Source organism: Carcharodon carcharias, chromosome 15, assembly GCF_017639515.1.
Source record: "Carcharodon carcharias isolate sCarCar2 chromosome 15, sCarCar2.pri, whole genome shotgun sequence".
In the NCBI taxonomy this organism is placed as follows: domain Eukaryota; kingdom Metazoa; phylum Chordata; class Chondrichthyes; order Lamniformes; family Lamnidae; genus Carcharodon; species Carcharodon carcharias.
This window is the reverse complement of record NC_054481.1, coordinates 15,881,875-16,026,053: the sequence shown is the minus strand read 5'-3', so window position 1 is coordinate 16,026,053 and position 144,179 is coordinate 15,881,875. Positions and strand designations below refer to the sequence as shown.

Genomic DNA, 144,179 nt, shown 5'->3' with positions numbered 1-144,179 from the left:
GGCAGATAGGAGAGAAAGTAGAGAGAGATGCGAGTTGAGTGCTAATGCAGTGGGAAGTAACACACTATGGTGTAAGGGATTGAACTCCTGAGCACTTCTTGCTTCTTTCGCTTGAGGTGGCTTCGATGAGGTAAATACACAAGACTAATGTGGGCTGACTCTGTCATTCAATTTTTATTTCCCTTCCTTCTGATGCATGACCTTTGACCTGTGGCTCAAGACCCACACCGCACCCCCCCCCCCTCCCACCCAGTTCCCAGTTGCATTCAGGTACTGCACGCATACTCCAAAGCCTGAATTTCATGCTGAAACACCGGCGACTTTTTAGGCAGGGGGTTTGCGGGAGAAGGTGAAGTTGAAGGAATGGGTTCCTCCATGTCCCGACTCGCCATGATTTTGCACTTGGCTGAGCAAGGCTGCAGCCTGGTCTTGCCCCATTTGAGGCCCTTAAGGGCCATTTCCCATCCAGCCTCAATTTTTAGCCTGGGAGGAGTATTACCTGGGATGGGGGAAGGCTGAAAATGAACGGGCGTAGATATTGGGTGGGAAAGCAGGGTGGTGGGGGGGGGGCCTCCATAAGAAGCCCCCTTCTGACTTCGGGGGGCCCCCTCCACTTACAGTCTGGTGGCCAGTGGACCACCCTTCCCTCTCCCTGGCACCCTGATAGCCCACTATGCATTCTCCCAGGCCTTCCCTACCCTCCCCGCCTTGGGACCCTTTAAACGTACCTCGCCGGGGCTTAGGCTCAGGCATCTTCAAGCACTTCCTCTTCTATCCACTGTCGCTCTTGTCACTGCAGGGACTAGAGAGATGTTGGCCAATCACACAGGCCTATCCGATTGGTCAACAGCTCTCTAAGGCGGGGCTTCCTCCTGAGCGAGGGGCTGAAATCCCACCTGAAGCCAACTGATGATCATTTGAGTGTGAAATGGCTGGGGGGCAGTTGGAATCGGTGGGGATGTGTTCCCTGTTGACTCTTCAGACAGTGGAAAGAGAGACCCCGCCATCTGAAAAATTCAGGCCCAAATTTCGACCATTCTTTGGTCCAGAATCTTGGTGCTGTTTCCACGGTTACCAGATTATTTCCCATATGATATCGGGAGAGAGTAAGCAAATAAGGGGTTGTGCTAGAAAGCTGACTGAGGTAACTGCTCAAACACTATTTAAGCTGTCATTATGGCTCATTTGCAATTCAGCCAAGATATTCATGGACTTGTCAACTGTTACTGAAACTATCTTTTAATCAGTGAGGTAAAACCAGTTGTGCCCTAATATTTGCATCACATTCAGAGCTAATATAGAAAAGTGATTAGCGAAATAAGTCACATCCGAGCTGCTTCATACATGAATTAACTTGTCATCATCATGACTGATGTTTGTAATAAAAAATAGATGCATGTTATAAAATATTAATCCAGAAAATGTCATTTAAAGATTTCTTACTCACCTATAACGCAGCTAGGCAATCTCATGAAAGGACAGCAAGACGTCTCAGATGTAATTATTTATATACGCTTTCATGTCTTTAAGCATGAAACAGGATCACATTAACACAAAATATAACCCACATGGTTTATATTTTAAAAGATAACGTGGGCTAAATTTCCACCTTCACTCAGGGCCATCCCTCTAAGTGAAGTGGATCTCCTGCGGTTAATGGAAGGTGCCTGATTTTCCTCCGGCCAAATTAATGGAATGAAAATGGAGCAGGTTCTCAACAAGTGGATGATTGTATATCCAGACTATGATAGTTGCAGTGAAGGTGAAAATTTTGGAAAAAGATAAGCAACAGGGATGATGTGGTCATATAGTATTGGCTGAATAACACACATTGATATGGAATGAGAAAATGCAGATTTAACTACCAACTCCAATCCATTCTAATTCTAAGCCATGTGAAGTGGGGGGGGGGCGGGGTTTGAGGTGGGGGATGGGAGGTGGGTGGGTGAGCGGTAGATTGCCAACAGGAATCCATGTCCCAGCAGGGAATAGAAGAATTAAAATGTTCACCTCTGCCAATTTCCAGATAGCTGGACACAATTGGCTTTGGCAGGGTCTTGGTAACAGAAACAACCCGTTTTAATAATAATCTGGAATCAGCATACAGGGAATATTCTTCCTCTCTGAAGCTGGTTCCCCTTCTAACCAAATCTGTGGACCCAGTCGTTTCCCCTCTTGACGCTGAGTGAACATGCATTAGGAAGTCCAAACTGGAGGCACGCAGGGCTGCAATTTTAAACTTATCAGTTGATTCCTGAGGGGCAGGATTTTCCCTAGGGTGGGAAACATGGTGGTTCGAGGCCTGACAATCACGTAAAGTGACATCGGGGACACCATTTGAATGCCTGGTGGAAATGCAATTTTTCCTGACATTGGTGCTTTTGTCAAGGTGATTGGATTCCTGAAGGCTGTGGGAACCACACCAGGTAAGTCGGTTTGTGACAGGTAAGTTTAAAAGCTCTTGTCAACTTCAAATGCCATCATCTAGTGGTCTATGATGATTTAAATGCATTTCAATGCAGTGAATGATTATAAGGCTCTGGCCTTAAGGTACATGAGCATTAAATTTTCCAGAATTGTAACAGTGTTTGCATGCATTAGAGTACTTTATTCAGTGGATAAAGGGCTCTTTTGCATTCAACAGTAGTAACAATCTGATTTAAACGGGTCATCCAGACAAAGTGGTCTGAGTTTTATATTGATTTACAATCCAGAGATCTTTTCAGACCTTGAAAACAACTGAACAGATGCCATACTTCTAGATTAAAACTCCTCTGATCCTTTAAAAAAAAGGCACAGATGGCAGGGTATCTAGTCAGGCAAATTAAAAGACTGTATTGTGTTGAGCTGTTTATTCATATTAAGAACGTTTGGCTTGGTTTAAGCCCCAATAATAGAGTTTGCTCAGCAGGAGTTGTTGACACAGCTGTGGAGATGACTGCGAGCTTTTGATGACTGAAAAACTTATGAGCAGATAATAAAATTATATTTTTAGGATAAGTTTTTAAATTGCTATTTGTTTATTTTGACAAATTAATGAACAGTTGAGATGAAAGAGTGATATTTCAAGGGGAGATTGAATGGTTGTATGTTTGATTGGCAGTTTTATGAGCTTCTAAGAGGGGAATTTTTTTTTCACCTGCAGTTTGAATGGCTGATTTTTTTTAGTACCTGAGTATTTCAAAGACTTCTCATGGTTAATATATGGCTCATAAGTCTGCCCATAGTGGAAACTGGGTGAGTCGATATAGAGGATGCATTGGGGGCATGGAAGATGCATGGAGGGAGCATGGGGACATGGACGGGGCATGTAGGTGGCATTGAGGTATGGAGGGTCATGAAGATAGGTAGGGGGATGAGGGGGTGAGGGGTCAGGGGTAGGGGGAGTCTAACAACCATGTAGAGAACAGGGCCAATGTCCCAGTGAATGGAGGTGGGCATTCTTACCTGCCAGCCTTGGTATCCGCCGCCTCTGTTCCCACCACAGGCCTGATTCGGGAGAGGGCAGCCAAAACTCCAGCCCATCGCCAACTCTGGAAATGAAGATTCTGGGTGAAATGGGTTTACGTTCAGAAGTCAGGAACACAGCTTCAGGAAATGGCCTGATGGATGCTTCCTGACTGGGAGGGGGAAACCCAGCCCAATGTGTTCTTGTGCCTTTTTGGTAACTGGCCACCCGAGGTCAGGAGGTCAATGGTTTGTTCACAGATCCTCCCCCAGCTCTTCGTGTCTGGGGATTGGCCAAAAGTTTGTCAATCAACCCAGCTACCATCTCCCCCAACTCCTTACCCACACACCAACACCCCTGCCCCAACACAAGGTGACGGTTTTCTGAACCTGTACTTGCCCCTGCTGGTATTATTTATTAGTTTACGGGTAGTATTCTTGCCTGTGAATCACAAGGTTGTGTGTTTAAGTGCTACTCTAGGAAATTGAGCACAGAATCTAGGTGGACATTGAAGGAGTGCTGCACTGACAGATGTGCCATCTTTCAGATGAGATGTTATGCATGAGGTGTATAAAATGACGAAGGGCCTAGACAGAGTGGATGGGAAGCACTCATTTCCCTTAACAGAGAGGTCAATAACCAATGGGCCTGGATTTAAAATAATTGGCAGAAGAATTAGAGGGGAGTGGAGGGGAAATGTTTTCACCCAGATGATGGTGGGGTCTGGAACTCACTGCTTGAAGGGGTGGTAAAGATAGAAATCCTTATAGCATTTAAAAACATACTCAGATATGCACTTGAAGTACCATAACCTACAGGGATGGACCAAAAGTTCCAAAGGGGGGAATTAGGCAGAACAGCTTATTTTTAGTTGGCATGGACACAACGGGCTGCAAATTTTCTATGTTTCTATGTTAAATCGATCTGTCCTCCCAGAGGGTAGAAGTTAAAGATCCCAAGGCACTATTTCAAAGCAGAACAGTGGAGTTACCCTCAGAGTTCTGGCCAACATTTATCCCTCAACGATCTAGTCATTATCTCATTGCTATGTACAAATTGGCTGCTGCATTTCCTGTGTTACAACAGTGAGTATATGTCAAAGTTACTTCATTGGCTGTAAAGCTCTTTGGGACATAGTGAAGCTGTGAAAGACGTTCTATACATGGAGGTTCTTTCTTTCAAGAAAGAAGTTGTTGACATCTTTTGATGATCTGCTTCTATCACTGCTTGTTTGTCGCTACAACCACACCAACCCCCTCCACCTCTCTGTCTCTCTATCTCTCCGCCCCCCACACACACACCTTAAACCAGCTTATATTTCAGCTCTTTCCTGGACTCGAACTCAAGTTCTGTCGAAGGGTCATGAGGACTCGAAACGTCAACTCTTTTCTTCTCCGCCGATGCTGCCAGACCTGCTGAGTTTTTCCAGGTAATTCTGTTTTTGTTTTGGATTTCCAGCATCCGCAGTTTTTTTGTTTTTTTCTCCCAGTTTAAGTGTTTGCTTGCTCTTAATAGTGTCGCTGCCCCATTCCCCCACCTCTGTAATATCCTCCGGTCCTACAACCCTCCGAGATCCCCGTGCTCACTCAATTCTCTCGTAGCGCATTCTCCCTTTCCATTCCTCCACCATTGACGCAGTTCCTTCAGTTGCCTAGGCCCTAATCACTGGAATTCAGCACTTAACCGGCTCCGACTCTCTCTCTCTGCTCCTTTATGATTTAAAAAATACTTACTTCCTTGACCAAGCTTTTGATCACCTGTCCTAATTCCTCCAGATGTGGGTCAGAGTCAGATTTTGTCTGATAACATTGCTGTGAAGCGTCCTGCTCCATTTTACTACATTGAAAGTGCTATATGAATGCAATTTGTTGTTGTAGCTGTATTGCATATGTATATGTAGAATTTCAATTGTAAACAGAAGCAACTGGAAAGGGTAATATTTAATAAATGAAAAATGACAGCCCTCATAATGCATGACATGCAATAAGTTAGTCAACTGAATTGTGTAAATGCATAGGAGCCCTCACTGATCACTTGTTCTAACCCTTACTGCGTAATACTAATGAAATTCATACAGTTTCTCCTGGCCTGACTGAGTCATGCAGTCTGCAAAAAAAAATAAAATGATTGAGAGTCTTTCAGAGACCTGCAGGCTGTTGGCCTGCTGCGTCTTCAAAGGCTTTCAGTGGCTGGTTGAAAATGAATAATTAATTAGCACCAGGAGCTCAATCTAACTGCCAGAATAAATTAAATATCGTCATTAAGATATCCATTTTAATGGTGCGGCTGTTTTTTTTTAATATATCATCTTTTTAAATTTGCTGGGGGAGAGAGAGGGAAAGAGAGGGACACATGTATCTTTAACTCTTTGATGTTAGCTAAAGACTTCAAAGTCCTGGCCTCCAGCTGCTTGAGGCAGATTCTAGTCTCCTGCTCATTGTCAGTGAAATGCTGTGTTCAAATATTTTGTCATCTATGGTTGTATAAAAACCTGGGTCTCTCTAATCAATAATAATTCAAATACCACCGGGGGGGGGGGGGGGGGGGGGGGGGGGGGGGGGGGGGGGGGGGAGGTGGGGGGGTGGGGGGGGGGCATTTTTCCACAACCCCAGCTTCTCCAGTCTCTCCACATTAACTGAAGCCCCTGCCTGGGGAAAGCCCTTGAAAATCGGCAATGTGCTGAGGAGATTTACCAGAATGGTACCGGGGATGAGGGATTTCAGTTAATGTGGGGAGATTGAAGAAGCTGGGATTGTCTTCCTTGGAGCGCAGAACGTTAAGGGGGAGATTTAATGGAGTCGTTCAAAACCATGAAGGGTTCATATAGAGTTAAATAAGGAGAAACTGCTTCCAGTAGCAGGAGGGTTGTTAACTAGAGGGATACAGATTGAAGATAATCGGTAAAAAACCGGAGGGTGAGGGCTGAATGGCCTCTTCCTGTGCCGTAACTGTTCTATGGTTCTATGAGGAGAATGTTATTTTACAGTGAGTTGTGGTGATCTGGACGATAAACGCTGGCCCACATCCTGTGAATGAATAAAAAAAGATCTGGAATTCGTTGACTGAAAGGGCGGTGGCGGCAGGTTCAATAGAAACTTTCAAAGAGGGAATTGGATAAATACTTGAAAAGGAGAAGTTCACAGGGCTATGGGGAAAGAGCAAGGCGGAGCGGGATTAATGGGGCAGATCTTTCAAAGAGCTGGCACCAGGCATGATGGGCCCAATAGCCTCCTCCTGTGCCATATGAGTCCGTGAGTGGACCTACTCGCTGATGTCCTGCGCTGTTACAACTCCCCCACTTTAACCTGTTCTTCTGAGCAGGCAGCGGCTGTGTTGCTTTTCCTGTTGAATGAAGGCAGAGGAGAGAGGCCCTGGTTAAGCCAACAGGAGCAAGAGGGCTGATAAATAGCCACCGAGCTGGAGCATCATCTCTCATTATTTCTCTCCGCTGAGTGTTTGCAGCACAGAATCAGGCCATTCAGCCCAATGAATCCATGCCAGCATTTATCAGGCCTCCTCCTGTCTTCCCTCATCTAACTCCAATCCTTTATTCCTTTCTCCCTCATTTGCTTATCCAGCTTCCCCATAAATGCATAAAATATCCTTCGCTTCAATCACTTCCTGTGGTAGCAAGTTCACATTCTCATCATGTGTTTGCTAAAAACCATAAGAGGGAGGAACAGAAGTAGGCCATTTGGCCCATCGAGTCTGCTCCGCCATTCAATGAGATCATGGCTGATCTGATAATCCTCAACAAAACCAAAAATACCTGGAAAAACTCAGCAGATCTGGCAGCATCCGCGGAGAGGAACACAGTTAACGTTTCGAGTCCGAATGACCCTTCAACAGAACTAAGTAAAAATAGACGAGAGGTGAAATATAATTTGGTTTGAGGTGGGGGGGTGGGGGGCTGGGGGTGGTGGGACAAGAAGAGCTGGATAGAGGGCCAGTGATAGGTGGAGATAACAAAAGATGTCACAGACAAAAGGACAAAGAGGTGTCGAAGGTGGTGATATTATCTAAAGGAATGTGCTAATTAAGGGTAGAAAGCAGGAAATGCAAGGTACAGATAGCTCTAGTGGGGGTGGGGTGGGGGGAAGGGATTGAAATAGGCTAAAAGGTAGAGATAAAACAATGGATGGAAACACACTTAAAAATAATGGAAGTAGGTGGGAAAAGAAAAATCTATATAAATTATTGGAAAAAACAAAAAGGAGGGGGAAAATCAGAAAGGGGGTGGGAATGGAGGAGAGAGCTCATGATCTCAAATTGTTGAACTCAATATTCAGTCCGGAAGTCTGTAAAGTGCCTAGTTGGAAGATGAGGTGCTGTTCCTCCAGTTTGCGTTGAGCTTCACTGGAACAATGCAGCAAGCCAAGGACAGACATGTGAGCATGAGAGCAGGGTGGAGTGTTAAAATGGCAAGCGACAGTGAGGTCTGGGTCATTCTTGCAGACAGACCGAAGGTGTTCTGCAAAGCGGTCACCCAGTCTACGTTTGGTCTCTCCAATGTAGAGGAAACCACATTGGGAGCAATGAATGCAGTCGACTAAATTGAGGGAAGTGCAAGTGAAATGCTGCTTCACTTGAAAGGAGTGTTTGGGCCCTTGGACGGTGAGGAGAGGGGAAGTGAAGGGACAGGTGTTGCACCTTCTGCGGTTGCATGGGAAGGAGCCATGGGAGGGGATTGAGGTGTACTGGGTGATGGAGGAGTAGACCAGCGTGTCCTGGAGGGAACGATCCCTGCGGAATGCTGTCGGTGGGGGCTGAAGGGAAGATGTGTTTGGTGGTGGCATCATGCTGGAGTTGGCGGAAATGGTGGAGGATGATCCTTTGAATGCGGAGGCTGGTGGGGTGATAATTGAGGACAAGGGGGACCCTATCATGTTTCTGGGAGGGAGGAGAAGGCGTGAGGGCGGATGCGCGGGAGATGGGCCGGACACAGTTGAGGGCCCTGTCAACGACCATGGGTGGAAAACCTTGGTCAAGGAAGAAGGAAGTGTTTTTGAAAGTGGCATCATCAGAACAGATGCAACAGAGGCGAAGGAACTGAGAGAATGGGATGGAGTCCTTACAGGAAGCGGGGCGTGAGGAGCTGTAGTCGAGATAGCTGTGGGAGTCGGTAGACTTGTAATGGATATTGGTGGACAGTCTATCACCAGAAATTGAGACTGAGAGGTCAAGGAAGGGAAGGGAAGTGTCAGAGATGGACCATGTGAAAATGATCGAGAGCTGGAAATTGGAAGCAATTGGAAGTTGATAATCCTCAACTCCACTTTCCTGCCTTTTCCCCATAGCCCTTAAATTCCTTTACTCTGTAAAAAGCTGTCTATCTCAGCCTTTAATATACTTAACAACCCAGCCTCTACAGCCCTCTGTGGTAAAGGATTCCACAGATTCACTACCCTCTGAGAGAAGAAATTCCTCCTCATCTCTGTTTTAAATGGGTGATCCCTTATTCTGAGATTATGCCCTCTGGTCCTAGACTCTCCCACAAGGGCTAACAACCTGTCAGCATCTACCCTGTGAAGCCCTCTATGAATCGTGTATGTTTCAATAAGGGTCGTCTCTCATTTTTCAAAACTCCAATGAGTACAGGCCTAATCCTCTCAACCTCTCCTCGTAAGAAAATCCCTCCATAACTGGGATCAACCTAGTTAATTAGGTTCTCTGGACTGCCTCCAATGCCAATATATCTTTCCTTAGATATGGGGACCAAAACTGTTCACAGTATTCTAGGTTTGGTCTAACTAGTGCCTTGTATAGTTTTAGCAAGACTTTCTTATTTTTATATTTCATTCCCTTTGAAATAAAAGCCAACCTTCCCTATTACCTGCTGAACTTGTATGCTAGCTTTTTGGGATTCATGCAAGAGGAACCCTAAATCCCTCTGTGCTGCAGCTTTCTGCAGTCTTTCTCCATTTAAATAATATTCAGCTCCTCTATACTTACTGCCAAAATCTCACATTGTCCCACATTACTACCAAATTTCTGTCCACTCACTTAACCTGTAGACTCTTTGTGTCATTCTCACCACTTGTTTTCTCACCTATTTTTGTGTCATCTGCAAAATTGGTGATTGTACATTCACGTCATTAATGTATATTGTAAATAATTGTGGCCCCAATACTAATCCCTGTGGCACTCCACTAGTTAGAGGTTGCCATCCTGAAAATGCCCCCCTTATCCCAACTCCCTGTCTCCTATTAGCCAATCCTAACATACTACCCCCAACGCCATGGGCTCTTATCTTTTTAAGTAGCCTTACTTGCGGTACCTTATTGAACACCTTTTGGAAATCCAAATATATTACATCTACTGGTTCCCCTTTGTCTATCCTGTTTGTTTCCTCCTGAAAGAATTCTAATAAATTTGTCAGGCATGATTTCCCCTTCATGAAGCCATGCTGATACAGCTTGATTATATTATGCATTTCTAAATGCTCTGCTATTACATCCTTTAGAATAGACTCTACCATTTTTCCAATGCCAGATGCTAAGCTAATTGGCCTATAGTTATCTGTTTTTTGTCTCTCTCCCTTTTTGAATAAGGGTGTTACATGGCAGTTTTCAAATCTTCTGGGACTTTTCCAGGATCTAAGGATTCTTGGAAGATTACCACCAGTGCATCCACTATCTCTGTAGCTACTTCCGTTAATATCCTAGGATGCAACCCATCAGGTCCAGGGGACTTATCAGCCTTTAGCCCCATTAATTTCCCCAGTACTTTTTCTCTAGTGATAGTTATTGTATTTATATCCTCCCCGCCTTTTGCCCCTTGATTATTTAGTATTTTTGGAATGCTATTAGTGTCTTTTACCGTGAAGACTGATGCAAAGTATTTATTCAACTCCTCTGCCATTTCCTAATTCCCCATTATTATTTCCCCAGCCTCATTCTCTGAGGGGTCTATGTTCACTTTGGCCTCTCTCTTCCTTTATATATATTTAAAGAAGCTCTTACAGTATGTTTTTATATTACTTGCTAGTTTACCCTCAAAGTTTATTTTCTCCCTCTTTATTGTTTTTTGGTCATCTTGTATTGGTTTTTAAAACTTTCCAAATCATCTGGCCTACCACTAACCTTTGTCACATTGTATGTTTTTTCTTTCAATTTGATACTCCTTAACTTCCTTGGTTAACCATGATTGGTTTACCCCCTTCTTAGTATCCTTCTTCCTCACTGGGATATATCTTTGTTGTGAGTCATGAACTATTTTCTTAAATGTCTGCCATTTTTCATGCTTTCATCACCTTTTCTGCTAAACTCCTTTCCCAGTCCACTCCAGCCAACTCTGCCTAATTCACTATTGGATTTATTGGTGACAATCTTACATTTATGGCCCCTAGTTTTGCCCTCCCCAACATGTGGTAAGCCTTCTAGTATTCTCTACCTATATTTTCCACTGCTTTTGTAGGAACACAACAGTAATTTAAAATTGTAGCAAATATATGAAACATTATGAGCCAGATTGTCACTACCAAGGCAGGTAGCTCGAGTCAGAAAATTCCCCCACTTGGCAGATATAGAGGGCCCAGTCGCAGGCAGTTTTTGTTCTGGGGAAGTCGGGGCAAGATCAGGTTGCGCCCAGCACCCCAGAAGCAGATCGGAGGCTGTCACAGGGGTGGGCGAGTGCTGAAAAGGGCTGGTTAGAAGGCTCACCTCAGTTCTCTAGGACTTTGCCCCTGTTGTTTTAAAAGCTGTTAGGCCCTCTAGGCCTCACCCCTCGCTCCCCAAACACTCACTATGTCCACTCTATTTCCCCATGCCACCTCCATGCCTCTCAAGGCCTTCCCATGCTCTTCATGGTCCTTCCATACCTACTCATTCAGTGTGCACCATGTACAGGCCAATGAGCCATATAACAATGGTAAGACCTAAAATGTTGAGGGAAATAAACACCCATTCAGAAATCTGCTTTGAAAAAAAATGCTGTTCTTATAACCCTATAAAACTGTCAATCAGACAGAGCCATTCACAATATCCATAACAGAGGTTTTAACTCAATTCACACTTCGTAATCTTGCCCAAATAAACACACAGATATTGACAAAACTCACCAAGAAAAGAGTAAATATGTCAGTCAATCAAAGCAAATGCTACTCTTCCACCTGTCAAAACAGAATCCATGCTCAGCTAATCCATTAGTGAGTCTTGGACATTAGCTAAGGATTCATAATGAGTCCATCTGGGAATTGTATCAATAGAGGCAGATGACAGACACCTTTTTCTTCAAAAAGTCTCATTATGAGACCAAAGACTTCACCACATCACAGGTTTTGACCTCAAAGGCTCAACAGCTAATCAGGCCTTGTCAGATTCTGATATTCTGCTCTAACACCCAGCATTAAAACCTTGGTGTTATTCCAGCTATGTGAGAATCAGCATGTGGAAGCACTTGGAGACAACCTGCTGATCTGAAAGGTGCTAACAACAACAACCTACATTTTTATAGCATCTTTAACATAGTAAAACACACCCAAGGCACTTCACAGGACCATTGTCAAAAGAATGGCCCCAATCACAGAAGGAAATATTAGGGCAGATGATCAAAAGCTTTGACAAAGTGATAGGTTTTAAGTAGCATCTTAAAAGAGGAGAGGGAGATCAAAGCAGAGAGATTTAGGAAGGGAATTCCAGAACTTAGAGTTTAGGCAGCTAAAGGGACAACTAGCAATATGGAATGATTAAAATCGGGGATGTGCAAGAAGCCAGAATTGGAAGAGCAGAGATATCTCCTTGATGGTTTGCAGCTGGATGACCTTACAGAAATAGGGAAAGACAACGTCACAGAGGGATTTGAAAACAAGCTTGGGAATTTTAAAATTGAGATGTTACTTAATCAGGAGTTAGCAAGTACAGGGGTAATGGATGAATGAGATTTGGTGCAGGTTAGGATAAGGGCAATAGAGTTTTGGATGAACTTAATTTTATGGCTGATGGAAGATGGGATCCAGATGTGCATTAGAATATATAAATGTTAGCTGGCTCATCTATTACAAGCTTCTATTTAATAGCAGCGTCTATTTAAAATAATTTCATTTATTGGACAAATGGTTGTCCATAGAAGTGAAATATTATGAGCTCCAATCACCAACAGCAACCAGAATAATACATCTATTTTAAAACAGAAACACCAAGATTACAACGCTAAATTACTACCACTAGCCAAAACTGCCAACAGATTAACTACTTAATAATACAATTTATCTTGAAATTCCCCACAGTTATTTTGTCTGAGTAATGCAGGTCTTCACACAATTAATCTGTTCTTGTGTCTTTGTTTCACTCTGTTGAAAGGATTCAGATTCAAGGGGACTTGCCTCATGATGAGCAGACCAAGGAAACAGTTATTAGTTTCAATTCTTGGCGCCAGATTAATGAAGAGCAGTCAGGAGGCCCTATCGGATCTATAGCACGTTGTCACAAAATGTCTCGTTTAAGATTCAGACTAATTTAAGTGCAGGCAAAATAGGTTAGGTTTTGTGGCGTCCATCGATGTGGGCATGATGGCTGGTGGCAGCCACAGGAATTGAAGCCTAACCCATTGAGCACATTGGCAGTGCCACACAACACGATGGAGGGTATCCTCAATGTGAAGGCGAGGCTTTGTCTCCAAAATGACTGTGCGGTGGTCACTCCTACCAATACTGTCATGGACATATGTATCTCCAGCAGGCAGGTTGGTGAGGATGAGGTCAAGTATGTTTTTCCCTCACCACCTGCTGCAGACCCAGTCCAGCAGCTATGTCTTTAAGGACTCAGCCTGCTCGGTGAGTACTAGGGCCCCTTGATGCCACACTCGGCAATGGACATTGAAGACTCCAGAGTACATTCTGTGCCCTTGCCACCCTCAGTGCCCCCTCCAAGTGATGTTCAATATGGAGGAGCACTGATTCATTGGCTGAGGGAGGGCAGTATGTGGTAATCAACAGGAAGTTTCCTTGCCCATGTTTGACCTGAAGCCATGAGACTTCATGGGGTCCAGAGTTGATGTTGAGGATTCCCAGGGCAACTCCCTCCCGACTGTATACCACTGCGCCGCCACCTCTGCTGGGCCCGTCCTACCAATGGGACAGGACATGCCCAGGGATGGGGATGGTGATGGTGGTGTCTGGGACATTTTCTGTAAGGATGACTATGTCAGGCTGTTGCTTGACTAGGCTGTGGACAGCTCTCCCAATTATGGCACTAGCCCCCAAATGTTAGCAAGGAGGACTTTGCAGGGTCAACAGGTCTGAGGATGAGGCTGAGTCTGAGTTTGCTGTTGTTTCCAATGCCGAGGTTGATGCCAGGTGGTCTGTCCAGTTTCATTCCTTTTTTGGAGGCTTTGTAGCAGTTTGATACAACTAAGTGGTGGCTAGGCCATTTCAGAGGGCAGTTAAGAGTCAACTTTACTGTGGGTCTGGAGTCACATGTAGGCCAGACCAGACAAGGACAGCAGATTTCCTTCGTTAGTGAACCAGGTGGGTTTTTAACAACAATCATTTCATGTCATCATTAGTATGTCAATTCCAGATTGTTATTGAATTCAAGTCCCACCACCTGCAGGATTCAAACCTGGAGTCCCCAGGGCATTACCCTGCATCTCTGGGATTACTAGTCCAGTGACAATACCACTATGCCATCGCTTCCCCCCAAAGCCTGCCTAAAGGTCTCAGTTATTATGAAGATTCCGAATGACATGGTGAAATGCTAGACTATTGATCTCTCTAACTTTGATTACATTCCAAAAGCTGCAGGGAAGGGCAGGAGAGGCTATGGCAAGTCACTACAAAATATGTGACTTTGGACAGAACAAAGGTGGCAGTCAAGGCATCTGCTGGAGATATAAAAATGGTCTCTTGAGCCTTTCGATACTGTTAATTGTTTCCATGTCATAAATATTAATTATATCTCCCAAGTGGCCCTATTTAAGCCTAGTGGGAAATAGTAAACAAAGGCCCAAGTCAATTTATTTTTAACTGTTGATTTGTGTCAACAATGGATGTAGTTAATAAATCTTGGCATCTCACTAATTCTGGAATTTCCTGACATCTGGTGTACGCATCAAACCAGAAGACCTTTTTAAGTAATTCCAAAAGCAAAGTCTAATGATTGGCTTCCAGTGCACAAACACAAAGGCACATTTATATTGCAAACTTTCTCCCCCATCCTTCTCTTGACATCTGGTGAACTGTCAATCATAAATAAGGTGGAGTTGATCTTGAGGAGGAAAACTGCCATGTCCTAGATCACCCTCATTAGCAGCACTTTTGCTACCAATGGTTCAAAAAATATTAAGTATGAGAGCCAGATACTCCAGTCCCAAACATGAATCTTAAACTTAAACAAAGTCCATTACATAAGTATGAGGGGAGAGTATGGGTAAAGGTTAATTGGGTACATATGAACATATGAGCAAGGAGCAAGAGTAGGCCATTCAGGCCCTCGAGCTACTCCGCCATTTAATAAGGTCATGGCTGATCTGATAGTAACCCAAAATATGCATCTCGCCTACCCCCGATAACCTATCACCTCCTTGCTTACCAAGAATCATCCACCTCTGCCTTAAAGGTTCTGCTTCCACCACCTTTTCAGGGAGAGAATTCCAAAGACTCACGACCCTCTGAGAGAAAGAATTTCGCCTGATATCTGTTATAAAGCGGTGACCTCTTATTTTTAAACAGTGACCCCCCTAGTTCTAGATTCTCCCACAAAAGGAAACATCCTCTCCACATCCACCCTCTCAAGACTTCTCAGGATCTTATATGTTTCAATCAATGGCCTAAACAGCCTGATGGTCACACTTCTGTCTCTCATTGGGAAGAATTCCTGCCCTTGAGAGCTGCCGGCCATAAATAGCCCAAAAGGTTTGGTGGTAAATAAACAGTGGGAAACATTTAAAGGAACAATTCTAAATGCTAATCAAAAGTGCACTTCGTTAAGAAACATAACCCCGGCAAGAAAGATCCATCTGTGGTTTACTAGGGAAGTTAAGGATGGTATTAGATTAAAGGAAGAGGTTTATAATGTTGCAGAAAATAGTAGCAAGCCGAAGGATTGTGAGAGACTTAGAAAACAGTAAAGGGTCACCAAAAAGTTGCTAAAAAAATAGAATCCGAGCGTTAACTAGTCAGGAATGTAAAAATTAGATTGCACAGGGTTTTATAAGTATTTAAAAAGGAGGGAGTACCTAAAATAAGGTTTTGTCTTTTATGATGAATCCTGCTTTGGACACCATGACTTAGGCTTCGTAGTCTAGATTACATTAACAACAAATCTTTATTAACAACTCATAGCTGTGCACTTATTTACAGTAGAGGATACAGGTATGGAGCTGACTCCAGTCTCGGCCTTTACCCATCTCCAGGCTGACCCTGGCTCTGGGACCATGTGACTACTTGCATCACCGCGTGGATAGCACTGCACTCAGTCCCACATTAACCATTTATGTATCAGACCCTACTACTACACATTAGAGGTAGACACAGGAGAAATTACCTTGTCAAATGAGGTGATGGTGGAGCCACGGAACAAATACTTTTTGTCTGTCTTCACATCGGTAATTAATATCGGCAAAGAAAAATTATTGGAGAAACTTAAGGGATTAAAAGCCAACAAATCCTTCAGACATGATGACCCAGTGTTTCAAAAGAGGCTGCTGCAGAGCTAGTGGATGCACCAGTTATGGGTTTTCTAATTGCCTACATTCTAGAATGGTCACAGAAGATTGGAAATTAGCAAATGTAACACCTCTGTTCAAGAAAGGAGAGCGAGACAAAACAGGGACAGGCCAGTTGGCCTGACATCAGTCGTTGGGAAAACGTTGGAATCTATTATTAAGGAAGTCTTAGCAATGCACTTAGAAATCATAGTTTGATTAGACCAAGTCAACATGGTTTTACCATCATGATTGACCAATGTATTAGTTTTTGAGGATGCAACTAGTAGGGTAGATAATGGGGAACCAATCGATGTATACTTAGATTTCCAAAAGGCATTTGATAAAATGCCACAGAAAAGATCAATATGCAAGATGAGGGGTCAATGAGTTGGGGTAATACATTAGCATGGATGGTGAACTAATTAATGGTCAGGAAGCAGAGAATAGGGATAAACAGGGCATTTCAATTTGGCAGGTTGTAACAAGTGGAGTTCCACTAAGGATCAGTGCTGGGACCTCAGCTATTTACAACCTATATTAATGACTTAGACAAAGAGAGAGAAAGCAATGTTTCTAAATTTGCTGATGATACAAAAATAGGTGGGAATGTAAGCTGCGAGGAGGACACAAAGAGGCTGCAAAGACATATAGGCAGGCTAAATGAATGGGCAACTGGTGGCAGATGGAGTTTATTGTGAGGAATTGTGAGGTTATTCACTTTGGTAGCAAGAATAGAGAAGCAGGATATTTTTTAAAAGGCATATTTGGTCTAGCATCATAAGCGTGACTTTAAGTAGATGTAGGGTTGGATTTGACAGCCCCCTGCCAGGCATGTTTTCTGCAGCGGCAGGGGTGAGGGGGGCACATAAAATATGCCAGATGGTTAGTCTACTGCCTTCCTGCCCTATCTCTGATTGGTCCCCATTATATAGAGGGTGGGTAAGGCACCCACTAGCCCAGCCAATTATTACCCATTTAAGGCCATTAATCCACATCCATTGCCATAAAACACCAGGTAGTGGTAGGTAGGCAAGAGTGGGAAGGCTGCTTTTTAAACACCTTTGTTGAGAAGGAGGGTAGGAAAGGGGATGCACATTATTCGGGGAATGCCCTGTGCACATCTGGTGCACTTACCCTTCAAGATGTTACGCCTCCCTTACCTTTGTTCCTCCCCACCTGGCAACCAAATCCCACCCCCAATCCCTTGCCCACAACGACCCAACCCTCCCCGTCCAAAACTCCAGACTTACCTCTCTTCAGCGGCCATGTCCTCTTCACTCCAGGGCCTGCTTTCGGTCCACGCACCACCCATTACTGAGGTTTGACACTGCTGGGACTGCTAGAGCTGCTGGCCAATCAGATTGACCAGTAACTCTCCAGGGCAGGACTACTTCCCAATGAGAGGTGGAAGTCTGACCATCAGGCTGTTTAGGCCACCCCCAGTTATCACTACAGATTACCTTTGTAATTCTAGGTAATAATAGTTATCACTGTATATTTATTTCCTAAGAAGACCAATAAATGTTATTGAACCCTATTAATAGCTTGTAGAATAACATAATCTGAATCAAAATCCTGTAGCTCCCTTCCTAACACATGGACTGCAGCAGTTCAAGAAGGCGGCTCACCACCATCTTCTCAAAGGCAGTAGGAATGGGCAACAAAATACTGGCCTTGCCAATGTCACTCACATCCCGTGAATAGAAACGAAATTGGGTCGCCTATTCTTTTTGGTAAAGAATTCACCGAAGACTTGCCACGACCACTGCCCTTTTAGGGAGGGTGCCCAGGAATTGCAAGCAAGGCAAATCTCCTCTCACCTGCTGTCTGCAGCAGTTGGTCCACTTCAGCAGCTACTAAAACAGGCCTTTGGATCACTAGGCCCACAAGGCTCGATTTCACGCCTCCCCCAACCTTGGAGGATATTGTTTATTTGCGTTAAAAAGGTTTCCAACCAAAGCTATAACAGCAAAGCCCCATTGTTTCAAGGAAGAGCCCTGGAAACAGCAACAGGGTGGGTCAGGCAGAAGGCCCTGTCCCATTATTTTGATATCCAGAGTAGAGATAAGTTCAACTATAGTTTTAACTCCATCTTTCGGGTGAGACATTAAACCAAAATCCTGTCTGTCCTCTCAGGTGGATGCAGGAGATCCCATCACATGTTCCGAAGAAGATCAGGGGAGTTCAGTCTGGAATATCAGTCAATATTTAACCCTCAACCAACATCACAAAACAGATTATATGGTTATTATCACATTGTGGTTTGTGGGAGCTTGCTGTGTGCAAATTGGCTGCTGTGTGCCCTAAATTATAATTGTGTTTATACTTCAGGAATGCTTCATTGGCTAAGAGTTTCGTTCTTCCCCCATCTCTCCTAAGCTGCAGCAATCAGCACATTTTAAACTAGAAGATACTGAAGAAATGAATTAACTGTAAAACCAAGAAATGCAAATATTGATCCAACAAAATTGGAAAACTCTCTGCAGGGTTGTCAACTGTGATTAAATGTATTCCTGGAGGTTTCACCACATGACTTTCCCCTACCTCCCAGCCATTAGTCGGCCAACACATCCATCCTGATGACACACTGCCTTCCTACAATAATTGGAAAGCAAAGAGACTCATTAGCCAATTGGATGATGCTTGACAGTCAGCCAAACAGCCTGCTCCTGCTCCATTTTCAACATTTTTATACCTGGTAAAGAGAAATGTTCAAAGAAAATGACAAAAAAAAAAACCCTAATCATTTTTAATGTGCTGATGATTTTTTTTTCTCCAGGATTACACACAACAGTGTGCCTGGAGATTGATCCTCAATTCCTGGAGACTCCAGGCCAATCCTGGAGGGTTGACACCCCAAACCCTCTGAGCCACTTAGATTTCTTCAGCCTCATACGTGGGCGCCATACAGACATAAATTACTCTTTTCCCACAAAAAAAACTGGTAAAGATGTGGAATTGTCTCCCTCCTGGAACCCGTCAGGGTCATGGCAATGTTAGAGTGTTGCTTAGGCTATGATTTCCATGACAGCAAGCCACTGTGGTTTATTCTTGGAGGCTAACTTGCATGGTCTGTAGATGGGAATTTAACCTATATGTTTAGTGGCCAAATTAAAATCTGAAGGAATTCTGTTGTTTTGACGGCAAAGTATCTGGTGACTGTAGGGCGAGCTCTTTGTGACTCCCTCCCCCATAGCAAATGGATTTTAGGAATCAATTTTGGGAGGGCTGAGTTTGATCATGCTCGATGGTGTGATTAAAGCGGAGTCAGAGGCAGTTCCCCCCTTGCCTTTCAGAATCAGAGCTGCATTGGTCTTTCTCATTCTGCCTGAAGGAATTTTGTTATTGTTGGGGGCTGGAGAGATGGTCTCCAAATTAAGTTGCTAACCCTGTTGCCTCCCAGAATTAAAGATGAATCTCCTAGTGAACAGCTCAGGCGAAAACAATTGTGTGGGTTTTTAAAAAAAAAATTAAACACTTTTGTTTATTAGACATAAAATTATTGGAGATGGAAAAGAAAGTGTTACATATATGCAATTTGTTAGATTGTTATGTTGTAGGACTGTCTCTTTAATTTAGGATAAAATGGTGGAATGAAGGGGACTATGTGACCTGCACTGACTCCTACCTGACAACAAGCTTGGGCTGCTTGGTTGTTAAGGGTTAAAGTGGTACCCAAGCTATCTTAATGGGAAGAATGGGCAAGATATTCACATCTGTAAACAATGATGAGGGCCACTGGGCTGATGTGGACAGACTGTTAGTCTCCAAGTCCCAGGGCTGTGTTAGGAATGTCAACTTTTATAAACAGTTATACTTTAAACTGTCTATAGAATGAAGTTGAGAGGTTTGGGGGATAGTTAATTAGCCTTTCTACCTGGATACAAGGCCCATGTAATTCACATTGTCATGGAGATGAGCTTTGAGAAGGTAAGAGTCCATAGGAAGCCACTGTAGGTTTTCTGGAAATATGACTGCACCTCACAAACATAGGCAGTTTTCAGGAATCTGAGAGAAAGCGAGAAGGGAGCCGGGGGTAATACGTCTCTATTGTTCACTACACATACTGTGGGTGGGAGCTAGTACTCAGACCAAAGAAACCATTTTGTGAGTGCTTAAATGAAGCTGGAAGATTCACCTAGCTTTGGCTAGAAAAAGAGATCTTCAATCCGTCCTTCATCATGAAAGTCAGTTTGCGGAGTAGAAGATATCAAGCTGCAAAAGCAAAAAGGAGTTGGGAATAGCTTTGGACTGGTCCCTGGAGAATGAAATGTTCACTTAAAGGACAGAGTAAAGTATGAGAGTGGGGATGATATTTGGCTGTTTTAAATTTTAAATAGGGGATCTTTTCTGTAGTTTAGAGTATAATTTGTCCGCTGAAATAATGTTTAGTCGATGTTGCTTCTCGTTTGTTTGGACAGTAAAAGGCTTAAAACTTGAAATCATATCGTGTAATAATCGCTGAAAGCTCGAATCTCTTTTTAAAATCTATTGATTTCTACAGTGATTGTAACAAAAGGTTGGGGAGTTGGTGGTCATGTGATGGCAGCTTCAGGAATACGTACAACCAAAGTTGGCAACCGTCTGGCAGACCATTATTGTTCACTGTGTTAATATCATATGATGGATAGTTTCTTCACCAAGGCTATTTTCCAGATAGTAATGTACGATGTTATTGTACATGAACGGAAGCAATTTATTATATTTAATTTGCTTTGTTCAGCAGCTTAAAACAGTTATTTCATACTATTGAGATTCCTACCAGTGTAGTACGTGATCTGGCTGTACTCATTCACAATACATTCCTTTTTTCTACTGTAGAGCATTGAGTTTGAACTCAGTAACAAAAAAATGGGTCAGGACTCGATCTGGGAGGATTGGGCTGGAGGCACATTTCAATGATTTTACTTCAGGATTGCAAATTTTTAAATCAGCTTGCGCCATGTACAAAGAATTCATGCAAAGTCATTAGCCCCATTTATTTTAAATAAGCAGATTAACTACCTCATTAAAATAGTGGCCAGTGAAATTTCATCAAAAATATCAATACATACTTTGTACAGTGTGCTTTCATCTCAAACAAAATATTAATACTGAGCTTTGTTGTTTGTTGCACATTGTTATTACAGAACTATCACTAGTCTCCCATCGTAACAGGCAGGACAAGATTAAATGGCAGAAGCGAAATCAGGACTTCAAATCTGCGATGTAGAATCATTTTTCAGACTTCCTGATGCTTTGCTGCGTGTGCACGATGATCATTCTATATTCCAACATAACCAGAATGGCTGTAATGGGAATCTGGAAGTATACTATTCCTGACCCCGGCATCTCCCACAGCTTCACCCCCACCCCAACCCCCATCGACCTGCCCACCCCCACCATTGCCCCATATCCCCTCCACCAGCACAGCCGCCCACCCCACCCCAAAATGACTGTGAATGCCAGGAGTCAATTTGAATTTTCAAGATCGAGGATCAAACAGTGTTTCAGGAATTATGGACCCACTGTGGCCAAATGGAATTCCTATCTGAGCACTGCCGCTCGCACCGCTATCTCCGGAGTTTCTGTTGGTCCAGTGCAGGAGTTACAGTGAGAGACCAGAGGCTGCCCCAAGGGATTTCACAGCCAAAGCCTCTCAGCGTAGCAGGCATCTTACCGTCAATCGTGAAAAATCACACCATGATTTTCAGAGTTATCTATTCACTGATCAGATAGAATGTATAGAGAGTTTGTGGCAAACCGATGCCTATGAAATTGGTTTTGTCCCTTAACATACTCTTGATATTTAACAACTAATTCCAACTTATAAGGCTTTCATCCGCTGATGCCATTGGGTAGATCTTGCACTCTACTGACTTGTTTAATTGAGTCCAGTCTACACAGATTCTAATTGAACCATTAGACATTGGTACTGTGACCATCCCAGAACACCACTTCATCGGTATGGTTACTGGAGAGATGACCCCTTGTTGTAACCTGTGTTCAATCTTGCTCTTAACTTTGTCTAAGGATGGATGAGGGACCTTCCCCACTGTGAAGGGACACATAGGCTTAGTATCTGCCCTTAGGGTTATGTGATATTCTCTTTTCAGCTTTCCTAAGCCTGAAAATATGGATGGAAATTCATTCCTGAGTACCTCACTACACTGCTCATCAGCAACTTCATCAACATTGTAAATGAGTCTCAGTTGAAAAATGCCTTTCAGCTCAGGAATGATGACTCCTGGCTCTTTATCACATAGAGGTTTCCACAATTTCTTTATCCTTATATCTTAACCTTGCCAAGTGTTGGCCTATTAGTTGTATTGTAGTCCCTCCTGGACCTTGCAACTGGTTGGAGGATGGCTGTAACATGATATTTTTCAGTCATTTTACTTCATCAGATAATACTGAAACACCTGCCCCAGTATCTAGCTTGAATTCTGTGGGGTGGCAATTAATTTCTAACTTAATGCTTTCTGTTTTGTTAACTTTTAAGATTATTTGTTTTTTTCTGTGGCTCTTTCACTTCCTGGATTTTACTTGGGTTTCATTGTAATTTCTTTTTTCCTATGAGCTATCAAAACTTTGGATCTGCAGGCTATTTTAAAATATCCTAATGTCCCACAGTTGTGGCACTCAGATCCCCCTGCTGGGCATTATTCTCACTTGCGTAGGGTTTTCCTGCCAAACCAATAGCATCTCAGGATGGCAGTTGGTGTGCTTTGTCCCGATTTTGCAGGCTTTTTAAAAAAATAATTCACTGGTTGTGGGTTTCACTGGCTCAGTCAGCATTTATTGCCCATCCCTAATTGCTCTTGAGAAGATGGTGGTGAGCTGCCTTCTTGAAACGCTGCAGTCCATGTGGTGTAGGTACACCCACGGTGCTGTTAGGAAGGGAGTTCCTGGATTTTGACCCAGTGACAGCAAAGGAATGGTAATATATTTCCAAGTCAGGATGGTGAGTGACTTGGAAAGGAACTTCCAGGTGGTGGTGTTCCCATCTATCTGCTGCCCTTGTCCTTCTAGATGGTAATGGTTGTAGGTTTGGAAGGTGCTGTCTAAGGAGCCTTGGTGAATTCCTGCAGCGCATCTTATAGATGGTACACACTGCTGCTACTGTGTGTTGGTGTTGGAGGGAGTGAATGTTTGTGGAAGGGGTGCCGATCAAATGGGCTGCTTTGTCCTGGATGGTGTCAAGCTTCTTGAGTGTTGTGGGAGCTGCACTCACCCAGGCAAGTGGAGAGTATTCCATCACATTCCTGACTTGTGGACAGGCTTTGGGGAGTCAGGAGGTGAGTTACTCATCACAGAATTCCTAGCCTCTGACCTGCCCTTGTAGCCACAGTATTTATATGGCTAGTCCAGTTCAGTTTCTGGTTAATGGTAACCCCCAGAATGTTAACAGTGGGGGTTCAGTGATGGTAATTTCATTGAATGTCAAGGGGTGATGGTTAGATTCTCTGTTGTTGGAGATGGTCATTGCCTGACACTTGCGTGGGACGAGTGTTACTTGCCACTTGTCAGTCTAAGCCTGGATATTGTCCAGGTTTTGCTGCATTTGGAGATGGGCTGCTTCAGTATCTGAGGAGTTGTGAATATCCCAACTCTGACCTTGTGATGGAAGGAAGGAATTGATGAAGCAGCTGAAGATATTTGGACAGAAGACACTACCCTGAGGAACTCCTGCAGTGATGTCCTGGAGCTGAGATGATTGACCTCCAACAACCACAACCATGTTCCTTTGTGCTAGGTATGACCCCAACCAGTGGAGAGTTTTTCCCAATTCCCATTGACTCCAGTTTTGCTACTATTCACAACAGGATGTGGCAGGATTGCGGAGCTTAGATCTGATCCGTTGGTTGTGGGATCGCTTAGCTCTATCACTTGCTGCTTATGCTGTTTGGCATGCAAATAGTCCTGTGTTGTAGTTTCACTAGGTTGACATCTCACTTTTAGGTATGCCTGGTGCTGTTCCTGCTATACCCTCCTGCACTCCTCATTGAACCAATGTAAATCCCCTGGCTTGATGGTAATAGTGGATTGGGGAATATGAGATTACAGATTGTGTTTGAGTACAATTCTGCTGCTGCTGATGGCCCACAGCGCCTCATGGATGCCCAGTCTCGAGTTGCTAGGTCTGTTCGAAATCTCTCCCATTTAGCATTGCAATAGTGTCACACAACACGATGGAGGGTATCCTCAACGTGAAGAACGCACGTCGTCTCCATAATGACTGTGTGGTGGTCACTTCTACCTATATTGTCATGGACAGATGCAAGTGCGGCAGGCAAGTTGGTGAGGATGAGGTCGAGTATGTTTTTCCCCCCGCTATAGACCCAGTCTAGCAGCTATGTCATTTAGTGCTACCGAGCCAGTCTTGGTGATGGACATTGAAGTCCCCCACCCAGAGTACATTCTGTGCCCTTGCCACCCTCAGTGCTTCCTCCAAGTGGTGTTCAACATGGAGGAGCACTGATTCATCAGCTGAGGGAGCGTGGTATGTGTTAATCAGTAGCAGGTTTCCTTGCCCATGTTTGACCTGATGTCATGAGACACCATGGGATCCAGAATCAATGTTGAGGTCTCCCAGAGTGACTCGCTCCCGACTGCGTATCACTGTGCTGTGAATGGTACTAGTGGTGTCTGGGACATTTTCTGAACGATATGATTCCATGAGGATGACTATGTCAGGCTGTTGCTTGACTAGTCAATGAGACAGCTCTCCCAATTTTGGCACTACGCCCCCCCTCCCCGCCCCGATGTTAGTAAGGAGGGCTTTGCAGAGTCAACAGTGCTAAGTTTGCCATTGTCATTTCTGGTGCCTAGGTCGATGCTGGGTGGTCCATCCGGTTTCATTCCTTAGTAGCGGTTTGATACAATGGAGTTTGATACAACTAAGCTTGCCAGGCCATTTCAGAGGGAATTTAAAAGTTAACCACATTGCTGTGGGACAGTAGGTTTGCTACCCTAAGGGCCAAGAGCAAATGATGATCCAAGAGTTGACAATGGCTCCATGGTCAACACCAGGCAGAAGTTCCAGATTTTTTATTGAATTCAAATTCCACCAACTGCTGTGTTAGGATTTGAACCCGGGTTCCCAGAGCATTATCCTGGGTCTCTGGATTACTTGTCCAGTAATATTACCACTATGCCATCGTCTCCCCATTTGTACAATGCCACTTAACATCTTGAAATAAAGTTTTTCAGCTCAGTAACATCAGCAGAATTTGATGTGCAATATTGAAGTTTACTGCTGGAATGCTGATCATATGAGCATCAGGTGTGAGGGGGTTGTTTTCTAAAAATGCAATTTACTATTACTCTCCTAAGTGAAATAGTATGCCAAGCTGATGTCACTCCAGTGTCTGACCTTCCAAAAGTGAGCACAAAATTTCTACATGGAAAAATATTTACATAGCCATTGAAGTCATCCACAACACATCCAGCAGATACAATTATGATATTTTCCCCTTGAAATATGTACCTAACCTGTCAGAATAAAAGACCCTGGTTTGCTTAATTCCTTTTTGAACTGCACAGCTTTTTCAAACCTTTGAGGCAGCTCTGTACAAAGTCCAACCCGAGAGGAGATGAATTTGGTATCTTGTCTAAGAACCAAGTTTGAATTCTACTCCAGATAAAACATACTGGGAGGAGGATAAAGAATTCATGGAATGAGTCGATCATTTGTGTCCCCACACCCCTCCAAGAAATAGAATCATTTTGTAGACCTCCTGGTGCTTTGCTATATTTACTTTATGATCATTCTAAATATTATAAAACATCAAACTCAAAAGGGTGGGCATTGCCACCTCTGCATTACCTGCCAACACGGTTCTTCCAATCTATTGCCAAGAAATTATCTAAGTTGTTAGACCGGTCCTCTAGCGAGATTCCCTCAATTTGTTATGATTCCAGATGAGGTACCCCAACTTGTGATGCTCCCGGGTGAGGAGGGATGAACTGGCTCCCCTTCTTTGTTCAACCTCCTTGGGTTGTTTTACAAAGGGTCCCTTGCCTCGTGGATATCTTTTCCCAGTCCAAATGTATTTATGTTTTAAAAGGAGCCAATTTAACCAGGCTTTCTTGGAGTTAAAGAAAGAATAATTTTATTAGTTACTAAAACGTGAGAAAAAATTAAAAATGCAACACAGGTTAGACATGAGAGGGGTGTCAAGAAATAAAAGTTTAAAAGATATACAAATCAGTCTTTGGCTGGTCCATGATGAAGAAATGTTGCAGCCGTTAAGTTGGACGATTCCGGTGGAGCTGACTTTGGGCAGTTGAGGGGTTGGAGATTCTTTGTTCTGCAGGTTAGGTGAAAGGAGTTGTTCTGCTTTCTTTTTGACTGTGGTTTTGCTGTCTTGTGATTTGCTTCCAGCAGAGAGGACTTCTTTTAACCTGCAAATGCAGGGATGGCTAGTTGATGTTCTTCAGCTGTAACCTTCACAGCAGACCCTTGCACACCGGGCCTGGAACACCAAAACTAACAGTGCAGTTGGCTTTTTAAACCCTTGTGTATTCCTGGAAGGGAAAAAACAAAAGTCTTTTGCCGGAATCTGTTGTCCACAGTCTGGGATATAACTCACAGGAGATGGTTTCTGCTAAGATGGTAATCAGCCTTCATTATCCCCACAACCACAGGAGGCTACAGTTCTTATTTTATATTGCATTTTTTCCTTTGAAATGTCGGTCTCAAGTAGGCCTTTTTAGGTGTGACATTGTGTTCTCTGGACCCATTGGTTGAGTGTAATCCACATAGGAATTTTTTCAGCAAGTGGCTACTTCACAGCCTCCACCAGCTTTTGCTTTTTTCCCCCCAAAACACATTTCTTACTTAAAAGTTCAATGTGTCTGTAAGCAATTCGGGCTATGGTCCTCAGTCATGAAAAGATAGACATGAATACAAGGAAACTAAAGGTTCCCTTTTTAAAACAATCTTAGGCCAGAACAAGGAGGATGAGCTATTGCTATGAATGAGAGGACAATCCTAAGAAGTCTAATGCTTTGATTTATAACCATCTGCTTATATAGAGAAGTCTCCATCTTTTGGCTTTGCAGCTGCTATGACTGGCTTACAGATGACTCCCTCATTAACAAAATGTGCTTATTGCATACTGTTACAATCACGTGAGGATTAAAAATGGACTCCCCTAATTTACCACTCTAGGTCCGGCTGTTAACAGGATTAGTTGTGAATTTGGCGAGTATACGCAGTTCTAATACCACAGGAGTTACACTATTTATGCTTTCAGATTATAAAGAATTAATCAGACAGGTTTTCTGAATTTAAACCAAGGAACAAGATAGGTTTATTGACCCTTCTTCTCAAATTAAAAAAAGGTAAATCGCAACCCTCACTGATACATGTCACACATTCCCTGGGCGTCCACCCCCTTCCCCCTCAACTTCCAACATGATGGTCAGGATGCTCGTGTACATTACAAGTTGTAGTGCACCACCTGCCATATTGGTATAGGTAGTGCACCACCTGCCATATTGGTATAGGTAGTGCACCACCTGCCATATTGGTATAGGTAGTGCACCACCTGCCATATTGGTATAGGCAGAGTCAAGACATCCAGGCCTGGTGGCCAAAACATACGCTAAGACCGATTGTTTGTTTGAGGTCCATTCTGTACTATTGTATCACTCCAGTCAGCACCCATACATCACATATTCCAGAGCTGAGGTGGAATAAGCCACAACTGCAGCTGCTCCCAGCACTGCTAAAACAAATCTTTGGAACAATGGATAAGAACCTCATTCTTTTGATGACTTTTTTCCCCATCTGTACACTTCGAAACCCTTCAATCACACTAAAGGAAAGCTTTCCCCAATTGATCGTGACTTTAAAAACTCTTTCAAATCAGGGAGTCGAAAATATTTTCTTTAAATTATCAGTTCAGAGAAAGGATCTTGCGCTTAAAAACATGAATTTCTTTGCGCTTTACAGAAGTATTCTGACATTTTGTTTTTACATTACATCCTATTGTACTAGAATCTTCCCTTAAAGATGATTAGTCTATCAAATAATAATCCCCTTTATTAATTTTCTTATTGAAATGAACATAAAGGATAGCATCTCTATGGAGATAGTTTTGCAAGAGACTGTCACAAATGAAAAATATAAATTGATGATTTCAATACCCTTTCTAGATGCAGGAGGATAATATAAAATGGTACAATCTGGCATTTTGCTGCATACATTTTGCCTAGTACCTTTAATGCATACTGATAACTTGGGAACAGTATATATGTACATGATAAGTAAAATATATGATGTAGGGTTTATGACATGACCTTTCGAGAGGTTGAAAATGCATTGGGCAAGTCATCTGTGGTGTTTCTCATTACATGATTTGAAGGTTGTGGTGGTGCATATTTCTGCTCAGCCTATTTCTAAAGAAGTGACAAATTTGTTCAGTAAAAGTCATGGTTCCTGCAAAATACATGAAATGGCCCAAAAAATCTGTGGGCTTTCTCCAATTTTCCTACTGCAGGATCAGCAGAAATACCTTGGAATGGGCATAAGTGGCTGAAAATGATTAATGATGCCCATTTACCATGGCTTTGTTGGTCATTCACTAAATTTATAGTGGGAAACCCCTGCAAAATCTTATCTTTCTTAACTGTTAACATTTGGAAAAAGAAATGTGTTCCCTTCATGTAGCACAGGTCCAGTATTTCAAAAGCAACTTTCTTGACATTTTTTCATTCTTGGTGATCTTCCACTGATACAGGAGCAGAGGAAGAGACAGAACTTGCAAACACCAAATACTGGTGCCACCTGCAACTGTGCCTGGTAAGTACTAAGTATTTTAGGGTTATGGACATAGATACATGGTGGGAATGGGTGCCTGATTCTTTATTGAAGCTTTTCACCTGAGTGTGATGGTGCTGGAGTTTCCAAGACCTCAACCATTGGTCTTCTGGAAGAGGACCTGTTTTAATGGGAACCATAAGAGTGCCACTGAGTTTCCTAAAACAAGTATCAATGTAACAAGTGCCCATTTTAGAGCACCATTTTAATAATACATGAATGAGTAGTCCAGTTAAATAAACACATTTAAAACATAACACCAAAAAGCAAGCTTACCAATTAAATTAGAATGCCATTACTGCTAATTATAAAGGAGAACTGTGGGACTCCCAGTAGTAAACATTGTGAGCGCACGTTAAACATTGTGAACGCTATGGTACTGATAAATTTAATGATTCTCTTGATATGTTTCATTGTCTGTTATGTCACACAACCTTACCTCCAGTAGCATGCCCTCAGTTTACAAGAGAAACAAAATTATTGCAGAAGTACTTTGAGGTTTGGAAGCTGCTCTTCATTTTCAAATTGATAGATATTGCTTATGTTTTAACATATTGCTTTAAAATATCCTTAGTATCAAGGTGTCAGCTGTGGCTCAGTGGGTCGCACTTTTGCCTCTGAACCACAAAGTTCTGGGTTCCGATCGCACTCCACGGCTTAAGCACAAAAATCAGTCTGATACTCCAGTGCAGCGCTGCAGGAGTGTGGCACTCAGGGCTGGCACCATATCTCAGATAAAACGTTAAAAAAACCCCAGCTGCTTGGGTGATCCCTTGGCACTATGTCAGACGCGAAAGATAGCTCTCTCACGCGTCCTGGCCAATATTTATCCTTCAAAAATCAGAGATTATCTAGTCATTGTTATTTGTGGGATCTTGCTGTATGCAAATTGGCTGCTCTATTTCCTACATTGCAACAGTGACTTACAAGTGCTGAGGGACGTCCTGAGCTCATGAAGAATGCTATAGAAATACACGTCTTTCTTTTAGCAATTCTTCATTGACAGTATCTCATTGTCTTTTCTTGGTTTGATTTGTATCATCTCTGTCCCATCAATTTAATTTATTGCTATTTTAAGTTTGACATACAAATGTGTATAGAATGAAGTTTGGCACAGATCAAACGGGCACTAGATGCAACAATTCTTTTGAAGCTTAGACTTTCCATAACTTTGTTTACAATTAGGAGAAATTGATGGCACAAAAATTTCATCTCCTGCCATAACTATCTATTAATTCCATTTCTCTTGGAGTTCCACCAGGAATACGATCAGACCATTTTCAAGTCCAGTAATTCTTTTGGTGTAACAGGTTGAGAGATTTTGCACTACCGCTTTCACAGGCAAGATCAATCATTGCCATTGTAGCTTTATCCTTTGATTGGACTGAGCATACAACAGATAAGTACAAAATCCAGAATAACACTCCAGTGCATTACTGAGGGCATGCTGCACTATCAAAAGTGCCACCTTTCAGAATAAGTCAAGACCCGTTTGTCCTCCTGGTGGATGTAACTGACCCCATGACACTACTTACAAGAAGAGCTGAGGGTTCGTCCCTGGAACTTGCTACGTTGGAGGCTGGTGGGAGCAGAGACGATTAACAATTTCTAAAGGATGTTGAATGGCACTTGAGAAATAAACATGCAGGGCCAAGGGAGTCACATCACTAAACTACGGATCAGGTCATGATCTGGTGTTAGTGGGATCTTGCTGTGTGAATTGACTATACTTCAAAATAACTTCATGGGCTGTTTTGTGCCTTTTGGGAGGCAGAGGTGGATCCTGAGGTAATGGTGCTATGCAAATGTCAGTTCTTGTTTTAACACAAAATTCTAACCCATCACAGAAGGAAAGTTCCCCTGCATTGTTTAGTAGCTCTGTTCATTTGCCTACATAAATCACTACACTTGAAAAGCTAACTCGTTGGGTGAAGCACTTTCAGGTACAAAATATGAATGACACTTCATAAATACATGTATTACGCCTCAACCTTGCGCTTCACTGATCACAAGTTACTTATATATGCCTTCTCTGCAAGATCGTACTTTAGTTGTGATTTCCTTCTAAGTAGCTCTAAAGGGTCTCAAAAATACATAACTCAACAGAACTGATCTTTTCTGAATGTGACCATTATCTAAAGAAAGAACTGGGTTTTATATAGCATTTACCGTTATAATGGAGCAATTTGCACAGTCCCACATACAGTAATGTGGTGTGACCACAATCATTTTAGCAATATTGACTGAGGAATAAATCTTAGCCAGCACACCTGGGAGAACTCCCTGCTCTTTAAAACAATGCCACAGTTTCATTTACATCCACCTGAGAGCTTGGATGGCAACACATTTTTCTAGCACTTGCTGCTGGGAGTTTCATAGTTCTTTGAAAAAGCTAAGATTTTAAATTCTCAGGCTCCCTCTGTCCCTTAACAAATGAGTTAACATTGGATCTTTTTGTTGGTGTTGTTAGAGGTGTAAGATATAGAGTCTACTCAGGCTTTTCCAGAACTAAAGAAGTACATTGAGTGTTGGGAAAACATTACACATCCCTGCATGATGATAACCTAAATTAGGGCAGCAATTCTCGTAGCTTGATGAAGATGAACTTATGTAGCACCTTTCACAATCTCAGGATGTTCAAAAGTGCTTTATAGCCAATGCAGTACTTTGAAGTGTAGTTACTATTATAAATGTTTTATGTCAAATTACATCAGCTTGGAAATTGTCTCAGCATAAATATATTTCTTGGTAAATACTCTGGAATTTGGTTGCATTGCCTTAGTGGTGAGAGCATTGGTGATGAATAACATCACAATCACAATTACAAAGCCCACCGCTATCACCAAAGTCAGCTCAAATATTTAGATCCCTGGGTTTTTAAATCTTGGTCCAACATAGTAGAAATAAAACTTTGTACAATATCAACAGGGGATGTACAGAGAAACCTGTATAGCTGAACAAGCCTTGGAATAAGGTGATACCCTTATCATAGTTCCTTAAAAAGCTTGCACAAACTTTATAGATGATTAATGGTTTGTTGAGAATTCACCTGCAGAAATACCTTGCCTGCTCAAGATTTTACGAGGCGTCAAAAGTGCTGAAACTAAAACAGGAAATGCTCAGCATTTTGGAAGAGCCCCTACATGAAACACTAAGTCAGAACATGCAAGGCCCTTCTCTCCTGGGTCGCCAGATGATTTGGCGTCACGCTTTCACCCAAAGAATATAATTTAGTAAAACATTAATCTGGTATTTATGATGAATGAGGAAATATTTTAAAGGCAATAATTATATTTTCTTTAAAAAGAGCTATTACAGAAATCGTCCTGTCACACAACCTTAAGATGCACTATGTTGTGTAAACACTTTTGATGAGTTACAATTCCACCTGATGACAAAGTAGACAGTTACTGGAATAGGAAAAACGGTTTCAGTGCATGCAATTGTGGATGAGTAGTATAAAAAAATAAGCTAAATATACAAATATCCTACATGTTTAAACCACAGTGTATACCTGGACAGTTGAATGAAACGATTTCAATTTGTTTATGCAGTTCAAAATAGCATGTTGAAAACAATGGCTTTCACAGCATACATGCTCTGCAGTACATTCTGCTTACGCATTTAGACATCGTGTCTAATAAAAAAAACAGAAATAATGAAAAAGCAAGTACGCTACCAAGTGGCCAAAAGCTGCATAACATGAGGATAACTCAAAAAACTGAAAAATATGAGGGATGTGAAAAGCTGAAAGACAGGAGAGATAAAAGACTAACAACCAATATTAAGAGAAATAAGTAAGGGTTTTTAAGTAAAAAGGGTAGGCAAAGGGATAGTTACACTTGGAGCATTTTTATATTCATGGGAAATGGGCGCCATTGGCAAGGTCAGCATATGTTGCCCATCCCTAATTGCTCTTGAAATGAGTGGCTCACTTGGTGATTTCAGAGGGCAGTTAAGAGTCAGCCACATTGCTGGGGTCTGGAGTTACATAGAGTCATGGCGCAAGGACAGATTTCCTTCCCTAAAAAGACACTAATGAAGATGAGCTTTTAAACAAAAATTGATGGAAGTTTCATGGCACCATTATCAAGATTAGCTTTAAATTCCAGATCTTTAATTAATGACATTCATTAAATAAATTCAAATTCCATCAACTGCTATGTTGGGATTTAAACCCATGTTCCCAGGCCTTTGGTTTACTAGTCCAGTGACATTACCACTACACCACCATCACCAAGGGTCTTGTGCTAGAGCAAGAAATGCAGGAAATGCATTTTCGGACGTAAGAACTGTCAGCCAAAAAGTTGGGTGATAATGGGAGTTGTTGAATAATCAATCTCCATTAATCTACCAGTCTCACAACTGAGAAGAAATCTGTGGAGATGACCTTGAAGAACCATAAATTCAGTCAGTCGTTGTTCCAAAGAATGCACATACCACCTATCTTGCTTCAAAATACGTATGTACTACATACCAAAAGGCTATTTTCTGAAAGAAATCAATTTGCATTTGAACGAATTAACACCAACTGTGCATTGAATACTGGCAGGGGTATTACTGAAATTACTCCACACAGACAGGATTTACTCAGATTCTAACGTGTTGGATTGCCATCAGCCAATGCTCAGGAGTGGGGAGTAGGTGGGCAAGGCCATGGGGATTTAAAAATGAGTACAGGAACTTTAAAAGTTGAGGTAGTGCTTCACTGGGAACAAGCACAGGGGTGATAGGGGAAGGGGACTTACTGAGAGTTAAGATGCAGGCAGAGTCTTTGATGACATAAACTTTAGCTGGAACAAGGGCTACATAAGACTTGCATTTATATAGCAATCTTCATGGCTACAGGATGTGTCAAAGCACTTTACAGCCAATGAATTATTTATTCAAGTGTAGACACTGTTGCAATGTAGGAAACAGCAGCTAATTTGCACACAGCAAGCTTCCCAAACAGCAATGTGATAATGGCCATGTTTTTGTGATGTTGATTGAGAGATGCATATTAGCCAGGAGACTGGGAATAACTCCCCTGATCAATGAAATAGTGCCATGGAGACTTGGATGTCCACCTGAGGGGGCAGATGGAGCCTATTCAACATCTCATCTGAGATGACGACACCTGGAGCGTCAGCCTTGATTTTTATGCTAAAGTCCTGAATTAACCCATGAGCCGGGCGACTCAGAGTGGAGTTACAGAAGGGAGCATATTCTGGAAATGGGTAATGTGCTAAAGAACTTGAAGAATTTAACGTCGATTTTCAGGAAGGGGATAAGCCATTATAAAGGGTAGATTGGCTTACTTCAAATGTGGATAATCTGGCAATCTCAATATGCTTTAAAATTAATTGATACTGAAAGCATGGACAAAACCAGGAAATAAGCATTCGTTAAGCAAAGCTTATGCATGACTATTTTCAATTGGCTTCTTTTCCAGGAAACTCGAGATATGAAGGGAATGCAGTAAACACCATATATGGATTTTCAGAAGATTTCGACAAGGTGACATACTAATTGTTACAGGAAGAGTAAAGGCTAGAACAGAACATAGAGTCAGGGTAGATGTTTCAGATGTGGGTACTTGTGTGCCCGAGATCTATGCTGGAACGCCTTCTGCTTTTCATTCATAGAAATGATTAGGCTATGATAGGCCGCCCGATTCACCACCTTAAACACTCACTCCCTCCATCATAACCACATCATGACTGTACTGTGTACTATCTACAAGACGCACTTCAGCAATTTGCCAAGGTTCCTTTCAAATCTGCAAGAACATGAGCAGCAGGCACATGGGAACACCAACACCAGCGAGTTCCTCTCCAACTTACACATCTTCCTGACTTGGAGCTATATCACATTTCCTGTTCTGTAACAGCAACATAGGTGTACCTACACTACATGGATGGCAGCAGCCCAAGGTGGCATCTCACCACCTTCTCAAGGGCATTTAGCGATGGGCAATAAATATTAACCTTGCCAGCAACACATCCCATGAATGAATGAAGTTTAAAAAGACAGAAGGACAATGCCAATATTTGAACCCACCAAATTGGTTGGGGGGGGGGGGGTGGGTAGGTGTGGGTAAACAGAAATGGATATCCTAGAGTTCAGTCTGAAATCAAAGCAGATAAAATTGAATGAGATGAGATGGCAGCTAATTCAAATTAACTGGGCAGAAAACTTTGTAAACAGGTCATCAATTGCAGAAGGGGATCTTCAAACATGATCCAGATAAAGTGCAAAGTAATTAGAACCCTTACCACTTAAAACGTCCATGTTTAAATAGGCAGTCACATATATTGGCCAAAAAGTGCCAACCGTTACTCGTTTACATCGTCAATTTCAAAGTTGCCATTATGACATTATATCCCGTTTATTTTGGGCACAAGTTGTGCTTACCCACAAATTCATTATAGGCTCAGTGCAAGGTCAGCAATCGAGGGACATTGGCTGGATTTATCATGAAAACCCAAGAATGTTTCAATTCCAAACAGGATATTTGAAAAAAATATTTATTTTTAAAATAACATTTAAGAAAGTTCCAATTAAGTTCAGCCTTACTAATTTATAGCTCCCATGTTCTGCGTAAGTAGCACAATCTCTGTAGGCACATTTGCTAATTCAAAATACATTCTCCATATTAACTCTCCTCATCAATACAACCCCCTCATCTCCATCACTGGAAAGGCCACTTCATTTCCCTTTCTGCCCACATAGCTCATGTTCCACCTGGGGCACTAAAGGAAACTACTCAATCAGCTCTTTTCTCTCTGGCACTCCACTTTCCATGACACCTGTTACCATGTACCTGTTAATTGACTCTGCTGACTCCCTTCGATTTCCACATTCACAGAGAATCTGCTGCCATCTCCTAATGCTGAAGTTTCTCCAGATAGTCAGCATCTTTCTGTCCTTAAGCTCAAAAGGTCAGCCATGCAATCACACATGGTGGCAAATATTCTCACCAGGTATGGTTCAAACGTATAAAGCTTCTTCTCTATCTCCACATCTCTTCCATGCCCTACATGCTATTAATCCATGACCGATCATTTACAGGCATGAGGCCAGCCACCTTTAAGTACGTTTGCCTTATCCTTTAACCACCGGCGCATCATTCCACTCCAAGCTTGCTATCGTAACTATGCTACAATATTCTTCAACTGAATACTAGGAAAACCAAAGCCGTAATTTTTGGCCATCATACATATTGTTTCCATGCTACCAACTTCATCTGCACCCTGCCCCCCAAACCAATCAATCACTTTTCAACTACTGTGGGAAAAGTTGTTTGACCCAGGCTGGATTTCAAACACACATTTTATCCATTACCAGGAATACTTATTTTTACCTCCACCCTGGAAACAACAAAAAAGAACCCAAAATTTGTCCTAGGCTTGCCCGTCCTCAAACTCATGCAAAGGTGTGTTGCTGCATTCTATCCCACATGCCCATCCTTACTAACTGGCTTGAAATCTTAAAATCCTCCAATAGCTTTGCTCCATTATTTTTGCAACTTTCTCCACCCTTCTGTCATCTCCCACACAGATAGTGACTGATTTTGTACCAGCCCCACTGTTGGCAGCAGAGCCTTTAAGCATCTTAATTTTTCACTATAGAACTTCTTCAAAAACTTGTTCCCAAATATGAACTGATGCAATTTTGATCATCTACAATGCATAACTACTTTCACCATCCGATTAAAACACACTACCCTATAATAAATAAAAATTCCAGTGCCAGAATTTTCTTTTAACTTGATTTTGAATTATACATGCAAGACAAACTCCTTAATGTAAAGCTGTCCACTGAGTTCCATGGCCAATTGTCTACTTTGCTGAAAAGACATTTGAAATCCACAGGAATGGAAATCAGCCCAAACATCTCAACATTGATGTGTTCTCTCTGGCTGCATTGATAAAATACCACCTTTGATATGGCATTTAAATATGCCTGCTTGCCTTAAGTGACTATTTAAGGTTTCAGAAGTTCAAAAGATGATAATGGGTCAGAGGCCCCCTGCTCGTTTGGGGACAAGCTATCAAGAATGAACGCCTACAACTTTCTTTACTGTATATCACTTCCAAATTTTCTCAAGGAAATGCTTTTGCAGTTGATCCCTTTTCTATTACAGTCCCAAGCAAATAATATATCAGGGGAAAGTGACTAAAATAGACCCATAACCTTTTTGCAGGAGTCTGAAATATGATTCATATCTTCTGATGAAGGCAACAAAATTGTAAACATCTTACTGTAAAAGGACCCATAATATTCAATAAAAATTTTGAAGCCACTGAAATCTGGGAGTTGTTGAAGGTTTGCTGGTCCAACAAAAAAACACCACTCAATGGCAGGCAAATTAATTAACAGATTTTGTCCTTGAGAAACCTTCCAGAAAATCATCAAAACTAGACAGCCAAATGGTGTAAAGTTTCTTTTTGTGGAAGATGATCCCATATGCCCAAGTGACAGAAAAAGCATACTGTAGGATCAACATCATGATGCAACCGCATCAAAATGATTCCTTTTAGGATCTGTAGTGCTTCCTATAAAATGACAATTCCTCACTGCACGTACTGTACATGCGAGAGAGTAAAGTTATCCTTCTCTTATTCACGGAATATGAAAGGCCACCTAATCTACTGCAGTAATCATAGTCAAAATTTGAGCCATCTTTCCATAACTTGCATTTCATCAGGCATGACCTTAATGATTTTTCACCTGGCATTTTAGAACAGCTTAAATCAAAACAAATGGCTTCAATGGGGCAACGCTGTACTAGATGGTGACAATTAAAATACCGAACAAATGAAAACATCCCAAATCAGAAAAGTCATTACGCCAGCTATCTCCTATGGTTGATCTCAACAACAATTTGCCTACTGTATCGCATTATCTACTAAGTATTCTTTGCAACCCTAACATTTGGACACACCGAGACACTGAAATATTTATAGCTCGAGTTAATAAGAAAAGCTCAACATGAAAGATGCAAAAATGTCGATTATCCATGGTCCACGATTAGTAACAATTCAGGATTGAGTAGCAATCCAAACATGTAATAGTACTGCCAAAGGATTGTGAACAGATACGACAACCTCAACAAAATTTAAATCGGGTGTTTGGAAAAAAAGCGATTGATACAAGAACTGTGTAAGCAAGTACAGGTGTTAAAGATAAGCAGTTTAAGTCAGTAAGTAGGATTACCATGAATGCCGAGTTTGGCAAATAGCCACAAGCAGCTAAGGAAGAAGTAGAAAAACATTTTAAGCAATGCTAAATATTACTATGACACTATGCCATTACCAAAATAATCTAAGAAATAAAATGCTGCTTGAGCCCATATTTTGGTCTAAATCTACTTTATAATATTTAGCATTACAGGAAAATCTGCAAACCTATCCGAACATATTTTTCCAGGTTGAAACACTTAACCAAAACCAAACTAGCCAAACAAAATAATCTCTCTTTGTGGGTACACATAGCAAATAAATACAACAAAATTTTTATAGAAAATTTTATTCAACATACAACATTTTCCAGCAAAAAGGGAATATACAGGAAAAGATTTCATACACTGCTACGTGAATTAAAAAGGTAAGAGGGAAGAGAAATTAAAAGTTGTGAATTGCAGATTCTATTTTACTGCACTCAACTAGACACGCTGCTGCAATTAGCTTAAAAAAACCAGTCTGAAATAAAACTACACGCAATGAATATCAACATCAGTGACTTTACCTGCAGACTCCGCCATGGGAATTTATTCCTTCGAGTGTTAAAATTGTACATGTTCATCATTAAATATACAATTTTTTTTTGTATTTTTTAAAATTTTTACAAAGTCAACAGCTTACTACTTACGTTATTGAGCATGCCCTCTGTGCTAAAGGCTGTGTTTGTCATGTTATAATTTTTCACATCTCACCATGACAAAATAGAACACATTCAGATTTTTCAACTTTGCCCTTTCCAGCCACCATTGTGTTTTAAAACTGTTTCCCACAGGCAGCACAGTAAACCCCACCGACTCCAGCCAGTTACCATTAGGAAGTACTAATGGCCATAGCATCAAAATAAAACAAGCATAGCCAGACCTACAAACTCGCACCAGGCAGGATACAATGAGTACTGATTTATTATTGCCAAGGTGTTCTACAAAGAGTATGGGATGAACAAAAACCCAGATCATGTTTAAAAAAACAAATCAAAGACCACATTCAGCTGGGAGAAAAAAAAATGCATCTCCTTAATATTAAGTGCCAACAACGTGCAAGATGTAGTACAGACACCATTTATTAATGCTGTGAAAGTTGGTGGTGTTTACAAATTCACAAAAATTCTGAATTCATCCAAACTACCTAAATAAAGAAAAACTATCCAAATGACTGTAAACATGAACATGCTAGCTGCTTAAGTGTTCGAGAAGTTTCACAACACCTATAATTAGCAGCCAGCCAGAGATGTGAATCCTATGCCATCTGCTGTGGGTTATTCTAAAGGCATGGAACCATTTAGCAAATGACTAGCTGTTTCCTTACTACTCAGCTCCTTCGCTATGCTGCCATATTCCGGCCACATCTTTTCATCTTTAAAACAAGCAAGAATTCACATCCAACTGCATTGCTCTTTGAGTAGGTAAAACCATATCGTCTTTCCATCTGGAAAATAGGCAGTCAATAGATAGAGAAGCCAAACTGAACAGCCTCAACAAAATAAAATTAGCATCAGCAGCAAATCCTGTCGCTGAAGACTTCTGACAAGGTGCACGTGTACCAAAGTTCATTTTTACTGTTGTTGAATGGGTGCACACACTGTCTTTTTAATTTTTTAAACTTTTTTTTAAGACACTCAATCCTGACTAGTCAGATATTGGTGTCAGTTGTGAATTTTGATCGCTTTTTCCAGGTATGCATAGCGACTTCTCTTTGGAGCTTTATTGAAGTGATCAAGCCCCAACCATGGCCTTGGCTGGGACATGTTACCTAGGAATAGAAACAGAAAACGTTACAAAGATCCCTTCATTAATACTGATAATACAGTGCCTCTTTCAATTAGAGTTGTATTTATGTTCAATTGTACATCAAGAGTGAAATAAGTGACAATATTCAAAACATTTGTAGACTCCAATAACTGCATCACCTACTAATTAGAGTCTCAAAAACTTTTTGAATTACTATAACCATTGGTATAGAGCCCCATGCAAATTAAACAAGGCTCCTGGAGAGCTTCATACAAAGCTGGCATAGCAACTTCTCAATTTGCAGAGATTCTGCTTCTAGTATTTGAAGAAACATTTGTAAAACTTCATGATACAGATTCCATGGTTTTGGACAATGGTGCATTTTTTTTTTTGGGGGGGGTGAAATACGTGTTTCATTCCACCTATTTCTCAAAGAACACATTTGTATATTTCTCTTTCAAATTCCAGCCGTTGAAATTCACCAAGGAACAATGGTTGTCAAAAACGTATCTTTCTGAATTCAAGCAAAGCTGCCAATCATACATACAACTATGCCAGCATTTCCTGGGACCACCTCCCAGAGCAAGGTGCATCCAGTGGACATAAGGTTAAATCCATTTATTTTAACCAAGTACTTGCAGAACAATGCACACAGCTATCTGCAAGTGTTTCTGGCAACTTCAAACCATGTGCAATGAGCTATCAAAAACAATTAGTCTTGTCTAAGTCAGTAATTTGTGACTCTCAGGCTGTTAAGTTAAGCAAACCCCAATGATGCTGTGGTGCAAAGACAATAGAAATACAATCTGGACAAATTATACTGTCATAGCTGAGGGATATCCATGAGTACTTGGATCGTTACATTTTGTACAAATCAGTTTTAATTCATACTGCCACAACTTAGTGTCAATCAAAATGCAGTTTCTGTAGCTTTGTTGCCACAAATGGTTGTTGATTCCCTTCCCATTCTTTAAGCTAATCATACCCCAACCAGTAGCTAGCTAAAATTTCACTAATACCCCTGTCAAAGATGGGGTTCCCCAAACTGTAACTGCGCCAACCTTCATCTCAACTGTTTGGACTCTGCCAAGTGTGATTGGCCTGTACGGAGTGTGCATTCTGTATTGGGTAAACAAAGTTATAACTGCAAGTTTCTCAGTTATCTTGGTTTGGGGACTCAAATATGGCATAAATTTCTGGGTCAAGTCACCTAGCTGATCAAAACAAAAAAATCATCTTCAAGAGGTTCCCTCTAAGCCATCTTTCATAGCTGAATAAATGTATTTTTTCTAACATTTTCTCATAATGCAACCATCTGACACTGGGGATCAGTCTCATGGCTCTTCTCTGTAATGCCTCCAAAGCTTATTGACTTGTTAACTGAACACAACAGTCAAATTGCGATCTGATCAGAATTCTTTATAGTTGAAATGTTGCCACTTTACTTTGGGCATAGAGTTCAGCATTTAATTTGTTTGATTAGTTGTTGCTTCAGTGACAACTTGTTAAACACCATCTATTAATGTCACATAGATCTTTACTCTGCTGCATTCATTCACGGAGTGCAGGTGCTGCTCACTTTTCTTTATTTGCAGTAGGTCACAGTTTCAAATCTCACTTCTAACATACCTCTGCCAACATTTTCCAGTATAATTTCCTACTCACATTTATAATGGAAAATGCCCTTATAAACTTGTGCAATAATTATATTATCCCACCACGGGTGGCGCTGTGGCACCTTATTTTTTTTTCAACTCCTAGCATTTCAGCCAGTACTGCAGAGAAAATCCAATGCTCCACCCAACACTAATTTTCAAATAGTCTCAAACTTTTCTACTTAAAATGGCCACTGTTAACCCGGTTGACTCTGCCAGATCAGTTCTTCACACCCCTCTACACATCATCCTTCAGAATGCCTGTTTCTTTGCAAACAAGGCTCCTGCCGTGCCAAGACCACTAGATCACGCTCGGCCTGGCCTCTGATACTTTCTCCTCCTCTGAGTAACTCACCTATTTCACCCCTCTTTCAAAATCGTGGTTCTTTATTTTTGAGTACAATAGGATATTTCAGTGAGAAATTTTCTTGCTGCTTTCCTCCCTCAGCCTCTGCAACGAATAACTTCTCATCCTTGATGATTTCAACCTCCATCCCAACTCATCGCATTCTCTGGGTTCACTCCCCTTTTAGCCTTTCTAAATCTCTATTTTCATGTAAACTCTCCAATCTATATTCATGGCCATGCCCTTGACTGTGCCATCTCATGTGGTCTTGTTTTGCCCATCCTACCAATTAAGAGATGTGGCTCTGATCACTGCCTTGCATTACTCACTATCTGCAACTCCCTTCCATGCCCCAACCCTACCAGCTTCTGTACCAGCCCTTGGGGGAAAAAAACTGCCCCGAATTCAATTACAGCTGCACTTTCAAAATCCCCATTATCTACACCTCTATCTCCATTTCCTCCTTGAAGACACTCATTAAAACCTACCTCTGATCAAGCTTTTGGTCATCAGATGTAATATCTCAGACGTACTAGTGTCATAGTTTGTTTTATAATACTCCTGCAAACAGCCTTGGGATGTTATGTTAAAGGCCTTAAAAAGTTGGGTTTTTTTTTTAAACATACTAAGGTGCTTCACAGAAGGGTTATCAGACAAAATTTGACATCAAGCTCCATATAAGAGATAGGACAGGCGACAAAAGTTTAGCAAAAGAAGATTTTTAAAGGAACAACTCAAAAGGAGCAGAGGCAGAGACACTTAGGGTGGGAATTCAGGAGTAATTGAAGCTCCGGGCTGCTGGCTCAATCATGATTTTCACACTGAAACCAGGGAAGAAAAGATGGAGGATTCGGAGCAAGTATATTTATTGTAAATAGGGTCACTTGATTGCTTAAACACAGCCAGACCAACCGATCTTGAGTTGGCCAGTCTCAGCATTGACAAGCCAAGCACCAACCAATTGTTATACGGTGATGCTTCCTGGAAAGTGTAGATTTATGCTGTACCATGGTTCATCTTTCTGATCCCTCAACAATTCAAAACGTTAGCATTACTTATTATCTTGTAGTCAAATCAAGAAAGGGAGGGAGGGAGGGAAAGGAATGCTTTTTTGGCCTGAGTTCTCATTTCTTTTTATAACCACTTGTACAGACGTTTTGGGTAAGCTGTAGTCCATTACCCAGAAGCTACCCTCCCCCCTATTTTTAAAAAAAAAAAGACTGTAGAAAGGAAAAGGCACTTCCTAGACTGAACAGATCTGCATGGTTTGCACAGTAAATATTTATATCTAACATATTATCAGAAAACTCGCTTTACAGTGAAAAGTTCTAATGTCCTAGCATATTTGATGTTAATGGCAATGCCTGAAATTTTGAAATTGCTCTTGTAATTGGATCTGTCAGATACTTTAATTACAAAAGCTCTTCTAAAGTAGCTTGCATTTTACTATGCTATGAAAAGTATGTTGTTAAAACCTGACATCAGTTGCATAACTGTGTCCTGCTTTGGGATCACTTGTCAAGTCCAGAATTGCACTATATTATGGATTTTGCTGTTAATTTCAATAGACATATTCTCATGCAAACACTCAGGTCACATGTACAGATGCAATTTTTATGATCTTCGGTCTCGCAAGAGCTTACCCGTTAACTGTAGAGAATCTGGAACTGGCCAGTCTTCTGCAAAAAAAGTCACGTATATAAAACTCCCACAAAAAGGTAACCCTCACTGCTGTCTAGATTTTTTTTTATAGATATATATAAAGCAATTATATCTCCATTTTTGTCAAAAAATACAGGAATCTATTCATTAGCACCATTTAAGTAATTGAAACCAATTCCTCTGATTCAGTGGTGAGAAAACAAATTTGCACGTTGTTGCTACTTACTGGGCTGAGGCTCAAAATCCTTCAGGTTGATTTCATATTCATCTTCATTTATGTATTGGTGCCGACCCATCATCACAATTGCAAATTTGAACTTGAAAAGAGAAATAAATTTTAATACTAAAGGATTCCAAACAAGAGGAGTGAACACTATACTGGATGACCTCAGGAATCAGTCCGTGCACTTACTGTTTTCTCAGCTCATTTAAAGAAACAGCAAAATACAAGCAAAATACTCAAAGAAAATGGCCAAGATTAGCTGCTTTTACCTTTTCAAATTCCTTCTCTTGAACTTCTAGCATGGCCTGAATTCGCTTCATAATTTCCCTGAAGGGCTCGCTCTAAAATTTTAGAAAACACATGAACTCAGCTCAATCTCAGAACAAAAACTTTCTCAAACCTTCTTGTGCAACATCTCTGCACTTCAAAGCTTTGCATTAGGCAATAGCTAAAAGAATCAAATATTTGCTAATCAAATGCTCTGCAAAGAGCACAGAATTAGGCACCTTACCTGGCATATCCGCAACAAGAATGGAATTCCAAAAGTGCCAAAAACTTCTTTGTGAAAATGTGCCACTGGGATCAGTAACTCATTCTCTTTGTCCAGATCAACTTGATCTAGTGGGACCTCCTGAAAAGATATTCAAATAAATGAGTACACCAACTGGAAACTGTTGGTTTAAAGAAAATATTTATGGCTTTCCACAAAATAGTTTGATATCGAATACATAACATACCTCTATCCTGAATGTACGGCTGGTTGCTGGAGATAAGCATTCTAACAGCTCATCTTCTTGATGGACTCCAATTATTTTGTAGCTTACTATTTCCAGTAGCCTGAAAGCAAACACACATCATAGCTTAAAATCGAAAAACAATCAAGTTGTTAAAATTTAATCCAGACTGTTTCAGGATCTAAAGATGACTGTTCAGAGATGCGCCAGCCCAAGATGACTGGCCTCCCAGTTAATCAGGAATGGGTTGCCAGATTTCTAATCCCATATTTTAAGGCAGTTTTCAGAAACTGCACCAGAAATGTCAAGCAATACATTGTCACTTGTGGAACCAGCTTGAACATGGTAGCGATTTAAAGTATCTTAAAAACACACAGAATGTAATTAAAATGCTTTCATTCTTTGTGCCCCAAAAGATATGCACTTATTTAGCATCCAAGCATCACCTTCCTCTGGTAACAACCTTAAAAATTAAAAGCATTATCGAGACATTTTTGAAGGTGCCACTACTCTGACATTTGCACCTAATTTTGCTGAAACAGAATAGCTGTATTGGGATTCGAGATTGAGAATGTAATTACCTTTATATTAAAATGCGTAGATAGCACATCCAATTTTTTGTAAAAGAAAACAAGTTATGTTAATTGTTAGCTCAAAAAAACAACTTTTGGTGGATCCTGACACATTACACGTTGGGTTCTTGCAGACACGGCTACAGCAAAGTAGACCCCCAAAGTCTGAACAGCTTAATGTGGATGCCTTCCAAGGCCACATACTGGAACAAACTCAGACTCTAACTCATCTGCACCATCTGTATTAACAGTGGAGTTCTCTCAAAAAAGCACGTTCTATGGAATAACTCACTACACGTATTCTTACCTTAGTTTACTGGAACCTTTTTCTGACAATTCTACAGCTTTCTTACATTCTTCCAATAAGTCACGAACGCAGCCATGCTTATCTGGATATAGTGTTATCTCCTGTAATACAGTAAATTGCTCAAATTGGTATTTTACTGAATGATCTACTTAAAATTTCAAGCCCAAGTAGAATCTTGCAAAATATTAACAAGTGGAGAATGTTTTGAGCTAGATTCTTAGTATAATAGTATGTTCATCAATTAATTACTCAAATGAAAGTTAAACCGGTTGACTAGTACTTGTATTTTGGGGCTATACTTTGGTAGTAATGACAAACTTGGATGAGTTTATAATGTTGAAAAGTAATTAAAAAAGGAGTAACCGTATATAGTCATGTGCCCAAATTTCTAGGTATGATCCCTGTGGAACTGAGGGTTCCTACTACTTGTGTGCCTTGATATCCTGCACTGCTTGTGGGGTCAGTAAATGAGCTAAAACTGCTTTTTGGTGAGCATGGGATATATTACTTACTTGGGGCAAAGGCAAGGATGAGCAGCTGATGGAATGTGTGATGTACACTCAGCCATGTCTTTGATGCTTTGGGAGATTTGTGGCCACTTGTGTTTATTTCTAAATGATACGGAAGGGATTGCGAGGGCAGTATAACCATGGGAATCAAGTTGGCCCAATAACCATGGTAGCAATGATCAGAAGTGATCGAGAAGAGTTAAGTACATTTTTCTCTCTCCAAATCTGTTCTTCTGATGTCATTTGTATGCATCATTGATACACTGATTTGGTGGCAGTCAAAAGTAGAATTAGTATAAAGTTTTGAGCAAGCCAACTGTACATTGCACTCATCCTGGAAATGTGACGCATGGAAATTAACCACATTCTGCACTATTCTAACTGATGCGCGTACACTTCAATATTTAAAGTGATGAGAAGTGAATTAGAATTAGTCCAATGTCAGCCCCCAACTCAGTTGTGAATTTTGAATTACTACCAAAAACAATGGTTTCAATCTTCCCAATATTTAATTTTACCCTATGAGAACTCTTCCCCTTGTCAACATTGAAAATCTAATTATAACTACACTTCATATATGACTATATTCTTTAAAAAACATAGCCAAGATCTAATTCAAATTCAATGTAATGCATGTATCTGGTCCTGTGTACCTCCAGAGAGCCAAACGTAGATATACATTGGTCACAGAAATTTACTTGCCAATTGCTTTGGTTTCCAATTTGTAGATGTTGTTGTGCAGTGGAGAGAGAAAGGGCAACTGAGCTTCCATGGGACGGAGCTTGCCAAGTGCATCCAGTTGATTTTTCCTCTCTGGTACAAACCTTACTGTATACTTTTTAATTTTTATTCGTTCATGGGATGTGGGTGTCACTGGCTAGGCCAGCATTTATAGCCCATCCTTAATTGCCCTTGTTCAGAAGGTATTTAAGAGTCAGCCACATTGCTCTGAGTGTGGGGTCACTTGTAGGCCAGGCCAGGACAGCAGATTTCCTTCCCTAAAGGACTTTTATATGCACGTGCTGGCAAGTGTAGGCAGGTAAATAATGGTGTTTGCGAGAGATTGAGAGAAAAGGGAAAAATGATTCTTATCCTCAACTGTACTCAAGATTTTAATTTCGATCTTTTCTATAATTAAATCTGTTTAAATTCTATAACATTGTTAAATGTCTGGCTGTTAAATCTCAATGCAACAGAAAAATTGATATTCACCTCTTCTCTATAACTACTGTTGAGCCATATACATTTGAAACTCCGTCTGTTTTCAAAGTCTGTGATCTTCATTTTCAGCTATATACAAAAAAAAGAGGTAAGCAAGATTTGCTGCACTGTCTTTGCAGTGTAAACTGTGGAACACATTGTAATTAAGGTTGTTTTAAAATATCAAAGAATACAGCATACAAAGAGGCCATTCGGAGCAACCAGTCTGTCAGCATTTACACTACACTGGAGCTTCCTCTTTTCTTTATTCTTTCCTGGGATGTAGGCCAGACCAGGTTAAAAGGACAGCAGATTTCCTTCCCTAGAGGACATTATTAAGTCAGATGGATTTTTACAATTGGTGATAGTGGTCATGGTCACCAGCTTTATATTTTATTAACTGAATTTAAATTCCATCAGCTGCTGTGGTGAGATTTGAATCCAGTGCCCAGAGCATTAGCCTGGGCCTCTGGATCACTATTCCAGTGATATTACCATTAAGCCACCATCTCCCTCTATTAGAATAATCCTTTCTTCCCTTTTCCCTCATATGCTTATCCAGTCTCCCTGGAAATATCTCTCTGGTATTCACCTCAACCACTCTGCAATTATGGTCGAATTAAACAGCACAAGCCTTTAAAGTCCCTAATGGTTATAAAGACAAGCTACTAACTCACATTGCATCTATTTTCCATAATAAATAATGCAGAGGTTAATGCTGAACTTGGTTTCATTTTACCTTTTCCAACTACTTAACATTTCCAAATTAAAAATATTCCAAGAAACCAAGCTAGATCTTTAAACTTTTAAGGTTCATTTCCCACCCATTGCAGAGGGGCAATATAAACCCAAATATCTCAAATTGAGGTATCTATACTGTTGCAAATCCATGACATACTAACACCTCACCTTTTGAGGTTGTCTAGGGAGCTTTCCACACCCGAAACCGCCCCCCACCCCCCCCCACCCACCCACCCACCCAGAATAGGTGACAATTACATGGATTCTTATAAAATTTATTGCTCTCAATTTCCAGGCCAGCCAGAGATGCACCCACAATAAGAATGCCAAGTAAGCTTCAAATATTTAAACAGAGGTGGAGCAATTTTTCTAGACTGACAGAGCCAGAAAAGGAACCAGGTTCCTTTTGCAAAAGGGTTTGATAAAAGTTCCCATGTATTTGAGGGTCAGGTCTTTAAAACAAATCTTTGAATCAGCTTAAAAATAAATCTCAAGTTGACAGTACTCAGTAAAACAAAATTATTAATGCACAAGGCTATCAAAAGTTTGATAGCTTTGGAATACAACAGGAATAGGTTAATTTCAGAATTGATGCAAGTAAATATACTTAGACTTGCAAATTATAAGCTTTATCTATCAAATTACCTCAAGTCCTTTCCACATGTAGCAGAGGTTGAGTACAAACATACTTACTTGTTGATAATAGAGTTTCTTTGGTTGCCTTGGCTTGAAGAACTGCAGCAGATCTCTAAGTGTGCCTTCATAATTATGCCTAAGAGGATTACCCGGCCCATCCCTGTAACTTTTAACAATAAAATTCTTTAATTTTTGGTATTTTTAAGAGCACTACATCAATATCAATGAATATTTTAAAAAGTCACAGATTGCAAATGAAACACAAACTGACATGTAAACTACATCCAATGCTTAGACACAGGTAAAGTGGAGTATTCAAAATTTACAGCTTTAATCCCACTCTCACTGCCCACCCCTTTAAAATCACTTCGCTGGCAAATAAGGAGCTCCCTTGGATTCCTTTTGCAAAAGGGTTTGATAAAAGTTCCATGTATTTGAGGGTCAGGTCTTGAAAACAAATCTTTGAATCAGCTTAAAAATAAATCTCTGCCTTGTTGATCAAGTTGCCCATCACATCTGCAAACACACAACCTTTTTAAGTGTACACCAATTCCCAATATCTGTCCTAAATCAAATTCGTATAAACCTCCACAATGATTTACAACTACGAACACTAGCAAATAATGAGTTTACAAGCTCCCTTACAAAACAGAACAGATTTACAATTTAACTTGAGCACCTTACATTATGATCAGGCACTCCAGATTAAGTACAGCAAAAATATTTCAGAAACCCCCTCTGTCCCATCATGTGTGTTTGACAACCATCTTTGGAATATGTCCACAAAGCAGCCTTTTCTTCAATTTCATGCATTAGCTGCGTTATCTTGGTAAAGCTATAAAATTAAATGTCAATTTGTGCTGAATTATGGTCAATTCTCCAAAACGGATGTTGTGCGCTCGGAAATAGATCACGGTTGATGCAACTTACTTCACACAGAAAGACAAATCTGATCCTAACAGTTCAGGCTGTATCCATGTTCGACTGAACAATATCAGTTTCTCAAAAAATATATGTTTGTGTGCTGAATGGTCTCACAAAGAGTGAATCACAAGCATACTGGTGATACTGCTGCAGCAGATTTAATCATTTGCATTGCACAGGTTTCCAACCTGTTAATTGTATTCAAGATTTTATTTTACTTAGTGCATTAACTTGCAGCTCTAACGGACTGATGACCTAAGACCTACATTTGAAATTGGCATGTGAGATTGAGATTAATTACCAGAAAATAGCTGATTTCAAACAAAGGATTCATTATCCCACATAATAGCTACTATGGCTAAGAATGAGAAAACAACTAAAATTACTAAGGATTCACTACCGTGTATGAAAGTTAGGAAGATAAATATAGCCACTGATAAAAGTTTTCTGAGAAAGAAATTTAAACTGTGATGTTACGCAGTCTTACCCTTGAGACTTGAAGAACTGAAGCAACATTGGGTCAGTGTTTAGTCGCTGTGCTACTGTCTTGGCAACCTACCAAGAAGAAAAATCAGAATTTCAAACTGCCTGTTTTTAGTGGAGACTCATTACAAATGGACAATGCAAAAAAAGTGTGTCCAGCACTGTAGTAGGGGCACTTTCATCATGGAACGCTACATAGAAAACATTTTCTATTCCAAATCATTTTGTAATCAAAATTTGTTGCACGATTCAGAAATTTTAGAATTTGTAACTTTTAAGTGTTTGTTATAGTGGCCCTATTAAGAAAATGCCAAAATAAATTAAAAGGGCAGGTAAATACAATCAATTATCTATACTTAATGTCTCCTTGCTGTTTTGTAAGGTTTCAAAATAAATATGATATTCAAACAAACCTAAAATTGTACAGTAAGGCTAAAGGCCAAACTCTCAAGGCCAAAACAAGTCTTTGCAAGAACTTTTTTAGCACAGTCTTGTATCTTTTTTAAACTTTCAACTGACTGGGCTACATTAGCTTCATTTCATAATTTTGGAATATGTGTAAGGTCACATTTTGAAGCTGAAGAGATAGGACGGGATTGCCATCAAACTCTGCCACTCTTCCTGGCCACAGTGAGGCCGAATAAGGCCGACTGCTACCTTGGCATCCTGTTTGACTCCCAAGATTAGCTTCCAACCCTCATATTCGCTACACAGCCAAAGTCTTCTACTCCCACCTCCATAACTTGACTTGATTTTGCCCCTGCCTCAGCATATCTTGTTGCTAAAAAATCCTCATCCATTATCTTATTACTAAACTTGGCTATTCCAATGCTCTCCTGGACAAGCTCCCATCTGCCACCCCCATAAACTTGAATGCATCTAAAACTCTGCTCCCCATGTCACAACTTACACCAAGTCCCGTTCATCCATTACCCATGCGCCCGGCACCCAGTCTAAGAACGCTGAGTTAACAAGTCTTATCGTTTTTACATTCCCCATAGAACTCCTATCAGTCACCCCCACAATCTCTATACTCTTCCAATTCTGCCCTCATGTGCATACTACAAATTTTAACCACACCCCCACCGGCAGCTGCACATTCAATTGCTGAAGCTTTGGAATTCTCTCCCTAAACCTCTTTCGCTTCAAGGTGCTCCTTAAAACTTACCACTTCAACCTGTCCTAGTGTGGGGGCTGGGGGCAGGGAGTTAAAATTTTGCTTGATAACCCTCCCCAAGTGCTCTGCTAAAGGTGCGTTATAAGTGCAAGCTGTCATTAGTGATGTGTGTATAACTAAAATAAACTGACAAGTCACTTAACACAACCATTATGGCCACCACCAAAAATCAACTTTTCCTGAAGCAGATATGATATTGTTGAAGCAATAGCGTTGCATTATTTGCAAAAGTTGCAACAATAAAATTGATTTAGAAAATCTACAACTTACATCATATATGAGCCTCATATACATTTAAAAAAAAACTCTTCACACATTAAAATGAATTTCTAACTTAATGAGCATCACTCCACTTTTCAGTTCTGGTTCAATATGCCCACATTAGTCACATTGAGATAAGGAGTCTAATTTTTAAATACACCTACTGTTTAACCCTCAGAAGTGAACTGCTGTCAAAGCTCTCGTACCTGGAAGTAGTTCATTCTATTAGACAGAGTGACCACAAAGCCCGGGTCATTGGGAATAGTCTTGTCGCAAAAGATGACATCAACGCGATGGTACAGATCTCGGAAATAATCTTTTGCTGTTGGTAACTCACTCGAGTCATTTTCTGGATCGTCCCTGAAAACCAGTCAGAAAAGAATTAGTGACCTTAGCTGTCCAAAGGTGACTTCTGCTCCAAGGTGTATGTTAACATTCTCAAAACAAAGTTTCAGCATCTGTGCCATGCAGTCACAAAAATCTGCATTGTTTGTGAAACCATAATTGTAGATTTGGCTTACGTTTTACAATTTTATCATTAAGGGTACTAATATTGAGTGAAAAATCAAGGTCATTGTGCTCAAATATTATTGAAGTGCATGCAATGTGAACCATCAGAATTATTTCAAACGCATTATCTGGACTTTCCAATCTGTGTTCAGGCCTACCCAGCCACATGAAACAGAAAAAGGCCATTTTTGCATCGTTATATGGAGATTTGAGTCCCAATACTAGTAACCATGTAACCAGGTACATATCACTGGCTAAAATTAATTTCTTTACATTATATAGGTATCTTTGGATAGGAAATAAAAAATAGATAGCAAATTCTAACTTGTTAACAGTAATGTTTCAGCCATGTGTTTTTGTTTAGCTGGAAACGATAATGCCTTATAATGATTGAGTCCCTCTTTCCCTACCTCTGCTGGCTGTAATAATGTTTATAATTAAACATATGCCAAGAACACAAATGGGCACCACACCTACTGTATGAAAAGTGGAGTTAATAAACTGGTTGCAAACATGTATAAGTCAACATCAATCGATTACATGTACAATCTATTCCTTTTATTATGGAATTTCCAATTTGCATTTATGGAACACCTTATATATAGTAAAACATCCCAGGTCATTTATCAGGAGTGTTATCAAACAAAATTTGACACTACTCCACATAAGGAGATGTTAGGTCAGATGAAAGAGGTAGATTTTAAGGAGTCTTAAAATGAGGAAAGTGGCAGAGAAGTTTAGGAAGGGAATTCTAGAGCTTAGGGCCTTGGCAGTTGAAGGCATGGCCATCAATGGTGGCATGATTAAACTCTGGGTTGCTCATACAGCCAGAATTATTCAGGGAGCACAGATATTCAAGAAGGTTGTATGGCTAGAGAAGATTATAGAGATAAACGGGGGATGGGTTTGAAGATGAGGTCGAAAGGATTTTAGAATTGAGACGTTGCTTAACCAGGGGCCAATGCAGGTCAACGAGCAAAGGATGCTGGGTAACACGATTTGGTCTAAGTAGGACAGGGCCATCCACAATTCCGCAGCCTAAGTTTAGAGGGCAAATTGCGAAAGGCTAACTATGAGTGCATTGAAATAATTAAGTCTAGAGGTCACAAAAGCATTGAAGAGGTTTTAGCAGCAAAACAGTTGAGGAGCTGAGTCAGGCAATGTTAAGGTGGCAGAAATAAGTGGTTTCAGAATTGGCGCAGGAGTGGTCAGAAGTTCATCTCAAGGTCAAATGTCACACCAGGGTTGCAAACAGATGTTTCTGCCTCAACACTGTTGCCAAGGAGAAGGATGAAGTCAGGAGCTAAGAAACAGAGTTCGTGGCAGGGACCAAAGGCAAATGGTTTTAGTCTTCCTAATATTTAGAGGAAATTTCTGCTTAATCAGTATGGATGCTGCTCAAGCAGTCTGATAATTTATGAACAGTGTAGGTATCAAGAGAAGTGGCATAAAGTAGAACTGGGTGTCATCAATGAGCATGTGGAAAATGACTGTTTTTGGATGATGTCACTGTGAAGCTCGATGAGAAACAGCAGGGGGTGGAGGAGGCAAGGCTAGGTCCTTAGGAGGTACAGGACAGGATACCAGAATTCACAGTTCGAGAGCAGGCAGGGAAGCCATTGCAGGTGATTTGCTGGCTCTAACTGGATAGATAAGAATTGAACCAGGTGAGTGCAGTCCCACCCAGCTAGATGATGGAGAGACATTGGAGAAGAATGGTGTGGTCAACCCTGCCAAAAGCTTCAGACAGGCTGAAAATAATGGAAAGGGGATTCACCTTTGGTACTCTGGTACATCTTTGGAGGTGGGAGAAAAACCTGATTGGAAGGTTTCAAGCTTGGAGCTCTGGGAAAGATGGGCAGGCATACAGAAAGTAAGAACACACAACGACTTTGGACTGGAAAGGGAGTTTGGAGATGGAACAGCAGTTTACTTTGGTTTTCAACAAGGACAGATGGGTCAACTTGACAGAGGAAGAGGGAATAATGGGGGGGTGGTGGAGAGAGAACTAGAGATAAAGCAGAGATGGACTGAGGACATTTAAAAGCAAAAACAATACCAGGCAAGAAAAACTATGGAATATTTCATAGATCTATCCCATTGAGGAAGGCAAGGTAGATTCTGGCTGCTACAACAGTCCTCAGAGCTTCTGTGCTGGGACAGAAGTTGTGAAGTGGCAGCAGACCAATTTTGACTACTGGGATCATCATGTAGGGTAACACCACTGAACTGTGATGCCCCATAGGTGAACAACAAACCGGCAATCATTGCCTGAAACACTAGCCTGCTGAGTCACTAACTGCCTTCAACATAAGAAAAAGATGGAGGGTGATGTGCAGTAAAGAAATAAAAGATGACCCATAGATAAATGTACCATGTTTCAAGAAAATACATTGAAGTTTGAAGATTATATCCCATATTATGAAAGTAATTGAACTACAGATACATTAGTTGCGAATTACACACAAAAAGATGGAGATAATTTCTTGCAAGCATATTGACATTTAGGAGAACTAGCTCACGCAACATTCGCAAACTCCATGTACTGATCTCCTGCATGCAGTCATGTATTCAGACTAGTAAAGTTATTGGCCAATTACCAGAGGGTTGTGGATGCTCCATTGAATATATTCAAGGCTGAGACCAATAGATTACTGGTATCTCAAGTAAGTATGGGATATGGGAAGTGGGCAAGAAAGTTGAGTTTGAGGTAGATGATTAGCCACGATTATACCGAAAGGCGGAGTAGGTTCAAAGTGCCAAATGGTCTACTCCTGGTCCTATTTCTAATGCTCTCAAGCATGCAAGATTTTAATAGAAGGACCCAACACTGCGATTCACTATGTTAACCAAATTTCAAATTCAATACTACTGAGTGTTTTAAATGTTATAGTTAAATTTGAGGAAATTAAATAGCATTGGATGCTACGTGACAGTTCAGTGTACTTCTACCAACAACAGTACTAGAGCTCGACCCACTAGCAAGTTTTCTGGTTTCCATTTCTCCCTCCAGCATTGAATAGTACATATTGCCAATCGTAAGGAGAAACATGCAAAGGCTAGGCAATTTCATTACCCAATGTGGAAGCAAGCTGTGGTCTGGAGCCTGTCACAAATGAGCAGTAACTCACACTGGTGTTTTGTGCGTCTGCAGGATGGATTACATTTTGAGCTGGGGTAGCATATTTTGATACCTGCAAAATACTGGAAAAATAAGGTGGAATATGCTTTCAGCCACCAGATTGGAAAAAAAAGTTACAAGCATCCAGTGTCACTGTTTACAGTTGAGTTTTCAATTTTTGAAAAATACTCACTAAAAAGAAAACCAAACTGTAGATAGCATCACTGCAAACTTTAACTAGAACATTAAGTTTTTGTAGAAATGTTGCGCTCATTGCAGATCTCTAGGTGCTTTCCCCAGCTCAAACCACAATTATATAGACCACTGGCCCCAGTGGTTATATAAACAACTTAATGTCAATAGCAAGTTAAAAAGATAATAAGGTCCCAGGTTGAATTCCTGGTTCATACCCAAGTTAGTGGATTACAGTGGGACAGGAGCTGGGACACAATTAACTTCTGGGATCGTGGGTTAGTTAGCTAGTTAGGAAGGAGTAATCCCATACCAAGTACCATTCATTAACTTTTACTGGAAAGTGCACCTATGTGGACTTTGACAGAGGACAAAATCTGGCTTAGTCAGACGCCTTCCACTGTTGAATAACTGTCCAAACAGTGACAGTTGGCACCGGTGGCATCTTACCCCATCAAGTGGCAATATCATCATGGAAGGGGAAAGGAAAACTGGCATGATAAAGGGCACAGTTTAAACATAAAATAAAACTAACAAAATTGTCTCGAGTTACTATCCAAAACTAAATGGGCAGAGTTGTCATGCAATGACATAACATGGACCCACACAACTCTGCTACAGGAGCAGGGATGCCTTGCTGCAATTATACAGGGCCTTGATGAGACCACATCTGGAATAGTGTGTTTTGGTCTCCTTATCTGAGGAAGGATGTTCTTACTATAGAGGGAGTGCAGCAAAGGTTTACCAGGCTGATTCCTGGGATGGCTGGACTGACCTATGAGAAGAGATTGTATCGGTTAGGATTACGTTCGCTGAAGTTCAGAAGAATGAGGGGGGATCTCATAGCAACCTATAAAATTCTAACAGGGGTAGACAGGGTAGATGCAGGATGTTTCTGATGGTGGGGGAGTCCAGAACCAGGGGCCACAGTCTGAGGATACGGGGTAGACCATTTTGGTCTGAGATGAGGAGAAATTTCTTCACCCAGAGAGTGGCAAGCCTGTAGAATTCGCTACCACAGCAAGTAGTTGAGGCCAAACCATTGTATGTTTTCAGGAAGGAGTTAGATATAGCTTTTGGGGCGAAAGAGCCCAAAGGATATGGGGAGAAAGCGGGTGCAGGCTATTGAGTTGGATGATTTGCCATGATCATAATGAATGGCGGAGCAGGCTTGAAGGGCCAAATGGCCTATTCCTACTCCTATTTTCTATGCTGCTCCATTGGCAACATGCTTTCTGTATTTAAGGAAACCATGTGCTACATAGGAACATTTTACGTGTCTTTCAAAATTAATACCAGTGACACAATGGTAATTACTTTAAGAACGTTCCATGGCTGGTGTATTATGGGCTCCTATGAGGATGACAATCATGACAGGATTGTAAAATTTCCATTGTATCAGTTTTACAAGGATAAGGGCCAATTAAAATCTCATGGGATGTCCGTTCTAATCTTTCACTGAGGGTCTGCTTTCTTATTCCAGAATAAAATTGCTCCTGATGAACTTCTGATGTATCTTGGTAGAGTTAAAATGAGTTCCATAGTTATTACTTTGGCTGTACATATGTAAAAATAACACATTTCCAGCCCCTCCTCCCCCACCACAGGTAATGAAATACCAGCACTGTAAATTTCTGGAATTTTACAACTACTTTTTTCCAACACGAACTAGAAAGGTGCATATCAGGACATCAAAATGACACATTGGTGAGTTGAGATCCATAATTTGGTGCTAAAGCATTACTTACTTCTGAAATACTATAATATCACCATCCATGAGCTCGTCAAGTGCTTTATCAAGGGACACTTCATAATCCTGAATTCTCTCAGTTAAATTGGGTTTTACTTCCTAAAGTGAAGAGAGTTTTATAATCAACTAATGTAGACATTTGAACAAATTAACATAAGTAATTACAAACTACTGATGTTTGTTTGTTGCAATTACTATAAAAGCACAATAACTGTCAACCAAATGACCTAACTGCTGCTAGATCACATTGATCTGAGCAAGACCCTAATGCAATTGACATTCTTCCTGAACATTTTAAAACTAAGTCTATCCAACATTTAACTGATTAAAAAAAATCTTGCCCACCTTCCCATCCCAAGCACACACTGTTCAAGAGGGGGCCTTTCTATACAAGAGGATTCTGGATCATTTACACAAGCTCCATCATAAATTGTCCTGCTGCCCTGCCTGTAGCATTACAATTAGCTTTGACCATAACATCATGAATCATAAGTGATCCTGAATCTTTGTGACTTGGATGAATACTCATCCTCGCTATACCAGAGGCCTTTAACGTTCTGGGGGTTCAGTGCTGGAAATGGTTTTTCAGTGCATCCTGAAACAACATGGCCTTGAATGGTCGCATGTTTGACGAAATAATGGATCCAATTTTTAAAATTTACACTTCACCAAAGAAACTCTATTTGAAGTCAGATTTTAAGTCAACGCTATATTTTAAAGATATTACATTTATGTTTTAACAAGATAAACATGGACATCACATGTTTTCATACCTCATAGAGGATAAGGTTAGTTCCTTGCGGAAACCCCGCTCTCTCACACATGATTGGCAGTAAATCACCTGCACACAATAAATGCAACAGTTAATTCTTTGGAATTCTTGTACAAATTGGTATCTGCATTCAGTTCTCAACTTACGTATTTTACACGATATAGGGGTGTAGATATGTCCACAGTAATTCAAGCTCCGAGTTTTGGGATCGTACATCTTCAAAAATAACATTACATCATCTGAAGAAAAAGCCACAGCATTACTGTACTGTACTTTTGCAATCAGCTTCTTTATTATTGACATGCAATTACGGAATGTTTTAACTTAATTCTTTAAAGGCATGTCCTCAAAAAAGGTATAAAAGTAATTATGAACTGAAACATAACTACTGCATAAATCATATAATCATTAATTGACAACAGTACATTGTTAATGTGGACTTACGATCTTTATCAAATTTGGGCAACGTTGCTCCACTGGCGGCCAACTCTGGATCTACTGTTTCTAGAAATATTGTCCATGGGTTGTCATTATCACTCAATTCAATCATCTATGAGGGGAAACAAAGTTTGGTTTGCTAAACTACATTGATCCCAAAAGTTTGCTTCATGTTGCATAAACATTATCTTCACTGACAACGTACACTTTAACATCTCTGCACTAACAGGTGGTTTTAGAGCCACAGATGGCATAGATTCACGGTGCACTATATAGTATTGCAGGCACTAATATAGCTAAATGTAGAAATACTGGTCTCCTATTATTTTGTTTCCAGTATGTCAGAGGATATGCAGTTTATAACTGAAGTGCTCCCCACTGGCATTAAGGTGTTGCATTGAGAACTGTCTGGCTAGGCCTGTCCCTCAAAAGAGACAAAGTCCAACTAAACAGGTCACAAATCTAATCCAAAACTTTCCCATACATGATAGTTAGGGAGTAAAAGGTACAATCTGGGGTCAGAGTACATTGGTCAGGTAAGTAGGTTAATAGAGGACACCTAAGCTTAGTGATTTGCTGTTTTTAGAGTCAATCAGGTGCACATGACAGATTTTGACTGTACAACGCTTCAAGATGCAAGTGGATGATTGTTATGGTGAGCACGACAGATTACTTATAATAATTTATTCTCCTAGCTAGCATTACACAATAATCAAGAAAACACAGAACAGGCTCACTATTTTTCCTCAGTAAAAGTACACTAACTGCTGGTTCTCAAATGATACATTATGAAGTGAAGCATAGGTTTGAGCACATAACTGCACATGCAGCAGTGTTTTCAGAGTGAAGGTATGTGGCCATGATCATATGGAGCTCAGAAGACGGGAATGCCATGCAATGTCATTAACAGCACTTTTTTCTCCCCACAGGGCCAGGGTTGGAAGCAGCACAGGAGAGGCACGGAGCCAGAGATTGCAAAAAGAGGAGGTGCCATGGGAAGTGCACCATCGCATCAGTCCGACACATCCTGCACCAGCAAAGATACTCTGTCATTAGAACAGGTAGCACTAGCTGATAAGAACAGCAGACATGCTCAGGAGGTGACAGAGGTAATCGTAGCATTGGCCAGTTGCCATGAGAAGTCGAGCAATACTCAGTTTCATACAAGTTAAGTTGGATCATCAAGTGTGGGTGCTTATAGAATGGGTGCTTATAGAACAGTAGTGAGAAATATGTGGACAGAGATCTCAGAGTTTGTTTGCTCCCATGATGGACTAATTTGGTTTTTAACTTTAAACTTGACTCATGGGAACAAGTTTGTCCATCCATGACATGAGTGCCACCAAGTCCTTGGCTTGAGTGCACCCTCCATCATAACAGAGGTGACGCTCACAGAGAGCGACATGTGGCTGCCCACTGAACGAATGCAGGTGGGGTGCACCATCCTTCAAATTATGGAGTCAATTTTGAGCACTAAGTTGGCAGATGTGTGGACTTGCTTCCAGATGCCTGAGAGCTCCTGGTATGCAGGGAAATGCAAGTGGGCAAAGGGTTCAGGAATGGGTATCTGAAAGCGACAGGGACTCTGTTCAAGGTGCCACTGGCTTTGACAGTGGCCTAGAATGCTGCTTCCAGCACCAATGACAGACGCTTCCACTGCACAGATGCAGGTGGCCCAGCATAGTTTAAAAATGTCTCCCTTGAGGCATTTGGCTCAAGGGTCCCACAACCCAGGGGCCATGAGTCACAAGCATCCAGGACAGCAAGGCCATCAGGTTTCCCACATATCAACTCTAGCAACAGGGGGGAGCACGACGTCAAAGCACCTGGAAACAACACCTTAAACGCACAATGGGTATCATTAGCTTGCCTTTATTTTATAAATGGCACTGTGCTTCATTTGTGCATCGCGACATATGCTTGATGGCTTACTTAAGCGTGTTATGTGATTCTTACTCATCCAGGTGGCAGTAACCAGCTGTAGGGGCACGAAGCTGGGGCCTATGAAAGGGGCACCAGTGACTGTAAGGCAAGGATGGATGTTGGACTTTGATGGGTTCCACATGCCAACAAGGGCAACACACAGGAACACAAGAACAGAAATAGGCCAATTGGTCCTTTCAGCCTACTCCACCATCCAATAATGGTTGATCTGGTTGTGGCCTCAGCTCCACTTTCCTGCCTGCCCCCCATAACCTTCAACTCCCTTGCCGAACAAAAATCTGGAACTCTGCCTTGAATAATTTCAAAGACCCAGCCTCCATTACTTTCTGGGGAAGAGAATTCCACACACCAATGATCCTTCGGGAGAAAAGGTTTCTCTACATCTCGGTCTTAAAAGGAAGACATTTTTAAACTATGTCCCCTCGTTTTAGTCCCCCCCACAAGAGGAAACATTCTCTAGGTATCCACCCTATCAAGTCACCTCAGGATCTTAGATGTTTCAATAAGATCACACCTCATTATTCTAAACTCCAATGGGTATAGGCCCAACCTTTCTTCATAACGCAACCCCTTCATCCCAGGAACCAGTCCAGTGAATCTTCTCAGAAATGCTTCTAAAGCAATCATATATTTTTTTAAATTAAGGAAACCAAAACTGCACACAGTTACTCCAGATGTGATCTCACCAAGGCCCCGTACAAATGGAGAACTTTTTAACTTTTATATTCCATTCCTCTTGGAATAAAGGCCAACATTCCATTTGCCTTCCTAATCACTTGCTGTACTTACATACTAACTTTTCCTGATTCATGTACCAGGACACCTAGGTCCCTCTGTACCGAGTTCTGCAATCTTTCTCCATTTAAATAGTATACTGCTTTTCTATTCTACCTGCCAAAGTGAACAAATTCACATTTACTCACATTATACTCCATCTGCCAAATTTTTGCCCACTCACTTAACCTGTCTACGCTCTTTTGCATAACCTCTTGACAGCTTACTATCCTACCCAAGATAAAAGCAAAATACTGCAGACGCTGCACATCTGAAATAAAAAACAAGATGCTGGGAAAACTCAGGTCTGGCAGCATCTGTGGAGGGAGAAACAGAGTTAACGTGTCTATACGACTTCTTCAGAGCTCTGAAAGAGTCTCAAACGCATTTATAGCAGAGGAGGCCATCTGGCCCATCGTGTCCATGCCAGTCAACAAAGAGCTGACAACACTAATCCCACTTTTCAGCGCTTGGCCCATAGCCTCGTAGGCAACACAAGTGAATATCCAGATACTTAAATGTTACGAGTGTTTCTGACTCAACCACCCTTTAAGGCAGTGAGTTCCAGACTCCCACCACTCTCTGGGTGAAAATATTTCTCAACTCCCCTCTTAGCCTTCCACCTCTTACCCTAAATCTATGTCCCCTGGTTATTGACCCGACTACTAATGGAAAAAGTGCCTTCCTACCCACCCTATGCCTCTCAATCTTATACATCGGTCATGTGGACTCGAAACATGAACTCTGTTTTTCTCTCCACAGATGCTGCCAGACATAAGATTTTCCAGCATTTTCTGTTTTTATTACTCTCCTATCTATCTTGGTGTCATCAACAAACTTAGCTACCATACATTTGAACCTTCATCCAAGTCATTAATTTTGATTGTAAATATCTGAATCCCCTGCACTGATCCCTGTGGCACTCCACAATCTACAACTTGCCAATCCAAAAAGGATCCATTTATACCTATCTGCTTCCTGTCAGCCAGCCAATCCTTTATCCATGCTAATATGTTACACCCTACATCATGTGCTCCTATCTTGTGCAGTAACCTTTGATGTGGTACCTTATCAAATGCCTTTAGGAAATCCAAGCACACCACATCTACTGGTTCCCCTTCATCCACCTTGGATGTTACTTTTTGTCAATTAACATATAACCTCCTTAACAATGGATTCTAGCACTTTCCCTGAGACAGATGTTAGGCTTACTGGCCTATTGTTTCCTGCTTTCTGCCTTCCTTCTTTTGTGAATGAGTGTGCTACACCAGGTATTTTTCAATCCACTGGAACCTTTCTAGAATCAAAGGAATTTTGGCAGATTTTAGCCATTGCATCTGCTATCTGTGCTACCACTTCTTTTAAGACAAGGATACAGGTCATCTGGTCCTTGGGACTTCCAGCCTTTAGGTCCAATAATTTTCCTAGCACCCTTTCCCTGGTGATAGTGACTGTATTAAGTTCATCTCTCCCCCATCATCTCTTGATTTTCAAGAATCTTCAGTAAGTTTTCTAAGTCCTCTACCATGAAGACAGAAAATATCCATTCAACTCCTGTCATTTCTTTGTTTTCCATCAATTCCCTAGACTCCCTCTCTAGAGGATCAACACTAGCTTTAGAAACTCTTTTCCTAATCAAATCCTTGTAGAAACCTTTACTATCTGTATTTTCATTACTAGCTAGTTTTCTCTCATACTCTGCTTTCTGCCTCTATTATATTTTAGTCATTCTTGGCGGGTTTTTAAAATCTGTCCAATCCTCTCACCTGTCACTAGTCTTTGCAGATTCGTAGAGAGTTTTTTTCCATTTTAATAATACCCTTAACTTCTTTATTTAGTTACAGATGATGCATCCTTCTCAAAGGACCTTTCCTTCTCACCGGAATAAATATTTTGAGTGTTATTAAATATTTCCTTAAAAGTCTGCCACTGCAACTCTACGATGCTAGCTTTTAACCTCATTTCCCAGTTCACCTTAGCTAACTCTGTCACCTTCATTTACGTTTAGGATACTAGTCATGGACCCATGCTTCTCCATTTTAAACTGAACATGAAATTCTATCATGTTGTGATTGTTTTCACCTAGAGGGTCCTTTACCATGAGGTTATTGATTAATCCTGTTTCATTGCACATTACCAGGTCTAGGATAGCCTACTCCCTGGTTGGCTCTAGAAGGTACTGTTCTAAGAAATTACCCTGAAACACTATGAACCCATTTTCTAGGCCACTTTTACCAATGATTTTCCCAATCTACATGTAGATTCAAGTCACCCACGATTATTGCGGTACATTTCTTACACATCTCATTTATTTCTTCCTTATGCTCTGTCCTACAATGTAACTACTGTTAGGGGGCCTATAACTACTCGCACAAGTGACCTCTTGCCTTTACTGTTTTCTTATCTCTACCGAAACTGATTCGACGTCTTGCTCTTTCAAGCTAAGGTCTTCTCTCAGTGCTGAATTAAAGCCACCCTTAATTAACAGAGTTACCCCATCACCTTTTCCTAGCTTCTTCTCATTCCAATGTGTCAAAAACCCTTCAACATTCAGGTCCCTACCTTGGTCACCTTTCAACCATGTCTCTGTAATGCCTATCAGGTCACACATATTTATCACTCTGTGCTAACAATTCATTCCTTGTGTTACAAATGCCAAGTGCAGATACAGGGCCTTAAACACTTTTCTTAAAAACCACCGTCAGCTTCATCGCTGGTACACTCTTACGATTTGATGTTCTGTCCCTTCCTGCCACACTCAAACCCATTACCCAAATTGCTGCCCTGAGCCATTACTTTGTTGTTTCTCTTTACTTTACGATGTATCCTCTCTCATGATCCCCTCATCCCACTTTTTAGTTTAGAGCTCTCTACTGCCCTGGTTATACAATTCGTCAGACCACTGGTCCCAGCATGGTTCAAGTATAGACTGTCCCAACAGTACAGCTCACACTGTCCCCATTACTGGTGCCAGTGCTCCATGAATTAAAACCCATTTCTGCCACAACAACCTTTGAGCCATGCATTCATATCTCTTAACATGGAGGCAAACGGGTCTGGTCCAGTGGCTGCATGGGGTACCTCAGTTGAATCTATTGAGGATGAGTGAGTCATGGGTTTCCCTTGCAGGTAGGTCTATGGTTGTTGCCACTAGCGTTTCCTCTGGATGTCCATTGTCCACCTGCTGTATCTCTGTTTCCCTCTCACCTTCGACAGAGCAGGAGGCATGCTCAAGAGAGTCAACCGGCATCAGTTCAACTTTTCTCTGTTGCGTCAAGTTGTGCACAGCACAGATTACCATGGTACAGGAGGCACTTGAATGTCCTTATTGGAGTGCTCCCCCAGTGATCTAAATATCTGAAGCACGTTTTCAAAAGTCCAACTGCCTGTTCAGCGGTCACCCATGTAGTTAGATGCTGTAGCTGTACAAGTCCTCTGCCTTGATGTTAGGGTTCCGTACTGGTGTGTGCAGCCAAGTTCTCAGTGGATGTTTCTTGTAACCCAGGATTTATCCACAAAGGCTTTCTGGTTAAGTGAACAACTGTGGCACCTGGGACTGTCTCCAAAGCAAAGATTCCGGGGAATGTAACGCACTCTTGTTGGGATCCTTTTACTGTGGTCTCATACAATCTGCACAGAGTGAACAAAAGCTCTTCTTGTGGATGAAAGGACCTTGCTGTTCTGAGGGAGCCTTGACGACAAAATCCCCTGGACCCGATGAAATCCAGCCATGGTGCTGAAGCTGATCGCCCTCTTGGTCTAACTTGCATTATCCATTGGGCCAGAACATTATTTACACCCTGCCCTCATGAACAAGGCATCCGTCAACTCTTATATCGTGATGGGCAAACAAAAATCCCCAGAACAACCCTATAATGACAAGAGTGAGCACCACAGGCACCTTTGCTGCCACAGGCAATGAATGCTCACCACACCCCAGTAGCATCAACTGCTCCTCCAGTATGCCACATATGTCAGCAACCACCTGCCTTAATAAACAGTCTTGAGACACTGGCGCTCCAAAACATCCATGAAGCTGAGCTGTTCTCTGCAGACCCTTTGCGCTGGCTAGCACCTTCATCGACTATTTGCTGCCTCACTGTCCCTATGCATCCTCCATTTGTGCATGCCAGCACAGCATCATGTCGCAGGTGCTACTCTGCCCACTACTAAATTCCCATATGGCTGCTGAAGCTCTCTTTTACAATACTCTTGATTGGAGGAGGGAAACTGTGTAAGCCATCCATCTCCCTATGCAGCCTACAATCCTCAATGGGCATCAAGCACCTTGCCTTGCAATACCCAACAAAATCTTTTCAACCGTTTACTCCAAGAAAGACCATAAAACCACTTCAAAATCTACATGAGAATTTATCCTGGAATCTCCACACTTACAGTTTTGTTGCTGTCCGCTTCATAGTCCAACATCGCTGGTCTCTTAGTCCCATTACTCCGGGCCTGCATTGGCCACAACCGTATCTGTTCCTGTGGATATCCCTAGAATGAAGCAAGAGACACATTATATCGAAATGTAGGTAAAAGCAGTTATGCAATTGGAACCAAAGTATTGTTGAGTGTAGCATTCCAATCCAGTAGCTTCAAGAAATAGACAACTTGCCACAGTACTTGAGGCTTTGTAGAAAACTTAGTACCAAATTAAGTGCACAATATGCAGAAATGAACACAAAGCACTCCATTCGAGGCAGAAATGTACTTACATCTCAGAATGCAAAAGATACATTTTCCCCAATGGCTCAGAGGATGAAGGTCATGCCTGATTCATCAGTAAACCACACACACACACCTAAAAGTCTCAGGACTACGTCGGGATAGTGATCTCAACCAGGGTATCATCTGGGCTGTTACAACTGGCCTGTGTCCTGGGCTTGGGGGAGTCAGGAGCAAGAATAAGTGGCCATGGTTACCATTTGTGATTCCTATTCTATGAAGCTGACAGGAAAGTGTGCACAAGTGGGTGGGGGAAAAAACAGGTTTTAATTTGACTGTGATTCTTTCCAGTTGAACAGTCTGCCACTTCACATGTGAAAAGTTGGTCATTTAGGCACAGTATAAACAACTGGATGTACAAGATTCTTTACTTTAATTGCTCTTGCACACAATATGGAAAATCAAAATCCACTGCTCTGGGATCTTATACATATACACGAGGGGACAGACAAGATTTCAGTTCATAGTCCTTTTTTAAAAATTCTTACATGGTTTGTGTGTCAGTATTTGCTGCCCATCCATAATTACCTTTGAGAAGGTGATGGGTCACCTTCTTGAACCGTTACAGCCCATGTGGTGTAGGTGCACCCACAGTGCTGCTAGGGAGGGAGTCCCAGAATTTTGATGCAACAACAGTGAAGGAACAACGATATGGTTCCAAGTCAGGAGGGTTTGTGGCTTGGAGGGGAACTTGCAAGTGGTGTCACCCCATACACCTGCCACTCTTTCTTTCGAGGTGATAGTGGTCGTGGGTTTGGAAGGTGCTGTCAAAGGAGACTTGGTGAGTTGCTGCAGCGCATCTTGTATACAGTACACAATGCTGATACTGTGCATTGATGGTGGGAGGAAGGGAGTGAATATTTAAGGTGTAGGTGGGGTGCTGATCAAACTTCGATGGTGTTGAATTCCCCGAGGGATGCTGCTGCTGCACTCACCTAGGCAAGTGGAGAGTATTCCATCCCATCTGAAAGACAACCCCACAGTGCAGCATGCTCTCATGCATATACTGCCATCGTCTCATGATTTCAAGTCTGATGTGGGCTATGGATCAGCAACCGCAATATGAGTTCAAGTCTGATATCTGAAGTGAAGTAGACTTACTTTCCAGTGCCACTGAATTTTTTGATCTGAACAATACTGCTGTTAGGATTAACGTTTTAAAGCTTATTTTGGTCCTTACTTAATGCCACAACACCCAGTACCTTTTGCTGTAAACCTGCAAAAGTGATCCAGAATGGATTCAAAAGTACATTTCTACATTTTCATAACAATTCTAATTATTTGGTCATAAGCCAAATAAGACAATAGGAAACAATTCTTCTGCAGCAATGTTCTTCTAGTTTTGTAGTTATCAAACATTTCTTACTGAAATGCTCACCATTGTTTGTGATAGATTCTGAACAAACTCTGCAAGTGTGGAGTTCTTCAGGACTTTGAACACCGTATATTTCACTTTTTCTTCATCGTACATGTCATTACCCTGGTGTCCACAGAACTGGTCTTCTGTTACTATCTGAAGTAAACAAAATGCAGGCATCAGCTGACAGGATTTAATTTTAAAACTTATGATATTGCAATGCAACAAAATCTGCTTGCATTTTGCTTCATCTCAGCCACTTATAAAATTGCAATAAGCAATTTACTTCATCTATGAAAATTATGGGGGTGAAATTGCAAGTTGATGGGGGAAAAGAAAGCTGAGTAGAGTGATAAAAGCAAGCTCCTGATTCACTTTCCTCCGAAAGTCCAAAAGCAATTTCACCTTCCCCAACCACCTCAGCAATTTTCTCCAGGTACTCAAGTTTATCAGCACCAATTGTGACTGTGCAACGTTGTTTGCCAGTAAACAGCCTGAAGGTTGTTACAACCCTTTTTAACTTATTCCCAATCAACTACTAGCAGAACGTCACTGACAAATTTGCCTTCATCTATAGTCTTTAAGAACTTAGGAAATAGGGACTGAAGCAAGCCAGATGGCCCCTCAAACCTACCCTGCCATTCAATAAGACCATGACTGATCAACCTCAACTCCACCTCCCATATCTCGCTAATTCCCTCAGTACCCCCAAAAAAATCACTGTCTAGAATGTACTCAATGACTGAGCATTTAGAGCTCTGTGGAGGAGAGAACTCCATCAACTCACAACCCTTTGAGAGAAGCAATTTCTCATGTCCTGGCATCAAGTTCAGAGTTAAATGGGATGCGAGTAAGGAGACATGGTGCAATTCTACATATCTGCCATGTCATGCAAGATTTTCATGTCACCAGGGCACAGTTGCCCATTACCTTTCAAGTGAGGCTGTGTTCCAATAGCCTGTGGGACATGAACACTTCATTTTAATAAAAAATATTGTTCAACTGGACAATGGGTAAATCAGAGTGCGTGAGGTAATTTTTTCTCCCCCAAAAAAAGCTGAGGATCTACTTGGAATTTATTGCACATTTGCAATATTCAAGATTAAGTGTGCTGTCTAGTTCCTAAACAGAGGAAAATTCCTTACATCAGAAGTAGAGTACGTACTGTGCGACAGGCAAGTGCAACAAGAATTAGTCAGATATAAAAGATACAAGAGCACTCGAATACCTGCACTTGCATGTAGAGGTGTGCTTCTTGTCTTTCCTTTCTTTTCTGAGCCTCCACCCTCTTCTCTTCTTGCAGGCGCTCCACCAGTTGTTGTGGAATGTTGTGGTCTGTGACTGCTTGTAAAACCTCACCTTTAAACAGAGTTTTTGAACACATTTGTATTCGTTTAATTTCCTAACACAAAAGCTTAAGATGAAATAAATACCAACACAAAACTAGTCAAAAACAAGTCCCCCACATAGGTGTTGAATGACCAAGTAATTTACTTACTGTGAATACTAAGTGTACTCACTGTTTTGCAGGCAAATGTCTCAGTCAATTTGCAAACAGGATTTCACAATCAACTAAGATAACAAGTTAACCTGTTTTGTCAATGTTAGTTCAGGAAGAAATATTGGCCAGGGTTTCTGAGGAACACTCTGCTCATTAAAAATGCGCTCCATGATAATTTTGCATCTATCTGAACAGGCAGATGAAGCCCAAGTTTAACAGGTCAGCAATACTTTAAAAGGCGATGCACATTTGAAGTAGTTTGTTTTTAACATGGGAAAGCACACAATTTTGGTTAATTTATTAAATTTGTGGCAAAATGCATTTCTAGACAAATTTAGAGCATTGCCAAATAATACTATGATGTTCAAGGCAGCACCTATAGGGTTACATAAATATGGTGATGGATTGTCCATTAATCTACTAATGTCTTAATGTACTCCGATTGATAGGGCAACAGGGTCTGCAATCAATCACTCAAATGCCACTGCACTTACTTGAAAGGAACTTTCCGTCTAATGTGAGAATAAGTCCCGTGACAAATGAGAACCCCTTTTATCAATGGTCAACCACCCGTTAAAGCCCCGTTAATTGGATAAATGCACAGCAACATCTGCAAAACATTTTCAAAAGACAAAAGTTCACTATTCTGCATTCAAAACTTGCTTACTTAATTTTGATTCTCTGACGTACACCATCATGTAGGCATTGGTGCAGTGTCGCACAGATAAGTCATCATCATGACCTCCATAGTTGTGTTCAATTGCTTCTTCTTTTGTACACCTTGATACAACATCGTCATCAAATTTACACCACTTGGAAAGAGGAAAAAAAACAGCATTAAGTACTCCATTCATCCCAAATCATTTTATAGTCAACAAAGGAAGCAAACAAAACTTGGTTAAAAATATTCATTTTTTAAAAAAACTGAAATAACTGGAATGCTCTAAAAGAGGATACTGTTTTTTAGAAGACTATCAATAAATATTCAAATACAAAATTTCACAGAGTGGTATCAATGGACCAACATAGCAGAACAGATAACATCACAATGCCTTAAAGCTTAGACCAGTAAAAGCTGAAGGGTGTTACCAATTACATCAAATGTTAACATATTAACTTGAGCAACTTCTTGATGTTGCATGCTGTTGGGACCATACATTGAATTTTTAAAAGACTGTACTAAAGACATGATAAAATACAAACTTTAGGTCAGGAAAACAAGCCAAAACTCTATCTCTTGAAATACAAAAGGGATACAATAAGTACACAATAAGGCCCTCAATTCTGAAAGATCTCAAGTCAACTTTGTAACAAAATTTTCAACATACAAGTACACTACCCTCAGGTTAAAAGCAATGATCAGAAGTTACATCGATGGTGCTTGTGGATTAAAGCCTAAAACATTAAGAGTGGAAAACAATTAAGCCAGGTGGTGGGGTTAGAGAGAATACAGAAAACTAATCTTCATTAAATTGTTCTACTCTTTTACTGATGTTAAAAAACTTTAGCACTACTTAAAATGAAATGCACAAGGTAAATAAATATTCTATACCACTGTATGATAGTGCAAAGCAGCTAAGGTGAAGTTGAGTCCCAGCATCAAAATACTCCTTATACAAAAGACCAAAAATCTACCCAATGAACTTGGATGATTCTCCTCTCTTCTAAGAGTGACTCACTTAGTCATGGGCTAAAGGAGTTGCTGTCAAGCTTCTGTTAATCTCTCAAAATGGCCATTTTCCACCCAAGATCTACTCTCACAAAGGGAGGGAGATAAGCAGAGACCTCTAAAAGAACCTCAGATTCTCCTGGACAGAATATTTCAGTACCACACCAAATGCTTAGAGATGTGAAAAAAAATTAAAACCAACAATCAAAACACTCAACCACTGCTCGCATTAATTAATGTTAAGTGTTTACTCCATCAGTAAATCCTCTAACCTAGTATCTTATTAAAAATCCGATGCTAAAAGTTTTACAATAGTAAGGGTACAGAAAACAATTAAAGTTATGTCACTCTACAAAATGTTTTCTTAACCATGTTATTAATTTATCACCATTTCCTCTAGAATTTGATTTATCTGTTAACAATGTAGTGTTGAGAGTTTGCATAACAAAGGTTTCAAATATAATACAGCTGAATTATACATGCAATGCAGTCCACTTGTCACGCCAGACTAACTTACAAGTTTTTAATCCTATATAGTAAAAATTCCACATTGGAGTTTGGGAATATTGGTGTGTGACAAAGACTTGCTAGCCATAAAACATGCACACATTTGTTAAACATGAATTCAACAGATTACAATAAAACATTTTTCTATTGCAGGTTGCTCATAATTAAGTATCCAGTTAAGAAAGCACACATGACCAGAGCTGTGCAGCTTCTGATCAATTGCAACACAATGCCAGTTTATAGACAAGTTTTTCCTGCTAGTGATGTCTGGGTCGCTTCTACACCAGGAGCCCAAAAACTGATGAGCAATCAAGAGGCGTCACGAATGACAGAGGATTCTCAGCTTCCTACTCTAGACATACAGCACTTGGACACATCACGCTCATCATTTTAATGTCAGTTTTAAAAATGAGGAGAAACTAGGAATGCAAATTAATCTCTCGACACGTTGGAAAATGAAATCTGAAAAAGTAAGGATGTATTCCGCTTTTACGATTTGAAATGATTAAAAGTACTTTTTAACCCTAATAGAGAAACAAAAGTTCCAAATAAATCCCTTCAATTGCATATTTAGCAACATTTACTTTTTGAATAGCTTCCTTTAAAAGCAGTAACCTTAATATTTTGAAAAGTTAAACTCAAAGATAAAATGGAGATTAGGCATTACATTTACAAGCTTTTAAACTTTTTCCACCTACACAACTCGTAGTGCTGAAAGACGCTAATCATAGATATCTTAGCACATTATGCTATGTTAAAATTCTCAGCTATAAGAGAACTATGCAACTTGAAGAATTAACTGTTTTCATAGAATAAATGACAAGTTTTAAAATACCCTATTCACTGAGCCTTTGTTTCTGCAATTTTGCAACTAATTGACGGATGAAAATAAATTGATCTCGCTCAGAAATAAAAGTTACTAACTTTGAAGATTGATTCAGAAAATTCTAGCTGCTCAAGAGGACAGTGATAACTGTGAAATATCCAAATCTGACCCTCCCACCCACAGAAGTAAAAAATGGTGGCCCTAGTAAACTGATCAGGCCAATTATAAAATTGTAGCTAATTATTTTAAATGGATAAAGTTTTCTTCAAATTTCCACACAAACTCAATATTTTACATAATACCCGAACAGTAACTTTGGTTTGCTCATCAGTAACACACCCACCAAGTGTAGCTACTTCACCAGTGGTTTATATACTCACTTTACCATCACCCTTAGGGTTTAGGTAGACTACGTAATGTCCACCATGGTTATCTCCACTGTGCACCAACACTGCATGTAGTATGTAATTGGCAGAATCCTTGGGATCGGGTTTCTGCAGAAACTCGTCTAGGGGCAAATGCTCAGGAAATTCAAACCTTAAAAAATAAAATTAAATTGCCCTTAGAAAGTACTGAAATAGAGGAGAAAACTGAACATTTTATATTTCAGCAAGTGTCTAAAGTGTATTGGGAGTCCAAAGTTGGTTTGGGATAATTTGGGCACAATACTAATAACCTATTGCTAGTACTGCAGTTTTAATGTGTGTGTAACACGTTAACAGAAAACAGGCACAAAATACAGTGAACAGAAACAATTCTAGTAGAGCACAAACCATGCAAAGTCCCTCAAGTGATCATTTACATTAATTCTTTGGAACAATTGTGATAAAGAGTGATGCAATGAAAAGTGTTTATAATAAAATGCTAGATCAACTTGATGATAATTTGCATAGCTTTTTGAGATTGCCACTGTACCCGAACTTGTGCCTAAAGTTCCTGAACATTAAGCATCCAAAACGTTTTGTACCACAGTATATAAATTTCTTGGGGCAAGTCATAATATTAAGACAATTGGGAAGAATTCTGCTACAGGTTGACTAGTGGTAATGTTACATTCTCAAAGATGCAAATTTTTAGAAAAGCTACTTCAAACACACCAAAAAAGCACTTGTAAAGGTTGATGAGCTATAAATTTCCATTGAATGTTTTAGTGTACCTGCAAGATACAGACTCTTAAATAAAAACAAAGTAAATTAATCGTGATTTGGTACCCAGCCACAAAAAATTTATAGGTGAGTCACGGAGGGAGAAGATTTGAAAAAAACTGGATTGATATGGTGCAGAGAAGATCTATTATCTGGCTATTAGAATGTATTACAAGAACCTATTCCTATTTCTAAATGGAGAATATTTCATAAAGGATAGAAAACACTAATTTCCACATTTTACAAAAATTAGAATATTAAGGTCCACTTTGTGTGTCAAATATTACCAAATCCTACTGCTGCTTCACTGACCTAATTTGTTCCAACTGTATTTGGACAGCAGTTTTCAAATTGTATGTAGTAAAATTTCCAGCATGCTGACTGATCCCAGTTTAAAGTCATACTTGCCATTTTTAAAAAATCTTCGATTAAGCAGGGTGCTTTTCTAGACAGTTTTATCAATGTCCATAAACATATGGAACATATTAGGGGAATGAGGTGAACCGATGGTGGCAAAAATGTGAATTAAACTTCTAAATGACAAGAATATGTTGAAAATGAGTTGTGCAGTGCACGGATATGCTACATCTTGAACAATCTTCTGCCCAAAACAAAACATGCTTTCTCCAACTCATACTCTGCTCATATATTTCTCCCTTTAAATCAAAATACAGAAAGCTAGCTGATTAAGTGTGTAAAGAAACTGCACTTTTATCATATGCTCTCTGCATTTTGCTTTTACAATTAGTACCTGAAAATAAACATTACATTTTCAAAGAACACCATTGAATGTATGTGGGATGCATAGATCATAATAATTTGAACTATTAGGCACAACACATTTTTGAAACAAACATGGAATAATGAATAAACCTTTCTGAACAATAGCTAGCTTATCAGTATTTAGTGTAATGTCCTGAAGTAATGAAATAAATGCAACAATTGTCACTCATTATACCAAATAGTAGGTCCATTTCCCCCATGGAGTGCTCAAATCTCCAGTTTTTAAAAAAAAATTAGCTGTTTTTATTCTCAACATTTTCTCTTCCCTGGCCATCAATTCCTTTCTTCTATATACTACAGATTTGCAATGTGAACTTTCGTGACCCATAACATACTGAACTCACAAGAAACAAAACTTGTATCAGATGCAAAGATCCAAATCAATCAGCTTCTGCAGAGTATCACAATGAGCTGTAGATCCAATAGCATCAAAGTGGTAAACAATTTCTGGCCATATTCCTTGTGCTCTCAATCTTACTGAGCCCAACCTCTCCCAGGGTAACAAGGACAGAAATACTAGAGGGGAAATTACCCAACGTCATTCACATACCAACTTTGTGGTCAATGATGGTGTAGACTGATTGAGCTTGGGTATCAGACCTTCCACCTGCCCTCATAGCTATAGATAATAAGGAAAAACCAGGGGGCATTGACAAAACAAAAACAATGCACCAACTGTTTTGTCATCACCTGGTTACAGTGAACAATATCAAAGTTACACTAAAAAAATCTTGTGTAAAGTGGAGGCAGCAGGATCCACAGCCAATTTGGAAAATAAAATCAATTGTAACAAGGCAATTAACATCAAATCTATGATAGCTCAATTCACTGCTATTACACATTTTACCATATGCATCAGAAGACAAAACAAAGCTATAACAAAAAGAGCTAATTGACTAGTCAGTATAACTGCTTTTAACTTGCTACCATGATAATATATGGAGGCCAATTAACAAAATTAGGATTCATCATCAGAATTCAGGTTTGGATTCTGTTAGGAGGAGAGATTTTGGGTATTAAGCAGCCAAAATATGTACCTCATGCCAAGAAAAAGTCTGAGTCAATATAGGCAAAAATACAAGTCTGTTTACCTGTCATTTATCTTGATATTTTGATCAGTTTGTGGGTCATACATGAAACGCATGAGTTGAAGATGCAACACCGGTGGAAAGGTAAGAAATTTCACGCCCTTTTCTGCATCCTGTACACAACATATAAATTAGTTTATACATGGCTAAGAATCATGAGCGTACCATCAGGTATTTGATCCAGACGAGCCTGAATTTCCCCTAGTATGAGAACTGTGTGATGAAATAACTATGCAGTGCTTGAGGGCCAAGAAGAACTTAGATTTGAAAGCAGGCCAGACTCTTGTATCAGGTGTAGTTGGGAAGTTTTTCCAAATGACTACAAATCAGAGGTGCTCTGAAATGATGCCTCTGACAAGTTTTGCAATGATGGAAGAGTTAACTACTGGGACGGATGTTGATTAGATTTTAAAGGCAGGAGAGCTAGTGCCTTCTAGGCCACTGGTGATCCCATGTATTACCTATTTGGTAATCCTTAATGTCCCTACAGTAAAACACGATCAACAACATCAAAAGGCAGGGGAGAGGGGATCAGATAACAAGATGCAATAAGATGCCAACTTTGCTATGATTTTATGTAATGAAACGCTGAAATGCCAACTAACCCACACATGAGAAATCTCAAAAAAAATTACTGCAATTAACACATCCATTTGGAACCTCAGCATGAAACCTGAAATAATTCTCAGAAATCTTAAGCCCTGAATGTGCTTTTAAAAAAAAAATTGGCAGGGGGAAAAGAAAAATCTGTTTTTAATAAAATAATTTCTGAACCATTTAATGCAGCAAAACTTATCCACATTAGCTGGAATTCACATTTCAATCTGACTGGTTTCTCTCTACACTTTAGCTATATTATAATCTACTGGCCATTGCTAAATTGTTAATCAGAATATCAGTTTTATGTAAATTTTTAACATTTCCTGATAGTGTATATTGTCAGAAATATACCTGTAAACCATGCTCGCCAGCATCATATTTGTTGTCCCCATCCAGTTGCTCCACTGCTACATAATCTTTGAAAGACTCAAATACTGCAGAACAAACAAAAGCCAGAAACTGTTAATTTGCTGCAATTCTGAACGTATAGATCAAATATGTATATAGTTATACTTACTGTTCTTCTTTCCCTTTATGCTGAGTTGAATATCATAATAATCTTCTATTCTCTCAGATCGATACTCCACATGTTTGCATTGAATATATGACTTTAAAAACAAAAGGGAAAATGTTAACTGATGTAAGAGTAGCAAAATGTCTTTAAACTGCATGACGGTGTAATTAGTTACTTACCACCATCTTTCCCCTGAACAATTTTGGAATTGTGCCCTCTACACAGGTTCCTTTCATTTTATTCTCAACGTTATCTAGTAGCTGGGAAAAAAAGTTGAAGAACTCTACTGTCAGATCAATTAACAATTACTGCAAAACTTTCCAGCTTGATGCTTCTTAACAATACAGATAAGAAAAATCTAAAATGCTCTTTCCAGAACTTGGAACAGTTTTACAAATCCTTGCTGCAAGCAGTGTGTCTTGTTACCAGTAGTGCATATCAAATGTGAGCATGTGCTCACTGGATACGGTGTATTCAAATACAGCTAAGTGCTACTGGCAGGTGAAGCTTTCCACAAACAGTGCTGACTTGTAAAATTACATTTTACACAAGTGATCGTTGACACTGGCAGTGGAGCTGTTCAGTTCGAAAAGGTTAAAAAACATCAGATTAGCAGCCATATAGAACTTCGCTGTCAACTTAGTGTCACAATCTAAAGCAGGCTTGTCCAAACCCCGGCTCACAAGCCAACCCCTGAAGCCTCTGCAACCGGATGTATGGACACAGTTCAAACTATGGTAACTTGAATGAAAGATCTGCACGGACCTGCTCCTCCAATCACAGGCCAATTCCCTCCCGCGTTTGCAGCCAAGAGGCTCTCCAGCAAGCCTACAAGCAGCAAATTCGGGAGAGAACCAGTCTCCGATTGGACAAGGAGCAAGTAGTGTGAAGGTAAGTGGCGGCTCATTTGTTTTAAGTGTGCGCTCTCTCTCGCCCTCCTGAGCAGGTGCCGACCCCTGAAGGAGCACAGAGCCAAGATGGTGCAGGGAGCGGGGAGGCCACAAGGAAAATTAGAGCGAAATGGAAGCAACAAGTGTTCGACAATCGGGACAGCAGGGGCAGGCGAAGAGTGGAAGGGGTGCGTGTGTATGGCTGACTCAGGGTTTTTGCCCTCACACTCAAAATCACCCAGAGACTGGGAGTGAGCCAGACAAACACCCTGCCTTTCTTACCGACTCCCACAGCGACCTCAACGACAGCTCCTCACACCTCGCTTCCTGTAAGGACTCCATCTCATTCTCTCAGTTCCTTCGCCTCCGTCGCATTTGTCCTGATGATGCTACCTTCAAAAACAGTTCCTCTGACATGTCCTCCTTCTTCCTTAACCGAGGTTTTCCACCCACGGTCGTTGACAGGGCCCTCAACTGTGTCCGGCCCATCTCCCGCGCATCCGCCTTCACGCCTTCTCCCTCCCAGAAACATGATAGGGTCCCCCTTGTCCTCACTTAACACCCCACCAGCCTCCGCATTCAAAGGATTAGCCTCCGCCATTTCCACCAACTCCAGTATGATGCCACCACTAAACACATCTTCCCTTCACCCCCCCAGCGGCATTCCATAGGGATCGTTCCCTCTGGGACACCCTGGTCCACTCCTCCATCACCCCCTACTCCTCAACCCCCTCCTATGGCACCTCCCCATGCATACACAAAAGATGCAACACCTGCCCCTTCACTTCCTCTCTCCTCACCGTCCAAGGGCCCAAACACTCCTTTCAAGTGAAGCAGCATTTCACTTGCATTTCCCCCAACTTAGTCTACTACATTCGTTGCTCCCAATATGGTCTCCTCTACATTGGAGAGACCAAACGCAAACTGGGCGACCGCTTTGCACAACACCTGTGGTCTGTCCGCAAGAATGACCCAAACCTCCCTGTCGCTTGCCATTTTAACACTCCACCCTGCTCTCTTGCCCACATGTCTGTCCTTGGCTTGCTGCATTGTTCCAGTGAAGCTCAACGCAAACTGGAGGAACAGCACCTCATCTTCCGACTAGGCACTTTACAGCCTTCCGGACTGAATATTGAATTCAACAACTTTAGGTCTTGAACTCCCTCCTCCATCCCCACCCCCTTTCCGTTTCTTCCCCCTTCCTTTTGTTTTTTTCCAATAATTTATATAGATTTTTCTTTTCCCATCTATTTCCATTATTTTTAAATCTATACCTTTTATGCCCTGTTAGTCTTATTTCACCCCATCCCCACTAGAGCTGTACCTTGTGTCCTGCCATCCATTCTTAATTAGCACATTCTTTTAGATAATATCACCACCTTCAACACCTTTGTTCTTTTATCTGTGACATCTTTTGATTATCTGCTCCTATCACTGCTTGCTTGTCCCTACAACCACCACCCCCCCCTCCCCACCTTAAATTTCACCCCGCTCCTAATTTTACTCAGTTCTGTCGAAGGGTCATGAGGACTCGAAACGCCTACTTTGTTCTTCTCCGCCGATGCTGCCAGACCTGCTGAGTTTTCCCAGGTAATTCTGTTTTTGTTTTGGATTTCTAGCATCCGCAGTTTTTTGTTTTTATCTGTGTTTAATTGACTGCCACATCTCTTCAAGAAATGCCTACCTTGAAGAAGTACTGCTCTTCTCTTCGACAGGATTTCCGTATCTCTCCTTTGCCTTGTTCACCTTCATTGCTTTCCATTTCTCTCCTGTGTTTGACCAGGCGTTTACTAAAACCCGCTTTCACAGCCATATCTCCTTTCTCAGTGACTGTCTCCGTCTTAACGCACGTGGATTTCAGCTGAAATTCCATCCCTCATGTTTCGAACCCACCAGGATGGCAGGTATCTCCGGGACATAAAACGTTTCTCGGACTGCTGTTCCCGTCGCATTCTGAGATCCACACTCAGTGCCATGCACCGCCATATGAACACACTCGACCTCTCCCTCCAGCAGCACTGCTGCACCCTTTTTCAAAGCTGCGCATGCCCCCAGTTTCATTTTAGGCTTCATCTCATCCGATGCCTCAACAAGAAACTTTTTCTCTTTCTTTCAAGTGCTAAGGAACGCAAGCTCCAACAACTCATTGACACCAACACCCATCTAGGACCCTCCACCCCTGCCTGTCTTCCAACCCCAGCACCGGCCGTGTATTCATTATACCCCCTGACCTGCCCCTCTCCAACGCTTAAAGTTCAGTGCTCAGCAAAGGACTTAGTTTCATACCCTTACGCCCTCATCTCAATGAATTTCGGGCTCGGCACGATGCTGAACTCTTCTTCCACCGCCTTCGTCTCCGTGCTCACTTCTTTGGGCAGGTGTCCTCACCCCGTTCAACAGATCCTTTTACCCACCTCCAATATTCTCCCTCCACCTGGACCCCTCCCTCTGGATTCTTACCTGCTCTTGATCTTTTCATTGAGAACTGTTGGCGTGACATTAGTCGTCTCAATTTCTCTGCTCCTCTCACCCATTCTAATCTCCCTCTCTCTCTCTGAACTTACTGCACTCCGTTCTCTCAGGTCCAACCCTAACATTATCATCAAACCCACTGACAAGGGTGGTGGTGTTGTTGTCTGGCGCACTGACCTCTACCTCGCGGAGGCTGAGCGTCAACTCGCAGACACTTCCTTCTACCTCTCCCTGGACCATGGTCACACCACTGAACATCAAGCCATTGTTTCCAGGACTGTCACTGACCTCATCTCCTCTGGAGATCTTCTTCCACAGCTTCCAACCTGATAGTCGCCCAACCTCGGACGGCCCGCTTCTATCTCCTATCCAAAATCCACAAACAGGACTGTCCCGGCAGACTGATCTCGTCAGCCTGTTCCTACCCCACGGAACTCATTTCTCGTTATCTTGACTCTCTTCTCTCTCGCCTCGTCCAGTACCTTCCCACCTACATCTGTGATTCCTCTAACACCTTACGTCACATCAACAATTTCCAGTTCCCTGGCCCCAACCACCTCCTCTTCACTATTGACGTCCAATCCCTCTACACCTCCATCCCCGACCAGGATGGTCTGAGGGCCCTTAGCTTCTTGCTCGAACAGAGGCCCGAACAATCCCCATCCACCACTACTCTCCTCTGTCTGGCTGAACTTGTTCTCACACTGAATAATTTCTCCTTTAACTCCTCTCACTTGCTCCAAATAAAAGGTGTGGCTATGGGTACCCACATGAGCCCCAGCTATGCCTGTCTCTTTATGGGGTATGTGGAACATTCCTTGTTCCAGTCCTACTCCAGCCCTCTCGCACAACTCTTTCTCCGGTACATCGATGATTAATTCGGTGCCGCTTCATGCTCTCGTCGGGACTTGGAAAAATTTATTAATTTTGTTTCCAATCTCCACCCCTCCATCATTTTCACATGGTCCATCTCTGATACTTCGCTTCCCTTCCTTGAGCTCTGTCTCAATCTCTGGTGATAGACTGTCCACCAATATCCATTACAGGCCTACTGACTCCCACAGCTACCTCGACTACAGCTCCTCACACCCCATTTCCTGTAAGGACTCCATCTCATTCTCTCAGTTCCTTCGCCTCCGTTGCATTTGTCCTGATGATGCTACCTTCAAAAACAGTTCCTCTGACATGTCCTCCTTCTTCCTTAATCGAGGTTTTCCACCCATGGTCATTGACAAGGCCCTCAACTATGACCGGCCCATCTCCCGTGTATCCGCCCTCAAGCCTTCTCCTCCCTCCCAGAAACATGATAGGGTCCCCCTTGTCCTCACTTAACACCCCACCAGCCTCCGCATTCAAAGGATTATCCTCTGCCATTTCCACCAACTCCAGTATGATGCCACCACTAAACACATCTTCCCTTCACCCCCCCGGCGGCATTCCGTAGGGATCGTTCCCTCCGGGACACCCTGGTCCACTCCTCCATCACCCCCTACTCCTCAACCCCCACCTATGGCACCTCCCCATGCATACACAAAAGATGCAACACCTGCCCCTTCATTTCCTCTCTCTTCACCGTCCAAGGGCCCAAACACTCCTTTCAAGTGAAGCAGCATTTCACTTGCATTTCCCCCAACTTAGTCTACTACATTCGTTGCTCCCAATACGGTCTCCTCTACATTGGAGGACCAAACGCAAACTGGGCGACCGCTTTGCACAACACCTGTGGTCTGCCCGCAAGAATGACCCAAACCTCCCTGTCGCTTGCCATTTTAACACTCCACCCTGCTCTCTTGCCCACATGTCTGTCCTTGGCTTGCTGCATTGTTCCAGTGAAGCTCAACGCAAACTGGAGGAACAGCACCTCATCTTCCGACTAGGCACTTTACAGCCTTCCGGACTGAATATTGAATTCAACAACTTTAGATCTTGAACTCCCTCCTCCATCCCCAGCCCTTTTCCGTTTCTTCCCCCTCTCTTTTGATTTTCCAATAATTTATATAGATTTTTCTTTTCCCACCTATTTCCATTATTTTAAAATCTATATCTTTTATGCCGTTAGTCTTATTTCACCCCACCCCCACTAGAGCTGTACCTTGTGTCCTGCCATCCATTCTTAGTTAGCACATTCTTTTAGATAATATCACCACCATCAACATCTTTTTGTTCTTTTATCTGTGACATCTTTTGATTATTTGCTCCTATCACTGCTTGCTTATCCCTACAACCACCCCCTCCCACTTCTCTCCCCCCACCTTAAATCAGCTTATATTTCACCCCGCTCCTAATTTTACTCAGTTCTGTTGAAGGGTCATGAGGACTCGAAACGTCAACTTTGTACTTCTCCGCGGATGCTGCCAGACCTGAGTTTTTCCAGGTAATTTTGTTTTTGTTTCAGATTTCTAGCATCCGCAGTTTTTTGTTTTTAACCCTGCCTTTATTGCCCTCCTTCCCCAAAAAACTACCCACAAAGCAGGTCAGGAGAAGAGGAAAACTCAGGCTGAAAGGCAAGCTGCTTCCGACCCCCACTTTCGTATGGATTCTGCTGAGGCGAGCCCGGAGTGTGTGCCCCAGAGGCGGATGCAAGATCAGTGTCTGTCAAACCCAACTCCTTAGCACGAACCTGGTCTCCACCCTTCCCAGGTGAGTGTGGCGCAGATTCTGCCTCCCTCAAACTCTGCCTTAAGTAAAAAGGCAAAATGTTTTATTTGTGAACTTCTGGGCACATTTTAGTAGGCATTTTTATTAAATATTCCTTTTGATATTTATTGCGTTGATATTGATATTTTTGAACTTCATGTTTAGTGTTGTGTGAAACCTTATCTGACCAAAATTTGATTATCAGCCCCTTGGGTGTGAAATATATTGAAATGTGGTACCACCGCACCCCCCCAACCTCCCCGCCCCACCCGAAAAAGTTGGACAAGCCTGATCTAAAAGGCTTTTGGGGACCATTTAACTGCTGCAGTAGCTAGTTTTTACACTAGCAGTCCTCAGCAAGCAAACAGGCCTGCAACTGATAAAAGAAAACAGGCATACGTAATTTCAATTTACTGCATGGTTCAAGTGCTTCCATTATTTGCTGATAGCCCTTCTACCACCACGTGGAATGTTCCAAGCCTATTTCAACATATCAGCTCTAATAACGTCATATCCAGTTTAAATATTTCTAAAATATCAACACAAAACCTTGGCTGCTAATAGTTCCTTGATTTCGAAGTTGAAAGTACATCATTGGAACATTCAATAAGTCAACAATCTCAATGATAATTTCTTCACTAGATATCAAGCAACCCAGTGGTACAGAACTATACCTTCATTATCTGAGGACAGAGTGACAGAAACAAAGAAAAATTTATACTTTGCACAACCTCATTCCTGAATGTGGCACCTAGTAGGATAGTAACCGAGATAGGATGCCAAATATTTAACAGGGTGGCTGGGAATGGATTTCAATTCATTTATAATATCATTAAGTTTGTTCAACTCCAAAACTCTAAATGAAGTGACATAGGTATTGCTCAAAAGCGACATGCTATCGAAGCTTTTTGTCTTGCACTCATCAGAACAGCTAAACAAGGTAAACCAACAGTAAAGGGAACAGTAATTTACACTGCATGAGAAAAGCGACTTAATTTAGAATACACACACAGCTGTCTGCTTCTGAAACCCAACTTCCTGTTTGAAAGAACAAAAGGTTCCTTTCTTCCTTATTCTACACCAGGAGGCAATACATCCAGGACTTAGCAGACCCTGTCAGGTTTTTTTTATATAACACTTCTTTTTAACTAAAGTACCCTTTCACAAAAATAGATAAAAGTTAAACACAAATATCACATCTCCCCCTTTAGCCAGGAACAAATCGGTCAGGGGGTTTGCAGATTTGCTTTGGTCTAGAGAGGAGTGTTGGCTTAGGTATCCTCAGTTTGTTTGCTTAGAAATAGAAGGTTCTGCTGTTCCACTTGTTTCTGTTCAGGTTCAACAGCTAGAGGTGCTACAGGTTTGTCAGTTGAATCAAGTCAGGTTTCACCAACTGCAGATGTTTTCCAGAAATCTTCCACTGTGACTGGCGATACCTGGCAATTTGGTTCCTTGTATTTGGCCTCTCAAATCTGGTCAGTGTATCTCTGCCAGGTTCCACAAGAAGATTCAACATCCTAGGTCAGTGGTCCTAAACATAATTCTTCCCAGGAGCCACTCTGGTGTCCCACAGTAATTTCAGACCCAAACGGACTGATCCAGATTAAACTCACGAGCTGGTTTACTTGTGCCACGTGACCTTTTCTGATCAAGCTGCCTTGAACCAATCTTTCCTTTCAAATCAGACAACAGCAAATTCACTCTGGTACACAGTCATCTTCCAAACATCAGCTCAGCAGGATATATGCCTGTTGCTGAATGTGGAGTGTTGTGATACATCAAAAAATTCTTCAGCTTCAACTTCAACTTCCAATCTGTTTGCATTCTTCCCTTCAATATGGCCATTCTGAATGTCTGTACAAAGTGTTCCGCTTCACCATTTGAGAACGGATAGTTAGGCAAATTGAGAATCTGCTTGATCCCATTGTTTGTCAGGAATGTTTAAAATTTACATGATGTAAACTGTGTGCCATTGTCAGACATCATCTGCTCCGGCAACCCAAAAGTAGTGAAAGCATTCTGAAGAGCATCAATGGTCTTTGCTGAAGTAGTCCACTTCATGGCAATAACAAGGCCACTTTGTGGTGGATGCCCACTCAATCAGAAACATATGCCCGAAGTTGTCCGGCAAAGTCCACATGAAGTCTCTGCCATGGTTGGCCAGGCTGAGCCCACAGATGTAATGGGGTGGTGCAGGAGAAGACTTTGTTTCTTGGCATGGAGGGCAATCATTGACCATGTCTTTGATGTCTTTATCCAGGTGTGGCCAGCATGCATGTAGACGAGCTAATGCTTTCATTTTGAACATTCCCATGTGACTGAGGTGAAGTTCTTTTAACACTCATGTTTGGACTTTTGGAGGAACAAAAACTGATTCCTCATAAACAACCGCCTTGCAGAGTCAGCTCAAATCTATGCATATAAGGTTTAAGCTCAGTGGTCGCTTCGTGAGATACACACCAACCGTTGTGTGTACTGGTAAACTTTGGGGAGCACAGCATCCCTCAGCATTTTAAGTCGAATTTGATTCGCTTTAACAGGTACCATGCCTATCTGGTTCAGATCAAAAGCAGTGACTTCACTTCAGGCTGTGGAGCTGTGGTGTAGCAGAAGTTCTGGGAAGTGCGTCAGCATTTCCATGATTCTCAGTAGACCAAAATGTAACTTTGTACTGGTAAGCAGATAAGATCAGACAAGATGAATTTATACCCATACAAATATCGGTGGAACTTCTCGACTCCATAGGTTAGTCCAAGAGCTTCCTTCTCAATTCGGGCATAATTTTGTTCTCTAAATGCATTGGGAGGTTTTTCCCAGTGATGAGCATATTACACCAGGGAGGCCCTGCAGTATTTTGTCCATGGCTTGCTGGAATAAGGCTGGTGATGGTGCAATTCCAAATGGTAGTCATTTGTGTTGATATAGACCTGTGTGTGCTGATTGTTGTATACTTCCTGGAATCTTCACTCAGCTGCATTTGCAAAAATGCCTGCGATAGGTCAAGCTTTGTGAATAATTCACTTCCATTCAGATAGCGAACAGGTCCTCAATTTTCAGTAGTGGGTGCTGATGCACTTCCAAGAAAGGATTATTGGTGATTTTATAGTTGCATATTCTGATAGTCCGTCATCCTTCACTACAGGGACTATTGGAGCTGCCCTCTGCACAATCAACTAATCCCTGCTCGATTTTGTCACATTGAATAGGGAAGTGAACGTGGTTTGAAGAACCTTGGAGAAGCTTCTGTCTTCACAGCAAGGTTGGCTTCAATGTCTTTACTAACTCCAAGGCCTTCTTTGAAGACATCAGTAGCTTGTCTAACAAGGACTGCAACATGGGGTTGCAATGCACCTTATTTTATTTTATTCTAGTCCAGCCAAATTTCTTTTAGCCAGTTCCTGCCCATAAGCAATGGACTGTCCCCTTTCACAATGCTAAGTGGCAACCTTGCTATTTAATCTCCATACTTAGCTTGAACGGATATTTTTCCAAGTATATTCACAGGCTCACCAGTGTAGGTGCTAAGCTGGAGGAGGGTTTTCTCCAATGGACATTTGTTGAAACTTTCCTCCCATGTCCTCTCTGAAGCAATAGGAACAGATGCTCCAGTGTCAACCTCATTTCAACCATTTTACCATTTAAGGCAATGCCAACTTGTAGTCCTTCATCTAGTTTCAGATCAAACGGAATGCAATACAATTGCTCTTCTGCATTGTCACTGTGTTTCACTCTGTCTCATCTGAACTCGCATTACCTTTGTATTTTGTTTCCATGTAATGCATCTTTTTAAACTGTTTATTTTCAAGCACCATTTGTCTATGTGCTCCTAATAATGCCCTTTTCTTGGAGGTATTGCTTTACTATGACCAGCCTTTGATCTACATGCACGCTGTATGTGTCCTTTTTATCCCCAAAGTCGCGATAATTAGCAGTTTTCCACTTACAGGCTTCTGCATTATGCCCTTTTCCATTACAGTGGTAACATGTTTGAAAGTGAGTATACCCTGACTTTACTATGTTAACTTCAGCATTGTTAGAATGCGCTTTCAAATCTCCAGCTTGTTTTTCTGCTATTTCTATGCCTTGCGCCATTTTGAACGTTTTCTTCAGTATCAACTCTTGCATGCTAACAATCTACACTGAATTCTTTCATTCCTTAGACCACAAACCAAGCGACAATGCAACACTTTTTCCAGGTAACCTTTAAAATCACAATGTTGCGCTAATTTTCTCAACTCAGCCAGGAATTGGGAAACTGACTCACTCTCATGCTGCTCTCTTCGGTGAAACTTGAATTTCTTGGCAATAATTGCTGGTCTGGAATCGAAGTGCTTTTTCAAAATCTCCACAAGCACTTTAAAGTTTTTATCTGCTGGCTTGTCAGGGACAATGAGATTTCTCAGTAGACTGAAATTTTTCATTCCCTTGACTGTAAGAAACACTGAGGACTGCTTTCCTGCTTCAATCTCAGTTGTAATGATAAACTGTTCAATTTGCTTGACAAACTACAAAGTCCATAGTAGCTGGATCAAAAGCCCCTAAAGCCCTTAAGAATGATGATCCCATCCTTGTCACCATTTGAAGTGTTTTGTCACTTCTTAACAATTTAGAATACACACACAGCTATCTGCTTCTGAACTTCAACATCCTGTTTGAAAGAATAGAAGGTTTCTTTATTCCTTATTCTACGCCAGAAGGCAAAACATCCAGGAGTTAGCACACCATATTGTCAAGCTTTTCATATAACACTTTTTAACTAAAATGTCCTTTTACAAAAAAGGATAAACATTAAACACAACAAAGAGTGCTGATTGGACTCACTGGTAGAGATATTGCCATGGAAAATGCAGCAGAGAACCGTTAACTGTCAAGCTTTACCAGAATCAACCTACCTGGTGTGAATTTGCAACAAAAGCTGGGCACTTAACGGTTCTCTGCTGCATTCTCCATGGCAATGCCTCTACCAGAGTCCAGTTGCCAACTAACCAACATACTCTTCTCATGCAGTGTAAATTGTTGGTCCCTTTACTATTGGTTTATTTTGTGATATATCCTGATGAGTGCAAGAAGAAAAGCTTTGATGGCACATCTCTTTTTCTCAGCAATACTCAACTTCTGTACCACCAAACGACTATTTGACTTGGGCATCACAAGAAGGATTGGCTGTTCACAAATTATAAGACTTGATACAAGTCAATGCAACATTAACTATGAAGACAGTTCAAAATTTTAGATTGGGCATCCCAAATGTTAACCTCGATCGAATCCTACAAGAGATGTATTATCTAAAGTGCAGTTTCTAAATATGCCAAGTAAAATTAGTCTGAGGGGTAATTTTGCTGAGCAGGGAGATATGCTGCTGAAGCCTTTCGTTTAGGACAAATGCAAGAATGCCAAATTTCAAACAATCAACAATTTAAACTGGAAGAGAAAAGTGTGCTAATTGGTTGGCAAGTCAACTGAGGCTGAGGCAAGGGGATGGAGAAAGCAAAAAAGGGAACTACAAGCGCCCGGGTAATTTTTTTAAGAAGTGCAAGGCTTGAAAATATTCCTTTTGTCTGCAGAGAATGGTCCCTGCATATAAGGGGTAATTATTATGGTATCCTATATTAAGGAAATTGGGTCTAGAGGCTAAGATGGCCTGGTTTGTACATTTCTGATGGTGCAGAGCACTCTTTCATCCCCTTCCTTGTCCCCAGACCCAGCATGGAGTTTTCACACACAAGAACTCAAGTTTTATGCACAATTAGTTTAAGTCGTGCTTGAAATCAGGAATAGCTTAGTTTTTTTTTTAAAACACTATCCAAGAGAGAGATTTTTGAATTTGGCACCATAATCAAGCTTGGCAGTGCTGTAAGATTAGCCAAATGCAAATCAATTAATACAGGAAAAATACTTACCACCCTGCACAGTTCCTGAACATCATGCTGCATAAAACTATCTAGTGTTTCCCACCTAAACAAGAAAAATAATCAAGCTTTTATTTTCAGGGTAACACTGACCAATAATTATGAAATGTAATCATCTAATGTTTTGCAAGTTATGGCGTAACTAACCAGATAAACAGAGGGTACAGATTCTGCATACACTTATGCTAATTGTGAAGAGTCAATAACAAAATAAACAATACAAACATGGATCCCCTCCAATGTTCCCACAAAGCTGTGGGGTGCGCTCCAGCCTGAATGGTATCATGCAGGCCTTATTCTCAGAAAAACAACATATGCGTAGCTGCGCAAAAAACTTAAAGGGGCTGTGCACTTCAAAACCAGGCTGCACACAGCCACTAAATTTTAAAAGGAACATTGACTCCCTGCCCACTTGCAATTATCCACATCTTCCTCACTCACTGATTGAAGTACAGTCTATAGACAGGGAACAGATTACTCACTCAAGTTTGCACAATGCTTTTTGACATGAGCAAGCAGATACAAACTGGCACTCAAGGCCACATTAAGTTATCTGATTGGGTTAACTCAGGTAAAGATTGTTTGGGGGATACTGCACTACCCTTCAAGACACCATAAAAATGTTAGTGTCCCATTTGAGCCACTCAGCAGTGACAGGGTATTAAAACTTAGCTGAAATGTAAATTGACAATGCTGAGTACATAGTCCAAAAATGCAGCCTTAATTCTGAAAGGAAGACAAAGATAAATTTATTTTAATATCTATATACTGGCATCCATTCCAACTTACCCAAAAGACTTTGTCAGTTTCTTAGTTCCAACTGGTTTGTCACTGTGCTGCAATTCATAGAACACCCTTTGCAATGCTAAAGGGACACTCTTTGAGGAATCATCCCCTTCTGTTGGCATCATGTAGACAGCCTATGCATTAAAGAAAATCAGATCGATCAGTAAAATTGAAGTTATGACAAAACAAAATTGAAAATTTCAGCCGTGGCAAGTTCACCAGTTTTGGTGGAAAAAATATTTCTAAGTCCAGTACATTTTAATTAATGTACAAAGCATTTCCTGCATTTACACTGAAATCAGCTGCAAGCTCCTTTGGATGTATTCTATTTTTCAGTCCAAAGGCAAGACTTTCCCCATTCCAACCAATCCGTATTTTGATCCTGTTCCAAATGTGATTGTTAACTCATGCTAGGTATAATTCCACAGCAACTGCTCTCTAGAACTCCACCCCACCCCACCAGTCCTGCAGCACTTTATGCAGGTAAACTATCAGTACATCAATCTGGCAGGCTAACCAACCTTCTAATATCATTGCCAAGATTAAGATGAGTCTGGAATCAAAACTAGGAAATTCTGGGTGCAGCTGCTTAACAAAACATTATGGTACATTTAACCATCAAGTCATATAGTCGCATTTGCAAACGTTTAGAGGAAAAATAATCTTCACAACTTTATTAGCAAAGTCAAAAGGCTTATTACTCAAGTGATTTAAAACTATCACTACAGAAAAGATGTGCTCAACTTGTATGTTTTACCCAATGTTGCACCTTATCTCCAACAATGCTCTTTCAAAATGACACCTTTTAAAAATAAAAGGTGCAAGTCAAGACGATATGCTTGCTTACCCTAATAACTTAAATGTAGAAGCTACTGGCAGTAACCCCCAGGCCCCAACTGGATAGGAATTCAACGCAACTCAGTTCTATATACTGAAATGGCATTCAGCCTTAAATGAGCACTTTGAAAATCCTTGCCATACAAGGAAATGGTTAAGGCATCAGTGGCCACTCTATCAGCGTATATTATAGGAGTGCCACCAAATAAAACTCTTCCGTCGCATTGTTACTGCTTAGAATAAACCAAGGATGATTACAGAATACATGAATAAGAGGCATTGAGTTTACTATGTGCATGTAAAAAGATGCTCAAGAGACATGGGTTAAAGGACTGAACAAACACAAAAAAAACCCACAATATCTTAATCTCCTACTGTCTTAAAAGGCATTGATGGGTGATGAGGAAATTGCAGCACCAAAGAGCATGCATGGTAGAATCCCATGGGTACATCCTATTTTTACACAAGAACAGGTTAGGTCAAACATCAGGCATTAAACCGAAGCCAGATTCAGTTTTTATCCGACATTGGTATCCACACGTTATAGGATAGATCATAATGAGGAGAAGGTTTGACTGATTTTGCACTCCTTGGCACAGGAGGATTGGAAGCCAATCACAGCACCCCTGCTCCCATCATATAAAACATAACTGACTGCAGCTCTAATACTTGCAAGTTCAATTTCAATATAAAAACACAACCAATGCAACAGTAAATATTTCTTTTTTTATAAATTAAAGGATGTGCTTACGCTGCGAGCTCTCAGCAGCATTTTATTCCAATTATGTCTATAGCACACGACAAAACCAGAACTGCAGCATGCAACAATATTATTTCCTTGCAGCCATTTATTTTCAGGTTGAGAACAGTGATGATAATGTCCACGTTACCTTTCGCAGCTGATTTGTGAAGAACAATGTCTGCAATAAGCTGTTCATGTAACAGGTTGCTCCCTGGTTCTTCAAACCTACATAACCTGTGTGCTTCTTGGAATCCCACCTAGAATTAAATTTTCAACAGTACTTTTAATTCAGCTTTCCAAGATATATATATATATATATATATATATATACACACATAATATATATGCAGAAATTCACTACTCTCCAATTTTCTCCCATATCCCATACATCCAAAAAGGCTAGAAAGCAATTGGTAAGCAGGTTTCCTACCTCTCCCCCCATCCTCCAAAAAGCCCATTACACAGCAAGAAATAACAAAGTTATAGGGTAATATTGTTTTTTGCTCAATTCACAATCACCAATTATCGGTGTAAAACTTCTCAATTGAGGCAACTTCCAAAACACCCCATTAATTTAGAATTTAAATACAATACTCACGCCACTCCATGTGGTGCATCAGCCTGAACAAAGACTTCAAATGTAACCTTGTCATCATCTATGAAACCCTTTTCAGCATCTGTTGCTTCCTAAAAAGATGTTAAACAAGTTTTAAATAGCTATTCAATTAACGTGCCATAGATGTCGAAGTACAAGTCAACTTTGAAGCCTCAAAAAATCCTTCCAAAAGCAGGGGTCAACTTATATGCCGAGCATTAAAGAGAACAACTGCTGTGGGTGGTTGCCATCTTTGTCATTTGCCACAAGGAGTCTGCTCTGTGGAGGCATGTCTTAAACTCTCACGCATCTTCGTAACACAACTTGTTATTGCCTACTTGATCCCTTGCACCCAGTTATAGGGTACTGGCAAGTAAGACATCCATTTGTGGGGTCAAAAATTGAGGCTAACTTCTAATCAGAGTATAGTATGTCATGGCTGAAAAGGAGGGTCGACTTATACACTGGGAATATGCAAAAACAGGATTTCTGGGACTGAAAAGATGGAATTTTATATGCTGGATAGGTTTATATGCCCTAATATATGGTAATTCATTCCATCACTATTGTTATAATGCATCATTTGCTCACACAATTTTAATCCAAACTGAATTTAATAAACAGTATAGACAAATTAAATGCAAAATAACAAGTTAGTATTTCACAAACAATACAGGACTGAACTTCCTGCATCCTCTGTTCCACAATACAACTTCTTATTTAAAAAAAAAATCAATGGATGGCTTTGGTGAAATTCCATGAACACATTCTTTAGAATACAATGATTCACAACTGGCCTATGATAAGTCTTGTACCTAAAAATTCAACCAATATACAAGAATGATTACAGCAATACTACTCTGTGCAAGGAGTGAAACATACAGATGGAAATTGGCATCACTTCCTACAAAGAAGCAAACTCAATATACACAGGTTCAGATTTTTCTGGGCCAAATGGAAGTGACAGAAAGAGGGTGTATAGTTTCATGTGTACTTCATTATTTCAGTTACAAATTACAAGTAATGAATTTAACACTTCAAGACCTTTGGAGCAACAAGCTAAAATTGAAGGGGATATACGGCTGAGAAGTAGGCTCAATTTTTAAAGCACACTTTTGGGGTAAAAGATATGCATCAAAATATACTTCAGAAAAATAATCTCTGAACAGTCAATTTCTAAAATAGAGAAATAGGTTACAAAGTACAAAAAGAACATTAATACAAAGCTAACCGGGAAAAAGGGGATTACTATTAGGACAATAAAGTGATAAAACAGGCATTCGGAGTACATAAAAGGGAAGTGGAGATGAATAAATGAGGTTAAGCACAAGAATACATCTTACTTGTACCATCACAATAAGAATTGCTCAAAAGCAAATTAGAATTACAGGATAAAAGTTGTGGATTAAGAGGAAATGAAGGGAAAACAATAACTCAAATGGTTTAAGACACATTCAGGAAGGAGAATAGCAACTTGCTATACAAGAACAGCAAATAGCCTGAGGGTTATGAAATCAATATGGAGGCACTGAATAGGATCAGACAAGATTAATCTTCAAGGGGAAAATAGTATATTGTCTACATATACGTACATTCAGATGCTGAACATTAAGTCTTTCACAGGTTAAGGAAGATGGTCTACATTTCAGTGTTTGGAGGTGAGGGTGGGGTGGGAAGAAAGGAGATCTAAAACAAATTAGACAAAGCAATGGAAAATTGGCAATGACTTCTTTCAATTTAAGTCAATGTTGGAATAGCTTTAAAATTTTATTACAAGGGTCTAGTGCATTAACAAATTGATGTTCATGTTTTGACTATTCAGCCAACACAAAAACCAAAGCCAACATACATCCCTCTTGGCCAAAAACTGGAAGATTCCAGTCCACTCAGTTAGATAGGAACAAAGCCCTTAACTCCAACAAGACCATGACAGACTCTTGAGCACATGGACTACCCTAAATTACACAGGAAGCTTGCCAAATGAGCTGCGGAGATGCAGTAAATTTAAGGTCTCATGACAGTATTCAGAAGAGGATAATTCAATATTATGGGTTGATGGAGGTATGCCCTGTGATACTGAAAAATTTTTGTACTGGAATAAGCTTGCCTGTATTTTCCCCTCCATCCATCCCACTTTCTTGCATCAATTTTGATTTAGAGAAAAGGAGACAAGCACATTTCATATTTGCAGCTAGACTTGGACGACAAAACAAAAAAGTTTGGTTGCAGGAAAAAGTAAATTCACAGCACTTACACTCCAAGTCATAAAATTAGAGAAACCCCAGTCATTCTCCTTATGAAAGAAAAGATGACTGATTCTTCTACTAAATGACTTTTCTTCATCTTTGTAGTTGATTATCTTCAAAACAGCTTGGGCATGACAGGACCATGACCTATAAAAGGGAACATGAATTACCTAATTACGTAAATTCCTCATGTTCTCTAGCTAGGAGTAAATGCACCACCGCACAAAAACCATACAATTCACTGATAAATCATAAATGCATATGTTACATTATCCAACAGATTAGCAAAAGGTGAATCAAGATTTTGCACTCAGGATACAATGTAAATTGGTTACGGTATTGAACCAGCAGTTCGAAAATCACGCCAAGTTCTCAAACTGAATTCAAAGCATTTGGTAATGTGGGGCTCATACTATTAAAAAAACAAGCGGTCAAATGGTCATAAAAACATCAAAGTCCTTCAGGTAAAGGAACCCGTTACCCCTAACCAGTCTTATATGCTTGAGCCCAGTCCTACACCACATGGCTGATTCAATGTCCTCTGTAGTAACCCAGCAAGGCACCCAGTTTAACAAGTAGCTAAAGATGACTGACAACCAGTACATTCTCAGGGTAACTAAGGATTTATCAGCATCACCCCAGCCCAAGATACAAGCAACATTCAGGTCCCATGTTTCAAAACTAACTTTAGCCCTCCATCTATGGACTGGGATTCTTTAATTTCAGATGTTCCTCCACATACAAAGTTTAGAGTAGCTGTTACTGATCTTTGGCATTAATTCAACACAGAACAAATGCTAATTCCATTTCAAATCACTTGACTAAGACAAAAAATTGCCAACTACATTCCTCCTAAACAAATTAAGAAATTATAATAAAAAAACTGCGGATGCTGGAAATCCAAAACAAAAACAGAATTACTTGGAAAAACTCAGCAGGTCTGGCAGCATCGGCGGAGAAGAAAAGAGTTGACGTTTCGAGTCCTCATGACTCTTCAACAGAACTGGGTGAATCCAAGGAGAGGGGTGAAATATAAGCTGGTTTAAGGTGGAGGGGGGTGGGGGTTGTAGGGACAAGCAAGCAGTGATAAGAGCAGATAATCAAAAGATGTCACAGACAAAAGAACACAGAGGTGTTGAAGTTGGTGATATTATCTAAACGAATGAGCTGATTAAGAATGGATGGTAGGGCACTCAAGGTATAGCTCTAGTGGGGGGTGGGGGGGGCATAAAAGATTTAAAAATAATGGAAATAAGTGGGAAAAGAAAAATCTATAAAAATTATTGGAAAAAACAAAAGGAAGGGGGAAGAAACAGAAAGGGGGTGGGGATGGAGGAGGGAGTTCAAGATCTAAAGTTGTTGAATTCAATATTCAGTCCGGAAGACTGTAAAGTGCCTAGTCCCACTTTACAGCCTTCCGGACTGAACACTGAATTCAACAACTTTAGATCTTGAACTCCCTCCTCCATCCCCACCCCTTTTTGTTTCATCCCCCTTCTTTTTGTTTTTTCCAATAATTTTTATAGATTTTTCTTTTCCTACCTATTTCCATTATTTTTAAATCTTTTATGCCCCCCCCACCCCCGTTAGAGCTATACCTTGAGTGCCCTATCATCCATTCTTAATCAGCACATTCGTTTAGATAATATCACCAACTTCAACACCTGTGTTCTTTTGTCTGTGGCATCTTTTGATTATCTGCTCCTATCACTGCTTGCTTGTCTTTACAACTAACCCCACCCCCCCCCCCCCAACAACCTTAAACCAGCTTATATTTCACCCGTCTCCTTGGATTCACCCAGTTCTGTTGAAGGGTCATGAGGACTCGAAACGTCAACTCTTTTCTTCTCCGCTGATGCTGCCAGACCTGCTGAGTTTTTCCAGGTAATTCTGTTTTTGTTTAAGAAATTATAATGGTTTGCATGGTTTTGCAAGGACAATAACATTTAAGCCTTAGTTACTTGATCTACTACTTGGTACCATTCGAAGTACTTTTATTGGCGTGGCATCACCGGATAGGCCAGCATTTACTGCCCACATCTAATTGCCCATGAGGTGGCGGCAATGAGCTGCATGCTTTAACCACTGTGGGCCATGAAGTGTAGATATGCCCACAATGCTGTGAGGAAGGGAGTTCCAAATTAGGATGGAATGGGGCTTGGAAGGGAACTTTGCAGGTGGTGGCTTTCCCAAGCATCTGCTGCCTTTGTCCTTCGAGGTGGCTGAGGTCAAGTAATGCATTTCATTTTTCCTTGCTTCACCTTTTACACATTAATATCATTCAGTTGAAATGACAGTACACTCAGACATATTTTAGGACCTTAGAGGCTTTTGTAAATTAAGTCAATATTTTCTGGTCAAACTGTACAAGATAATGTGGGGTTATTATTCATAAATTGCTGACATTGCGAACATTTCAACCTTCAAGACAATGTTAGCTTTTTCTTACGTGGAATCAGACTCAGCATTGCATTGTAGGAAAAATCCAACGCTCTTTTGATGAGGCCGATCAGGATGGAAGCGAGGCATTACCATAATTTTCCATGGCAAATTTCGCACAAAACAAGGAGGACTCAGCACAGACTCACTGAGCCTACTAAACCGTTCCACAGTGAAACGAAATGTGGCCTCTGACCGCCAGCTGGTGTCTGTGAAAAGTGAAAAAGAATTTTACAAGAATAAAAGCAAAACCAATTTTAAGGTCAACAATTTGTCTTGTTGAATGGCACTTAAATCTGATGTGGCTTCTGAAGAGTTAGCAGAATTCAAAGTTAATACTGTGACCATCTGACTGATGTAAAACTATTTTCACCAGCAAGACATCATAATTCTTGCATGTTGTGAAAGCATATTTATCAGCATTCAATTTTTCAATTACAATTAAACATTGTAATGTCTATGCATTCCAAAAATGCTGTTGATTTCAGCTTTTCTTAGGCCATTCTATGCCTACACTTTTTTTTTTTGCTAGGCAAGGTGAGGCAGCTTCTCCAAAATTTCAAGCAACAGTCTCTACTGAGAACCATGTGGTGCAATGGAATTCACTTGGAGAAGAACCAAGTTTGCAAAAATGTAGAGGCAGTTCATTGGTAGTATACATCAACAGTGATCAATTAGGAATAAAAAAAGTCACTACTTGCCAACTTTATCATTAATACTCAAAGAAAATGCCATCCACAAGAGGGTGCTTGAAGCAAAGCGAGTACATTGTAGTGACATTATTAGCTCTCTGCCATTACTTACCATAGGTGCTGCCTGCCTCGTTCTTTAAAGAAGTTCAAATTCCTTGCACAAAGAATTTGGGACTTGGGAAAATGGAACATTTGAGATACTGGTCCTCTTGAAAAGATTTCGCCCTGACACATTAAGTGGTCTTTCCCCATGATGCTGCATACAAGGCGTTGCTCTTTGCTTGCAGGAGGCTGCTCTAAATTAACAGCCAGAGTGTGCAAATGTAACCGCAAAACATTACGGTCAGACATTTGGATTAGGCCCATCAGCAGTTCTGTATGCAGAGGTTGAATCTCTAAAAAATTTCAGTCCATAACCACTCTAAAAAAAAAAAATTAACATTTTCCTCATGCTCAATCTTCACAAACAAATAGTAAACATTGCAGCATAAGAACTTTGCAGTGAAATACTGAGGAAGCAAACAACGTTTCATGCGTAGTATGGCGGCAAACGATTCATATCCTCACTTCAATAGGACCAGAACTGGTACCTGGACAAAAGGACACCGTTGGAATATAATGCAAGATATAACTCAGTTAAAGCATCACATTGATACCTTTGATATAGGTTTTACCAAGGGGATGGGTGCAGCATGGTTCAGGACAAGGCCTTGCAAACAGCAGATGGGAAAGAGGAAACTGAAAGCCACTCAGGGAAGTAATTTTCTTTAAAAAAAAAAGACACTATCCCAGGTCTATTTTTTTCCACAGACAATATTTCAAGGAAGTTACAGAAATGAAAACTTATGAATATTCTTCAGACACATACAGTATTTTTTTAAAAAATTGAGAAACATAGTTAAAGGGCCCTAGATTCACTGGGTACAACTACTAAAGGATAAAATAAATAAAGTCATAGTGGTCAAGGTATGTGAAGCTTAGATTCTAAAAAAGTCTGCAGATTAGGAGTAAGGAAAGAAAGAGGTGGTAAGGAATTTTGGTTTGGAGACCCTACAGGCAGTGCTATGACATCCATGCTTGGTGACCTACATTGGCTCCCCATTAACTATTTTGATGTGAAAATTCCAATCATTTTCAAATACCTCAGGGGCTGTCCCTCCCATCTCTAACCTCATTCAGCCCCACAACCCTCCAAGATGCCTGTGCTCATCTAATTCTGGACTCTTGAGCATTCCCAATTTTAACTGTTCCACAATTGGTGGCCATGCCTTCAGTTGGCCTAAAGGTTAGAAATTTTCTCTCTATTTCTCTTTATCTCACTTTCCTCCTTTAAGATACTCAAGACCTGCCTCTTTGGCCAAGCTTTTGGTTCGATGTAATAGTGTTTTACTATCTTGGTGAAGAAACTTAGGACTTGTTTTTACATTAAAGGCACTATGCAAATACATGTTGTTTCATTCTCAGCATGATAAAGATTCAATGTAAGATAAGAATGTAGAAAAGTCAATTTAAAGCTACAGTTGAAATTGAGGATCAATGTTCTGACAAAAATCAACAAAGCAGGAAAAGTTGAGCAAGGTTTGAAGGCAAAAGGTATTGCCCTGAAAAAGAGTTGGCCAATCAAGCCTATTCCACCATTGCACTTTGAATAAACAAAAGCAATGGGGACAACAGCCATGGCAATGCATCAACCAACTGGTTGACCAACTCACCAACCAATCAACACCCCTTTTCTCACACAGCATAAATTGTTGTTCCCTTTGAAATGTGATATTCTTGCGTCTGTTCTGATGAGTGCAAGACGAAAAACTTCATTAGCCTGTCTCCTTACTCAGCAATACTGAACTTCTGTACTACTAAGCGGCTATAAGACAAGTATGTTCTTTCTTAGCATGAAAAACAACACCGTATCTTCAGGTGTGGCCTCACCAATGCCCTGCATAATTGTGCTAAGACTTTGTTATGTTTATATTTCAATTCCTTTGTGACACATGCTAACATACCATTTGCCTCCCTAATTGTTTACTGTACTTGTTTATTAACATTTTATATTTCATGTGCAAGAATATCTACGTCCCTCTCAATACAAACCTTCCCAGTCCCTCGCTATGCAAAAAACAATTCTCTATTTTTCTCAAAGAGAGTAACATCACAATTTGCCATTTGTATTCCAACTGACATGCTATTGGCTACTCACCCAGTCTGTCTATATCTCTCTGCAGCTTTTTTCTTGCACTCTGCCCAGGAATAAAAGGTGTGCTTTTAAGGTTCACATATTTGAGGACATGAAGAGTTTGAGAGTTTAAGAGAGGGGAAAATAAGGAGCTTCTACAAAAGAGGCAGGTGAACTGTGTGGCAGTTTTAGCAACGAAATACATCAGATGAGATGGGCCAAGAACATCAATATATGAAGGACTATAGAACTGAAAGTAATAGCTGTTGGTTGGAATGGTATTTAAGAAGTTGCAACAAGATTTTCACTGTTCAAAGGACAAACAGTAAGCAATGCAGCCATCCACGCGAGTGGAAATATAAACTGCAATACACAAACACCATATAACATCAAGCAACAAATTAACCAAAAAGTTGTTTATAATGGGTATTCACACCAGATTTGCAACAGCAGTAATCTATGTTTACTTAGATAGTTAAACAGAACTATTAATATAGGTAGTACATTGAATTGCGCTTTTCGGCCTCAGCTTCTAGTTAAGTAAAATCCATTTCATAAGATGGGAGACCACAAGATAACATACACCTGGTTATGAATGCAGGATCCAGTTAAAAGGCAAGGTCCAAAAAAAATTCAAAAAATACTAAGTGACTAGGATTTCCTTACCTCCAAGGCAAACTTAGACAATATGAACCACCACTGCTTTTCAAAACCAGGTCAAATCCTCTTCTCACTATTTAATATCTACTACCATATTCAGCAGTAAATTAAAACAATTCTATGTCTGCATTTAATTTTTAGAAATTCAGCCATAAAATCATTCTATTCATTATTAGTTACAACCTAATCATACACAAAAGGGAATATTACTCACTGTCATAACTCACCATTTCTCCACAGAGTCTTCCACAGACACAAGCGTTAAAAAGCACCAATCCAGCTAACTGGAATATTGAAGATTGCATGCACCACTTGCAGGTAGTTCTAAGAACAGCCGAGCTAAAACAAAATAGTTAAGAGAACAGAAGAGGACGGTGGGTAGTTTATGTCTGTGTGGAAGATCCTCCTTTAGAGAAGTGGGAGTTATTACTACAATGCTCTTTATCCTTTAAACCAGATCTTTCACAGACATTTTCATAGGGGCACCACTTAGAGGGCCAATTATGAATATGCATGTCGACACTACTTCATCCAAAAGTGAGAGCCAGTGGCAACGTACACAAGAATGCTCTTTATCCTTTAAATCAGATCTTTCACAGACATTTTCATATGGGCACCACTTAGAGGGCCAATGATGAATATGCATGTCGACACTACTTCATCCAAGAGTGAGAGCCAGTGGCAAAGTACACAAGAAAAAAATTTACAGCAACTTGCAAAGATTTCTAAGATTTACTTACCAGCCAATTCTTTGTATAAACAAAGTGCATGTTGCAGGGTGCTGTCAAAGCTCTTATTTTGCCCAATATCTTTTTTACCCCTTTTATTGGCAAAGCACAAATTCTCTTCAAATATTGTGCGAGGTCTTCTGATTCTCACGTAATCTCAAAAAAATACTTTTACAAAGCAACTGACGCAAAATCATTATTTTTTGAGCCAAGCATCCTTTCAATAACTTAAGTTATTTAAGCACTCAGTTGCCATCCCTCGTCTGTATATTCTGCCACATTAAAAGTGGGGTGAGGAGGAAAACATTACTGTGCTTTGGGATGTGCTTGCTCGATTCTTTTCCTGATATGCTGAAACATGTGATCCCCATCAAGTCACTGCTAGGGCCAGAGCTAAAACCAAAGAGCTTCTTCCTGTTGCTACTGGATCATTTAGATCTTGATGAAAACTCATGTCCAAAACAAAGCTTTGCCTGGCACAAACATTCTACAGAATGCCCAAAGTAAACAAGGTAATTTTCTATATCCTAGTCTAGACCTGGGAGTTATCGTGGTAATTGACCTCCATCAGTTCCGGAGGTCACAGGTGCTACTTGCCTTGGTTTTCCCAACAAATGGTTTTCTCCCAGACAAAATCAGAAATACCTGGAAAAACTCAGCAGGTCTGGCAGCATCGGCGGAGAAGAGCAAAGTTGACGTTTCAACTCATGACCCTTCAACAGAACTGTTCTGTTGAAGGGTCATGAGGACTTGAAACGTCAACTTTGCTCTTCTCTGCCGATGCTGCCAGACCTGCTGAGTTTTTCCAGGTATTTCTGTTTTTGTTTTAGATTTCCAGCATCCGCAGTTTTTTGTTTGTATCTCTGGTTTTCTCCCAGGTTTTTAGCACTGAGCATAGCACCTAATGCTGCTTTCCCATATTTATGTTGTGTGCTGAGCCTCTGCTGGTTTATTGAAGGTGACCTATTCATAAGAGATCCAAGCAGCTGGAGTTTGAATCAGCTGAAGTAGTTTCCAATGTGTAAGGCATAGGTAGATTGGCTGTGCCAGTTCTGCATCTGCAAAAAGTGTTAAGTCTGCAACGAGCGACATTGTGACATTCATGGAGGCAGAGGAAAGATAATAAGGAGTGATGGGAAACGGGCATAGTAGGGAAGTCACTCCTTGTTGATGTGTTTATCAGGTTTACATCTTTAGTTCCTGATGGTAGTGTGATGCAAAAGAAACAGGAGTAGTGTAACAAAGCTATCTGGCCAGGGTATACTATTCCCTTTTTATAGCTGCAATTTCATCTGGAAATAGAGCACACTTGTTCTGTAGTTCAGCTCAAAACCAGGCACCAATTCTATCAATCAGCACCACCAATGATACCTCAAAGTGCCACTAAGTTTTAACTGAGTAGTATTGGTGTATATCAGTGCCATAAATGGAGGGATGAGTAATTTCTTCTCTCAGGGTTGTTAGTCTTTGGAATTCTCTTCCACAGAGAGCTGTGGAGGCTCAGTCATTGCATATATTCAAAGTGGAGGTAGACAGATTTTTCATCAACAAGGGAGTTGGGAGTTATTGGGGGGGTTCAGGCAGGAAAGAGTTGAAGCCACAGTCAGATCAGTCAGTGTTCCTGAATGGCGGAGAAGGTTCGATTGGCTGAATGGCCTACTCCTATTTCTTGTGATCTTACGATGCACGGGAAGCTAAGTCAGCCATATGTTGCAAGAAATCCTCTATGCCAGGAGGTATCACAGAAATCTTACAGAAATTTTCAGAGAAAATTCCTTGATCCAACATTTTGCTTTTATATTTGAGAAAGGGGATCTTGTGGAATTATTCTAATTCACTCATCCTGCTCTAAGATAAGAATTCTATAGCACCTTCCAAACCTGTAACCTTTACCACCCAGGACAAGGACAACAGATGCATGGAAACACCACCACCTGCAATTTCCCCTCCAAGCCACACACCATCCTGACTTGGAACTATATCACCATTCCTTAACTGTTACTGGGTCAAAATCCTGGAACTTCCTCCCTAACAGCACAGTGGGTGTACCTACACCACATGGAGTTCAAGGCAGCAGCTCACCATCACCTTCTCAAGGGCAGTTAGGATTGGCCATAAATGCTGGCCTTGCCAGTGACACCCACAATCTATGAACAAATATAAAAAAAATCCATGCCCCACATGCAGCAGCACCTGGACATATCCAAGCCTGGGTTGATAAGTGACAAATAACATTCATGTCACAAAGTGTTTAACCATGTATGAGATTCAAAGACAACACAATAGCCAAATATCAGCATTGGGGGGCGGGGGTTGCCATTGACCAGAAACTCAAAAGGAGCAGGCAGATAAATGCAATGATTACTAGGGCAGGTCAGAGGCTGGGTATTCTATGGCAACTAGCTCACCTGCTGACTCCCCAAAGCCCCTCCACAACCTGCAAGGCAGATGTCGGAAATCCAATCAAGGACTGGATGTTCACTTCCTTCGATGGGTTCAGCTGCAACAACACTCGAGAAATTGATAGCCCAACCACTCTCTTAAACATTCACACCCTCCACCGATGTGTGCACCATCCACAGGATTCACTGTAGTAACTTGCCATGGATTCTTTAATAACACCTCCCAAATCTGTGACCTCCACCACGTAGAGGGACAAGGACAGTGGGTATATGGAACACCACTATACTCAAATTGCCAGTCAAGACACACACCACCCTTAGGTATATATCACCATTCCTCCACTGATGGGTCAAAATTCCACAACTCCTGCCTATCACCACTTTGGAAACACCTTCACCACATGGACAAGAGCAGTCAGGAAAGCAGCTCACCACCACGTTCACAAGTGTTACTAGAGATGGGAAGCAACATCTATACCCTAGGAATGGAAGTACCATACCAGAGTTACCTCCTCAGGCTGTGTTGATCAACACCAAAACAATAGCACTTCCCAGATGCTAGACAAAGACATCAGTGGCATCACTGCTTAATTGGAACTAACATTGGGCAACTGTTTAGATGACAAAACCAGAAATTCTACAAATTTTGACTCGTTTTGAAGGAGGCTACACCAATCACGAAGGGACTCATCCTGTTCTCCTTGATCATCAGCACTGAACACAGTACGGCCACTGCATCTTCACTAAGGTATTCTCTGCATTAACCCAATTCCTGTCTCATCTGGATTTGCATTTAGCGAAACTGGAACTCTGGGTTTCCCTGTACCTGGAGGAACCTAGCTTTGAAATGTAGTAAATTACTATTCCATTGAACGCTTTCACAGATTTAGCACAGCCTTCATATTTCTGAAACTGTGCAAAGTTGAAAACAGGCTAATGAGCCATGGATTTGGAGTAGGAACCATTGTATTCCACAAATTTTAAATTCAGCACTACAACCAAACCATATAGTCCTTAGGGGCTGATACTGGAAAGCATCAGCTCAAGCAAGCAATTATTAAATTAAGAAATTTCAAAAAATGTTTTTGCAAGATTACTGTTATCCACAATAAATATTGTCTTACAATGAATAAAATCTGTATGTAAAAAAAAAATCGACAAGAAAAAAATGAAAAAGGTGAAGTACACAACAAAGTCTTAATCAGTGAAGGGGAGATCGCCTGACCCAAATGGTAGGGCAATGGTGAATTTCTTAGTGCTCATTCCCTTTCCCAACTCCTCTTCCAAAGTTAATGACTGAAATTCCTATTTATATGTAGAAGTTGAATGAATGAGGAAGAATTGAGGAATCTCTCATAACATGCTCCAAGCAGGAAATAAAAATTCCTTGTGACCAGGATTTTTAATCAGAGAGCACCTACCCCATGGGGAGGCATCTTGCTAGAACAGTGTGCAATTCTCAATCTTCCGTTTAGCCGCGCAGGCATATATAACCCATTAGTGTTCATTTGTAGAATATCTGATCTGGAGGAGAATATGTGTAATAAATCTGGTCCTTAAGAAAGATTTAGCAAAATATAACCAACAGCATTGTCATTAGTCCCATTTATGATCAAAACTGTACTTCAATCTTAAAAGCTTCACAATAGGTGTCACAACATCTAAGTTATTTGTAATGATTACTGCTTCAGATCTAGAATTAAACAGGAAACAGCTTCATCACCAGAAACAAACCACTTTGAAGTCATACTTACTATCTTGGTTCAAAATATTTTAGGTTGGCACACCCCTTGCGGAGGTTTTGTCCATGTATAAAATATTCCTACATCAAAAATCTATTCCTTTTTGCAAACCTTTAATATTAGCTCCAATGAAATTCAACAATGGGAGTAACTGGAGCTAACATCTTTCCTAAATAAAACATAAAAGGAATAATTTTCAACTATTAATCATCTTGTCTCCGGACCTTTTTAATTAAGGAGCTCCTGGAAACTAATTTCAGCTGCTGCAATGTCTCCAGTTATTCCACCTTTAACATTACATAAATGTAAATGATTTAGAAAAAGCCACCAAAAACAATTGCAGTGTCGTGGGCTACATACCCCCAGCACATTGTTATACATATTATCCAATACCTATCAAAAATTTGTAATCGCTCAAAGATGCCCAGGTCACAAATACAGTGTTACTGGTCACAAATTGGAACATCTTAGTGAAACCCATTTCAAGTACATCTGTTGACAGATTTTCCCCCCCCTTTTCTCATGTGGGGAGAAGAGAAAAGGATCAGAAAATTAAGGAAAAAAGATTGAAGACAATTAGATAGATCATCTTTTAATATCTGGTGCTGTGTTACAGCACAGTCCAATCAAATCAAATGAATTAAAAATCCACACCCATCTGTCAATATTCAGCACCAATGTGTGGAGATCACAGCAATGGCTGTTGCACAAGCACTCTATTGAGGATGATATTAAAACATTTTATACAGGGGGAGTGAGAAGGGAGCTTTAACCATATAACCAGGCATCCAAACATCCTTAACCAGACCAGGCGTAAAATGTTTTCATTCCCAGCATGGTTGTCACTATTTCGATATGTGAAAGATTCATACACCCAACACAAACTCAAGCCATGAATGCAACGAGCCAAGTTTTAAAATCTTACATCAAAACACTTTTTATGTAATGCCACAATAAATTTCCACAACGTACTTTTCAAATATTAGTCTTTCATTAGCAGAGATTTCAGTTCAAATTGTTGAACATATTTCAACAAATGGATATTAGCCCAATTTAAGACTCCAAATTCCCCAACTATAAAAGGGATTGCCTAATAAACAGATTAAAAAACAAAACGTTACCATCTTCCATGTCTTCCTCTGTGTTGTTGTGTCCATCTGCCATTGCTACGTTACCATTGATGACTGGGTTAGGGGTGATTCGTGGGGGATCATCTGCATCCCCAGCTGAAAGAAAATTAAATACATTATTGCTAAAGACTCAACTTCTTGTTGCCGCAGTAGAATTTAAGATTTTCTAATTCATAACACATTTAAACGCAAGATCAAAGCACTATGCATTGATTCTTCCCTATAAATCTGTTTGAATGCAGCTGCAGAGCATATTTCTAACAGGCCCAAAAAATTATACACCACCACTAAAAGTAATTTTGAGCTACAATTTATTTATATAAAAAGGCAACAGAAATTTTAAGTTTTAAGTGGTTCTTTTATTTAAAAAAAGAAAACTCTTTACAAAAGACGATTATGTTTTAATCAGGAGCAGAAAAATAAGACAAGATCACAAATTTGTCATCCCACAAGTGTCCAGATTACTAGTGGAATGATAAAGTTGTTTGGTAGCAAAGTGGCAAGTGGTAGGAGGAATGCAGGACAGCAGCAACTTCCTACCACAGTGACTGCAATCCCTGTACATAATTTGAAAGCCCAGACTAAAGCAGTCAATTTGCAGAACTCACTGGGAACTACAGTGTCAATAACAAACTAAGAAAGGCTCTGTAAAACTCAAACTCAATCATCAACACCAATACTAGTGCAATGATCAAGTTATTTTTTCCTGCTTAAAATGTTGCAAGAGCAAGGAAACAGCATTACCTCCTCCTACCCCTCAAACAACCCCTTAAAAGGTATAGGCAGTAAAACAAGCACAGGAAAATTCTTTCCCCCAGATGGAACTGGCAGATCTTCAATAGGCTTTATCACTTTTATAATGTGTCCACTTCCTCCTCGGCATGGGTAGTCTTAAGTATAAATTTTGGGAGAGAGGGAGAAGTCCTCCTTAAAAGTGTACAATTGGCAGCAGCTATCAAGACACTGGGAGTGTTGATACTTGATTTATGGACGTTAATTAATAACCTGAAAATGAAGCTTGCCAGCTGACAAATGGCAGAACCACAAGTGACGTACAATTAACTTGTACGGAATTAAAATTGCATCATCCACGATGTGATTCTAGTCCGATGCTTTTAAGTGTAAAAGCATGGGCATCACAAAGCTGGAAAATGTACTGTGCTTGCAGCAGCCTTAATGCAGAACTACTTGCAGACACATCTATGCAAGTTCAAAAGCTTGAAACTCGTGTAACCCAGAAACTTGTTCCAATTTCAGATAGATGGTTGAGGCTTGTCGTTTCTGACTGCACTATTTCACCAAGACACAATCACACAGGTTTGCTTCAAACATTTGGAATTCAAATTCATCCTCTTGTAAACACCAACACTTGTTGCAGCTTTGTATTAAATCACTGAAGCTATTGCATGCACAAGAGCGCTCAGAAATGGCTGAGAAGTGGACTCACGGCTCTGCAGCTAATCTGCACAAGGTCAACAATAAATTAGACAAATCGGCAGTTATTATAATATAAAAGCAAAAAACTGCAGATGCTGGAAATCCAAAACAAAAATAAAAATACCTGGAAAAACTCAGGTCTGGCAGCATCTCTACTTGTCCACCGCCACCCCCCCCCTTCCAAACCAGTTTATATTTCACCTCTCTACTATCTTTACTTAGTTCTGTTGAAGAGTAATACAGACTCAAAACATTAACTGTGTTCCTCTCCGCAGATGCTGCCAGACCTGCTGAGTTTTTCCAGGTATTTTTGTTTTTGTCTTGGATTTCCAGCATCCAGTTTTTTGCTTTTATCAACTTGAAGTGCATGGCAATTTAAGACTAGCTGCTGCAGAAGGCCCACTGCAGCACACCACACACTTCTAATTTGGTTGGTTGCAATAATTTGTGACATGCAGAGAAATGCTCCAGTCACTCAGCCTTGATTAGGCAGAAAAGTGCCTGGTGGCTTTAATGTCAGATCAAAACAGTAACTATGTAAAAACATTCAAGTTATTTCACCCAGATGCTTTGCAGATAGTGGCAAAAGAAACCACTGCATGTTGTATACATCAGACCAAGTTTTCCTGATGGTTCTAGAGCAGCCAAACAATAAAATATATCCCACAACCTATTCAGTCAGATTGCTGTGTCATGGGCTTACAAATTGTTTTGTTGCCAAATGCAAACTGCCTAGATAGGCAGATGTCCTTAGTTCGTTACATTGAACAGTAAAGCCCTGATCAAAGTGATACTTCCCTTTCAAGAGAAAAATGTGTGAAGGACAAAATTCCAACGCTAACTTCCTGAGGCAAATGAAACAATTTAAGGCACGATTTCCTAAACTGGCTTTAAAGACTGCCTTAACTACACAAAACTCAATAAAGGTGTGTTAACCACCAAAGAATTAAGGTCACTAATGTTTTTAGCATTAAATGACAGATATCCAGCTACTTTTAACCAATGCTGCTACTTCAAATTAAGCTGTCTACTGAGATATATTGCCCTATCCTTTGCCAATATGGTCTATATTCTTGCTTTTCAAATATTAATTGCCTAATATTATAATTTCTTTCACAAGTGGTTGTGACAAACATTTGTGTTCTATTCAAAAGGTTATGTATGTGTCTTCACTTTCCTTAGTGATAATCCAGGGTCTGTAATCCCTGGTTATTAATTCAACCAGTGGAACCTTAGATTATTTTAAGGATTTCTATTAAATCTGTTCCCTTTACTCAATCTTTGTGCAGGGAAAATTGAGCCTTTGTTCAGAAGGAGAACGTGTTAGTCAAAAATATACACAATATCCTTTCCACAGCTCCAATAAGTTTTCTACAATGAACTCCCTAGAATTGTCCAATATTACAACTGGCTTAACCCGTTGCAAATTTGTAGAGAGGAAGGTAGGGTTAGTGTTTCAAGTTCATAACATTTTATTGAAACCAGATGATGTTGAAGTTGAACAGCTTATGAGGGGGGATGGGTGGAATAAAAACATGTGGTCTGAATAAGGGGAAGACAGGAAATAATTAAATGAGATGACAGTGGCATACAGCAATATTGACATATCAGAAAATGTGTGTCAGATCCAGAGTATACGTAAATGGTTAAGGCAGAATACGTAACCATTTCTTCCTCTCTGCTGCTCCTCAAACTGTTGACTGTAACACCTGCCTGTTCTAACAAAAGGCCAAACACCTATTCTCCTCTCTCCACAGATGCTATCCAACTTGCTGAGTGCATTTTGTTTTTATTTCAGATTTCCAGCATCTACAACATTTAGCTTGTTCTCTTCTGTAAATGTGTTCCTTTGCTTTTGAATTCTGTGCTGCAAGACCCAAAGATCAATTTGCATTCTTCAGCCTTTTCTATCTGTATGCCCATCTTAAATACCCATATATCTTAAGATATCTACATCTCTACTCTTATTCTCAAGAACCTTACCATTTGACATATTCCTTTCACCCAAAATTTACAACACCAAGCATCAACTCTGCCTGACCTTCATCTGCTACCCACTTGCCTGGTCCTACCATCTTGCAGTCATCACATCCCATAATTTAGGATTTAGCATCAACAAACTTCAATTTCATTCTCATACACATATCCATCAATTCACCTTTAAAAATAGAAATCAGATCCCAGGAGAATTTTGCTACCCACATTCCATGTCATCATAAAACATCAATTTGCCTCTTATGATCTCTTTAATCATCCCTCAATCTCAATCGTATACATGGTATCTTATCAAATGCAGACTGGAAATCCATAAACATCCACTACACTCCATTTAGCTATGGCGCTGATTTCTTCAAATACTTGAGTTTTTTCCAAGAATTTATGATCACAAACCATTAGATAAACTGCCTTGAACAAGTTATTATATAAACTGTTGATTGTAGAAAACACCAAGCTTGGGCTTGCCAGAGTCCAATTTACTGAATATGTCTGGTAAACTTGCCTCAATCATGCAAAACGGTTCTCAACAACTAAACAGTGATGGAAGATTGTTAAGATATCAGTGGGAACAAAATATAACTTTCACAGTTCGCCATTTGAGTTCCTCTCCAGACATGGAAAGGTGAAATCACTTCATAGTTACATTGTGCACCATTCCATGCAGGTAAGTTAAGCTGCAAGATGAGCTGTAAGTTCTCAGTTACAAAAGCAGCACAACTGAATAGAGTACAAACACAGTTCTAAACAGTACCACAGAGAAAAATAAAAGGGCAGCAAGGTATGAGTTTTGCAAATTAGCCTGAGTTACACGCACAGACCAGGTAAACACACCGATCGTGGATCATGGTTAATTTTGGAATTGCCCTGAAATCTGCATGTACAGCATAACCAAAAAGGTTAGGATTCTGAGTATCTAAATGCCCAGCTTTGTGCACTGTATCAAAGTCACACTGTTTATTTGAACTAATATATCACTGCTTAGTGAAATCATACGAGTTGTTTCAGGTAATTGCTTTATAAATAGCCTTTTAAAAAAATACTTTGGCCTAAAACCTACCTCCGCATGGCTAAAACGGTCTCTAGCCTAGTGGCTTTCATTAACCTCAAGAACACAAGGTGTTCTGTAACAAAAATACCTCAAGATGGTTCAAGTAGCCTATTTCAGACTAAAGTGAACTGGACAAAGGAACTGGACATTTAGGCAACATTTGAGTGCAGCTGGAATATCATATCCTCAAATAGGTGAACAGTTTCCATTTAACACTAAGCTTTGATTGCTAAAACCTTGCGTAGTTCAATGTTTTCCACTATTAGTCTGTTACGATCAGTTCTTATAACATCAAAAAACTTTGGCTTTATTTGTTAGTGAGTTTGTAAAGGGCTCACAGAAGGCAGGCAATACTTCTAACTAGAAGGTTCCAAAATATTTATGTTAACCAGCAATTAAAATGATTCTCACTATTTTGTATTTGCAATCTGCAAACCATTCAAAAAAAATACAATGCAAGTTAAGCAGGTCATTTGCGCTCTTCAGTCCAATTCCTAATGCATGGTACCCAACATGACACCTCTTCTGCTCAAGGCAAGGGTAGCAAAACCTGAACTTTTTGGTTAGCTTGGAGGAAAAATGAATCTCTGAACATTGGGTTCATGTTCCTTGCATATGTCCACCCATTCTCCTGTGAGGTGAATCATCAAAAGAATGGGCAGTGCATACAAGTACTGCAGTCAAAGGACAGTTGCCAAAACAGACTAGGAGCTGGTATTCCTTTTTCAGAAGTGGAAATCAAAACTTGGGTATCCATGGTCTAAATGTACTTAGCCTTTTGGATTATAAAGGCAGAAATCCCTGCGGGTCTAAATCTGAAATATTAATTCTACATATCCTGAAATAGTCCTTATGGGCAGAAAGTCTGATGCCCAACCATTAATTAAAGAAAACCATTTGAAATCTGTCCCAATACTGGGATGACAAGTGGAATTCGGTGCTGGGTGGGATGCACAGGCCAGCAGTATTTTTTTCAATTTTTGGATTGTTAATGGACCCCATTCTGGCCTCAAAAATTCCTGCCCACATTTTATGCAACAGATATAGTGAAGGAATCTTGTAGGTTATACTTGGGATTACTTTTAGGTTTCTTGAAGTTGTCAAAATAATGATTACTTAATCTATATAGATAGACTTGATGGAATTTTACAGCACAGGTAGTGATCAGTTGGCCCAGGCTCATGTGCTGGCTCTCTGAAAAAAATTTCCAATTAATTCCACTCAGTTGTTGAAAAAAATCCATGTTCAATAGGGCAACCACTAGTGTGAGCAATTTGAACAATAGTAGAGGATGTCTTGGCAAAAACCAATGAAGGCTCTTAACAGTAATTTCAAATGAATTCTAGATCAGGTGAAATGGGAAAGGATGTGCTCAGAGATCCCTTCGGATCTCCTCCTGTAGTCATGCAATTACAAGAAACTCAACAGGTCAGTCAGCAGATGCGATACAATGAGTATTATAGCATCAAATATTTCTTGATTGAAGCCAAAAGCATTGGTTCATGATGCATCAGAACATACTCTCAATACCAGTAAGCTAACACCCAAACAACTGAAGTTCTGATATTTGTCAACAGGTCCCAGAGCCCAGGGGTGAAGAAATTATGTGACCTGCTTTATCTGTATTCTCTTCAAGTTGCTTCTTGGAGCACTGACTCGAAGTTATAGATGAAAGCATGCTTCTTTTAGAATGCTGAGCTCCAGGATTGAAACGAATACAGAAGTGAACATAGTGTGAACATTTTTGACAACAGGGTGGTTTTCCAGCAGATAAGATATTCACGAGTACTTTTGCAGAATGGTGCACAATCTCCCCAGTGCTGGAAATTACGCAATGAAAACAGGTCCTGGTGGCTACAAAGGTTCTACAACATCCAGTACAGATCTCAAAGCCAGGTGCTGGCATCAAATCATTATGGTCCATCCAAGGTAAGGCCACAGCAGCCTACGAACATCTGGCAAACAGCAAAGGCAAAAAGGTATTGGTAACCAAATAAAATCAAAAACTTGATGAAACAGATTTAATAGGGAATCACAGTAACCCTCCAAATGTGCTAACTCACTAGGGCATGGTTTCAATCTTTGGTATCAGTCTATATCTTGTTCAGCTAAAAAAAATTCAATACTCAAAAAATGACAATTATTGAAATTTCAAAGATTTCTGCTTCTACATCCATGTTATTGATGCAGGCAACCACTTTGTAATAGAATACTGTTGTTGTTTATAGAAAGCCCAAGTAGCAGATGGAACAGCTGGCTGTCAAATCCTACCACAAATTACACTTAAAGACCCAGATCTAAACTTACTTATAGCTCAGTAATGATCCAATGAGCTGTTGAGTTATACAGATCAGGACATTGATATTCTCTATCCCTGGTCTGTGCTGTTACATGTCACCTGGGCCAGAGGTGATAGCACTAAAACTGAGTTCATCTCTGACAGTTAGAGGAGGGGAGAAAAAAAAGGCAGTGTTTTCTCCCAACTGCTATCCAGCAACCTCTGCGTCAAATTGAGCACACAAGCGTTTAGCAAGGACAAAAAATGAGCTGGGCAGCAATGCCTCACAGCCAAATTGTTTCTCGACATTCAACATTAAAGCTTGCTTATGAATATGGCCGAACGGCACAGGACATGCAGGGAAACATGCTCCCACAAGGAATTCAGAGCTTCAGCGGAGACAGTTAAGAAAACCGGTCAGGTAAAAAATAATTTACATTTTATCACAAGAAAATTCATCTTCATAACGCAAGGGAATTTTGGTTCCACCGCTGCACTCAATTTAGTGCTTTTGTTAATCAAATCCCCTCATTCTAAAAACGTACCAAAAGAGATTACCTGACAACAAAAGTTTCTGTAGGCCCATCATTCCCTGTACTTGAGAATAAAAGAAACTTTTTGCATTTTTAAATCCGGTTAGTCCATTTACATTGGAGCTCAATAAATACTCCCTTCCCTTCAAAAGCACTAATGCATTCCAAACTGTGTTTTGTTTAAATTAGCTCTAAACAAAAATAATTCATAATTCAGTCTGTTATTCTTGAATATGGATTAAATAGTTGGAATGTATTGTTTACATCACAAATGTCAGTTAACTGACTACTTTGTTATGCTGTACATACCTTGCAACCATTGGAAAATGAACAGGCCCAAAGTAATAACCAGAGGGTCATATTCACCTCTATGCCCTTGACCACATCATAACGGCTGCCTAACATTCCAATTAAGACTTTTAAAAATAAAATCAGCTTTCGAAATCTCAACTTCCGGAAGAAACAGTGTACATCACACTCATGCACCTACTTTTCATAGCTTCCTGCCTGCTGCTCTCCAGGTTACAGCCTGATGACCAAGGATAGTAATAAACTTAAATCTCTGTATTGTGAAATGAATTTATTCCAAATTCCAACATTCAGATTCTAAACTGCCTATAATGAAAACAATTCTTTACACCATAGTAACAATGAAAAGCTGTGAGCTGCAAGAAACCTGCATGTGTAGTTGAACAGCTGCTTAAACTTTCCTTTAATGAAAGGAATATTTTAAAAGCAATCGTTTATCAAGCCAGCTGAAAATTCTTACTTTGCAGCCTCTTGCACCAGAACAACTTTTCATGATGTCATAAAACATCCCAACTGCCTTCAGTGTTCAACACATTCAAAAGCAATTCAATTCCATGAAATAATGAAGCTACAAATTTTACTTGTGGTGCTGGTAGCAGGGAACAATTACCAGCTTCAATCTTTTCATAAAGTCAGATGATGGGCGAAGGGGAATTCTTAATATTTTACTACCCAAAATAATCTAGGCACCTACAAACATCAACAAGTAGATTAACACTGGCTAAATCCAATAGCTGCAATTTAAGATTCATCCAGGCAGAGCCCTGTTTATAGTGGTTGGCTTAAAATTTAAATTATCATTAGCAGAGAGATACATTCTGGAAAGCCAAAGTTATTTCTCACAAGCATTACAGTTGCAGCATAAATGTTGAATGCAGTAACTGCCATCATTTTGGTTAATTCTAGATAGATGTCTATCGTATGTTTAAAGGCAGTAATGCAGTCAAAGTCTAACTACTAAACAATTTATGACATTATCTGAATCCTACCAACAAATAATTCATCAACGACTGTCCAATATGCTTGTGTGATTCATAAGTAAGTAGTACAATGAATTTAACAGCTGGCTCAATCTACTGTATCCATTGAAGAACAAGATTTGAACACAATTTTAGTAAAATAAGGCAGGATCTGGCCAAGGTAGACTGGGAACAGCTACTTGTGGGGAAATCTACAGATGAGCAGTGGGGGGCTTTCAAAAAGGAAATGGGGAGGGTACAGTCTCAACATGTTCCCTCTAGGGTGACAGGAAGGAGTAACAAGCCCAGAGAACCATGGATGACCAGAGATATTCAGGATACGATGAGAAGGAAAAGCGGGGCTTTTAGCAGGTACAAAGGGAACAAATCAGCAGAGGCATTAGTGGAGTACAGAAAGTGCAGGGTGAAGCTTAAGGCGGCAATTCGGAGAGCAAAGAAGGGATATGAGAAAGCTCTGGCTGATAAAAATAGGGAAAATCCCAAGATATTCTATAAGTATATCAATGGGAAGAGGATAACCAGGGAAAGAGTAGGGCCTATTAGGGACCAAGGGGGCAATCTATGGTGGAGCAAGAGGACATCGGTAGAGTGTTGAATGAATACTTCACATCCGTCTTCACCCAAGAGAATGGGGATGAAGGTATGGAACTTGGGGAGAGACACTGCGAGGTTCTTGAGCAAATTGATATAGGGGGTGACAAGGTATTGGAGGTGTTGGCAGGCTTAAAAGTGGACAAATCTCCAGGTCCAGATGATTTGTGTCCCAGACTGCTGAGGGAGGCAAGGGAGGAGATCGCAGGGGCTCTGACCCAAATTTTTAATTCTTCTCTGGCCACGGGGGAGATGCCAGAGGACTGGAGAACAGCTAATGTGGTTCCGCTATTTACAAAGGGTTGTAGAGATAAGCCAGGGAACTACAGTCTCACGTCAGTGGTAGGGAAACTATTGGCAAAAATTCTGGAGGAGAGAATCTATTTCCACTTGAAGGGGCAAGGTTTGATCAGGAGTAGTCAGCATGGCTTTGTCAGAGGGAGGTCATGCCTAACAAATTTGATTGAATTTTTTGAGGAGGTGACCAGCTTTGTAGATGAGGGTAGTGCAGTTGATGTAGTTTATATGGATTTCAGCAAAGCCTTTGACAAGGTCCCACATAGGAGACTTATAAAGAATGCAAATGGGATACAGGGCAATTTGATAAGGCAGATTCAAAATTGGCGTAGTTGTAGGAGACACAGGGTGATGACAGGAGGCTGCTTTAGTGACTGGAAGCCAGAGTCCAGTGGCGTATCACAGGGATCTGTGCTGGGTCCCCTATTATTTGTCATTTATATAAACAACATAGATGACTATGTGGGGGGTAGAATTAGTAAGTATGCAGATGACACAAATTGGCCGGGTGGTTAAGTGAGGTTGAGTGTCTTGGGCTACAGGAAGATATAGGTGAGATGGTCAAATGAACAAATAAGTGGCAGATGGAATTTAACCCTGAAAAGTGTGAGGTGATACACTTTGGAAGGAATAATTGGACAAGTATTCAATGAACGGCATGACACTAGGAAGTTCTGAGGAACAAAGGGACCTTGGCATGTGTGTCTATAGATCTCTGAAGGCAGAGGGGAATGTTAGTGGGGTGGTGAAAAAGGCATATGGAACACTTGCCTTTATCAATCAAGGCATAGATTACAAAAGTAGGAAGGTCATGTTGGAGTTGTATAGAACCTTGGTGAGGCCACAACTGGAATACTGTGTGCAGTTCTGGTCACCACATTATAGGAAGGATGTGATTGCACTGGTGGGGGTGCAGAGGAGATTCACCAGGATGTTGCCTGGGATGAAACATTTAAGTTATGAAGAGAGGTTGAATAGACTTGGGTTGTTTTTGTTGGAGCAGAGAAGACTGAGGGGCAACCTGATCGAAGTGTAGAAGATTATGAGGGGCATGGACAGGGTGGATAGGGAGCAGCTGTTCCCCTTAGTTGAAGGGTCAGTCACAAGGGGACACAAGTTCAAGGTGAGGGGCAGGAGGTTGAGGGGGTGATGAGAGGAAAAACTTTTTTACCCAGAGGGTGGTGACGCTCTACAATGCGCTGCCCAGCGGGGGGGGGGTTGGAGGCAGGTTGCCTCACATCCTTTAAAAAGTACCTGGATGAGCACTTGGCACATCATAACATTCAAGGCTATGGGCCAAGTGCTGGTAAATAGGATTAGTTAGGTAGGTCAGGTGTTTCTCATGTCCAGATGTGAGAAACATGCAGACTCGATGGGCTGAAAGGCCTCTTCTGCACTGCATGATTCTGTGAAACGGCAGTTTAAAGCCTCAAAACAAAAATGTGTACTGGTTGGTGCAGGTGAAGAATGAATGCTCACTTGGAAATATACGAGAGACGGGCTAAGTTAGACAGCCAGCACCATCCTGCCATGGAGAAACCCCAAGAGGTATGGAGTTCTGCTCACCTGACACCAGCCAGCAATCAACTATTCTATTAATAGCAAACTTTGCAACATTTCTCTTGTTAAATGTCAAAAAATTGTTTCAGGCAGGGCGTCTAAGATTTAAAAAAATCAACAGTTCCAAGCGGTGATCCAAAAGTTTCACCTTACAATCCCAGCACGGGGAGTGACTTCTCTCAAGAGCTGAGCACCAACATTAGATATAAGCTGCAAGTGGAACCAGCAGACATGGGGGAGGATAGATTGCCTGTGATTGGAGCTATAAAGCGTTTGTGTGAAGAAAAAACACCTTTGTGAAGGCGGCACTCTAAAGGGAGATTGTTCAGGTAGCCGTCAGGGAAGTGGTGCCTGGTTGATTAGTTGAATATCAAAATGTACAGCAGAGGGTAATGGAGGTAGAAACTCTCATTGCATTTAAAAAACAGTGCTGTAACCTATAGGACTATCAGGGTAGTGCCCTTGGCCCAACCATGTTGCGCTGTTTCAATGACCTTCATAAGATTAGAAGTGGGGATGTTCATTGATGATTGCACAAAGTTCAGCACCATTCGTCACTCCTCAGATACTGAAGCAGTCCATGTCCAAATGCAGCAAGACCTGGACAATATCCAGGCTTGGGCTGACAAGTGGCAAGTAACATTCGAGCCACACGGGTGCCGGGCAATAACCATCTCCAACAAGAAAGAATCCAACCTTCACCCGTTGACATTCAATGGCATTACATCACTGAATCCCCAATTGTCAACATCCTCAGGTTTACCACTGACCAGAAATTGAACTAGTCATATAAATACTGTGGTTACAAGAGCAGGTCAGAGGCTAGGAACTCACCTCCTGACTCCCAAAGCCTGTCCACCATCTACATGGCACAAGTCAGGAGTGTGATGGGATACTCACCACTTGTCTGGATGAGTGTAGCTCCCCCAACACTCAAGAAGCCTGACACCACAGCCTGCTTGATTAGCACCCCATTCACAAACATTCACACCCTCCACCACCATCGCACAGTGGCAGCAGTGTGTACATCTACAAGATGCACTACAGAAACTCACCGAGGCTCTTTACACAGCACCTTCCAAACCCACAACCGCTACCACCCAGAAGGACGAGGGCAGCAGACACATGGGCACACCATCATCTGGAAGTTCCCCTTCAAGCCACTCATCATCCTGACTTGGAAATATTGCCACCGTTCCTTCATTGCCACTGGGTCAAAATCCTGGAACTCCCTTCCTAACAACACTGTGGTGTACCTATGCCACATGGACTGCAGAAGGCAGCAGCTTCTCAAGGGAAATTCAGGATGGGTAATAAATGCTGGCCTAGCCAGTGATGTCCACCTCCCATGAATGAAAAGCAATACAGTGAATCAAGAGCTGAAAATGGGATTATGTTGAAGTGTTTTTTCCCCCAGTGGCAGACACAATGGGTTGAATGGCCTCCTTTTCTGCTGTAAATTTTTCTAAACTTCTAATCCCAGTAAAACTCAATTCTCAGCTAAAATATCTCAGAAGAAAAAGAACTCTTTAGAAGAGGTTGACACCAAGCTTAAAGTAAAGGAATCTGACAGCAAGATAAGATACTTTTGCAGCAATGCAAAGGAGAAATATACAGGGACTAGCAGTGAATAATATACAAAGGAACGCAGTGATTGATCTGGAAAAGATTTGCTAAACAGGATAGGACAAGCCAGAGGGATTTAGAAACCGAATGGGGATTTTAATGCATCTTTGGTGGGACATTAGAAGCCAGGCAAGAACAGCTTTCTTTATCTCAATGATAGGACCCACATTTTCCTGGGTCAACAATTCTATCAATGGGATGACGGAACCCCAATCCCAATCAGGGCAAAATCACTTGATGCAAGAATAGCAGAACAGAAAGCCAAGGTCTGTACACAATCTGGTTTAGACTGAGCAAGCACTCAAGGAAGCTGAATTCGGTATAAATTTAAAGATGCTGAGAGCCAAACAGGAAGGCTGTCATCTTGTTGACATTATGAGCTTTCAAATACTGCCAGAGTTAAAAACATCTGAGCACTAAATTACAATCCTGAGTTTCACATTATAGAAATAAATTACTAAATACAATTGATAAAATTTTCCTCAGTAAAATAAAATTGAGATTTCATTGGTCAGTAACAAAGATATCTAGGAACAAAATAAGGCATCATTCTACAACATATTTTCTTCAGTTTAACTGCTGACATACTCCCACTGGTACACACTCCATAACAAATGGTGACAGGTATACTCAGATGTATTTGGTTCTGTGCCAATAACTGCACAAATGCCAGACCCAAAGTATCTAGGTTAAGTATATGTAGTCATAGGTATACAAAGGTGGATAAAACAGAAGATGAGCTACACCAGTATGTTTTGTACCCTCTTCCCACTCAGGTTTTAGAAATGGTGGAAAATAGACTGAGAGCTGCACAACAGGTGTAAAGCTGAGGCAACACAGTATAAAATTAAAGTTTGCATATTCAGTAAACTTGAAGTTATGTACAAATTTTTGAGCACAGGATATTAACTTGCATACATTATACTGACAACTTAAAGCAAAGTACCAAAGCAACTCTGCAATTCTCTCTCATAAGTATTCCATGCATAATAAAAAACTAATTTAAGATACTGCCCAAATTTGAAATTTGATAATAGAATATGCTCTTTTGCTGAATTTGCCATTGAGAATAAATTCCAAAGCTTTATTAGAAGATGGTCTCTCTACACAGTAACTTGTTACAACTTACCTGCATGCACTGTATTGCATATTACTGACCTACTTCCCGAACATACAGATTCATCATATTTAGATCATGTGAAATGCCTGAGTATATAACAATACTAAAGCTGTTTACAACGTCAGAATTTCCCTATATTTTTTTCCTTCGTTTTTCCACAGGATGCGGGTGTCGCTGACTTGACCAGCATTTATTGCTCATCACTAATTGCCCTCAAGAAGATTGTGGTGAGCCACCTTCTTGAACCACTGCAGTCCACGTGGTGTAGGTACACCCACAGTGCTGTTAGGGAGGGAGGTCCAGGATTTTTGCCCAGTGAAGGAACGGTGACATAGTTCCAATTCTAGATGGTGCGCGCCTTTGAGAGGAACTTGCAGGTGGTGTTCCCATGGATCTATCCTTGTTCTTCTTGGTGGTAGAGATCACAGTTTGGAAGGTGCTTTTGAAAGAGCTTTGGTTAGCTTGCTGCAGTGCATCTTGTAGATGGTACAGAGTGCTGCCACTGTATGCCGGTGGAGGGGGGAGTGAAATTTTAAGGTGGTTGATGGGGTGCCAATCAAACGGGCTGCTTGTCCTGGATGGTGTTGAGTCTCTTGAGCGTTGTTGGAGCTGCACTCACCCAGGCAAGTGGAGAGTATGCCACACACTACTGGCTTGTGCCTTGTAGAAGGTGGACAAGCTTTGGGGAGTCTTGAGGTGAGTTAGTCTCTGCAGAATTCCTAGCCTCTGACCTGTTCTTGAAGCCACAATGTCTGTGTGGCTGGTCCAGTTCAGTTCCCACTCAATGGTAACCCAGGATGATGGTGGTGGGGGACACATTCTCATTTATCATGCAGTTCCTTTGTGTAATACCGTAAATATCTGTGTGTCTGTGTGTGTGGAGAGATGGTTAGATTCTCTCTTGTTGGAGATGGTAATTGCCTGGCACTTAGGTGGCATGAACGTAACTTGCCGCGTATCAGCCCAAGCCTAAATGTTGTCCAGGTCTTGCTGCACATGGACACACAGTGCCTCAGTATCTGAAGAGTTATGAATGGTGAACATTGTATACTGATAATTGCACATTCCCACTTCTGACCTGCTGACAGAGGGATGGTCATTGATAAAAGCAGATAAAGATTGTTGGGCCTTGGACACTATCCTGAGGAACTCCTGCATTTATGCCTGGGACTTAATGGTTGACCTCCAACAACTATAACCATCATGTTCCTTTGTGTTAGGTATGACTCCAACCAGCAGAGAATTTTCCCCCTGATTCCCATTGGCTCCAGTTTTGTCAGGGCGCCTTGATGCCACACTCAGTCAAATGCTGCTCTGATACCAAGGGCAGTCACTCTCACCTCACCTCTACTGTGACTATTGTAAGGCAGAACACACATGCACATAAGGTGAAAAGCTCTGCAATGTCCATTAACCCATTGTCTGATAATCCCAGATGTTTTCATACAAACTCCACAATACTATCTTCAGTCTGTAAGCATTCAATTTAAAAAGGAGCATGCCTTAAAAAACTTGAAACAAAACCATCCATATGCAATGCATATACATTCATATTTAAGATTCCATAATTAATCTAGTGTGGGAAAATGTCAATGTAATTTCAATCTTTAGTGTAAAATGGAGAACACCATTTCGTTTCTGGCTATCTTGGCAACTTCATTTTAAAACATCAACAAAAAAGGTTTTGTATTTGCACTTTTATAGTGTTGCAATAAGCCAACAACATTATATTTAGTGTTTGGTATCTTGTAGTTAGCATGGGCCATCAGATCCCCAACAGTGGCCCATGCTAACCACATGCAAAACCACAGAATACATTGTGAGAAAAAAATAATATTTTCAACTGCCATATCACTCAATTGGCTTGGTTTTTACTCTGGCTCACCTTGAACACTTCTGCTCCTGTCGCTCTCTCCCCAGTCCACACTCAAATACGACAGTTTCAGACCCTGTTGCACTCCCTCCTGTACCACTGCTGGTTAGGCTCACTGAACCGCTGGCAATCAGGTCCATATCCACTACTCCTTTCTAATCCAGTTGCTAATTCCTTTCCCTTATATCTGCGAAGGATTATGATACAGTTGCTGCTAGACATCATCTCTCCTTTATCCTGGTCTCTCTCCACCTGACTAGATGTATTTACCCCTTACTGCATGTTCTCTACCTTACTAGAGGCAATTACTCCTTACTGCATGCTCTAACCTTCAAACAAAAACATAAAACATGTTCAGTAAATCAGTAAAGGAACATGTCTGGAACCCAAACTGGGAAACAAAGAATGATTATAGAGGGGACATTCATTTAGAAAGAGCAAAGCAAAGGAAACAAGCCAGGAATAGAATCAGTGATGACAGCATAGAAGGTGGTGTAATTTCCCCCCCTCCCTCACATCAGCTTTTGTTCTTTTTCCATTCACTTCAAATTGGTGTCCTCTGGGGCTCAAACCTTCCCCTATCTACTGTCTGGACCCCTTAGCACCACTATCAAATTCCCTCCCAACCTGCTCTCCCTGAAGGAGAACAGCTCCAGCTTCTCCAGTCGGCCCTCATAACAGCAGCGCCTCATCCCAGTTACCTCTCTTAAATCAATTCTGCACTCTCACCAATGCCTTCACACCCTTCCCAAAGTATAGTGCCTTGATTTGAACACAATATTGCAGTTGAGGCCAAAGCAGTGTTTTGTAAAGGTTCACCATAACTTCCCTGCTTTTGTAATCTCTTTCTCTTATCAAGTCCAAGAAAATTGACAAGGCGCATAAAGAAAAAAAATGTGGGAGGCAAGATAGTCACAGGGAAGGCCTTTTCTCTATTTGTGAACAATACCATAAATCAATTAATACTCCAGCCACTCATTAAGTCTGTTTCAACTCATTTGTTCTATACTATAGTGAAGAGATATGTGAACAGAAGTAGGTTTAATGATAATTTAACCTGCCTTTCAACTTAAGTGCCATACTAAATATGTGTTAAGCTAAAATCATAGTACCTTTCATAAATTTTATAGGGTATATACATTTTATATTCCAAAAAAGTAGATTATACATGCATAACAAATAAGTTTAAAAGTTATGAGAATTTGCTAGATATTTCCACTCCAGTAGAACAAGCTCTAATTATCCTGGAAAGCTGTTGAAAAGAAAAAGACTCACATTTATATAGTGCTTTTCACAATCTCAGAACAACTTCGAGGGCTTTTACAACCAATGAAGTACTTTTGAAGTGTAGAGAAAGTGGCAGTCAATTTGCACACACCAAGGTCCCTAAAACAGCATTTGATGATGAGCAGATACCCGTTTTAACGATGTTAACAGAGGGATAAATAGCACCATGGGAGATTTTACATTCACCTGAGGGAGTAGACAGGGCCTGGCTTTAATGTCTCATCTGAAAGGCTGCACCTCTTGACATTGCAACACTGAGGAAATACTGCAACACTGAGGGAATGCAGCACTGAAAGGTCAGCCTCTATTATGGGCTCCAATCTCAATTGGCTCTTAAGAGTACAATTCTACCACTGAGCCACAACAGACAACTAAAAAGATGGACTAGATCACAACACAGGATAGGTTTCGGTAAAATCACTGAGCTGTTTTGTCTACACAATTTACCAACCAGTACAATTTAAACATCAGCCATGGCCAAAATGCTGGATGATTTAGGGATAATTTGAAATACAATCCGGATTGAGAGATTTTACAATTTCTTGAATTATCTGCCCATAGATGAGATAATATGTCATCAGTTAGGGAAATGCAATTGCGTGCAAGCACTCAAGTAATGAGACCTGCCACATAACCATTTTCAGTCAACATCAACATCCAAATCCTTATTAAAAATATGCTCATGTCTTGGTCAAGAAGGCTAGTAATTTAATCTATCCAATGAATCTGTTGTTTTGAAACAGTATACCATAAATGCCACAATCTTAAGGAGTACATTTAAACATCAGAGTCATGTGACTTCATGGACAAATTGCGCTTGGTACACAATTAGTCATGACGAGCACAAAAAGAAAAATTTATCCTTTTCCTACCCAATGAATGTTCACATATTCTGCTAAATGTGTCAAATTTAAGAAAATGAGTCCTCTCCATACTCCCAGGTCTAGGTAAATTATTAGCAATATTTTATGACTGATGCTTATTTGCCACCTAACATTCAGGTGCATCAACAATCAAAGCTAAACATGACAAAACTGGGTTTGCAATTCCCCACAAAACAAGGTCACAATCTCACTGTAGAGTGCCTTGGGTTTGGTAGGAAGGGGGGGGGGGGGGGGGTGGTTGGGCAGGGGGTGGTGTGGAGACAGAAGACAGTGACATAAAGCAGACCTTCTGTTGGAAGGTAGAGTCAACACAGTTAGTACCCACATTTCAAAGCTTTGGCTGGAGGCTTGGAGAACACATCATCCACGGAACATCTCCGCTATGCAATACACAATTTATTTTGAATTTGAGTCTAAAAAAAGGAGCAAAAATACATACCAAGAGAAAGGTGCTTGGCAAACATTGGAAAAAAGCATAAAAGCACATTAATTTGCCATTAACAATCGATTAATAATCAGTAGAAAATGAAACTGCAAAGACAAGTCCCTACAGTGTCATAGAGGTCTGCAGCACAGAAAAAGGCCCTTTGGCCCATCAGGTCTGCGCCAGTCAAAAAAGTACCTAACTATTCTAATCCCATTTTCCAGCACTAGGCCCATAGCCTTGTGTGCCATAACATCACAAGTGCACATCCAAACATTTCTTAAATGGTATGAGGGTTTCTGCCTCTACCACCCTTTCAGGCAGAGTTCCAGATTCCCACCACCCTCTGGGTGAAAAATTCTTCCTCACATCCCCTCTAAACTTCCTGCCCCTTACCTTAAATCTACGCCCCCTGGTTATTGATTCCTTCACCAAGGGGAAAAGTTCCTTCCTGTCTACCCTATCTATGCTCCTCAATTTTATACACCTCAATCATGTTCCCCCTCAACCTCCTCTGCTCCAGGGAAAATAACCCCAGTCTATCCAATCTCGCCTCATCACTAAAACTCTCCAGCCCAGTCAACATCCTGGTAAACCTCCTCTGCACTCTCTCTAGTGCAAACACATCCTTCCTATAATGTGAATTCCAGAATTGCATGCAATACTCTAGCTGTGGCCTTACCAGTGTTTTGTACCATTCCAGCATAACCAGCCTGCTCTTATATTCTATGCCTTGGTTAATAAAGGCAAGTATTCCATATGCCTTCTTAACCATTTTATCTACCTGCCCTGCTACCTTAAGGGACCGGCTGACATGCACACCAAGGTCCCTCTGATCCTCGGTACTTCCCAGAGTCCTACTATTCATCATGTTTTCCCGTGCCTTGTTTGTCCTGCCCCAGTGCATCACTTCACATTTACCCGGATGAAATTCCATTTGCCACTGATCAGCCCATCTATATCCTCCTGTAATCTAAGGCTACCCTCTTCACTATTTACAACCACACCAATTTTCGTGTCATCCGCAAACTTACTGATCAACCCTCCTACATTCAAGTCTAAATCGTTTAAATATACCACAAACAGCAAGGGACCCAACACTGATCCCTGTGGAACCCCAGTGGACACAAGCATCCAGTCACAAAAACACCCCTCGACCATCACCCTCTGCTTCCTGCCACTCAGCCAATTCTGGATCCAATTTGCCAAATTGCCTTGGATCCCATGGGCTCTTACCTTCGTTATGTCTCCCATGTGAGACCTTATCAAAAGCCTTGCTAAGTCCAAGTAGACTACATCAAATGCATTGCCCTCATCTACACACCTGGTCACCTCTTCAAAAAATTTAATCAAATTGGTCAGACATGACCTCCCCTTAACAAAACCATGCTGACTGTCTTTGATTAATCCCTGCCTCTCCAAGTATAGATTAATTCTGTCCCTCAGAATTGCTTCCAATAGTTTCACCACAACTGAGGTTAGACTGACTGGCCTGTAGTTCCCTGGTTTATCCCTTCCTCCCTTTTTGAATAACGGTACCACATTGGCTGTCCTCCAGTCCTCTGGCACCTCTTCTGTGACCAGAGAGGTATTGAACATTATTGCCAGCACCCCTGCTATCTCCTCCCTTGCCTCACTCAGCAGCCTGGGGTACATTTCATCCTGGCTTGGAGATTCACCTACTTTTAAGCCTGCCAAACCACTTAGAACCTCCTCCCTGTCTATGCTAATTTCTTTAATTGTATCACAGTCCTTCTGCACAAAGTATTCATTTAGAATCCTACCTATGTATTCCGGCTCCACACACAAATCACCACTATGGTCCTTAATGGGCCCTACTCTTTCCCTGGTTATCCTTTTACTCTTAAAGTAGTTGTAAAATAACTTTGGGTTTTCCTTTGTTTTACCTGTCAATATTTTTTCATGCCCCCTTTTTGCTCTCCCAATTTCCTTTTTAAGTTCCTCCCTACACATTCTATACTCCGCTAGGGCTTCCGCTGTTTTGAGCCCTCGGTATCTGCCATAAGCATCCCTTTTCTCTTTATCCAATCCTGTATATCCCTCGACATTCAGGGTTCCCTGGGTTTGTTGGTCCCACCCTTTATCTTTACTGGAATATGTTGGCCCTGTACTCTCCCTATTTCCTCCTTGAATGAGTCCCACTGCTCTGACACAGATTTATCTAAAAGAGCTGCTTCCAGTCCACACTGGCCAAATCATATCTGATCTTATTAAAATCGGCCTTCCCCCAACTTAGAGCTCTGATTTCTGGCCCATCCTTGTCCTTTTCCATAACAACCTTGAATCTAACGGAGTTATGACCATTATCTGCAAAATGCTCCCCCACTGATATCTCTACCACTTGCCCGGCTTCATTCCCTAAAATTAAGTCCAGGACCACCCCCTCTCTTGTAGGGCCTTCTACATACTGGCTTAAAAGCTCTCCTGGATGCATTTTAATTCTGCTCCCTCTAAACCTATCACACTATGATTAACCCAGTTAATGTTGGGAAAGTTGAAATGCCCCACTATTACTACCCTATTATTTTACACTTTCTGAAATTTGCCTACATATCTGCTCTTCTATTTCTCTCTGACTGTCCAGGGGCCTATAGTACACGCCCAGCAATGTGATTGCTCCTTTTTTGTTTTTCAGTTCTACCCGTACGGCTTAATTTGAGGAGCCTTCTAAGATGTCATCCCTCCTTACTTCTGTAATTGATTCCTTGATCAATACTGCTTAAATACAAAAATCATGGAGAATGACAGTCCCACTCTAACCAACTTTCTTCCCTGCTTTCAAATAGTGGTTTCACAGGTGTCAGCAGTCCTCTAATGTCACATTTAAAGTGGCCATTCTTCATGCACACTTTCCAACAGGCAATCACTGAACAGTGACCAAGAGGAAGAATGCTGTTCTCTTATTTTCTCCTCACTGATGAGATGGAGCAGAAGTGTGCAGCTACCACTGAAGCCCACAAGCCTAAACTTGGGACCTTTATGGTCAATATGGCTCAGTGCCATATCTGGCAGTATACTTACCAAGAACATCAATGGATACAACTGGGAAATCTAAAGACATTTATTTAGTCTGAGTCCACAAGAGCCATTAGTTTTCAAACCCTTGAACCAACACCACACAGAACAGGTTATCTGGTCATTATCTCTTTACTACTTGTGAGATCTCATTGTACACAAACTGGCTGCCATGTTCCCAGAATTGCATACTTCATTAGCCATAAAGCACTTTAGGATGTCCGGAGGTTGCGCATGCGATATAAATATCAAACCATGACTGGCTTTATTATTCCTTCACTTATATGACATTATTTGTAAGCACAACAGCCACTGAAAATGTATAACTATTTAGCTGTAAAGTAAATTTTGGGTCATAACAGCAATTCACTGACGTGCAAAATGCCCAGACAACTGCTTTTCAGGATTCAATCCTCTAAACTGAGTGTGTAAACGTGAGCAATGTTCAAATCATTAAATTTTAAGAATATTCACCAATATTCATTTACAATGTTAACAGAGGCCAAACCTCAAATTAAATTACTGAAAGCCTGAAAGAAAAACACTTTATCCATTATAAGGTTTAAATGGGCTTGAGTATTCACTGAATTAGCAGCATTAAACATAATGTAGGAAAACAAAATTTTAAAAAAAACCTAGATGCAAATATTCACTTCGATTTTGTAAATAAATCTACCTCCTTTAAGAGGCACTTGAGTAAAAGCTTATTAATATACTGTCATTGTAGAATCTAGACTGTGGCTTGTTGGGGGGTGGGGTGGGGGGGTGCAATGGCAGATGAAATATCATAGCTTGGACAGGCCAGCATGAGATAGCAAATACTGCAGGAGAGATCTGAGAGCAGTGAAGTCTCCATCACCTCTCAAAACCCTCCAAGTCCACGGGCCTTGTTTGTGTTTGTGGCGTTTTGCAAAAATAAAGCGAGGCAGAGAAAGCAAACAACATTTACAGAGACAGAAATATAAACACATATATATATATTATATATATAAAAAAAGCCTGTTAACTTGAGCAGCAACAAATTGTGGGGGGGGGGTGGTTTAATTCACATCGAATTTTTCAATTGAGTTTTCAAATGGTTGAAGGTAAAATACAGAGTAATTAATGGGGTGGCTAGAGGAGCTCGGTTGGGTTTAATATTGAGAGAGGTTGCAGCATGGCGCCTGTGGCCTACGCGTGGTTCCCATTAGGAGGGGTAGGAGGAGAGGAGGGAGAGGGGGAGGAGGAGGGTGGAGGGGAAGAGAAGGAAGGGTGAGAAACCCCGCGCTCACTCAGCCCTGCGGCCTAACCGTCACTTTCCTTTTTTTTAACCCGCCGACAGAAAACCAGATTTAAAGGGATGGGGGGGGGGGGAGGGGGAAGGAGGGAGAGGGTTAGGTCGAGTCCACCAAGGGGCCTAGATTTCTCGCCCAGCCACCCACCCCCCCCCCCCCCCGCCCCCACCTCCTCCTCCCTCGAGGGCCCTCTTACCTTCCATCTCCATCTCCTCGGGCTCGCTGAGGTGCTGCTCATTCGGCTTGGTGCAGTGGTTCATGGTCTCGACCAAGTCGGCCTCCGCCTCGGCCTTTCTCGCGTCGGCAGCCGGCGGGTGGGACGTGAGAGACGGCTCTCGGGTGGCAGGAACGGAAACCCGGACGTATTTGCTCGCTATGCGCCCAATTTCGGCCGAGTGCTGCGCTCGAAGCTCCCCCCTCCCCGCTTGTCACGGCAAAGGGGGAACTCGCCTCGACCTGCCCCGAAAAAGGTGGGGAGAGCCAGCGCCTCCCGAGGGGGTGGGCGGGAGGGGGAGGTGAAGAAGGGAAAAGAGTAAAGGAAAGGGGGGGGGGGGGGGGGGGGGGCGGGCGGGGGAGGGGGGGAAAAAAGAAGGGGGGAAATAAATAAAAATTTCACGGATTTTTATTCGGTGGAAACGTGAGGCGGGAGGGCGGGTTTTTAAAAAAAAATCGACGCGGCGGCGCCGGGCTTTAGGAAGGGGAGGTAGGTGGGGAGAACGGGGCTGATTGTGACTTGTTGTCGTCGCTGTGGCGGTGCTGGCGGCCGCCAGGCCCTGCGGTGGATCCTCCTCCTGCTCCTGCTGTTCTCGGCCTGCAGGCCTCTCCTCCTTCCGTCCGGTTCCCCTCCTCTCTCCGGCCTCCGTCTACAGCCCCGCTGGCTCCGCACCGTGGAGAAAATGGCGGCGCGACGCAGATGTCACCTCCGCAAGGCGCAGGCGCAGCTTGCCGGCAGCGAGTGGGGGCGGGGCACCCGACCCAACGTCATCGACATCATCAACAACCACAGGATCAGTTTGTTGCCCCAGGCTCACCCGCAGGTTGCCAATGTGGAGCTGAACATTTCGCCCTTCAAATTGTCCCCAACCTCACCTCCACCCGCCCCAAAGTCCATTCTCCCATTGCCGTTTTTACCCTTAACATTTCTGAAAGCAAATCAGTTGACTCTCTCAGCAAATGCCAAAAAAAACAAACACCTCTAACTTTCCGAAGTTTAAAAAGTTTGGCAACTTCAGAAAAAGTTAATTTCTCCAATGTGGTCGCAATAAAGTCACTGGAATAGAGTCACAGCACAGAAGGAGGCCATTGGGCCCGTCGTGTTTGTGCTGGCTCTCTGCAAGAGCAATGCACCTCGTGCCACACCCCCGCCTTTTCCCCACAATCCAGCAAGTGTTTCATTTTCAGATAATAGACCACTCCAGGGGATTGCATTAAGAATCCAGAGAATGTCAGTTCAAGTTCCAGCATGGCAGTTTGAAAATGGGAATTTAGAGAGGAAAAGAGAACTGTCTGGAAATGAAACAAAAACTGCTATCAGTGAAAGCGGCCATAAATCAGAAGAAAGGTGTGAAAATCCAACCGTACTTCATGTTCCTTTCTGAAGGAAACCCTATCTGGCCTATATGTGACTCCAGCCATACCAGATTCAACTGCCTTCCAAAATAGCTCGCAAGCTTTCCTTGTATCAAACTGCAACAGAGATTCTCTATCATCAGTCCCCACAGAGGCTGCTTGTGGTTTAACATAAAGGCCTATGACTCGAGATTGGCAATAAATGTCTCCCTTGCCAGTGATTCTGAGAATGTATGATAAAAGCTAGGTTCATCCTTTTTTTATATGAAGTGTAACTACAGTGATGTTTTTTTTTTATTCTTTTGCACGATGTGGGCAATGCTGTCAAGGCCAGCATTTGGTGCTCATCCCTAATTGAGAAGATTGAGGTGAGCTGCCTGCGTGAACTGCTGCAGTCCAGGTGGGGTATGTAGGTACACAAGGTGGGAGATGGTGGCACTGTGGTAATGTCACTGGACATTACATCATCTGGGGCTCTGGGTACCTGGGTTCAAATTCTATCATGGAAGCTGTTGAATTCAATTAATAAAAATCTAGAACTGAAAGCTACCATGAAGCTACCATCAATTGTCGTAAGAACCAATCTGGATCACTTATGCCCTGTAGGGAAGGAAATCTGCCATCCTAACCCAAGTCTGGCCTATAGTGTCTCCAGACCCATGGTAATGTGGGTGACTCTTGACTGATCTATGAAATGGCCTAGCAAGGCACTGAGTTCAAGGGCAGTTAGGGATGGCAACAAATGCTGGCCCTGTCAGTGGCGCTCATGCCTCATGAAATAATAAATAAAAATAACTCACATTGCTGTTAGGCAAGGAGTATGTTGGCTATTTTCTTCCATCTAGAATTACGTTTGTCTTAGCTATTTATCTTTAATAATATTCTGCTGTAGGAGCTGACTTCACAGGAAAATTCAACTGCATACATGAGAAATATGAAGAATATGCTCAACTCACCATCAAGCGTTGTTTCTCCAATGCGGGAATCGGAAGATGGCATCTTCAGTATCCCCTCTTCAAACATAGAAAATGAAAGGTCAGCAAAATTGTGGAGAAACACACAAGGCGCTCAATTCTTTCTAATTGATTTTTTTATAAATTACTGACAGTGAACATCGTAAAAGTCATAGGAAAGAACAGAATACCTACTGGCATGTTTTAATGTACACCAAGAGCAAACTTCAGCAGACAACAAAGAAAATTTCTCACAACAACTCAACTTGATTGGAAAAATTACATCATGACCCTACAACCTGGCCGGGCACTTAAAAGTATAGAGAGCAACATTAAACCAAAAATAAAATTTCATGTCTACCACTTAATACACAACATATATCTTTTTGATGGTCAATAGTCCACCAACCACAAGACACAGCTCAGGATTGTGATGAAATAATCTGAATGAGTGCAGCTCCAACAACACTCAAGAAGCTCGACACCATCCAAGACAAAGCACCCCATCTACTACATTAAACATTCACTCCCTCCACCATCAGTGCACAGAGTCAGCAGCGTGTACCATCTACAAGATGTACTGCAACAACTCACCAAGGCTTCTATGACAGCCTTTTTCAAACCCGAGACCTTTACTATCCAGAAGAACAAAGGGTAGCAGGTACATGGAAACATCATCACCTCCAAGTTCCTCTTCAAGTCACACACCACCCTTACCTGGGGATATATCACTGTGCCTTCAATGCCTCGAGGCCACAATGCTAGAACATCCTATACCACATTTGTAATATTCCTTTGAGGGATAGCAGCATCCCATTATTTTAAGGGAAGAGTGTTGGCTGCTACCCCTTAAAGGCATTTTACAACAATCGCATAAGTTGCAGGGGGTCAGGAAGGTAGCTCGCCACCAACTTCTCAAGATTATTTAGGGATGGCAATAAATGCTGGCTATGCTAATGACACCGAAATCCAGTGACTAAATAAAAAAAGTCAAAGCAAATGGCAATACCACATAAATGAAGACAGGAGTGGGACAGTTAGATAGATTTCACAGCACAGACCAAAAGGCCTACTTCTACACTATATCATTGTATGATTCTATAATTATTCAGTAACAATCATAAGGCCTCATAATGGGAAACGTTAAACATGATTAAAACATTCAACGTTATTCCTGGATACAAAGTATTCAGGAAAGGTAGGAAAAGGAGAAAAGGGGGAGGAGTGGCAGTATTGATTAAGGAGATCATTGCATTGCAGGAGAGAGAGGATATCCCTGAGGGGTCAAGGACAGAATCTATATGGCTAGAGCTAAGGAACAAACAAGGTGCAATTACATTGTTTAATGTAGTCTATAGGCCACCACCTGGTGGAAAGGATGTGGAGGAACAAATTTGCAAGGAAACTACAAAGGGCTACAAGAATTATAGAGTAGTTATAATGGGTTTGCTAAAGTACTGGTCATAGTTTGCCAGTCTTCCTTAGACTCAGGTGCGGTGCCAGAGGTCTGGAGAATTGCAAATGTTACACCTTTGTTCAAAAAAAGGGCATAAAGATAAGCCCAGCAACTACAGGCCAGTCAGTTTAATGTCGGTGGTGGGAACATTTCTGGAAACAATAATTTGAGACAAAATTTGAAGTCACGTGGACAAATGCAGGTTAATTAAGGAGAACCAGCATGGATTTGTTAAGGGAAAATCGTGTTAACTAACTTGCTGGAGTTTTTTGAAGAGCTAACAGAGAGAATTGATGAGGGCAATGCTGTTGCTGTGGTGTACATGGACTTCCAAAAGGCGTTTGATACAGTGACGCACAACAGACTCATGAACAAAGTTAGAGCTCACAGTATAAAAGGGACAGTAGCAACATGGATCCCAAATTGGCTGAGTGACAGGAAACAGAGTAGTGGTTAAGGGATGTTTTTTGGGCTGGAGAAAGGTTTGTGGTGGAATTCCACAAGTCCACAAGTATCAGTTTGTGACCCTTGCTCTTCCTGATATATATTAATGACATAGACCTTTGTGTGCAGGTCACAATTTAAAAAATGTCGTTTGATACAAAACTTGGAAGCATTGTTAACAGTGAAGAGGATAGTGTAGAACACTAATGGGGCTTTGACAAGTTGGTGGAATGGGGGGATGAAGTTCAATTCAGAGAAATGTGACTCATTTTGGAGAGACAATATAAAATAAAGGGTACAACTCCAAAATGGATGCTGGAGCAGTGGGACCTGGATGTATATGTGTATAAGTCATTGAAGGTGACAGGACAGGTTGAGAGAACAGTTAATAAAGAATACAGTATCCTAGGCTTTATTAATGGAACATAGAGTTTGAGACCAAGAAGGTTATTTTAAATTTGTATCAGACACTAGTTCAGCCTCAGCTGAAGTATTGCATTCAATTCTGGGCACCGCAGTGAAGATGTGAAAACATTGGAGAGAGTGCAGAAAAGATTCAAAAGAATGATTCTAGGGATGAGGAAGAAGATAGTTAAGAAAATAGATTGGAGAAGATGGGACTGTTTTCCTTAGAGTAGAGAAGGTTGAGAGGAGATTTGATAGAGATATTCAAAATCATGAAAGGTCTGGATAGAATGGATAGGGAGAAAATGTTCCCACCCTTGAAAGGATCGAGAACAAGGGGGTACAATTTTAAAGTAATTGGCAAAAGAATTAATAAGGAAAATCTTTTTCATGCAGCGAGTGGTTAAGGTCTGGAATATACTGCCTGAGTATGTGGAGGAGGCAGGTTCAATCAAGGCTTTAAAAAGGTCATCTGAAAAGGAAGAATATGAAGGGTTAGGGAGAGAAGCCAGGGGAATAACACTAGGTTAATTGCAGGTAAATCTCAGTCAGAGAGCTGGTGCAGACAGGATGGGCTGAATGGCCTCCTCTTGAGCTGTAACAATTCTTTAGGATATGCTGGGGAAAATGTACATGATATTTATCAGGTAGTAGCATTGGATAATTCCTCTTGATGGCTGAGTTGGCGAGTGCACTGAAAGGCGCTTAATGTGAAAGTGAACAATACACAAGTAGTCAAGAGGCTCGATTCCCAGACTTTGGTGAATCCCAGCTCAGGTGGTCATGGAAACGCTACAAGTGCCCTCATTGTCTCTAGTCTATGGAGCAGAAGTGTCTGCTTCTTGTTGCTATCTAGTGACTGCAGTTGGAAGCTCTGTCTATGGCAATTGGATGAAGATAGGTTTGGTTGGCTCGGGAGCAATTTCCCCAATAATTGACCATCACCATTGATTTTTAAATGCCTTTTTTTCCACAAAAATCGTGACTTTAAGAGATATCAGTCATGTTCCAGCACTGAAAAGTAATGGGTATTGCACCTGGGTTTGAAGAGGAAATAATGATTAACAGAAACTTGAGCATTTGTAGGTAATCATGGAACGAATCAAAGGTAATAAAATAAATTACAATGTGCAGCAGCAGAAGCTTTGCAAAATCCAATGGATACCAGGGTGGTCCTTAGAACTTGAAGATACCTAAAGTTTTATTTAGAGTGTTAGAGTCTATTTTGAGGGAAATAATTCTGAAGTATCCAACAAGATGAAAGACAATAATTCTAATATAATATCATTTGTGAAAGACAGTGAATGGTCAAAGGAATAGAAATTATGCTACATCTACACTGAAGTCCTGGTTAGACCACATCTGGAGTACTGTGACCTGTTCTGGGTACCTCACCTTAGTGTTATGATCTCCATAGAGACCGACAACTTTCAAAAAGAAATTCAAACTCCCAGTTTACAGCTGAAAGGGTCAAGAATTCACATTTGAAAACATTTACTGTAACAAAAACTGAAAGTACATATTGAGAAAACACTATTTTATATTTGTAAGTAACTTATACTTTAAACCACTTAGAGAGGAACATTCTCCTTTTCACCCATGCATTCTCCCTGAAATTACAGTCCTTATAGCAACTGGTCCACAGTTGATCACAGCTTTCAATATTAAAACAAAAAACTGCGGATGCTGGAAATCCAGAACAAAAACAGAATTACTTGGAAAAACTCAGCAGGTCTGGCAGCATCGGCGGAGAAGAAAAGAGTTGACGTTTCGAGTCCCCATGACCCTTCGACAGAACTAGGTGAATCCCAGGAAGGGTTGAAATATAAGCTGGTTTAAGGTGGGGAGGGGGGCGGTGGGGGGGTGGGGGGATGGAGAAGTGGAGGGGGGTGGTGTGGTTGTGGGCAAAAGCAGTGATAGAAGCAGATCATCAAAAGATGTCACAGACGGCAGAACAAAAGAACACATAGGTGTCAAAGTTGGTGATATTATCTAAACGAATGTGCTAATTAAGAATGGATGGTAGGGCACTCAAGGTATAGCTCTAGTGGGGGTGGGGGGAGCATAAAAGATTTAAAAATATTTAAAAATAATGGAAATAGGAGGGAAAAAGAAAAATCTATAGAATTTATTGGAAAAAAACAAAAGGAAGGGGGAAGAAACAGAGGGGGGGTGTTGGGCTGGAGGAGGGAGGTCAAGACCTAAAGTTGTTGAATTCAATATTCAGTCCGGAAGGCTGTAAAGTGCCTAGTCGGAAGATGAGGTGTTGTTCCTCCAGTTTGCGTTGGGCTTCACTGGAACAATGCAGCAAGCCAAGGACAGACATGTGGGCAAGAGAGCAGGGTGGAGTGTTGAAATGGCAAGCGACAAGGAGGTTTGGGTCATTCTTGTGGACAGACCGCAGGTGTTCTGCGAAGCAGTCGCCCAGTTTACGTTTGGTCTCTCCAATGTAGAGGAGACCGCATTGGGAGCAACAAATGCAGTAGACTAAGTTGGGGGAAATGCAAGCGAAATGTTGCTTCACTTGAAAGGAGTGTTTGGGCCCTTGGATGGTGAGGAGAGAGAAAGTGAAGGGGCAGGTGTTACATCTTTTGCGTGGGCATGGGGTGGTGCCATAACTGGGGGTTGGGGAGTAGGGGGTGATGGAGGAGTGGACCAGGGTGTCCCGGAGGGAACGATCCCTATGGAATGCCGACAGTGGGGGTGAAGGGAAGATGTGTTTGGTAGTGACATCATGCTGGAGTTGGCGGAAATGGCGGAGGATGATCCTTTGAATGCAGAGACTGGTGGGGTGATAAGTGAGGACAAGGGGGACCCTTAGTCTACTGCATTCATTGCTCCCAATGCGGTCTCCTCTACATTGGAGAGACCAAACGTAAACTGGGCGACCGCTTTGCAGAACACCTGCGGTCTGTCTGCAAGAATGGCCCAAACCTCCCTGTCGCTTGCCATTTCAACACTCCACCCTGCTCTCTTGCCCACATGTCTGTCCTTGGCTTGCTGCATTGTTCCAGTGAAGCCCAACGCAAACTGGAGGAACAACACCTCATCTTCCGACTAGGTACTTTACAGCCTTCCGGACTGAATATTGAATTCAACAACTTTAGGTCTTGACCTCCCTCCTCCATCCCCAACCACCCGCCCCCCCCCGCCTCTGTTTCTTCCCCCTTCCTTTTGTTTTTTCCAATAAATTATATAGATTTTTCTTTTTCCCTCCTATTTCCATTATTTTTAAAATATTTTTAAATCTTTTATGCTCCCCCCACCCCCACTAGAGCTATACCTTGAGTGCCCTACCATCCATTCTTAATTAGCACATTCGTTTAGATAATATCACCAACTTTGACACCTATGTGTTCTTTTGTTCTGCCGTCTGTGACATCTTTTGATGATCTGCTTCTATCACTGCTTTTGCCTACAACCACACCACCCCCCTCCACTTCTCCCCCACACCCCCAACCCCCCGCGCCCACCACCCCCCCCCCCCCCCCCCCCCCCCCCCCCCCCCCCCGCCCCCAGACCTGCTGCCAGACCTACTGAGTTTTTCCAGGTAATTCTGTTTTTGTTTTACAGCTTTCAGTATCCCTGTTTCACTGAGTGGTAACTTCGAGTGACCACCTACAGGCACTTTCCTCAGCTTTCGGAGAGTTTCTTAAACCCACGACTAGCAGTAAAGCCTGCTACAATGATTCTTCTTTCCCCTGGCCATACCAGAACAAATCTACTGGTGGCCGTAGAAGGCTGTAGGATGTGTCTCTTTGACTAGAGATCATTTCCCTCACACACCTGGCTGTGGTAGCTTCCAAAGTCAAGCAGTCTTTTCTCTCTTCTGACCATACAGATCAAAAACTGCTGTCTGCCTGTGATATTCATTGATTTGTCAGGAAGCCTGTAACTTTGTTTCAAAAGTGGCTTCCCCTGCCCCCTTCCCCATGACAATGTGAAACATGTTAGCCTTGTACCTTGGTAGAAATGCTAATTAGCTATCCTTGACCTCAACTAAAACATAAACAGAATTACCTGGAAAAACTCAGCAGGTCTGGCAGCATCGGCGGAGAAGAAAAGAGTTGACGTTTCGAGTCCTCATGACCCTTCGACAGAACTTGAGTTCGAGTCCAAGAAAGAGTTGAAATATAAGCTGGTTTAAGGTGTGTGTGTGGGGGGCGGAGAGAGAGAGAGAGAGGTGGAGGGGGGTGTGTGGTTTCCCTCTTGACCTCAACTCCCTTTCTTCTTAGAAGTAAATAGGTAATTTACAACTCGTTACCTACTATACTTTTCTGGGACTTTGGGGAGACTCAGATTCTCCTCATGGTAAATCCAGAGACTGCTGCCATTGTCTCCTGCACCTTCTTCCGAATAAAACAATCTAGGCCCTGCTTTGATCTCTAACAATCAAACCACCCAGGCTTACAGTCAAAAACAAAAACAAAAATGTCATGAGGACTCGAAACGTCAACTGTGCTCCTCTCCACCGATGTCGCCAGACCTGCTGAGTTTTTCCAGGTATTTTTGCTTTTGTTTTTGTTTTGGATTTCCAGCGTACGCAGTTCTTTGCTTTTATCTCAGGATTACAGTCTGGCAGACTTTAAATCAGCTCACAAGACCCCTTTCATTTATCCTAAATTTAAATATACAGTCCCAAAACAATCATATAAACCTCAAAATTGTAATATTAGGAAGGATTTATTGGGGTTGGAGATAGTGCAGCATAGATTTACCAGAATGATACCTGGACTCCAAAGGTTAAATTAAAAAATATACAAACTAGGGTTGTATTCCCTTGAATTTAAAAGGTCAAGGAATAATTTGATCAAAATTTTCAAAACATTAAGAGAGAGAAATTATTTCTGCTGGTTGGGGAGTCCAGGACTAGGGGACACAGTCTAATACTTAAAAGCTGACCTTTTAGGGGTGAAATTGAGAAACATTTCTACACACAAAGGATGAAGGATGTTTCTCTTATGCAAATTGTAGTTGATGTCACATCAGTTGTTAATTTAAAATCTGAGATTGATAAATTTTTGCAAACCGAAGGTGGTAACCAAAAGGAGTGTTCCTACGCACATGGACTGCAGCGGTTCAAGAAGGCAGCTCACCACCACCTTCTCAAGGGCAATTAGGGATGGGAAATAAATGCTGGCCTAGCCAGTGACACCCATATTACACGAATGAACAAAAAAAAACCAAAGGTATATTTATAGAGTTAGGTGATCTCGTTGAATAGGCGAAGCAGACCCAATGGGCTAAATGGTTCCTAATCCTGTTCCTATGATCCTATCTGGAATTCTTTGAGAATATAGCAGAACGGGTTAATGAGAATATGGTAACATTTTATCGTGATTTTAGGTAAACATTTTGATAAGATCTCTCAGAGGAAAATTAATACTTGATATCCGGTTAAAACATATTTGAAGGTTATAGTTGAAGAAGTGTTGAAGTTGGCAGTGATTACCAAAGTAAATATCATACTTGAGCATAAATGAATCAATGGAGTATGATCCCAGTAAGAAAGTATTAACCTGCGGCAAAGTAATGGGGAAATTACACTTTGGAATATTTTACACCAGTTGTGATGATTGTACTTGCAAAATACACTAGTATTAAGATGGGGTTCAAAGAAAGGTGATAAGTTTTGAAACCAAAGTTTTTATATTATAAAGTTAGGAGAGAGCATGGCATAAAATGGAAAGTTAGCATTGTCTTTGTTTTGAGTCCACTATGGTCATAGTAGCCATTTCGAATTGATAGACTGGATGGAAAGTATGCTGGATAGTGCCCTTTAACCATCAAGAGCTGAATTCAGCCAGACTGGTGGTAAATAAATCTTTCTTTTGCAGGTATAAGGAACCTAATTAAGCCAAGTTTAGGCAGTTGGCCATCTTCCTTCCGGGAATGATTCATGATTTTTACGAGAGATTATTATGATTTTCCAAAATTCCCTCGATTCTATAATAGTACCAGCTGATTGTAAATTAGCAAATGTAATACCACTAGATAGGAAAGGAAAAAGAAAACATGGAACTACAGGCCAGCTACAAGCTTGACATGTCATTGCAAAAATACTGGTATCTATTATTATTATTATGGATGTCTTAATGCCCTTAGAAAATCATTGTATGATCAGACAGGGAGAATGTGGTTTTATGAAAAAGAAATTGTGTTTGTCAAATTTATTAAAGACTTTAGAGGATGTAACTAGCAGGGTAGAGAAAGGGGGATCAGTAGACGTAGTATAATTGGACTTCCAAAAGGCATTTGATAAGGTGCCAGGTGCTTCTGCACGAATCAGTATGGAAAATATTCCAGTGTCACATCCTTGATCAAAGGTTTGGAATGGGAATCACTACAGCAAAGGAGGGAGAAAAATAGACTGGCCGTGTTCTATAAAATATGGAACGGACTGGTGGGAATTGACAGATACAAGCACCTGGTGCCCCCCGGCAATGACAAAAAAAAAAGGTAGCCATCTACACAAACTACAAAGACCATTTGTTTCCAAGATAGTGTATCGACAATCTTTCTTCCCAAGGACAATGCCACAATGGAACAAGCTGCCAAAGGAAATAGTCATAGTTCCATCGCTGGAAATCTTCAAACCCATCTTTAGATTATTTTCATTTATAAGTTTTCATTATCAGGACTACCATCTCAGCAGGTCATACCTGGTTTAACTAGCACTACCCATATAAATGTTGGATGAATATGAATATTAGTCTGTGATGCCAACACAACTAAAGCAGAAACAGAAACCAGGATAATGATGGGCTTAGATAAGGTAGACAAGGATTTCTTTTCTCATTAGCTGATGGTACAAGAATCGGGGGACACAGATTTGAAGTTCTGGGCAAGAGATGCAGGTGGGAATATGAGGAAGAATATTTTTATGCAGCAAGTTGCAATGACCTGGAACTTGCTGCCCACTAGGGTGGTGGAAATGGAAACAATCAATGATTTTAAAGGGAAATTGGATGGGCACTTGAAGGAAATAAACCTACAGGGCCATGGGGATCAAGTAGGGGAGTGGAACTGACTGGATTGCTCCTTGGGGAGCTGGCATGGAACTGATGGGTCGAATGGCCTCCATCGGTGTGGCAAATGACTCTGACACGTGATCCAAACAGTAGCAGAATCAGAATTGGAGGGGGTAAAACAAAGGTTCACTAGATTGGTTCCTGAGTTGAGCGTTTTCTTATGATGAGAGGCTGAGTAAATTGGGTCCATACATACTGGAGTTTAGAAGAATGAGAGGCAATCTAATTGAAACATACAAGATTCTGAAGGGGCTTGATAGGATAGACACAGAGAGGTTGTTTCCCATGGCTGGGGAATTTAGATGTGGGGGCAGCCTCAGGATGAGGGGTCAATCATTTAGGACTGAGTTGAGAAATTTCTTCACTCAGAGGGTTGTGAACCTTTGTAATTCTCTACTCCAGAGGGTTGTGGTGCTCCTTCATTGTGTTTAATTCAAGATTGAGATAGACAGATTTGTGGTCTCTCAGCGAATTAAGGGATTATGGAAAAGTGGCAGAGGGCTACTGCAGCTGTTCATTGATTTTTTTTTCAGAAGTATGCTTTATTCATAACATTTATAAAAGTACATTACAAAACATTTTGACTTGAAAATTACAGAAAGTGCAATAAAATTCAACTTGTCTCCACACAGCATGTTCCACTCTGAGGTGGCCCAATACAATTGTAATACTCTTGATATTTACAACATACATTGCATGTTAGGCATACAGACTGTGGGCAAAACGTTTCAAATTGAAGATTACAGAAAGTGCAAGAGGATTTAACTTTTCTCCATACAGTATGTTCCACTCTGAGGTTCCTCAATACAATTTCAATATTTACAAAATACATTCCTTGTCAGGCATACAGCCAAGGAGTTCTACACAGTTTCTAGCCCCTTGGTATGATAGTTGAAAGGCCTTTCTTCATTGCACCTCTTCGATGGCCACCCAAGCTTTCGTGCATCCCTCACGTAGTCCTGGACATTGGGATTTGCTAGTCTGCAATATTTGGTTGAGAGCTCTTTGCACTGCAAGACCAGCAAGTTTCGGGCAGACCAAAGAGCGTCTTTCACAGAGTTGGTTTTTATCTTGGTATGTGTCGCTGGGAACAGCCGTAGAACATGGAGTCCTGCGTCATGGAGCTGCTCGGGATGAACCTTGACAAAAACTATTGCATCTCACTCCAGACCTTCTTTGCAAAAGGCACACTCCAGAAGGAGGTGGGCAATAGTATCTGCCCAATGACAGCCATCTAGACTGACACATATAGAGTGGGTGAGACTTGGGGTGTGTAGGAAGGATCTAACAGGGAGTACCTCTCTCACCACCAGCCAAAATACACCTTGGTGCTTTTTTGAAAGTTGTGTCAATAGATAATCTGCCAAATGATGTTGACAGTTTGTCAAGGGAATGATCCGACAGGATTTACCATCTCCTATTCCTGCAGGGCTTTGAGACTTTACGTGCAGACCACTGCCTAATGGACTTGTGCTCAAAGGTTTTTTATGCACAAGCTTTTCCACCAGGGTACGGCTTGGTCCAACAGCTGGGAAGGTTCTGCGGCAACATGGCCAGACCCATCCTTCACAACACCAGAGACATTTGGTGTTTGCGTATCGAGGGTCTAAGCACAGCTTGATGCAGCCGCACAAAAAGGTGGCCATCAGGATTGAGCACGCTTTTCCTCCTTTTATCTAGAGGTTTGCACATGGCCTCCCTGCCAACACAGTCCACTTTCGACCTCCAGATAAAGTGGAAGATGACTCGAGTGATCACCAGGGTCCAGGAGTGATTGCTCCAACAAGCCAATAGTGCCCTGTTTGGAATATGTGAAATAGGCTGGCTGAAGAAGATCAGCTGGTGTAAGGAATGGACCATTAAAGTGATCTGAACTCTCGCCCCAGCCAAGATGCACTGGAATCTGCCAAAACGGAAAATTCCGGTCTATAAATGTAAGAAATATTAAAAGGAGGTCGGCTTGGAGAACTTATTTATGCTGAAGGGAATGCGTTGTGGGCAGGGCTATGATTATTCAGGAAATTTTAAGCTCAATGTGACTGAAATATTAACAGCTTCACACAGATTTGCTTAATGGCCAATTTTAGTGTCTGAAGTTGGAACTGGTGGAATGTCCACAAGTGTTGGACACAACTCTGCTATTTCTAGGTTCAGCCAGATTTCCATATTGTCAGCGAGCTGCAGTTGTGAGTCATGCCTGTAATTGGGAGCTGGTCCATTAGGGAACAGGAAATTGCATGCTGCTGGAGTTTCGCCAAGGAACTGGAGTAAGTGCTTAAAGGGATATTGGTGCTCTTGCTGCCAAGGGAGAAGGCAACAACCACCCTATGGGAAATAGACTGCAGCCTTGGGGGAGTGTACTGGTAGAGGTGTGAAGTGTCAGTGAAAAGGCAAAGATAGAAGTGGCACAGGAGGAAAAAGAAGCCAAAGGCTACACCTTTAGCTTGTCCATATGTTTTGTTGAAGGGGTAGCAGACCCCATAGGTCCAGCTTTTAAGAGCAGGATTTTTTTTCTGACTGTGATTGCACTAGAGAGAGTGCAGAGGTTTACCAGGATGTTGCCTGGCTGGAGAGTTTTAGTTATGAGGAGAGATTGGATGGACTGGGGTTATTTTCCCTGGAGCAGAGGAGGTTGAGGGGGGACATGATTGAGGTGTATAAAACTATGAGGGGCATAGATAGGGTAGACAGGAAGGAACTTTTCCCCTTGGTGGAGGGATCAATAACCAGGGGGCATAGATTTAAGGTAAGAGGCAGGACGTTTAGAGGGGATGTGAGGAAGAACTTTTTCACCCAGAGGGTGGTGGGAATCTGGAACTCACTGCCTGAAAGGGTGATAGAGGCAGAAAACCTCATAACATGTAAGAAGCATTTGGATGTGCACTTGTGATGCCATGGCATACAAGGCTATGGGCCTAGTGCTGGAAAATGGGATTAGAATAGTTGGGTACTTGTTTGACCAGCGCAGACTTGATGGGCTGAAGGGCCTTTTTCTGTGCTGTAGACCTCTATGACTCTATGATTGATTATTTGAGCCTCTGGAGAATGTCCCAAGGAACCCTCAGAGCATGGTGACTGAAGTGGAGGACTCTACACTTCTCCACATATGGGGTTCTGATGTTCTGCAGTCCACAATCGAAGGGAGGGTCAATTGTTGTTATGTTTTGAGGAGAAGGGTGATAATGGTACATGCACAATGGTTGACAATTAACCATTCAAGAGCCTATAACTGAAACATTGAGACAGCTGCCCCCATGCTGAATGATGTGGAGAAGCACTAGGTTCAAGAATAGAATTCAATCTGGGCACTGTGAAGTTCATGAGATAGAAACAGTTAAATATTCAGAAAGAGAATTTAGAATTAGAACTGCACAAGTTAGATTTAGTCATTACAACACAGGAGGACGCCATTTGGCCGCATCAAGCCAACGCCATTGTTAAACATAGATTCTATATTATCTCTTCCCAGCAGACTCCCTCTGCTGATACATGTGTATATGGCAGCCTCAAGTGGACAAAATGCTCAATAAGAGCTTCAACATGTTACAGGCATTCCACCTTAGTAAAGCAAGATACAGAGGGAATGCAGGGAAGTAACTTTGATTGTGCTTATAAAAGGTCTACAGAGCATTCTTGTGATGGTATTGTGGATGGCAACATCAAGTTAGATAAATGGACTACCTAATGGTCGTGATTAATTGTGGTAGTGTGGGCACAAGTTTCAGGGAACGATGAAAACGAGCAGAAGGCATGCACTTTGGCTGTACTTTTTTGGAAGAAGCTATGAGGCCTGGCTAAGCTTGGTATCTCTGCTTCACTATTCATATAGTATGCTTGATGATGGCTCTCAATGATGAAGGTTTGGCAGGTATTTTTGGGTATAACATAAGTGTCATAAACCCGGCTTACATTGGGTAGACCTGGGGATACAAATTGGTCCTTGCTGCGCCTGTTTTAGGAACCACTTTCAAGGTGAAATGTCCCATTCCTGACTTGCACCTGCATTACTGGCTTCACTCAGTTATCAAAAAATCAGGAACTGTGTCCTAAGCGCTTACCGTCACCAGATGGTAAGTTTTTTTTTAATACGGTTTTGTGTCCACGATTCTCACGCTCAGCCTGCCCAGCTCCTGCGCCCACTCTTCTCCCGGGAATTACCTTTTGGTTGCTGTCAGCAAGGCAAGTAGCTGGATAATTTCCTCAGTAAGTGGGCGAGATGCATGCGGAACAACAACAGGTGCTGTAAGCATGCACGAAAAATGTTAATGAGGCCTGAGAACCAATTTTGGGCCAGCTTGGGCCTTCTAGCTGGGGTACAAACTGTTGACACACTGCTGGTTATGGATCTGAAATTAGGGTGCAACCAATATCAGCCCCATGTCTCTAAGAAACCCACTATGTACTTCTTCGGGGAGAAAGAGATAATGCTGAATTGCCATGAAATACAGATGTATTGCCTGCTGCTGAGAATGTAGGAGTCACCTAGATGGCTCTGTGTGGAAAGTCATACACTACCTGCATAATGATAGAATAGAAACCTTTGTGGTCATGAAGCTTTGCCTCTTAAGAGCATGCTGGACAACAGATGTACAATTGATGGCACCCTGGACAAATCTGGGAAAAAGCCAAAGGCCTCTCACTCTTTCTGGCTGTCCTTTGGGAAAATAGTGAAGTTGTTTGCAAAGAAACTCATCAGTCATTTGCTTTACAAATGCATTGGTTGTAAATCGGCTGGTGCCACTGATGCCCATTGGAATCCAGGAAGGAGGGAGGAAGCATAAAGGTTTCTGACTGTAGTGACCTTTTATACCAAAGACCAATGATTTGCCTGCTTTGAAGGTGGTCTGCAGGGTTATCTTACGATATCCAATAATAACTGTCACCTGGATGAAGCATAACATTGTCATTCATTGTCCTTTCGACACAAGCCCATGAACCTTGGCCTTGGCCCATATTCTGAGTTGGGAAAGTAAAGGCGAGTAAGAGCCATCCTTCTACTACCTTCTACTTCTTTTAACATCATCCTTCCTCCTTCGTGTCTTCCTGTACATTAAATAAAGAGGGTTTGCCGCAAAGGGGCAGTGAGAGTTGGAGGAGATGTGAAGCTTTCAAAAGTGGGGTGACCACTTCCTCCTACAAAACTGTCTCACGCAGAGTGCAGAACACTCCCTAAAATGTAATG

At 41.2% G+C, this 144,179-nt stretch overlaps 1 protein-coding gene across 4 annotated transcripts; it reads right to left on the bottom strand.

Moving 5' to 3' along the window:
* Positions 1–38,398: 38,398 nt before the first annotated feature.
* usp7 (ubiquitin specific peptidase 7 (herpes virus-associated)) lies at positions 38,399–127,642 on the bottom strand. Of its 4 annotated transcripts, none has more exons than XM_041205914.1 (32): positions 127,336–127,642; positions 104,576–104,680; positions 95,068–95,266; positions 92,627–92,765; positions 90,376–90,464; positions 89,926–90,034; positions 88,202–88,332; positions 87,404–87,458; positions 75,684–75,764; positions 75,508–75,598; positions 75,342–75,424; positions 74,394–74,503; positions 71,755–71,911; positions 69,040–69,184; positions 68,100–68,230; positions 66,893–67,027; positions 65,182–65,283; positions 58,075–58,180; positions 57,777–57,869; positions 57,632–57,699; positions 56,857–56,957; positions 51,492–51,645; positions 49,852–49,919; positions 48,498–48,606; positions 47,076–47,153; positions 45,355–45,455; positions 44,479–44,578; positions 44,253–44,372; positions 44,011–44,082; positions 43,745–43,835; positions 43,500–43,535; positions 38,399–39,877 (listed from the first exon to the last, which is right to left on the bottom strand). In XM_041205914.1, exons 1-32 carry the CDS (start codon positions 127,397–127,399, stop codon positions 39,771–39,773), a joined length of 3,330 nt encoding a protein of 1,109 aa, XP_041061848.1. In that variant the 5' UTR covers positions 127,400–127,642; the 3' UTR covers positions 38,399–39,770. The 4 variants fall into 4 exon arrangements, with proteins under 4 accessions (XP_041061848.1, XP_041061849.1, XP_041061850.1 ...); XM_041205915.1 differs by having other exon boundaries at positions 48,498–48,600; XM_041205916.1 differs by lacking the exon at positions 43,500–43,535.
* Positions 127,643–144,179: the final 16,537 nt, after the last annotated feature.

Bases quoted from the DNA above. Each gene is read 5' to 3' on its own strand.
- usp7 (XM_041205914.1), bottom strand. From the start codon at position 127,399: ATGAACCACTGCACCAAGCCGAATGAGCAGCACCTCAGCGAGCCCGAG. The intron at 75,425-75,507 runs GTAAGTATAACT...TTTGTTCTGCAG, and splicing joins CATAAAGGGAAAGAAGAACA to TATTTGAGTCTTTCAAAGAT. The intron at 71,912-74,393 runs GTAAACAGACTT...TTATTTTTTAAG, and splicing joins AATATCAAGATAAATGACAG to GTTTGAATTTCCTGAGCATT.